General features: G+C 36.8%; 2 protein-coding genes, 1 long non-coding RNA gene and 1 pseudogene across 8 annotated transcripts in view; 3 read left to right on the top strand and 1 right to left on the bottom strand.

The window, feature by feature from the left end:
- Nucleotides 1-55,204: 55,204 nt before the first annotated feature.
- On the bottom strand, nucleotides 55,205-120,565 carry FAM133A (family with sequence similarity 133 member A). 5 transcript variants are annotated; one of them, XM_082377525.1, is made up of 5 exons: nucleotides 120,467-120,565; nucleotides 118,823-118,892; nucleotides 103,084-103,194; nucleotides 95,855-95,941; nucleotides 55,205-68,315 (listed from the first exon to the last, which is right to left on the bottom strand). In XM_082377525.1, the coding sequence occupies exon 5, from the start codon at nucleotides 68,210-68,212 to the stop codon at nucleotides 67,463-67,465; it is 750 nt and encodes a 249-aa protein (XP_082233651.1). In that variant the 5' UTR covers nucleotides 68,213-68,315; nucleotides 95,855-95,941; nucleotides 103,084-103,194; nucleotides 118,823-118,892; nucleotides 120,467-120,565; the 3' UTR covers nucleotides 55,205-67,462. The 5 variants fall into 5 exon arrangements, with proteins under 5 accessions (XP_082233651.1, XP_082233650.1, XP_082233653.1 ...); XM_082377524.1 differs by lacking the exon at nucleotides 120,467-120,565 and adding an exon at nucleotides 118,977-119,789; XM_082377527.1 differs by lacking the exon at nucleotides 120,467-120,565 and adding an exon at nucleotides 119,684-119,789.
- LOC309620760 (transmembrane protein 256 pseudogene) lies at nucleotides 103,527-105,342 on the top strand (annotated as a pseudogene). The gene has a single exon. The product of its transcript is annotated as a transmembrane protein 256 pseudogene (transcript).
- Nucleotides 119,928-122,124, top strand: NAP1L3 (nucleosome assembly protein 1 like 3). Its single transcript, XM_082377303.1, has one exon. The coding sequence runs from the start codon at nucleotides 120,259-120,261 to the stop codon at nucleotides 121,699-121,701; it is 1,443 nt and encodes a 480-aa protein (XP_082233429.1). The 5' UTR covers nucleotides 119,928-120,258; the 3' UTR covers nucleotides 121,702-122,124.
- Nucleotides 122,125-141,182: 19,058 nt separating this feature from the next.
- The window catches only part of LOC309620857, a 1,080,383-nt gene continuing 1,077,386 nt past the window's right edge, over nucleotides 141,183-144,179 (top strand). Inside the window, exon 1 of the long non-coding RNA XR_014239705.1 lies at nucleotides 141,183-144,179. This exon is cut by the window's right edge and continues 13,300 nt beyond it. This is a non-coding gene — a long non-coding RNA (uncharacterized lncRNA).

Below are 144,179 nucleotides of genomic sequence, written 5' to 3'. Positions count from 1 at the left end.
CTTCTGAATGTGAGTCTACGCACTGTGTCATCCATAGAGAAATGCTGGCTAGCCGAAAAATGTCACCTGAACTTAACAACGTCTTGTAGGATGTGATTAAAATTATCAACCACATTAAATTACATGCCCTTAACTCACGTCTGTTTGTGCAGCTCTGTGAGGAGATGGACGCAGAGCACACACGTCTTCTCTTATACACAGAAGTGAGATGGCTTTCTAAAGGTAGATCACTGGCCAGGGCTTTTGAGTTACAAGAGTCACTCCAGAGATTTCTTTTCGAAAAACAGTCACCACTGGCAGCACATTTCAGTGACACAGAAGGGGTTGCAACACTTGCATACTTGTGTGACATATTCAACCTGCTCAACGAACTCAATCTGTCACTTCAGGGGAGAAAGACAACTGTGTTCAAGTCGGCAGATAAAGTGGCTGCACTCAAAACCAAACTGGAATTATGAGGGCGACGAGTGAACATTGAGATTTTTGACATGTTTCAAACATTAGCAGGGATTTTGAAAAAGACTGAGCCAGGGCCTTCTTTCCCCCAGCTGGTGCATGATCACCTATCTCAGCTTTCAAAAGAGTTGAGCATTACTTCCCAAATACAAAAGACCCCTGAACTGGGAAGAAATGGATCCATGACCCATTTGTGAATAAGCCAGGTGAAATCGACTTTGTCCATGCTAGAAGAGGATCAACTGCTTGAGATTGCAAATGATGGTGGCCTTAAAAGTATGTTTGAGACAACTTCAAATCTCCATACATTCTGGATTAAAGTCAAAGCGGAATATCCTGAGATTGCCAGAAAAGCCCTGAAACGCCTGCTTCCATTTCCAACATTCTATCTTTGTGAAGCAGAGTTTTTTGCAGTAACAGCAACCAAAATGAGATTATGGAGTAGACTGGACATAAACAACACACTTCAGGTGTCACTGTCTCCCATCACCCCCAGATGGGACCATCTAGTTGCAGGAAAACAAGCTCAGGGCTCTCACTGATTCTGCATTATAGTGAGTTGTATAATTATTTCATTATATATTACAATGTAATAATAAGAGAAATAAAGTGCACAATAAATGTAATGTGCTTGAATCATCCTGAAACCATCCCACCACCCCCCACTCCAGTCCATAGAAAAATTGTCTTCCACAAAACCAGTCCCTGGTGCCAAAAATGTTGGGGACCGCTGGCCTAGACTAAGCACTACTTTGGTCTGACCTAATGAATTTTAAAAGCAAAATATGAAAGGATCAAACTATTTCCAAGTGAATTAACTGTGTTGTAGAACAAAGCTGAAGAATATTTGTAGGAATACAAAAAAAAAAAAAAAAGTCCAGCACATAACAGGGTAAACTTCAAAATGTCTGGCATTTGATCAAAGATTATCAAGCATGAAAAAAGCAAGAAAATACGACTCATAATGAGGATAAAAATCAATCAATTGAAGCTGACCAAAAACCAACCCACATATTAGAATTAGCGGCAAGGGCATGAAAACAGGTTGTTATAACTGTATTCTATATACTGAAGTTAGTAAAGACATAGCAGATGTAAAAAGACCTAAATCAAACATCTAAAGTGAAAGACTACGATGTCAGATAAAAATTACACTAGATGGGATTAATAGTAGATTAGATATTGTGAAAGAGAATATTAAAGAACTTGAAGACAGCAATATAAACTATCTGAAATAAAACAGAAAGAAAGAATAAATAATCAGTGAGCTGTGGAACAACTTCAGGTAATCGGAGTCTCCAAAGGAAAGGGGTGGGGGACAGAAAAAACTATTTAAAGAAATAATGGCTGAAGATTTTCCAAATTAGATGAAAATTATAAATCAGTAGATCCAGAATCTCAATGAAATTCAAACACAAGAAACAGGAAGAATGCCACATCATAACCACATTGTTCATATTAGCAATAAAAAGAAAAATCCTTTTAAAACAGCCAGAGGAAAAAGAGACATATGTACAGAGGACCAAAGATGAGGGCAATAGCAGATTTTTCACTGCACACAATACAAGTGAGAAGACACTGGAGCAATATCTTTAAAGTACTAAAGGTAAAAAAAAAGTCAAGCTAGAATTCTGTACCCAGTGAAAATATTTTTCAAACGTTAAGGCAAACTAAAGACATTTTCAGACACACAAAAGCTGAAAGAATGCATCACCAGCAGACATGTACTACAAGAAATGATAAAGGAAGTCCTTCAGGTAGAAGGCAAATAATACCAGAGGGAAACTGCATCTACAAAGAGGAATGAAAAAAAATGGAAATGGTAACTACGTGGGTAAAAATATGAGGTTTTTAAATAATTACCTTTTAAAAACTTAGTGATCATCTTTCAGTGATGCAAGAAAATTAATTCATTATTCTAAAGACTGGTGAAAAAAAGAGGAATCAAGCATTTATCCTGACTTTCTTTGATAAATTGTATATCAAGTAACCAAATAGTTGATAGGAAAATTTCTCCTCAAAAGAAATTCTGAAAAAAAAATTTTTAAAAGAATGCCAGTTAATAAATGAAGTAATCATAGACTCAGAATATCACCAATTTGACTCTCCTAATAAAATAATGAAAAGCTGATGGAAATTTTTATAATGCAGGGATCAACAAACAACAACCTGATTTCAATGATCAATCCTAACATGACTAAAGGAGAGATAATCAGACATTATACACTTTCTAATGTGATACAATAAGAAGGTTAAAATACCACTCATTAAGTTTTGTTAACAAACAAACAAAGCCAAATAATCCTGAATCTGATGCAGCTTCTAGATTAAACTCTCAATTTACAGGCAATATAGGGGATGGAGGGACACATTTTGTTTTGTTTTGTTTTGTTTTTCAAATACCACAGGGATGCAATTAGTAAAATCCAGAATGTCAGGAACTCTACAAGATAAAAAAATCTGATTTCTTCCAAAAATATACAACAAGGGGAAAAATGGAATGGGAATTTTACAGACTAAAAGATTTAGTCTGTAAAAGACATGTAAAACAAATGCAATGTTTGGACCTGGGTTCAAACAAGTAACCATAAAAATGTCTAAAACATTTGGGTAAATTAGAACATCAATTGCATATTTGATAAATATTTACTGCTTTTTGTTTTAGCTGTAATAATGGTATTAATTTTTTTTTACAAAAGAGTTCCTTTGTTAAAAGATACATACTGAAAATTTTATGGATAAATTAATATGATGGTTGAGATTTGCCTCAAAATAATCCAAGGAGGGGAAGAGAGGAATTCAGGTGACACATGATTGGCTATTAGTTAATAATGAATGGTTGAAGCTGGGTAAGGTGTACACATGGTTCATTATACTACACTCTCTACTTTTGCAAGAGGTTAAAATTTTCCATAATTAAAAAATACTGTGTTTAGTTTCAGCACCAGATTATAGGCTTCAGAAGGCAGTGAGTATAAGAAAATGAGCAGCAGAATGACTAGTGTTCTAAAAGAAAGTTTACTTCACTTATAAACAATAGAGAGAATTATAAGAAATTCAAGCACAATGGCTTCAGGAGCTAGATTAACTTATTTTGAACAATTATGTGATGCATATTCTATAAGGAATTAAACTTTAACACAGCAAGGCTTTGAAAATAAACACAAGTTTACTTATGTAGAAATCACTACCTTAGCCAATTCAGTTCTGGAAGTCCAGGAACAATACTTCTAAGGTTTAGGAATTTCAATAGTCAGATAATGTTATTTGATCTACTAAAGTCTATGATAAAAACAGAAGGTAAGCTTCTGATCTTTTGCCACAGTATAATAAATTGGAAATCAATGAAAATTGGATTGTTTTGAGCTAAATGTATGCCTTTTGCTATACTGCTTTATTCCTTTTTTGTCTTAATTACTTCTTTTTTCTCTGATATTTCATTACAGATCTGGAATGTAGTGCAGAATTATGCAGGCCATGACCTCAAAAGATAGCACAAGAAGCAATGTGTTAGAAAACTAAAATCAATGGGGGAAATATTAGTTAAATTTTAGCTCACTTACCAAAGTCAATCTTTTCCAAAGCTCTTTCCATTCGATTTTCCTGATGCAAGTTTGTATTTGGTGAAACTACAAAACAGAAAACCAGGAAATAGCTGTCAGTGTCTAAGCTATCTTAAATTAGGCTTAGTTAGCAGTCTGGATATACCAGTCTAGACAAGAGCAGTGGTTAGATTTTGTCTCAGGGAGGGGAGGAAAGAAGAGCACTAAAGCAGATGAAGGCAGTATACATAAAGGCTGCCTTCAATCTAGCCACAGTGCCAAACAAACACATGAAAATCTCAGTTTGGTCTCACAGTGAAAAACATTCAAGTATTTCAAAGTCTTTGCAATTTTCACTTTGCAGGAAGACAATAGGTTTACTCAGCTCTAACAATATGATTCTATAGATAAGTCCATGAGTCTATGATTTCATGCAGTTTGTTTAGCTGTCATGCCATGTACATAAGTGAGAGCTTTTTTGGGGTTTTTTGTTTTTGTTTTTGTTTTTGTTTTATTTATTTTTATGGCTGTGTTGGGTCTTCATTTCTGTGCAAGGGCTTTCTCTAGTTGTGGCAAGTGGGGGCCACTCTTCATCGCGGTGCGCGGGCCTCTCACTATCACGGCCTCTCTTGTTGCAGAGCACAGGCTCCAGACGCGCAGGCTCAGTAATGGTGGCTCATGGACCTAGTTGCTCCGTGGCATGTGGGATCTTCCCAGACCAGGGCTCGAACCCATGTACCCTGCATTAGCAGGCAGATTCTCAACCACTGCGCCACCAGGGAAGCCTAAGTGAGAGTTTTTATCACCAGAAATGCCTTGTGCCCATGATTATCTTTTTTTTAAATAGATCTTTGTTGGATTAAAATTGCTTCACAATACTGTGTTACTTTCTGTTGTACACCAAAGTGAATCAGCCATATGCATACGTATGTCCCCATATCCCCTCCCTCTTGAGCCTCCCTCCCATCCTCCTTATCCCACCCCTCTAGGTCATCGCAAAGCACCAAGCTGATCTCCGGGGCTATTCTGCTGCTTCCCACTCGCTAACTATTTTACATTTGGTAGTGTATATATGTCCATGCTACTCTCACTTTGCCCCAGCTTCCCCCTCCCACCACGTGTCCTCAAGTCCACTCTCTATGTCTACATCTTTATTCCTGCCCTGCAACTAGGTTCATCAGTACCATTTTTTTTTTTAGATTCCATATATATGTGTTAGAATACGGTATTTGTTTTTCTCTTTCTGACTTACTTCACTCTGTATGACAGACTCTAGGTCCATCCACCTCACTACAAATAACTCAATTTCGTTTATTTTTATGGCTGAGTAATATTCCATTGTATATATGTGCCACATCTTCTTTATCCACTCATCTGTCAATGGACATTTAGGTTGGTTTCATGTCCTGACTACTGTAAATACTGCTGCAATGAACACTGTGGTACATGTCTCTTTTTGAATTATGGTTTTCTCAGGGTACATACCCAATAGTGGGACTGCTGGATCCTATGGTAGTTCTATTTTTAGTATTTTAAGGAACCTCCATACTGTTTTCCATAATGGTTGTATCAATTTACATTCCCACCAACAGTGCAGGAGGGTTCCCTTTTCACCACACCCTTTCCAGCATTTATTGTTTCTAGATTTTTTGATAATAGCCATTCTGACCGGTGTGAGGTGATACCTCATTGTAGTTTTGATTTGCATTTCTCAATAGTTAGTGATGTTGAGCATCTTTTCATGTGCCTCTTGGCCATCTGTGTGTCTTCCTTGGTGAAATGTCTATTTAGGTCTTCTGCCCATTTTTTAATTGGATTGTTTGTTTTTTTGATATTGAGCTCCATGAGATGTTTGTGTATTTTGGAGATTAATCCTTTGTATGTTGTTTCATTTGCAAATATTTTCTCCCATTCTGGGGGCTATCTTTTTGTCTTGTTTATGGTTTCCTTTGCTATGCAAAAGCTTTTAAGTTTAATTAAGTCCCATTTGTTTATTTTTGTTCTTATTTCCGTTACTCTAGGAGGGGGGTCAAAAAAGATCTTGCTGTGGTTTATGTCAAAGTGTGTTTTTCAGATGTTTTCCTCCAAGAGTTTTAGCGTGTCTGACATTTAAGTCTTTAATCCATTTTGAGTTTATTTTTGTGTATGGTGTTAGGTGGTGTTCTAATTTCATTCTTTTACATGAGCTGTCCAGATTTCCCAGCACCACTTATTGAAGAGGCTGTCCTTTCTCCATTGTATGTTCTTGCCTCCCTTGTCATAAATTAGGTGACCATATGTGCATGGGTTTATCTCTGGGCATTCTATCCTGTACCATTGATCTATATTTCTGTTTTTGTGCCAGTACCATACTGCCTTGATTACTGTAGCTTTGTGGTGTAGTTTGTAGTTGGGGAGCCTGAGTCCTCCAACTCTGTTTTTCTTTCTCAAGATTGCTTTGGCTATTCGGGGTCTTTTATGTTTCCATATGAATTGTAAAATTTTTTGTTCTAATTCTGTGAAGGATGCCATTGGTAGTTTGATAGGGATTGCATTGAATCTGTAGATTGCTTTGGGTAGTATAGTCATTTTCACAATATTGATTCTTCCAATTGAAGAACATCGTATATTTCTCCATCTGTTTATGTCATCTTTGATTTCTTTCATCAGTGTTTTATAATTTTCTGAGTACAAGTCTTTTGCCTCCTTAGGCAGGTTTATTCCTAGGTTTTTTGTTCTTTTTGTTGCGATGGTAACTGGGATTGTTTCCTAATTTCTCTTTCTGAGTTTTTGTTGCTGGTGTATAGGAATGCCAGAGATTTCTGTGCATTAATTTTGTATCCTGCAACCTTATCAAATTCATTCATTAGTTCTAGTAGTTTTCTGGTGGCATTTTTCGGATTTTCTACGTATAGTACCATGTCATCTGCAAACAGTGACAGTTTTACTTCTTCTTTTCCAATTTGTATTCTTTTTATTTCTTTTTCTTCTCTGATTGCCATGGCTAGAACTTCCAAAACTGTGTTGAATAAGAGTGACAAGAGTGGACATCCTTGTCTTGTTCCTGATTTTAGTGGAAATGCTTTCAGTTTTTCACCATTGAGTATGATGCTTGCTGTGGGTTTGTCATATATGGCCTTTATTATGTTGAGGTAGGTTCCCTCTATGCCCATTTTCTGCAGAGTCATGATTATCTTTTGAAAGCAGTGGAGGTTAGCAAGATTTTACAATGAAGTAAATGGCCTCTGTTTTGAAAATAGATATCCAGAACATGGAGCAAGAGAAAGAACACTGAAACGTCAGTCAAGACACTTTGGAATTTTTCTGTAATTCTGGCACTATACTTCAATAAAATTAATTTTAAAAATGTCCCATGTGCTTAGAAGATCCCACATGCTGTGGAGCAAATAAGCCCATGTGCCACAACTACTGAGCCCGTGTGCCACAACTACTGAAGCCCACGCGCCTAGAGCCCATGCACCCAACAAGAGAAGTCACCACAATGAGAAGCCCGTGCACTGCAATGAAGAGTAGCCCCCGCTTGCCGCAACTAGAGAAAGCCCGCACACAGCAACGAAGACCCAATGCTGCCAAAAATAAATAAAATAAATAAATTTTTTAAAATTACATTAAAAAAATGTATGGGACAAGGGACTTCCCTGGCGGTCCAGTGGTTAAGACTTTGCCTTCCAATGCAGGGGGTGCGGGTTCGATCCCTGGTCAATCCCACATGCCTCACGGCCAAAAAACTAAAACATAAACAGAAGCAATATTGTAACAAATTCAATAAAGACTTTAAAAATGGTCCACATAAAAAAAATGTCCCATGAGGTTTGTATCAAAACTTACCATTTTTGATATTATAAAGGGAATTAAAAAGCAATGACTAAGTGGGAAAAGATATTTGTAGCACATATATCTGTCCTAGGACTCATGTAGAATATATAAAGAAAAGAATATACAACCCAATAGAAAAATGAGCAAAAGACTTGACCAACAGTTATCTCATTAAGAAGCTATCCAAATAGCCAATTAACATACAAAAAGTACTCAACTTCATTAGTCATTGAGAATATAAATTAAAGCCAGAATGCAATACCACTATACATCCATGAGAATAGCTAAAATGAAAAAAAAAATCAAGGGTCGACAGGGTTGTGGAGAATCTTGGACTTTTATATCAATACATTGTTTGTGGGAATGTAAATTTGTACAAACACTTTGCCAATATCTCTTAAATCTAAGCATATGCCTATTTTATGATCCTGCTACTGCACTCCTAGGTATATATGAAATAGAAATGTGGACATACGTTCACTAAAAGATATCTACTAGAATGTTCCTGGCAACACTATGTTTAATAGTTAAAAATCTGAAAATCTGAGTGCCCATCAAGGGTAGAATAGATAAATAAATCATAGTATATTCACACAGTGGGAGGCTGTAGAGAAATGACAATGAGTGATCTACAACTAAGCCCCAAAATATGGATTCTCACAAACATAATACTAAGTGGAAAAATGCAGACACACACAAATTATATGATTCCACTTATATAAAATATAAAGCTGAAAAAAATATTCTGTAGTGGAGGTTGCTCTGAAGGAGAGAGTAATGACTTGAAGGGAACGCATGGGTGGCTACTAGGTTGTTGGTAATATTCTGTCACCTCATAAGAGTGCCGGTAAAGGAATCTAGGAATCATACTTGAGTCTTCTTATTTTAAAGTGGATTGGCAATGTCTGTTATATGGAAACTGAATTGATATTCTTCTTGCAGACCTTTCACAACTAAGAGAAGAGATGAGCAATTCCGAGAATTGTATGAATTTGCACTTCCCTCTCCCTTATGAATCTAAGATGATGATGTTTTCAAATCCAGAATCATAATTAAAAAGTAGTAAAACATTGAGAGACCACTGACCATGTGTATAATTTGCAATAATGAAACTAATACAGCAAGGTGGCAGCTGACATGTCAGGTGTTGTAAATGATAGGTTGACCATTTTCATTACGAATATAATTTTATATTCTATACATCTATTAATTGTATTCACTCATGAAAGTATTAATATTAGTGATATTATCCTCTTTGTGACAATCAGCTCATGTTCTTTGGAATACGAGTACTGTATCCAATTATTGGATTCCTCACTCCTCATCTTGCTCCCATCCTTATGTACCTCCCCACCCCAGTTTACCCAATCTCAGGTAAGGATGGAGTCTCCTCATTCTCCATGGGGTAAATGAGAGAATTATGGCAGATCTACTTTACTTAGGTTTGGGAGGATGAGGCTCTTGAAAAAGCTTTTGTAGTTCATAAATTTTCACCTAAATTAAGAGACCAATGTAGTACACTAAATAATAATTACCCAAAGATACCCAAGGAACCTAAGGATCTTGACATAGTAATATTATTCTGGATTATCTAGATGGGCCCTAAATCTAATCATGAGTCTTTATATAAGAGTGAGGCAAAGGTGAGAGGGTGAGAGAAACAAACAAGAGAAGGCCACGTAGGCAGAGATTAGAATGATGTGGCCACAAGGCAAAGAACACCAAGGAATGTCAGCACCCACAAGAAGCTGGAATTGGCAAGAAATGGATTCTCCCCTAAAATCTGCAGAAGTGCAGCCCTGCCAACACCTTGATTTCAGTTTAGTGAAACTTATTTGGACTTATGGACTCCAAAACTGTGAGAACATAAATTTCTGTTGTTTTAAGCCACCAGGTTTGTGGTAATTTGTTACAGCAGCCACAGGAAACTAATACACCAATCCTTTCATAAAAGGGAAGTATATATATATATATATATATATATATATATATATATATATATGGAATATATATGTGTGAAATATATATATGGAATATATATATAAGTGTATATATATATATATATGGAATATGTGTGCATATTTCTACCCTTTAATTAAGCTGTTAGCTGACCACAGAAATGAAGAGGTTCTATACACCACCCACCTCCCTGATTCCCAATGCCCAGCACTGTGCCAGGTATACACCAAAGTTTGTTTGGGAGTAAATGAATGATAAAAATAGATTTCTCTGACATCTTTAGGCACATTCATCTTTAAGTTGAAATTTCCAACGTATTAAAAATTTAGAGATAAACAAACAAAAATATGACCTTGCTAATCAAAGTGTGACCTGATAATCAGCAACACTGGCATCATGTGGGAGCTTGTCAGAAGCATAGCATCTCAGGTTCCACCCTAGATCTACTGAATCAGAATCTGCCTTTTAAGAAGATCCCCAATGATTCCTGTACACATTAATGTTTGAGAAGCACTTCTCTGTGAGATAATCAAGAAATATGAACTGATTATTTGATAATATTATGAATCACTTAAGTTTTTTAGGTGTGGATAATGACTTTGGGTTAAAGGAGTCCTTTTAGAGATACATACTAAATATTTATGAATGAAATTATATGATGTCTGGGATTTACTTCAAATCATTCTGGAAGTGGGGATGGGAAGTAGATGGGGGTTTACAAAGGAAAAATTTGGCCATAAAATGATAAGTATTTAGAAGGAAAGAGGTAAAACTGTCATTGTATGCAGAAGACATGATACTATATATAGAAAACCCTAAAGACTCCACACAAAGACAATTAGAACTGATAAACGAATATAGCAAGGTAGCAGGATATAAGATCAACATACAGAAATCTGTTGCATTTCTTTACACTAACAATGAAATATCAGAAAGAGAAAGTTTAAAAAATCCCTTTTAAAATCACATAAAAAATAAAATACCTAGGAATAAGCCTGACTGAGGAGGTGAAAGACTTATATGCTGAGAAATATAAAACGTTGATAAAGGAAATTGAAGATGATTCAAGGAAATGGAAAGATATCCCATGCTCTTGGATTGGAAGAATTAATATAGTTAAAAAGGCCATACTACCCAAAGCAAGCTACAGCTTTATTGCGATCCCTTATCAAATTACCCATGACATTTTTCACAGAACTAGAACAAATAATCCTAAAATTCATATGGAATCACAAAAGACCAAGGATTGACAAAGCAATCCTGAGGAAAAATAACAAAGCTGGAGGCATAACCCTCCCAGATTTCAGACAATACTACAAAGCTATAGTAATCAAAACAGTGTGGTATTGGCACAAAAACAGACATATGGATCAACAGAACAGAATAAAGAGCCCAGAAATAAACCCACACACCTACGGTCAATTAATCTTTGGCAAAGGATGCAAGAATATACAGTGGAGGAAAGACAGTCTCTTCAGCCAGTGGTGTTGGGAAAGCTGGACAGTCACATGTAAAGCAATGAAGTTAGAAGACACCTTCTCACCATACACAACTCAAATGGCTTAAAGACTTGGGCTTCCCTGGTGGCGCAGTGGTTGAGAATCTGCCTGCCAATGCAGGGGACACGGGTTCGAGCCCTGGTCTGGGAGGATCCCACAGGCTGTGGAGCAACTGGGCCCATGAGCCACAACTACTGAGCCTGCGTGTCTGGAGCCTGTGCTCCACAGCAGGAGAGGCTGCGATAGTGAGAGGCCCGCGCACCGCAATGAAGAGTGGCCCCCGCTCGCCGCAACTAGAGAAAGCCCTCGCACAGAAACGAAGACCCAACACAGCTAAAAATAAATAAATAAATAAATAAATAAATAAATAAATGGCTTAAAGACTTAAATATAAGACAGCACACCATAAAATTCCTAGAACATAGGCAAAAATTTCTCTGACATAAATCATTGCAATATTCTCTTAGATTGCTCTCCCAAGGCAAAAGAAAAGCAGAAATAAATAAATGGGACCTAATCAAACTTATAAGCTTTTGCACAGCTAGACAAAATGAAAAGACAACCTACAGAATTAGAGAAAATATTTGCAAATGATGACACTGACAAGAGCTTGATTTCCAAAATATATAAACAGTTCATACAGCTCAATATCAGAAGAAACAAACAACCCAAGCAAAAAATGGGCAGAGACTTAAATAGACATTTCTCCAAAGAACACATACAGATGGCCAATAGGCACATGAAAAGATGCTCAACATCACTAATTATTAGAGAAATGCAAATCAAAACTACAATGAGGTATCACCTCACACCAGTCAGAATGGCCATCATCAAAAAATCTGCAAACAATAAATGCTGGAGAGGGTGTGGAGAAAAGGGAACCCTCTCATACTGCTTGTAGGACTGTAAATTGGCACAGCCATTATGGAGAACAGTATGGAGGTTCCTTAAAAAACTAAAAATAGAGCTACCGTATAATCCTGCAATCCCACTCCTGGGCATATATCCAGAGAAAACCATAATTCGAAAAGATACATACACCCCAATATTCATTGCAGCTCTATTTACAATAGCCAGGACATAGAAGCAACCTAAATGTCCATCGACAGATGAATGGATAAAGAAGATGTGGTAATATGTATACAATGGAATACTACTCAGCCGTTCAAAGGAATGAAACTGGTCATTTATAGAGACATGGATGGAACTAGAGATTGTCATACTGAGTGAAGCAAATCAGAAAGAGAAAGGCACATATCATATGTTATCACTTATATGTGGAATCTTAAAAAATGATACAAATGAACTTATTTACAAAACAGAAACAGACTCACAGACATAGAAAACAGATTTGTCATTACCAAAGGGGAAGGGGAGAGGGATAAATTAGGAGGTTGGGATTAATGGATACACACTACTATACATAAACTAGGTAAACAAGACCCTAAGACCCTACTGTATAGTACAGGGAACTATATTCAATACCTTGTAATAGCCTATAATGGAAAAGAATATATATATGTATACATATAAATATATATATATATATATATATATATATATATATGAATCACTTTGCTGTACACCAGAAACTAATACAACATTATAAATCAACTATACTTAAATAAATACTTTTTTTAAAAGTGATAATTACTGAGGCTGAGTGATATATACATGGAGGTTCATTATATTATATTATAGTATTCCCTCTACTTTTGGATATGTTTGAAATATTCCATAATAGAATGTTTAGGTGTAGGGTGAGTAATTTTCTCCCTCATAGATCTTGTGTCTATTCACTAGCATCATTTCCTAATAGAAACTACCCAATAACTGAACTATAATTTAGACACAATTGATTCAGGAAAAAAATATACTGTAGTGATCTCATATTTCTCTCTACTCCTACTGTAGCCTATTATCTGGGATGGAGAGTTTGGGAACAGGGGAAGATACAAATGACCTTGGAGAATGTGCTCATATAGGATTCTGGAGAATTATGTGGCCTTTCCAGGCCTGGGTACAGAGCCTTTTCAATGCCCAAAACACATAATCTGAGCAGACAGTATCCAGACACTGTATACAACAAGAATGCTTGATTAGGGAGTAAGAACTCTAGCTGGACAAACTTTAAGGAATGGATGTTATGGTGGAAGGACAAGGAAGGGATTTTCTGGTGTCTCTTTAAGGACAGTGAGCGTGGAATCAAGCTAGGTAATAGCAAAAGGGATCCATTTTGCTGGCATCGGCTTAGCATTATCACAGCGAAAGTATTTGTTTTAGTGATAAATATTGTACGTCTACCTCCTCACATGTAGGAGTCTGAAAATGTGCGTCAAGTATCTTATTTAGCTCCATTCTGCTCTTTGGGGATTTTCAACAGTGATTACTATTCATCTCTTTTACTCATGTGCCTCTGTTGCTGCTTTGGGAAAGAAGTAGCCACAGCAAGTCCTGCAGTGATTGGTCGCCGGGTGTGCTGAATTTCTATCCAGCTGCAGCAACGTGTTAAGCCTCCTTTTTGCTAGGCAACAATACTGTCATCATTACTGAAGCTTCAATTCATCTTTCCAGTTATAATTGGAAAATTAATTCAATTAAAACAGTTTGCCTACAGAAAACCAGAAGATTTTATCCCTTTCCCCACCTCATTTTCTTGAATCCCTCAGACTTATGGAGAAGGTTGTAAATATTACCATTCTTTAAGAAGGATGCTCAGTTCTTCTGTCTGCTCAGGACTCCCTATTCTTGATAAATAATCAGGTCACGTCCAAATTGGAAGTCTAAAAGAGCTGACTGATAAATTGGATTGAACAACATCACTGTGACAGATTTACCTCCATCCAACTGCTTTAGGAGCTTAGGAGTTGTGGGGGCGTTAGAGAGTGAGGAACTTGGGGGTTTCTATACCAATGTAAGTATACCATGTACATCTTTCAATTAAATTGCATTCATTTTTGTTTTAAAAAAAAATTTTTATTGGACTATAGTTGCTTTACAATGTGTTAGTTTCTACTGCACAGCAAAGTTAATCAGCTATATGTATACATATATCCCCTCTTTTTTAGATTTCCTTCCCATTTAGGTCACCGTAGAGCACTGAGTAGAGTTTCCTGTGCTATACAGTAGGTTCTCATTAGTTATCTATTTTATACATGGTATCAATAGTGTATATATGTCAATCCCAATCTCCCAATTCATCCCACCTCCCATTCCCCATTGGTATCCATACATTTGTTTTCTATGTCTGAGTCTCTATTTCTGCTTTGCAAATAAGATCACCTCTACAATTTTTTATATTCCACATTTATGCATTAGTATATGATATTTGTTTTTCTCTTTCTGACTTCCTTCACTCTGTATGACAGTCTCTATGTCCATCCACATCTCTACAAATGACCCAATTTCATTTCTTTTAATGGCTGAGTAGTATTCCATTGTATATATGTACCACATCTTCTTTTTCCACTCCTCTGTTGATGGACATTTAAGTTGTTCCATGTCTTGGCTATTGTAAATAGTGCTGCAATGAACACTGGGGTTCATGTGTCTTTTTGAATTATAGTTTTCTCTGGGTATATGCCCAGTAGTGGGATTGCTGGGTCATATGGTAGCTCTATTTTTAGGTTTTTAAGGAACCTCCATACTGTTCTCCATAGTGGCTGTACCAATTTACATTCTCACCAACAGTGCAAGAGGGTTCCCTTTTCTCCACACCCTCTCTAGCATTTATTGTTTGTAGATTTTTTAAAATTAATTAATTTATTTATTTATTTTTGACTGAGTTGGGTCTTTGTCACTGCGCGTGGGCTTTCTCTAGTGGCAGCGAGTGGGGACTACTCTGTTGTGATGCACGGGATTCTCGTTGTGGTGGCTTCTCTTGTTGCAGAGCACAGGCTCTAGGCGTGCGGGCTTCAGTAGTTGTGGCTCTTGGGCTCTAGAGTGCAGGCTCAGTAGTTGTGGTGCACAGGCTTAGTTGCTCCACAGTATGTGGGATCTTTCCGGACCAGGGCTCAAACCCATGTCTCCTGCATTGGCAGGTGGATTCTTAACCACTGCACCACCAGGGAAGCCCTATTTTTTGTAGATTTTTTGATGATGTACATTCTGACTGGTGTGAGGTGATACCTCATTGTAGTTTTGATTTGCATTTCTCTAATAATTAGTGACATTGAGCATCTTTTCATATGCCTATTGGCCATCTGTATGTCTTCTTGGGAGAAATGTCTATTTAGGTCTCTGCCCATTTTTTGATTGGCTTGTTTGTTTGTTTGTTTGTTTGTTTTTATATTGAGCTGCATAAGCTGTTTGTATATTTTGGAGATTAATCCTTTGTCAGTTGCTTTGTTTGCAAATATCTTCTCCCATTCTGAGGGTTGTCTTTTCATCTTGTTTTGGTTTCTTTTGGTGTGCAAAAGCTTCTAAGTTTCATTAGGTCCCATTTGTTTATTTTTGTTTTTATTCTCATTACTCTAGGAGGTGGGTCAAAAACGATCTTGCTGCAATTTATGTCAAAGAGTGTTCTGCATATGTTTTCCTCTAAGAGTTCTATAGTGTCTGGCCTTACATTTAGGTCTTTAATCCATTTTGAGTTTATTTTTGTGTATGGTGTTAGGAAGTGTTCTAATTTCATTCTTTTACATGTAGCTGTCCAGTTTTCCCAGCACCACTTATTAAAGAGGCTGTCTTTACTCAGCCATAAAAAGGAAAAAATTGAGTCATTTGTTGAGACATGGATGGATCTAGAGACTGTCATACAGAGTGAAGTAAGTCAGAAAGAGAGAAACAAATATCGTATATTAATGCATGTATGTGGAACCTAAAAAAATGGTACAGATGAGCCAGTTTGCAGGGCAGAAGTTGAGACACAGATGTAGAGAATGGACATATGGACACCAAGGGGGGAAAACTGCGGTGAGGTGGGGATGGTGGTGTGCTGAATTGGGCGATTGGGATTGACATGTATACACTGATGTGTATAAAATTGATGCCTAATAAGAACCTGCAGTATAAAAAAACAAACAAAACAACTAATACTAAACTTTCATTGGGTTATTTGTATGGAAATATGTTAATATAAATGTTTCAGACATTACATGAAATTTCTAAAAATCTTATATTTGTATTTGTATGGAAATATGTATGGAAATATGTTAATATAAATGTTTCAGACATTACATGAAATTTCTAAAAATCTTATATGTTCTGGTATAATGTTATAAGTAATAATCCTAGTTATTACTTTAAAATGTATATCTCAGAAATAACTAATTTTCTTGTCAACTGCATTATTATGAACTTTCATCAAATCTTTAACCGTGGTCATTTTTAAGTCTTTTGTCATTTACAGACAGTTCTGGGTGTACTCTGATGATTTTGCAAATATGTTCCTATAAAAGGGTTTCATCTTCAAGAAATTCATGGAAAAGACTCTGACAAGTACAGGTTTCTGGTAACTGACTGTACTGCTGAACTGAATGAATAAGCATTTTCAGAACTCTAATGAAAAACTGATGAACTCATAAAAGTGCTAACAAAAGATCAAGATGAAAAAAAAAATGAATTACATGGGACTGAGTGAACTGATGAGGATGAGTATAATTTTTGTGACTTTCTGTCTGAATTTAAAAAAAAAAAATCCCACAAGGACTCAGAGGCAAAGAATATACAAATCAATTTTCACTGCGAAGTAAAGGAGCTGTTACAGTGGAGGATTACTGGACTGAATGTCAATATTATGACATAGTATGAGTGTGTTTCATGTTTGGTAATTGCAATCATTGTTGCTTTTGTTGTGGTCATCCATGTACAATGCTTGGTGTCAGTCTATTTATCTCTTGTAAAAATAAAATACAGTGTGTGTGTGTGAAAAAAAAAAATAAAGAGGCTGTCTTTTCTTCATTGTATATTCTTTCCTCCTTTATCAAAGATAAGGTGACCATATGTGTGTGGGTTTATATCTGGGCTTTCTATCCTGTTCCATTGATCTATGTTTCTGTTTTTGTGCCAGTACCATACTGTCTTGATTACTGTAGCTTTGTAGTACAGTCTGAAGTCAGGGAGCCTGATTCCTCCATCTCCATTTTTCTTTCTCAAGATTGCTTTGGCTATTCGGGGTCTTTTGTGTTTCCACACAAATTGTGAAATTTTTTGTTTTAGTTCTGTGAAAAATGCCATTGGTAATTTGATAGGCATTGCATTGAATCTATAGATTGCTTTGGGTAGTATAGTCATTTTCACAATATTGATTCTTCCAATCCAAGAACATGGTATTTCTCTCCATCTATTTGTGTCATCTTTGATTTATTTCACCAGTGTCTTATAGTTTTCTGCATACGTGCATTCATTTTTGAAATCAAATTAATAAAATTTGTTTTGAAGTCTTTTGAATGTGAAATCCCTTTATCTCTTAACATGATAGGTCCTATTCTTTGGGCTCAGCCTATAGGTTCTTCAAATTCCAAGTAGATCTTTATTATCAGAATTTAGCTAAAGACTGAGATCAATTATTGCAGAAAGAGATCTGTGGATCCTAACTCTGATCCCAGGCAAGATCCCAGGCAGATCTTTTACAATGTGGAAAAGTCATATCGAAGCTAAATGAAATCTCTTGTCCAGAAGTTCTGTATTATCAGTTGCTGACTGGTTTCTAAAAGGGCAGATACTGGAAGTATTTTCAATCCTCTCCTCACAATCCTTGGGCTATCCAATCCCCACAACAAAAGCGTAAGGTAGATATTATTGTGCTCATTTGGCAGATCAGGAAATTAAAGCACAAAGACCAAGTGAACAAAACACCTTTTGAAACTTCTTTTCTAATCCACTGTGTTAGGTACTCCACAAAATTCAGCCCAGTTTCTTTCAAAATGGAGTATGTACACTCGTGATAATACATGAAAACTTTCCAAGGAGTGCAGAGGCATAGGTTATTTTTTTAAAATCTTTTTCAAATCTCAGCTTCCGTATGTATTTTTTCTGTCTTAATATTGACCATTTCCTTAATTCCCTTTCACCATTACCCTTCTCTTATTTGAGAGAAGAAAAGCATACCTCATACCCATCCAAAACCTGATTTATTGATGATTGTCTCAGATGGTATGCTACAATATGGAGGAAACTCCAAAAGCATTTTGCTCAGTTAAAGAAGTCTGACACAAAGTACTACTTATTGTATGATTATGTTTATATAAAAGTTCCAGAAAAGGTAAATCTATATAGCCAGAAAGCAAAACAGTGGTTGCTTGGGCCTGGGGTTAGGAGCAATGATTGATGGCACACAGATATGAGTGAAAATTTGAGGCATGATGGAAATGTTCTAAAACTATATTGTGATGTTGGTTGCACAACTCTATAAACTTACTAAAATCATTGTATTGTATACTGACAATGGCTGAATTTTTGATATGTAAATTATGCCTCAGTAAAGCTGTTGGGGTAAAAAACCTCCAAGGAAACAAACAAAGGGACAATTAAGAAATATTGGTGTCTAGTTGGACTGTGATGTTTGGGAACAAATCCATTTGCAATCCAGGTGGTTTCCAATTCTTTGTTTTCAACAAAATTGAGAGAGTAAGTGTATTCAATCCAATTATCAGCTGGTAGGTCATTAAAAAATTATTCTTGATGATAGATCACTGTTATTTTTGGCATAAAATGATGAAGGAAGTCAAAGAAGAGAGTGATATTGCTGTAATATATCTTGTATTCACATCTACTGAGTAAATTTCTTCATTACTTACATTTACAAAGACAACAAAAGAGATATAGGTTTGATGACAAAGTGTCTCACTATACCAATAAGTAATATTAATGCATATATATAAATTAATGAAAAAATCCATTACATTTAAAAATGCATTTCAAATTGCATATTCAGTTTAATGGTTAACAATTATTAAGCAAAAATTATATATTTTAGGGACTTCCTTGGTGGTAAAGTGGTAAAGAATCTGCCTTCCAATGGAGGGGACGTGGTTTCGATCCCTGGTCTGGGAACTAAGATCCCACATGCTGCAGGGCAACTAAGGCCGCGTGCCACAGCTACTGAGCTCGCGCACCTCAGTGAGAGAGCCTGCGTGTCACAAAACTACAGAGCCCATGTGCTCTGGAGCCCACACGCCACAACTAGAGAGAGAAAACTTGCACGCCACAACTAGAGAGAAGCCCACACAGCGCAACTAAAGATCCCACATGCCTCGAAGATCCCGCATGCCGCAATTAAGACCCAATGCAGCCAAAAAAATAAAGAAAATAAATATATAAAATAAATAGTAAAAAAAAGTAGAAAAGAAAAGTAAAAATAAAAACAGGAAAAAAATTTTAATTATATATTTTAGGTTGCTTTGATCAATGTTCTGTGACCAATAATGATGATAATAACCCAATGTAGAAAAACTGTTTTAACCCAGAGCCTTATGAGAGGATATATAAAAAATTAAATGGTAACAAATTAACATATTTTTGTTGCACAGACGTATGATAGGGTATTCAACGTACAATGTAATAACATGTGAATAAAATTCTGTAGGGGTCAGAGTATGGAAGTAGAGGTTCAAGGAGAAAAAGAAATTATGTAGAATTTTCAACAATTAAAAAAGAACTTTTGGGGCTTCCCTGGTGGCGCAGTGGTTAAGAATCCGCCTGCCAATGCAGGGCACACGGGTTTGATCCCTGGTCCGGGAAGATCCCACATGCCGTGGAGCAACTAAGCCCGTGCACCACAACTACTGAGCCTGCGCTCTAGAGCCTGTTAGCCACAACTACTGAGCCTGCGTGCCACAACTACTGAAGCCCGCACGCCTAGAGCCCGTGCTCCCGCAACAAGAGAAGCTACCGCAACGAGAAGCTCGCGCACCACAACAAAGAGTAGCCCCAGCTCGCCACAACTAGAGAAAGCCCGCACGGAGCAACGAACACCCAACGCAGCCAAAAGTAAATAAATTAAATAAATTTTTAAAAAAAAGAACTTTTTCATGAATTTTAAATGCATAATAATGGGTTTCATTCCAGTATTTAGCTTCCATTTGGTATATCTACAATATAATGCTGATACATTGTTTGTTTATACACTGTTGTACACATAGTTCAAGAATAGCCAAAACTAATCCTTTGTGATAAAAGTCAAAATAGTGGTTACCTCTGGAGTGCTCTGACTGTGAGGCACATGAGAGAGCCTTCAGAGAGTATGGAAATATCCTGAATAAGTGGATCTGCAGGACTGAACAGCAGTATGCATGTTCACCCAGCTGTCCATTCAAGGTCTCTGGACTTTATTGTATTTACTTACACCTCAACAAATGAATTAAAAGACAATAGTGTATTTACACAAACCTAGAAATCTTATCCTTCCCAATTATTTAAACTCATGATGAAAAAAACAATCAATAGGTCATCTTGAAAACGTGCAAAGGGGTGTAGAGTTTTTCACAGTTCTTTTAGGAAGCATATGAGCAAAAAGTGTGAGGACCATTGAACTGGCCTTCCTGACCAGAAGAGCTGTAGCCACCTCCTCCGCTGTGCAGGTGCAGCTCTATGTAGTTTTACTCCTACCTCCAAAGCTGCCCCCACCTCCACCTCTAACCTGGGCCTCTCCAGCAGTCGGTAGCTCACTGTCCACCTTCATTCCAGGACTACACTTCCCAGCAACGCAACCTGGCTCCTGGTGGAAGTTTACATTTCTCACATTGCATTCTGGACTGTGAAGTCATAAATTCAATAGCAGGAAAGGGAGAACCGATCTGGGAGCTTTGCTCTCTGGGAGTTGTAGTTTTCCGTGCACTCATTCTGGCTGGGAAAGAACTACATACCCTTTCAAATCTGCAGGAAGGGGAAAAAAAAAAAGCCGACCTCTTAAGAGAGAACCAGGCACAGCAGGAAAAAATGTTGAGTAAATATCGGTAGAACCTAGCAATTCGGCTAAGCACTGTGAATGGCACCTGACATCACCAGATTTAAAACTAGGCAGAATTTTTAAAAGTAATTGTACTGGTTTTTCTGGTTTTAAAGGAAACGATTACTCACGGTAGAAAATATTGTAAAGTATGCCTATAAATATTAAAATCGCAGGCAATCATAGCACCCAGAGACATACATTTATATACATACAGTGGAGTCTGTTTTGCCAAGTTCTAACAAATGCAATTAAATTCTGCATAACTATTGAAATGGAGAAGTAGCGCTGTTGAAAATGAAGAGACAAAATTGTTTGCAGATATTGTCATGTATGCTTAGAAAATCCACAAACATCAAATGAAAAACAATCAGACCTAATAAGAGAGTTTAACAAGGTGGCTGCATATGAAATGCAAAATAAGCAGACAAAAAAGTAGCTTTCTTATTTGCCATGAATAGGCATTTAAAAATTATAATGGTGAGGCAGGATTCCATTCATAAAATACTAGAATTTAAACAACAAATATATAGGTCTTATATGAAGACACAACATAATTAATTGAACGTCATTAATGGGGAAAAATGCCATGTTACTGAATGGAAATTTTGAAATTATAAAATATCAATTGTTTCCAAAATATGATTGGTTAAATATCTCTACTGTGCTTTGGGGAGTCTCACCACCAATTTAACTCTTATACAATTTGGTATCTGGTCCTAATAAACACAGTAATGCTTTTTAAAATTTTTATTTTATTCTTCCGATTTCTTCCTTTTCTTTAACCTTTGGGAAGGAGGTGTATTGTAGAAGGAGGAGAGAGAAAATGAGATTAATATTTGTTGGACTTCTACTATGTATATACTAGGCACACTCAGGAAATTTATGTACTTTACCTACATTAATCTTGACACCAATCCTATAAAATTGATAACAGCTCCATTTTATAAATGAGAAATTTAAAGCTAAGAGAAATTAAGTGTTACCCAAGGTCTCATCACTAATAAGTAGTAGAGGCAAGATTCAAACCTAGCTCTTAGAATAAACCCATGCTTTTTCTACAGAGGCTTGGTCTTTTCACATGCTAGCTTCGTAGGGTTGGATATGTCACTTAAGCGTCTCAGCTTCCTCACCTTTGGAAGGAAGATAAGAGTACTATACCTTAAGGTATACTATACCTTACCCCAAAGGGTTTTTTTGAGGCTGGGGTGATCTGATCCATGTAATAAGTGCCTGGGACTTAATTAATGTTCAATACATGATTGCTATTATTATTATATTTATTGCTACCGAAAACATGTTGGGAGAATGAAGTCCATTTGTTTTTTTCAGATATTTGTCAGTGCTACAGAAGTGGGGTGGTTTGTAACTATTTTGTTTAATAAGTATGAATTGAGCATTTTCTTTGTACCAACATTGTTCTAGGCACTTTAATATATGCCGTTGACAAAATATAGAAATGAAAAGAAGTGGGGCTAGATATAATTTATATAACCTGATGATTACTGTATACCAGTAACTTATTGAACCTACATGAAATTTCACCCTATTCACATGATCATGTGTCTAAATAGCACAGAAACTCAAAATTCCTATGTTTTCAATTCCACTTGGTAGCAATCATTTTATTCATTTATCTGAAACATTTCAGAATCTGTCTTCTAAGGAAGTGTTCATCTAACTACATAAAATTTTCATATGGGAAACTGAGATTGTTTTTAAATGTTTTCCCATAAAAGAAATAATCTGTAATTAGCTTCATTGTGTTTTCTCTGCTTGCTGCATGAAGTGGCTTAGGAGAATATATCTTATATGCATGAGAAATCTCCTGGCATGTACTTGAATTTTAATTAAAAACATTTATGAATAAAGTGGTAAGGGAAGAAGTCACACGATTGGTTTGATGCCAACAGTTCATAAACAACAAATAAATCTATAAAAAGATGCAAAAAGAGTGAGTTCAACATACAGAATTAGAAATCCAGTCACCTGTGAGTAATAAAAAAGTGGTACCTAGGCAAGTCTTGAATATTCACTATCCCAGAATCTGATTTCAGTGCTCCCTTTTGATCAATTTTAAGAAACATCTATTAGAGGAGCATCAAAATATATTGTTTATGGTACAATTTTATTCCTTTACAATTCTATAAATTGTAAACTGTTTTTAAAAATTTCATCTTCTGAAAATTGCCCTATATGAAATTGACTTGACTGTTCAGAAATCTCTTAGTTATCTAGTTTTAAATAGTTTTATCACCCTCTACAAGTGAAAAGCTAATTATCTAGTTTATTTTTTGTTTGCTTGATTACTGTTTGCAAACACCCTCCATGTTCCAGACTAGCCTCCTTGAAAGCAGAGTCTTTCTTGTGTTCACTAATGTACAGTAAACCCCCTACATACAAACGAGTTCCGTTCCGAGGGCACATTCGTAAGTCCAATTTGCTCGTAAGTCCAACAAAGTTACCCTAGGTACCCAACTAACACAATCAGCTATATAGTACTGTATCGTAATAAGTTTATAATACTTTTCACACAAACAATACATAAAAAACAAACACAAAAAATAAAGAAAACATTTTTAATCTTACAGTACAGTACCTTGAAAAGTACAGTAGTACAGTACAACAGCTGGCATACAGGGGTTGGCACCAAGTGAACAGGCAAGAAGAGTTACTGACTGGAGGAGGGAGGGGAGGGGGGAGATGGTAGAGTGGCCAGCAACAGGAGATGGAGGGCAAGCTGCAATTTCACTCATGCCTGACGTTGATGGCACAGGTTCTGGTTCTTTGCTGAATTCAATTCTATCTACCCTCTTGAAACAACGATCCAGTGATGTCTGGTTAGTAGCTCTTTTTTCTTGGGCATCTTAGATTTTCCTTTGTGACTTGCCATTGCCCGTTTTGTATGAGAAGATCTGGTAAAAGTCTCATCTTAAAGATATTGGAAAGAATACAGAATTGGGAGTTCCCAGATTGTGATTTCAGTTCTGATTCCACTCACTACATGACCTTAGGCAAGTCATTAGCATCCGTATGTGGCAGCATTGTATCTGACACACAATAGGCACTTAAAAATCTCTTCCTTCCTCATATATAGGATGGATAAACAACAAGGTCCTACCTTATAGCACAGGGAAATATATTCAATATCCTGTGATAAACCATAATGGAAAAGAATATGAAAAAGAATATACACTGTTCATTTTATGAATTTGCAGTGAGTTGTACACCTATGCTAACTTCTCTGTTCTATATTATTTGTCATTAAAAAGCTAAAGGAATGAAAAAAAAGAAAGAAAAAGAATATATATGTATAACTGAATCACTTTACTGTACAACAGAAATTAACACAACATTGTAAATCAACTATACTTCAATAAAATTTTTTTTAAAAAATTATCTCCCATCCTTCTCCACCTTTCCTTCCTATGTAAAATAATATTAGTTTTCAGTGCAACATTATAAATATGTTGATTTTTAATTAAAATTTGCAATAACCCAGCAAGGTTTGTGGCCCATTTCTAACCCATCAAACTGTCATTATCCATAGAAATAAACCTTTTTATTTTTATACAAATTTAGAGGAGGAGGATAAAATACATGCTTACTCCCTCCTTTGGAGCCATAAAAATACTGGTTTCAGGTCTACAACAAATAAAATAAAGCCTTGATGATATTATCCTTTTCATCTCCACAATCAAATAGCCTTTAGAAATGTGGTATAGTATAGTGAAAATAAGTACCACACTGGGATTTAAATAATCTTAATTTGACTTTAGCCTGCCATTTACTGGCCATATGACTGGACAAATCTGTTAACCTCTCTGCAAAATGGAGATGATATAATGTGTCTAGCTAGCCGCTCTCAGAAGAGAGATCACAAGATAATGTATGTGAAATCATTATCATGCCATATAGATGGAAGCGGTTAACAATTTGAATATATCTCTGTTCAACAGTGAATTTATGCTATATTTCTCTTACTAATGTTTCTTTTCTTTTCTTTTTTTTTACATTCATGGCTATGGTTTATTACAATGAAAGGATACCAATTTAAATCCACAAAGCTAAAAGGTGCATAAGTCAAAGTCCAGGAGAGAACAAGGATGAGCTTCCAGTTGTCCTCTCTCAGTGGAGTTGTATGGCCAGTGCTTAATTCTCCCAGCAAGATGTGTGATAATCAGGCAAGCTCGCCTGAGCCTTGGCGCCTGGGATTTTACTGGAGGTCAGTCATGTAGGCAAGGAACACCTGGGTGGCTAACCTTAGTTACTCAGTCTCCAGCCTGTGCAGAGGTCAAACTAATGCCACAAGGCTCAAGGCCCCACTATAAACCATACTCTTAACATAAACCATCTGTTGACCCAAAGCCCCTGGTGAACAAAGAGACTCTAATCAAGCATGATATGTCAAGGGCTTAGAGGTTATCTCCCGGGAGCTTGTCAAGAGATGGACCTTTCTTTGGAATGTGCAGACATTTTTCGGAATGCACAGGGTTTGAACACCCCTGACCTGCCGAGTCAAGTCTTCTACTGCACAGTCATAATTCCAACCTAACACTTGATCTGAAAGGAGTGACTCAAAGATTCAATGATGGAATTCAATGCCATATCTGTGATGGTGGGAGCAGGAACCGCAAGAAAATCCAGTTTCTAGGCGCAGCATTGGTAGCAGGGCCAAGGGCAGCGTCCAGTATACAGTGTTCAGTGGTGACACTAGTAGTATCCAACCAGCTAATATTTATGGCATGATTTTTGAAATACAGCTGGGTCAGCTGCTTTTAGCAAATTATTTCATTAATTCTACTACTTTAACATACTTAAGAATTTTTTTAAATTTTTAATTAATTATAGATACACTGAAAATTGCAAAGATAGTACAGAGAGGTCCTATGCATGCTTTAGCTGCTTCCCCCAGTGGGCACATCTATGTAAGTATAATACAATATCAAAACCAAGAAACTGACATTGGTATCACATGTGTGTATAGTTCTATGTCACTTTATCACATGTGGAGGTTTTCACAGTAATCACCACAACAATCAAGATACAGAACTATTCCGTCACCACAAAGATTTCCCTGTACTACCCCTTTATAGTCACACTTACCTCCATTCCCTCCACTATCCCTAACCCTTGGAAGCCATTAATGTGTTCTCCATCTCTGTAATTTTAACATTTCCAGAAGTTTATAGAATTGGAATCATACATTGTTACATTTTGCGTGACTTTTTTCACTCAGCATAAAGTCTGTGAGATACATCCAAGTTGTGTGTTTTTTTCCTTTTTATTGCTGAGTATTATTCAATGGTATAGATGTGCCACAGTTGGTTTAACCATTCCCCCACTGAAGTACATCTGGGTGGTTTCCAGTTTGGGCTATTAGAATAAAGCTGCTATAAACATTTCTGTACAATTTTTTCTGTGAACATAAGTTCTCATTTCTCTGTCCAATATTTTAAAATTTAATAAAGGTCATTAGAACAGATAAAAGCAAAATTCCAAAAAGTTGAGTTCAAAAATCAACTTCACTTTGTTTAATGAGTCCATATTTATCTATTATGGCAATTCCCCTCGTTTAAATTGTGGGTGTATTTCAGTCATTTTTAATGTCACTTTATAAATTGCTAAGCTTTATTTGTAAATTAATGAGCATTACTGTCACTGGCTTTGAATTAAAAAAAAAAAAAAAACCTGGGATCTGAAATACTGGTTTTCAGTCTTTCGTTTTTAGCGAAATAATTATGCAAATGTTGCCGTATCTTTCTAATATAGTGAATAAAATTCTCATGATAAGTAATTCCATGAAGATCTATTAATATAATTTGGATTTCAGAGAGATTTTAAGAAATATATGGAGGAGCTATGGAATTATTTTACAGGCACATAGCACTTCCCCACAACTCAAAATCACTACTTTTATATTTCAGCATCTATCATGGAATTATTTGCTTGTTTGCTGGAGAAAGTAAGAGACACTCAATTATTAATAATGATTTCCTTAGTTGAAAAATCTAAAATAAATGATTGAAACATTTGGCAGAGCTCTTAAATAAGAGTTTGCATATTATTGATTCACTTTGTCCTAACACTTCAATGACACAGACAAAATTAATATGCAAAGCATGGTTAATTATAATTATACTTCACAGATGTTCAAGAAAAATTAAGAACTGTAGTGATTTGGGGTTGAATTGCCATGCAGAAATTCTAATCCTTTGACTCTACTGTTCTCTTAAAAATAAATATCTAGTTTAGTAGTTAGATGTTCAAATGCTTGGGTAATATGAAATCTTGCCTAAATTCTAAATATATAAATAGCATAGATAGACTTATTAAAATTTGACTGTAAACATACAGAAAATGTAATATGTCAAATACCCATTTAATTAATTTCCACTATTAATTACTAACTATAGCAGTACTTCTCATACAGGAATGTACATATGAATGAACTGGAGCTTGTTAAATTGCAGACTCTGTTTCAGTCCGGGGTGGGGCTTGGGATTCTGCATTTCTAACAAATTCCGAAGTGATGCAGATGATGCTCATCCCGACTACACTTTGATAATGGACTAATGGGTACCATCAAGTGTTGTGAAGGCAAATATAGGCCATCACACATCTGGACAAAAAGTGAGCCAATGATCCATATACTCACTATATTTTGCATCATAGATAACACAGAGGTGGGCTTGCTTCCAAGAGGATTGGATGTTTTGGTTTCATGCCTTTCTTCCAGGAGATTAATGAAATTCAATCTCAATTGAATTTAATTTAATTCAAATTCTATTGAATTTGAATTTAGATTCAAATGCAATCTAAAACAAGGTGGATGAACCAAGGCCTCCCAAGAGGACATTCAGGTATAGGAAGATGTGTGGGAGTTTTGGAACCCAGAGGACCTGGTTTATAATTCCGGTTCTGGTTACTAGACAGGTGGCTTTGGGCAAGCCACATATGTTTTCTGAACCTCTGGTTTTTATCTCTAAAGTGGAGATAATAATAGCAACTAACTGAGTACTTCTAGGTTCCAGGTACATATCTAACTGTTTTAAATGTATTACCTCATTTCATCTAAACAACTGTATGTGGTAGGTTCTACTATAATCTCCATTTTATAAATTAAGAAATTTAAGGACAGAGAAGTGAAGAAAATGCTCAAAATCACAATGCTAGTATGTGGTATACATGGCATTCAAAGTCTAGCAGTTTAATTCCATGGCCCACTCTTAACCACTGTGCCATGTTGCCCTTGCAGGGTTGCTGTCAGCATCAGAACTAATTAAGAAATAATAGAAGCAGAGAGGTGCAGCAGATGGACATAAAAAGATCCCGTCTATAACTTATAAAATTGATTGGAGAGTATGGCTTCCATGAGAGGAAAAGTATGGTTCTTAACACAATCCCTGAATTAGGTAGGCTTATCTGCCTAGGTAACAGGCAGCCACAGAACGCTAGACCTTGCACACAGGGACTTGGCCTTTACTGCAAAGCAGGTGCAGACAGAATCCAAAGAGGATGCATGGGTTAATCACTGAGCCACAGAAGCTCAGTTCTTTTTCCCAAACTCATCATTCATAAAAGTCACTAATGGAGCTCTCTCCACATGGAAGAAAGCAAAGGGGGTAGAGAATAAATGTTCTCCCCCCAAAATAAGATTCTGCTTTTAATCTCTAGCTAAAAATTACATAAATAACATTTATTATACATCTATCTTATTAAATATTTGAGAATGTCCAAAAGGACCTGCCACACTCCTTTCTGCTACCAATTAGCCATTAATCATAAACAATCAAGAGATATAACTGATCCTGGCAGGGTACAAAATGCTAGCAAGAAAAGAAATTTGTCTACTGTTATATATAATAAAAGAATCTGCTCAATTTTAAAATTTAGAAAGGAAGATCTATTAGTCAAGTCTTTTACACTTGGGGACTATTAAAAGTGACATTTAATATCTTTAATTAACATTACTACAACAAGTTTTTAAGCTTTTATAAATAGCTATGAATTTGAGAAAAAAAATCATATTAATAGCATCATATAAATATTTATCCAGGTAGAAAATAGTAAAAATACATGAGTTGGTAAATATGAGTCTCTAAATAATATGAAGAAACCAAGAAAGTATAAAGTACATAACACTAACTTGTATGTTTTGTAAGTCAGGTTTATTTAACAATTGGTTGCCATACCTTAGACCATATCATTGTTCAGGGCTGCCTCACTGGAAACCAACCTGCCAGTGTCACTTTCCATGTTCCTATTTCCTTATTTCCACTATACGTGTTCTTTGAGCTTATCTAGCTCTTGTCGACTGAAAAAAAATGCACAATCTAAAAGTTGAGAATTGTATTTTATTTAGTGGAATTTCTGAGGACTTAATCCTGGAAGACAGCCTTTCAGATAGCTCTGGGGGACTGCTCTAAAGAGGTAAGGGAGGAGCCAGGATATGTAGTTTTGCAACAAAAACCAGGTAGTCAGAACATCAAAAGATTGCTGTTAATTAAAGAAAACCAGATAATCTCAAGTTAATGAATTTAGTGGTTTTCTATGTATGGGAAAATGCAAAAATCTGGGCTCACTGAAATCATTCCTTTGATATGCACCTCAGCTCTCTGAGGCCAGTATCCTGTTCTTTTCCATTCTGAGTCCCCTCAGGTTGTACCCTTGGGGGTGGCTGCAGTGGCTGAGGGCTTGGCAGTAGGCAGCCCATTTGTCACCATCCTGAATTCCCTCAGGGCTCATCGGTTGGGGCAGAAGTGGCTGATGGCTTGATGGATGCGGCATCCTTTGTTAGCTGATATGGCAGGCAACATTTTTCATTCACACTCTTTAGTTCCTTTATTCTTTTTCCTTTTTCCTCAAGTCATCAGCCCCCTTCTAATCTCATTTTCCTCTTTATTCAACTCTTACCCTATGACCAATCTCGTGTTAGTATCCTTCACTCCCTTGCACTGTTATTGACCTGCAAATTCCAAAACCTGGATCAAGCCAACCTACTAACTCCCTCACTCCCAACTTAGGTCACTGAGATTGGCCATCTCCCCATAATTATGAATATTGGTAAAACCACAAATGTATGGATTCCAACCACAGCTGAGCTCTCAGAAAAGCAAGGTAATTTGTTCAAGTGTCCCTGGGAAGATCCTTCTTCCATTTCGACATCATCTATTCTTCATAATTCTCTACTCATCTCAGAGAATAGATGTTTTCAGGCAAAAACTACTGCAATTTCCTGTTCCCAACCTGCAAACTTATCTCTATCTATATATAACCTTATTTCTATTGGTTCAGTCTCTTTCTTTCCAAGATGAATGTTTCTGCCTGTGCTCTGGGTTACACCCTTTACTGTCTCCTCTGAAATCTTGCTCTAACACTAGTTGTTCCCTTTACTATATCTTCAATCTATCCTTCTCTATTTTCTGGCTGGTTTACTTTGGTCTATAAATAGTTTAAAATCCCCCACACATTAAAAATAGTAAGCCCTTGACCCCTCTATGTCCCCTTCTAGCTACTAGTCCCTCTCTTCACTTTAACTATTAACCTTAGAAGAGTTTTCTGTACTTAGACTATTTCCATTCCCTCATCTTCCATTTGCTCCACATTTCCATCTAGTCTAGCTTTTGTTAGCGACCACAAGTCTGTGTGCCCGATGCACAGTGAGGCCAAACAAACGGAAAAGTTGGAGTTTGGAGCAGAGAAGTGTTTATTGCAGGGCCATGCCAGGAGAACAGGTGGCTCCTACTCAAAAAACCTGAACTCCCTGAAGGGTTTCAGCAAAGCATTTTTAAAGGCCTGGTGAGGGCGGGGGGGGGGGGGGGGGGGGGGGGGGGGCGGGGGGGCGGTTTGCAGGATATGTGATCAGCTCGTGCACAATTCTCTGATTGGGTGATGATGAGGTAACAGGGTGGTGTCACAGGGGCTAACATTATCAATCCTCAGGCTCCAGTAGGCCTGGGGGCTATGCAGTCATTGTCATCAAGTAGTTAACGTCTTCCATTTGGTGGGAGATTTCACATCTGTAAAACAACTCAGGAAATGTGCATCAGATTCTGTTATCTAGGTACTTTAGGGTGGAGCTAAAGCAGAGGATGTGGGGAAAGGGCCTGCCCTGGAAGGCCCCATAGGGTCCTGCTAGGTTACACTTTGTCCCCACTACTACACTGAAACTCTTCCAACCATCTCCAAGTATCAGTAGGGACACCAGCAGGAAAAAGATAGACTCCTTGCTTGGCACTCTGCAATAAACGCTGCACTTTCTTTCTCCACAACCTGCTGTCTATAGATTGGCTTTACCGCATGCATAGAAGAGCTGACCAAGTTTGGTTTGGTAACAGGAGTAAGGTGAATAAATATCCAAACCTCACTTTTCTCCTTCACACAGATCTACAAGGGCTCCCCAACATTTGAGCCTGAATCAAAGTCTATTGATGAAGTTCATACACATCAACTGCCTAGGCACAGAGCATAGTGGAGAAGGGTGAAAAGTGGATCTGGAGAGGCCTCCAGGAGATAGGCAGCATGTCCATCTTCCCAGAGCCAATGACCATCTTGCAATTCTTAACTTGTTTGATCTTTGCAATATTTGACACTCTGGGTCCCTCTGACCATCATACCCACTCCAATGATTTATGCATTTTTGCCCTTTAATATTTCTCTGACTTTCCTGATTGCTCTTTCTTGAATTTTTTGTCACATTCTCTTCCTCTCCCTACCTACCTCATACATATGGGTGTGTCCCAGGATTTTGCCCTCGGCCAACCTGTCTCAAAATGTGGTCCTTAGTTTGATCCCAATCACATTTAATATTTCAACCTGTGTGCTGACAAACCCCAAATCTATTTCTTCCGGCCATATTTTTTTCCAAGGCAACAACCCATATATTTTCAATTGTCCCACAGATAACTCCATTTCAACACATCCAAAATATAACTCATCTTTATCCAAGTAAAGCTATTCCTTTACAAACCTACTCCTCTTCCTGTGTTTCCTATTTCAGTCAATGAAAACAATTATCCTACTATCTGTCCAAGCCAGAAATCTGGGTCATATCTATGTTAGTCCGACCTCCCTTATCCCACATATCCAAGCAATCCTTAGGACATTTCAACATGACTGTGTTAAAATAATTCATATCTATTTTCTTATCTCTGTCTATAGCTACTCTCTTACCTTAAGTCTTTATTTCTCCCCTGGACTATTGTTGTAGTATCCTAACTGATTTTCTTGGCCTCAAAGGTCAGCCTCCATTTATTGTGCTGCAGAATTATCTTTAAAAAAAAAATTTTGTTTTTGGCTGTGCCACATGGCATACAAGATCTTAGTTCCCTGACCAGGGATCAAACCTGTGCCCCCTGCAGTGGAAGCACAGAGTCTTAACCACTGGACCACCAGGGAAGTCGAATTATCTTTTTAAAAGGCAAATATAGGGGCCTCCCTGGTGGTGCAGTGGTTGAGAATCTGCCTGCCAATGCAGGGGACACGGGTTCGAGCCCTGGTCTGGGAAGATCCCACATGCTGCGGAGCAACTAGGCCCGTGAGCCACAACCACTGAGCCTGCGCGTCTGGAGCCTGTGCTCCGCAACAAGAGAGGCCGCGACAGTGAGAGACCCGCGCACCGCGATGAAGAGTGGCCCCTGCTCGCCGCAACTAGAGAAAGCCCTCGCACAGAAACGAAGACTCAACACAGCTAAAAATAAATAAATAAATAAATAAATTTATTTTTTAAAAAAAGGCAAATATATTCATAAAGGCAAATATATTCATAAGATTCCTTTTTGGGAACAAAGTGGACACGATCTTTTCTGATTTGGCCATTGTCTATCTATATAAACTTATCACCATTCTCTATGCTGATGTTAGTAAAGATGTATGTAATAAATATATAAAGGACTGCATTAAGTTGCTTATAATAATTGTTACCATGTATAGAGGAATTACTTGGTGTTAGACACTGTGCAAACTGTTTTAAGTGTGAGATTTATTTCACTTAAGCCTTAGACAATGCTGTGATCCAGGTATTGTTTTCCCTGTTTTCCAGATGAGGAAATGCAGCTCGATAAGGTTATCTGCCTAAAGTAACAAGGCTGGTGACTGACAGAAGCTGCATTTTAATCCAGAGCTGTCTGAACCCAAAGTTTATATATCTGGCAGTCCACACATGGCTTTAGCCCTGGAGCTCTGGAATCAGATTCCCTAAATTTGGTTCTCCATTAAGAAACTCACTAAGAGTTATGATGATTAAGAGAAACTATCTATGCTGAACACTTACAAAAGTGCCTGACACTTGGTAAGTACACCAAAAGTGTAGCTGAATTCAGCCTCTGTACACTGGTACTGAATCAAATCTTGGAGACAGAGTTTTGGGTGAAGTAGAAAAGAATAGCTTTATTGCTTTGCCAGGCAACGGGGGCCACAGTGGGCTAATGCCCTCAGGACTGTGTCCCACCCGGGAAGAGGGAGTGAGGAGTCTTATAGTGTTCAAGGAGCAGGGCGTGATCAGCTCATGGACATTTCTTCTGATTGGTTGGTGGTGAGGCAAGTGGGAGTCAGCATCATCAACCTTCTGGTTCCAACCTCTCTGGGGTGTATGTGTTTGTGGGCAGCATACAGTTAACTTCTTCCACCTGGTGGGGGTTTCAGTATCTGCAAAACAGCTCAAAGATATTGTTATGTATATCCCTTGAGGGGGAACCAGGACCCTATCCCAAGGCTGCACTATGGTTTCTTGACTGTTCCTCTTTTGTCTCTGAATCCCCTCCCTTCCCTAATTAGCAACTGTTTGAAACTGCCCTTTGGAACTCAGGGGAGGTCATGGAGGCTGAATGAAACCTATTCCCTGCAAACAAGAAATGGGGGACACAGAATGGCTTTTGTGCCCAGGAGTCCCACAGAGTCCTGCTCAGTTTCAAAAGCTATTATTATCAGACATTAGGCTTTAAGGCTTTCTGGGACCTGAAAGGGTTAATTGCTTTCTAAACCCCTTAACATTGATTGCTCTTCTTCCCTCACCTTCAATTGCTTTTCTGTAGGGAACTTGAACAAGAAGTGGTACTGATCTTCATTCTGCATACAAGGCAGGTTTTGCCTGAAAAAGGACTGCAGTATTTTCTCATTAGGAATTCAAGACCATATCCTCCTGCAGCCTCACAGTGAGAACTCATCTTTTTGAGCAATCGCTTTGCAAGACAACTTGAAAGGCACAAGTCCAGATATAGTTACTCATTTTGTAGGTATGGGGGAGGGAGATTGTTGCAGTTTTTGTTTGTCTATTTGTTTTGGGGAGAAAGGTAAAGGAGGAACCAAACTGCCTTTATGAATGTTTGGGGAAAAGTAAAACACATCCATGTTAACTCAGTGTGTGTGGGTGGTATTGGTTTTATGGCAAACACACACACACAATCTCCTCCTAGCCCACTCTCTGTCCATACATCATGAGTGAATCATCCAGCATCATTGTGACTGTCTACACAATAAATAACAGTAGAGCCTGTGTCCCTTCCGTCACTGCCAGCAACCCTGGACCCAAGTGCTCTCTTGGTCTGCCACCTGCTGAGAAGGCAGCACAGCTGAATGACCCTGACATTTGCTTTTTACCATAAGTGCATGTTCCGTTTCAACATCTTGTCCCAGAGTCTCTTGGAAAACAGTGCACTTCAGCTTGTACTGATGAAATAAATTAACCATGCATACTTCTCCTTCTCTGTTTTGGTTTTTTGTTTTTGTTTTTCTTTTGTGGGGGCGGGGAACACTTAAGAGTTAAAATAGTCCTCTTTTCCCTGACAGTTTTTCAGTAAAAACTACTTGCCTGGCCATAACTTATTTATTAGATATGATCATTCCCTTTCATCCCTTTCTCCATCTGTAAGCTCATATAAAGCAATTGAAGCAGTTAACTCAAAAACATTTCTTGCTCCCTTCCACTGTGCCAGACACTGCACTGAGCACTGAGCATTCAGAGAGCGATCAGCTCTACTCCCTGCCCTGAAGTAGCTTATACTTCAGGAAAATGGGTTGCCATTACTTAGGTAGCTTAATACCATGGCATCAGTGAAACTGGTAATCTTGAAGTCATTTAGAGAGAGGGACACCCAGAAGGACACATCACAATGCTTTACTTTTAATTCAGGAGATAAGCACCAACTCGATCCAATAATATCATACAATTTTCACAAATTGAATCAATATTGTTACAGTAAGATAAGCCAGAAACAGCCAAAGTTTTTGTTTGACTAGAATTTCAAAGAATTCTTATTCCATGCCAGTAATGGTTATTTTCATTTATCTCAAATAAAAGAGTGAAAGAGAATGATGTTATAATACATATTGGGGTGTCATCAGAAAATTTTGACCCAACTCACTGTTTAATCATTAGGAAGCTTGTTTTCCCCCTGTAATGGAAATGTGTTCCTTTTCACAGGTAGGTAGATAGATAGATAGATAGATAGATAGATAGATAGATAGATAGATAGATAGAGATAGAGATAGATGTTATAGATGGTTCAGAGTATTTCCAGTTGGATGAATGGGATGGAGGTTGCATAGAGGTACATGGATACTCTACTCTTGCCCAATTCCCCTTGTAATCAAAAACAGATATTTTTGTTTAAAGATAGCTGGTTGGTATGACTATGAGTCACAGCAAAGATCACTAGGTCATCAGGAAAATAAATTGAACAGCCTCTAGAACTGGCTCTGTATAAAAAAATAAATTATGTGATAGTGACCTTTGATACAGCCCATCTTACCATCTTTTAAAATATTTGCCAGATTTTTTTATTTCTCTTATCTCTTAGATATCAAGTGCCTTCCTGCTACACTTACTGCTCTTCCATTCCAGAAAAAGAAAGCATCAAATATACTAATAATTACCAATAAAGTTCTCTATATCAAATACTCTTTGGTAGCCTCCTCAGAAATAATTCCATTTCAGAAGAAGACTTTTGAGGGGGAACAATGTTTAACCTGTACCTTTCATACCACATAATACAGTCGGCCATTTGTCCTCAGGTTAGTCCTTGTAAGCACATTAGCTCTGGGTTTTGACCAATGGCTACTTAGGAAGTGCTGCAAAAGGCATACTGGTCCCTAGTTAGCTAGGCCCAACTAGGATACAAATGAGTTGGTGGATGTAAGTCCTCCTTGCCTTATTAGTTCCACATGGAGGCACACCATATATTTCATGGTCATGCAGAATGCAGACCTGGCCATGTCAGAGGAGTCTGAGACACAGACTCTCTGCCTATTATCCCGTTAGGTTTAGGAGAAGCCATATCAACACTCAAATATCTATTGCTATATAAGGCACTGGCATTCAAGCTTTCAAGTTTTTTTTATTGAAATCTATTATAAAAAAATATATTTTATATCTTGAATCATTACACACACACATGCACACACATAAGTATGCATTTCCACTATATATGGAATGTATATTGTATGTATATACATGGAATATATATAATATAGTATATAATATATATATGTTGCTGAATTTTGGCCTCTATACACTGGTGCCAGATTAAATCTCCAAGACAGAGTTTTGGGTAAAGTAGAAAGAAATAGCTTTATTGCTTTGCCAGGCAAAGGGGGCCATAGTGGGCTAATGCCCTCAAGACTGTGTGTCCCACCCTGGAGGGGGTAGTGAGGAGTCTTATAGTGTTCAAGGTGTAGGGTATGATCAGCTCGTGGACATTCTCCTGATTGGTTGGTGGTGAGGTAATTGGGACTCAGCATCACCAACGTTCTGGTTCCAACCGGTCTGGGGTCTACATGCTTGTGGGCAGCAGACAGTTAACTTCTTCCACTAGGTGGGGGTTTCAGTATCTACAAAATAGCTCAAAGGACATGGCTCAGAATATTATCTATTGCCCTTGAGGAAGAACTAAAGGTCCTTGACTTCGTTTAATGGCTAAAGTATTATTATTTTTTCTTGCTTGACTGTTTTCATTTCTTTCTGCACTTTCTCATTTCTCTGATTAAATTTATTCTTTGACTAAAGTTTTTCTACAGACGAAGGCAGGCGGAGGATGTGGGTGGGGGTCTATTCTGGGAAGGCCTCCTAGGGTCCTGCTCAGTTACATATATACATGTATTATATATGTGTGTGTATATATACACACATGTATAAACACACACAAACATATACACACAAACATACACACACATAAAAAACAAAAGTTCAACAAAGCAATACTTATTACTTGAGATGTAATCTTATATCTTCAATTGTCCTTTATTCTATTTAAAAAATAAAAACAAATTGTCATGACCTACTAAACTGATTCATAAGCAACTAGCAACTGATATAAGGTAATTTCAACTCATACAAATATCCTTGCTCTCTTTCTTACTGAGTCATGAAATCTAGAACTGCTCACTGCCTACCAAATATCCTAACTGGAAATTGGAGGTGCCTCCTTAACTACTTGACTTATTACTAGGGAATGAGAAGAACAAAAGGCAGGTTGTTCATTATAAGGTTTACTCCAGCCCACATTCTATAGCATTATTAGGGACTATGGTTAATTTTTTACAGATTATCTTAGATAGTAAGAAAATACACAATTCAAAGCTGTTGTCTATCTTTTTAATTCTTGAGGTATAATTTATATAAAATAAAATTTTCCCCTTAAAAATGCACATTTCAATGGGTTTTGACAAATGTATAGTCATGTAATCAACATCATACTCAAGATATAGACTATTTCCATCATCCCAGAAAGTTTCCTTGTGTTCCTTTGTAGTAAATTTGCTCTACAAACCCCCAGGCTCTGGAAACTACTCATCTATTTTTTTGTCCCTATAGTTTTGCTTTTTCTAGAAACTCATATATATGGAATCATACAGTATGCAGTCTTTCATGTCTGGCTTTTGTTACTTAGCATAATTCTTTCAAGATTCATTTATATCATTGCATGTTATTGCTGACAGGTAGTACATTGTATGTAGATAACTCAATTCTTTTAATCCATTATCCATTACCTATTGATGGACAGCTGAACTGTTTCCATTTTGCGGCTTTTATGAATAATGCTGCTATGAACATTCATATAAGGTCCCAGTATAGACATATGTTTCTTTTTCTCTTGTGTAATTACCTAGGAGTGCAATGGCTGGATCATATGATAGGTGGATGTTTAACAATTTAGGAACCTGTCAAAGTGTTTATCACAGGGGATGTACCATTTTTCATTCCCACTAGCAAAGAATGAGGGTTCTAATTGCTACACATCCCTGCCAAAACTTGGCATTTCCAGTCTTTTTAATTTTAGCCATTCTAGTTGTGCATAGTTCTACCTCATTGGGATTTTTGTCTTCCTTTCATAATAATATCTGAGAAAGAAAATTAATTAAGCATATACACTACAATTGTCATATGTAAATCATTCCAGTTCAGGAGATAGCCAGACAACAGAACATACTGCTAAAATATCCTTCCAAATTGCTCTCTCCTTATGATATAAGGCTCTGAAGCCCTAAAGATACATTGATTTTCAGTACATCTCTTTTTTTTTTTTTAATTTATTTATTTATTTATTTATTTTTGGCTGTGTTGGGTCTTCGTTTCTGTGCGAGGGCTTTCTCTAGTTGCGTCAAGCGGGGGCCACTCTTCATCGCGGTGCGCGGGCCTCTCACTATCGCGGCCTCTCTTGTTGCGGAGCACAGGCTCCAGACGCGCAGGCTCAGTAGTTGTGGCTCACGGGCCCAGTTGCTCCGTGGCATGTGGGATCTTCCCAGACCAGGGCTCGAACCCGTGTCCCCTGCATTGGCAGGCAGATTCTCAACCACTGCGCCACCAGGGAAGCCCCGCAGTCCATCTCTTTTTTGAACATTGCAATGTTATATCTTAAATATCTTGCAGGAGTACAATTAAAGCCTCCAATCTGCTATTTCAGAATGTGAGGTTTGTTGTTTTTTAAATATCTCACAAGTTTAAGCATGTAAGAGGGAATAGATCACAAACTTAATCTCAAGAAATTAAAACAAAACCACAATAACAAAACAGAAAAGCAAAATTAGAACCCAATAATTCTGTTTTATGATGAAAATATTGTCTAAATTGAGAAGGTTTAGGATTGGCAGGATTATAAAAAATGAAATTGCAATGGAAGCTGAGGGTCAAAATGGTGTTGATCTTAAATGGCATGCCAAGGAACCAAAATATCGAATGACTTTTGTTTGCACGTGTGTGTATGCATACCACCTCATGCGTTGCTCTCCATTTATTTGTCTGTTACTTCCTTTACCCACCTAATAGATATTAATTTAGTAAAATCTTCTACTGAAAATAAAGAAGATATGGTGTGTATATATACATATATATGTGTGTGTGTGTGTATATATATATATATATAGAGAGAGAGAGAGAGAGAGAGAAAATAGAAAATTACTCAGCCATACAGAAGAATGAAATAATGTCATTTGCAGCAACATGGATGGACCTGGAGATCATACTAAGTGAAGTAAGCCAGCCAGAGAAAGACAAATATCATATGCTATTGTTGTATGCAGAATCTAAAAAAAAAAGATACAAATGAACTTAGTTACAAAACAGAAATAGACCCACAGACATGGAAAACAAACTTATGGTTACCAAAGGGGAAAGGTTGGCGGGGGGAGGGATAAATTAAGAGTTTGGGATTAACATATACACACTATATATAAAATAGATAACCAACAAGGACCTACTGTATAGCACAGGGAACTATACTCAATATTTTGTGATAACCTATAATGGAAAACAATCTGAAAAAGAATATATGTATGTGTACATACATATATGTGTATATATATATGTATGTATAACTGAATCACTTTGCTGTACACCTGAAACTAACGCAACATTGTAAATCAACTATACTTCAATTAAAATTGTTTTTTAATTAAAAAGAATACCGTTAAGAAAAGGAAAATTCCCCTCTATCTCTAATCCCTTTATGTAAGTGACCTCCTACTCACTATTTCAACCTTATCTGTGCTATTTGCCTCAGCTCAGACATTACTTCCTCTCGGAAGCCATTCCTGACCCAACCTCCATTTGAGTAAGGTGGCCCTCCTCTGTGATCTTTTAGCCACATATACTTAGCCCATCACCCCTACCCACACCATTCAACTTGTATTTAATGGCACGTTTACTTGTCCACTTCCCCTGTCAGACTAGAAATTCCTTGAAGTCAGAGACCCAGTTCTGTTCATTGTTGTACCAACCACACCAGGCACGGCATCTAGTGCATAGTGGGCTCTCAATAAATATTAATTAATATGAATTAATGATTTCTACTCCTATCTAGCTCAAGTATTTTAACAAGAGTCTTTAATGTCTTGCAAAGATGTGGCTAATACTGAAATTTTAATCAAGTCGTGTTGAGCCATCTTTGGGTAAGATATCAGCTACCTTCTTATCAAAGAGTAGTTCTGCATCCACATCCTACCCCACTCCCTCTAATGTCTGCCTCAGTGTTTTAAGTATCCATGGCATACTTCAATAATGTCCTTAATTCAGTCTCAGAAAAAGAGGAGCTTGATCCAAGGGTTCTGTAAACTTGGCATCAGTCACCATTAGAGGTTGCAGAATACATTCCTTGACTAAGGTCTTTCTTTCTTCTATATTCATTTGTTCCCCAGGTGCTATTTTAAGATGCATTTGTCAACCACTTTGTGTCTGTAAATTGATTTAATCTGTGTGTATAATGTCTTCCCAACTTAGAGTTAGCAGCTTGACATGGAGGAACATGAAAGAAGCATGAATGCAAATGTTTTTGGCTCCTCCTATATCTGCTTATGCCTGCATATTTGGCACACACCTTGCCACTGTCTAATTATGTGAACTTCCTTGACAACTGCTCCTCTCATTTCAGCAGAATCTTCCTGCATAATGTCCTCCTTGCCCAAATGATTGTCGAACTGCACAGAATCTTGGCACTGAGTAAATTTAGATAAATGTGTTACTACAAAGGCAAAACAAATAAGACAGGCAAGCAAATAAAACGCTGAAATTCAGATAATTAAGGAGAAATTTTAGAACATCATTTTTTTTCCTTTGAAAATTGTTAAATAGTGTCACTTCCATTCTTTCAGGGAACTGATATAATAAATGGCCAGTAAGAAAAATTATGATTGTAAACCTCATTCAATTGCAGCTAGTAATTGATTCTAACAAGTACCTTTCATAACTTGTTGCTTTTAAAACACATTTTTCTTTATGCTCACATAGCTGCATAAGCAGCAGAACTGATTTCCTCTTTCAAATGATTACATTTTGAAGCAGGATTTGCTGTTGATACAGAGTTAAGAAACTCTGCTTGTTATGGGTCTCAACACTCCAGATGGTTGCATCCTAAAGTATCAATCAGAAAAATATGAAAATAGTAGGTAAGCTAAGCAGAAAACTGATAAATAACTAAAATGGTGATTTTTTAAATGTTTGTATGGCATAATGAGCAAAAGAATAAATGTCTTAGCAACTGGGTATGTAAAATGAATCTAGAAAAACCTGGAATCCAACAGAGCAAAAGGCTTATTGTGTGTGTGTGTGTGTATGTGTGTGTGTGTGTGAACAGTGTCAAGATCAAGAAAAGAAGAAAAGCTAAAGAAAAGCCTATAGGTTGAGGCTAAGAGGAAATGCTCCAAGGAGAAGCATGCCAGGAGGGGAGACATGGGAAACAGAGCCTGGATTGGATAATCCACTAAGTCCCCTATTGTTCATCAAGATGAAGGTAATATCTGAGTAAGGGATGTGAGAGAAAAAAATCATTCAGAATGCCCCCCTCTTACCTGCTCTGGGTGTAGATGTGAGTTATTCCTGCATACAGAAGGTTAGCTCCAGAAGCAAAGCACAATATAATAGGAGGATGAGTAAACACATGGAATTTCTTACCCAAAAGAAAAGGTATACTTTTAGAGAATGTCTTATAGTTCTTCATCCTCATTTCAGAAATCAAGAAATAAGCTCAGATGGAAAATATAATTTGTAAAGAACAACAGGGATGCCACCAGGTCTGACTCAAAGTTGATATACTTGGCCCAGTTTACATCATAGCCTCTTGGAAAGTGCAGAAATGTTTTTTCAATGGCATACTTAATAAATTCCATGTTTTTTCCTATGTTTATTTTAAGAAAGAAGAATTGAGGCAGTGGATTGTACAGTATGCAACAGAGAAACCATAACTGAGGGTTGACTCAAAGAAGGGATAAAACCTGTTACCGAGTCCAAGCTCGCTCTGCTCACCACACAACAGGCAAAATGAATCAGAGACGAGGTATTGAGGCAAGGAGTATGACTTTATTCAGAAAGCCAGCAGACCGAGAAGATGGCAGACTAGTGTCTCTGAAAAACCATCTTACTGGGGTCTGGATGACACTTTCTTTTATAGAATCAGAGAGGGAGAGGCAGTGAGGAAGTAAAGTAAAAGGGTCATCAGTCTTGCAAAACATCTCCTGGAATGACCAGCCTCGGTGAGGGGATGTGTTAGTTTCTTTTTTCTTGCAGCCATTCACAGGAGGGTAGGGTCAGATTGTCTCCCTGTGAGCTGAACAGCAGAGGGGCAGGCTCCCTGAGGCAGGCCTTTATGTATGATTATAATAACAAAAGCAACGAAAAGCAAAGGTTAAAGTCAAAGAAACAGATCCGACATGGAATCAAATTTAGCTCTTCCTTGTTACAAACCGAAGCACAAAAAGGAAAAACTGAGGGATAGAGATCCACACTGAGGCAAGAGGAAAACTACATTTCAACATAACATACCAGACCAGAGTCCATTTTTGCCTGAGGAGAAATCTGGGAATCTGTCTTTGTTAAGGATGCTGAGGAACCCCGTGAAGAAGGCTGCCATTTCTGAGTCCTTCAAAATATTAAAGATTTGCCTAAATAGCCTGGTTTTCTTTTATAATGAAGGTCATGTCTGACCCTTTTAGAGTCCATTCCTTTGTACACAATGAGGACCGTTATCACTGCCTCCTAGAGAGGCAGGGAACAACCTAGATCTTAAAGATGGGGGGAAATGTGTTTTTCTTTGTTCTGAACAGATAAAATATTAAGTATTTTATCCAACTGCTAAATATCTCAGAAGATTCTAAAGGATTGTCACCAAAACTCTATCTTGAAAATAGAATTTATGAAATACAATATTAAAAATCAAAAGAAGAACTGATGTTAATTCTAGAGTGGTTTAAGGAATTTCATTCCTCCCGCATTGGCTCAGATTCATTAAGATGTCTGCTGAAATACCACTCAGCACAGAGATCTTTCCTGACTACTCTGTCTATAAAAGCATCCCATCACTTTCTATCCCATTAGCATGCTGGCTTTTATTTTCTTCATGACACTTTTCATACCTGATATTATATTTTTTGTCTATTTCCCACATTATATTTTAAGCTTCATGAGGATACATACCATATCCCCAACATCCAGGATATTGCCTGAAATATAGCTGGCACTCATCATCAAATAGTCTACAAACAATAAATGCTGGAGAGGGTGTGGAGAAAAGAGAACCCTACTACACTGTTGGTGGGAATGTAAATTGGTGCAGCCACTATGGAGAAGAGTGTGCAGGTTCCTTAAAAAACTAAAAATAGAGCCACCATATGATCCAGCAATCCCACTCCAGGGCATATATCCAAAGAAAACTCTAATTCGAAAGGATACATGTAACCCAGTGTTCATTGCAGCACTGCTTACAGTAGCCAAGACATGGAAGCAACCTAAATGGCCATCAACAGAGTAATGGATAAAGAAGATGTGGTACATATATACAATGGAATATTACTCAGCCATAAAAAAGAATGAAATAATGCCATTTGCAGCAACATGGATGGACCTAGAGATTATCATACTAAGTGAAGTAAGTCAGACAGAGAAAGGCAAATATCATATGATATCACTTATGTCAGGAATCTAAAAAAAACGATACAAATGAACTTATTTACAAAACAGAAACAGACTCACAGACTGCAAAAACAAACTTATGGTTACCAAAGGGGAAAGGTGGTGGGGAGGGATAAATTAGGAGTTTGGGGTTAACATATACACACTACTATGTATAAAATAAACAACAAGGACCTACTGTATAGCACAGAGAACTATATTCAATATCTTATAATAACCTAGAGTGGGAAAGAATCTGAAAAAGAATATATATATATATATATATATATATATATATATATATATATAACTGAATCACTTTGCTGTACACCTGAAACATTGTAAATCAACTATTTTTCAATTAAAAATATTTTAATGTAAATTATTGGGCCCCCATCCCAGAACAACTGATCAGAAATGCTGTGATTGAAGGCCAGCAATCTGTGTTTTAACATTCCTTCCAGAAGATTCTGACCCATGCTAAAATTTGAAAAGCACTGCATTAGAAAAATGAAGGAGCTAATGAATTTAAGGCTTGATTGCTTTGAATGGGCAGACATCTGCATAATGACTGTTATTTTTTCCCTTAATTCACAATTAATTAAGTTAGAACACTATTGACCTCCACCTATTAAAAAAAAAAAAGGCTACATATTAGGAAAAATGGATAAATGTAGGATTTTCAACAGCTAGCTTGGGACCCCTAGATGTCTGGTCATGGTCTATCTGGAGTATCAAAGGACAAGAGGAAGCTTTTGGTTAAAATAGGATTTTACAACTTTTAGGATGATGGGAGAAATTTACTCATTGATTATCTTCACTCTTGGAAGTAAGTTCCCCCTACTGGCTCTCTATCCCAACATCATATGGATGATTAGCATTATGTTGTAGGAGGGCGTGAAACTCGGAGGGTACTTGGAACTGCTTATAACATTCACTCATTCAACAGATATTTACTGGGTAACTACTGTGTACCAGGCACTGTTCTAGGAGCTTGTGATACATCAATGACCAAAACAAAACAAAAGAAAATCCCTACCTTCATAAAGTTTACTTTCTAGTGGAGCTTGGTGAAAACATGTGTCTTTCTTTTTGTCTCCTCTTTCACTATCAGTCAGACTTGAACTAGGACTTTGTCTCATAGCTTATGGCATTGAAGACACTATGAAATCAAGAAAATATTTTAATGTTCTGTTTGCCAAGTGTCTTTGTCTTCCTTTAAGTTACCTGCAAAGCTCCAAAAGGTCATGACTGAGGTGGAGAATACGTCCTGCTGGCTGTACATTGTCTCCTAAGTACCAGATAAGTCTGCTTTTGCAACAGCCTAAAGAGAGGAAATCAGACCTAACTTCCTGCTTGCTATTGTTGCTGGCTGCAGTAATAATAATAACTAGCACAGTATTCACTTTCTGCCAAGTACTATTCTAAGTTTTTACATGTAAAACTCACCTAATCCTCACAATAATGTAATAAGACAGGTGCTATTATTAATGTTCCCATCCCACAGATCAGGACACAGAGGCACAGGGAGGTTAAGTAACTTGCCCAAGTATTCACAGATGGTTTGGAACCAGGATTCAAATCTAGACCATCTATCTTCAGAAACTGGGCTCTTAATCAATTCACTGGTGCTACTTTGTTATGTCAAGGAGATCATTTCCTAAGAACCCAGTACCAGAGAAATCTTCCTGAACAGTAGCAGTTTCTTCTTACAATGTTGAGAATAGAATGGCTAATTCCTTCTGTGAACTGTTAACCAAATAACTAGCACTGTCTCCTTTATGGCACTGACTCTGCAACTAAAGCCACTACCTCAGCCTTGGAAGAATTCCTCACATGTTCATTCAATTTCTCATTCTTTTCTTTCCATCTCATTCTTTCTTTCATATTTCTTTTCTGTAATATATATTTGTAAAATCCTTTTGTATGTGTGCATGCTTTCTTTTTAGCTCTCATTCTCTCCCTAAACTTCACCCTCAAACTCACACAAATAACCTTTTGGAAGTGCTGAAATAAGGCTGTTTCTATAGCAGCAGTTTTCAAATAACTGATTTTTTTTTTCTTTTTGCAACTGGTACAGCCTTTTAAGGTCAATCAGAAAATTAAATTAGCTATTCATGAATATGCTGATATTTCAAGAGCCGCCTTGTTCTTATTCTGATGAAAGTCTGTTAATGAATTACAACTATATGAGGACAGAGTCAAATAACTTGCCAAAAAATTGTTCTTTAAAAACGGAATAGAGCTTAGATTTCCTGAATCTCAGAATGTAATGAGCTTTTATTCTTCACTACAAAGACTACCAGTTCTTTAAGGTCAGGAACAACATCCTATCTTTTATGCCTGGTATCTCACAGTGCTAAGTGCATAGAAGTTACTCAATAAACACTTGTTTTTTAATTAATCAATTAAAAATCAAAGATTAGGACTTCTGGTGCCAGCCAAGATTGAGTAAGTCAACTATAGCCTCTCTCTTCCACTGATTACAACTAAAACCTCTGGGAAAACTGTAAAAAGCAACTACCAGAAGGCAAATATAATAGCCTATTTTTCCTCCTGTTAACTTCTTTAAAATATTGAGGTAGGTAGAATGGCCACCAAAGATGTCCATGCACTAATCCTTGGAACCTGTGAATATGGTATGTTACATAGCAAAAGGGACAGTGCGTATGCAATTAAAGTCATGGCTGAAGTCGGAATCAGAGGAAAGAGAAGTCAGAGAGATTTAAAGTATGCAAGGACTCAACGTGTCATTGCTGGAGGAAGACACATGGAAAGCATGAGAAGGAATGAGGGCCGCTTCTAGAAGCAAAGATTGGCTCCAGCTCACAGTCAGCAAGGAAATGGGGACTTTTTAGTGGTCCAGCAAGGAAATGTATTTGGCCAACACCTGCATAAGCTTGGAAGCAGATTCTTTCCCAGATCCTTCAGTAAGCAATGCAGTTCTGCTGACACCTTGACTTGGGTTTTGTGAGGCCTTGCACAGAGGACCCAGCTGAGCCATGTTGTGCCTGGGTTTCTGACCTACAGAACTGTGAGATAATAAATGAGTGTTGTTTTAAGATGTTACATTTGTGGTAATTTGTTAAGGCAGCAGTGGAAAAAGAATGCATATCTTGGCATCAGAAGTGGAGCAGTTATACAACAAATACCAAAAAAATATGCAAGTGGGTTTGGAATTGTATAGTAAGTGGTGGTTTGAAGAATTTTGAAGAACATGATAGAAAAAGTCTATATTGCCTTGAATACCCTGTTGTAGAAATATGGATGCTGCTTGTAAGGGCTCAGAGGAAGAGAGGAAATTTAAAAGAAATCCTAAACACTTTAGAGAAAGCCTACATCACCATGAAATCTGGACTTGGAGGATACTATTGGTGAAGGCTCAGAAAGAAATAAGGAACACGTTTTTAGAAACTGAAAGACAACGGACCCTTGTCATGATTGGCGACAGTTCAGTGGAATTGTGTCCTGCAGTTATACAGACAGCAGAATTTGTAAATAAGTCTGGTCATTTAGATGAGATTTCCAAGCAAACTGTTGAAGATGGTTTTTTCTTGATGTTTATAGTAGAATGCAAGAAGAGAGACTTAAATTAAGGGACGTACTGTGAAACAAAAAGGAATCAGGACTTAATGATTTGAGAAATTCTTACAGTATTCAGGTGCTAAAAGGTCAGAGTATTCAGTCAGACAAAATGCTCTTTGAAAAGAATGAGTGTGATTCAGATCCCCTCAAACAAATCAGGGAACCTCTAGAAATTTTAAGGGTATTTTCTCAGACATCTCAGCAGAAGCCAAAAATAGAGGAGGGATCGTCTCAGAAAGATTTGTAGACCTAACTTCTGTCTAATGAGCTGAATCTTTGTGACATCCACAGGAGACCAACAACGTTCTTAAAATTTTATATCAGCACAAACACTGCCAGCTTAGATTGAAAAGGACAGAGAGAGTACAGAATGAATGAAGGCTGCTGAACCTCTAAAATGCTACTGGCAGTAAGCAGGCTGATAAAACTACTCAGCTGCAAACATGTGCTGCCTCTCATGAAAAATGAAAGATGACTCAGAGGGCAGAGCCAAGAGACTAGAGAGAAGAGCTTAGAGCATAGAGGGCCAAGCTGAGAGCTACAGAAAATTATTTCCAGGTATCAAACGATAAGGGAACTTGAATGGCTGGACTTCAAAACTCATTTGGATTGGTGATTCTTTTTTACTATACAATATCCCCTTTTGGAAATGGAATATCTATAATCTGCTATTATACGCCTGTGCCAGAAGTGTATGTTGGAAGCAGATAACTTGTTTCTTTAGTTTCACAGGTCCCCAGATGGAATGAAACTGTGCTCTAAGAGTTGAACTTAATGGATTATAACCAGAGCCTCATCCACAACTGGTTTAGATGATGAGACTTGGGATTATTGAACTGCTGAGATTTACGTGAGGGTTTTGGATTTGCAGTTGATGTTGCAATGGGATGAGAACTTTGAGGACCTTTAGATGAAGTGAATATATTTTTCATTTGGGATGGACATGAATCTTAGTGGGCCAGAGGTATTGTGGTAGATAGAATATCCCCCAAATTGTCCACAATCCTAATGCCAGGAATTTATTAATATGTTACATTATATGGCAAAAAGGAATTTGCAGATGTAATTAATGTCACCAACATTAAGATACAGAGATTATCCTTGATTACCTAAGTAGACCCAGTGTAATTACATGGGCTCTTAAATGCACCAAATTTTTTTCGTCTGAAGTCAGAAATGTGGCATAAGGGAATGTCAGAAAGATTTAAAGCATGAGAGGGACTCAACTCACTGTTGCAGAAGGGGAACACATGGAAAGCATGAGAAGTAACACATGTATCCTTTAGGAGCAAAGACCTGCCTCAGCTGTCACTCAGCAAGGAAACGAGGACCTCAGTACTACAACAGCAACTGGATGTCTGTATGCAAATAAATAAGCAAACAAACTGTGATCTAACCTGGCAGCAAAGTATATTAATTATCACAAGGAATGTAAGTGGCCTAGATTCACCCATCCAATCATATAACACCTCGGACTGAATTAAAAATAAAACTCAATAATATGTTGCTTACAAGAGACCTGCTTTGAACACAAAGATAAAGAAAAGCTAAAATATATGAAGCAAAAGTTAGAAAGTACTAGAAACAAAGAGAAATTGAGGGAAACAAAATTGTAGTGTGATATGTTCAATTCATCAATCTACAACAGGCAACACAAAACAGAAATTAAATAGCATGGAGGAAGTCTATAACTCACTGAGATTATACATTCTTTTCAAAATGTTTCTCTTTGTATATAAAAATTTATAATATATTAAGCTACCAAGAAAATTTAAAGTCAATTGTGCAGAAACATCACAGGCTAACCTTTGATAACAAAACTTAAAATTAGTAATATCAAAAGAGACCAAATGCTTAGAAACAAATACGGTGTACTCCTAAATAATGATTTGGTCACATACTATATTAAAAATATCTGATTATCTTAATAATATTTAGAAAATATGTATGTAGCCCTTACTATATATAAGACATTGTTCCGAGATCTTTACATCTATACTAACCTTTTTGTTCTTCTCCATGACTCTATGCGATATATGTGTGTATAATTATTATTATTATAACAATTCTCATTTTATAGGGAATTATACAGGCAAAAAATACTCAGAAGTAAATTAATTAACGTTAGAGGCTTCTTTCATAGTGAGGATAAGGCAACTATTGACTGTCCAGATAAAATCATCAAGTTGAGACCTCCAAAAAATTGTATAGGGATATAACAAGTTCAGCTGGGGCATCTCAAGTTAGAAGTGCCTGTGAATATAAAAATAAAGTTATCTAGCAGAGGTTTGGATATATAGTCTGAGGCTTAGGAGCAAGAGGTTATGGCTGAAGTTGTAAAGCTGGGGAACATCAGCCTCTAGTTAACAGTTGAAGTAACTTACCTTGCTATGTTAAATCAATCTCTTTCTATATATGTCTATTAAAACTAGACTCTGAGCTCCTTCAGCGTCAAGACTGTGTCATATTCATAAATAGATATGATTCCTCAGATAGAGAGTAAAGAATGAGAAGGGACAAAATCAAGACTCTTTGAAAATAGATAAGTTCGAAGGTGAATAAAAATGGAAATTGAAGAGCTGTATGCCTAAAGGTGTAGTTGACAAGATATCTAGGTTAGAATGGGCAGGTAGTGAAACCTGGAGGAGCCTGACAGACTGGGAGAATTGGGAGGTATCAAAGGCTTGTATAGAAGTTTGAAAAGTGGGAAATGAGAAAGTGGAAGAAGTGGAAAGATGATATGAGAATGTGATGAGAGAAGAGTTTCAGAATTCAAGAATTCAGAGCTTGTACTTTTGCAGATGTTTACAAGTCCTTGGGTGTGGCCATGAGAGGGAATTACAGGCATGTTGGTGAGAATCTTTAATGGACTAAAAGATAGATATCAGCATTGTGAAGCTAGGTTGTTAGATGGGTCATTATTATGATTTTGAATTTGCTGAGAACATATTTACTCAGGATGACAAGAGAATAAATGAATGGGAAACTGTGAGTGAAGTGCCAAATCCCTCCCCAGAGATGGGGAATGCCTAAGATATTAGCTTTTAAAAACTGAGTCTAGGAAAAGGGTGGGCAAAAAGTGGCAGCTTCAAAGAAGGAGAGATTAGAGAGCAAAAGTGGTAGGAAAATTATCTAACTTATAAGGCTTTCAGGTTCACTCTTCTACAAGTCAAATACCTCCCAATATGTTCCATCCATCCCTTTGGTTTGGAATAACCAAAGGGTTAATGTACCTCAAACATCTCTCCCTTCACTGAGTCATCTTCTACCTATTCTTTAAGAGTCAGCTCAGGTGTCACCACCTCCAAAAAGACCCTGTTGACTTCCTCAGTCTGGGTTAGGTATCCTTCTTCTGTGCCTATCACTATAAATTCACTAATTACAATTAATTACAATGATCTACCTGTATGTCTATCTCCTCCACTAAGACCATGTCATAACAAATGTTCTATCCCTAGTTCCTAGCAGTGTCTGACACAAAGTCAGTACTCTTTAAATATGTGTTGAATTAATATTCTACCTAGTCAAGTTCAAATTTATTAAGTTTTCACTTCACTAATTCTCATGTAAAAACTCCATATATAGCAAACATTACCACTAATTTCCTTTTTATTTCATAAACTACTTCTCAGAAGTTAGTGTTGAAGTTTTGGCTTAGACCTTTGTTAAAAATGAAGAATCTGTGCCACATCTTCTTTATCCATTCATCTGTTGATGGACACTTAGGTGGATGGACCTAGAGTCTGTCATACAGAGTGAAGTAAGTCAGAAAGAGAAAAACAAATACCGTATGCTAACACATATATATGGAATCTAAAAAAAAAAATGGTTCTGAAGAACCTAGGGGCAGGACAGGAATAAAGACGCAGACGTAGAGAATGGACTTGAGGACACGGGGACGGGGAAGGGTAAGCTGGGACGAAGTGAGAGAGTGGCATGGACATATATACACTACCAAATGTAAAATAGATAGCTAGTGGGAAGCAGCCGAGTCGCACAGGGAGATCAGCTCGGTGCTTTGTGACCACCTGGAGGGGTGGGTTAGGGAGGGTGGGAGGGAGATGCAAGAGGGAGGAGATATGGGGATATATGTATATGCATAGCTGACTCACATTGTTATAAAGCAGAAACTAACACACCATTGTACAGCAATTATACTCCAATAAAGATGTTAAGAAAAAAATGAAGAATCTCAGGTCAACACCTAGAAAGTTTGATTCAGATGGTCTAGCGTGAGGCTCAGGAATCTATTTTTGACAAGTACCCCATGTGATTCTGACACATGTAATCTGAGCATAACATTTTGAAAAAAATTTCCTTAAATGAAATGCTTGAGAGAAGGATAGGTTAATGATGTATAAAGAATGTCCTGAAAGACATATTTGGTGTGACTATTTTAGCAATTTTTATTTCTAACATGGATTTTGTCAAAATGAACCATCATCCAGTCATGTAAAGTTAGTTTTACAAGAATATTTTATAAAAACCTATACATATGAGTTGAGTGGTTGATAGTACAGTGTGTCATACACAAGATGAAAAGATAGTTGTAGCCATAATTCATAACAAAAGTCCAACATGACCGGATTTTAATTTTTTAAAGAGCTTTTTCCAAGTAAAGCTCTTGGAAAAAGCTTTACTTTGCTTATTACTTGGATAAGCACTATTTACCCATAAACAAAACATGGAATTGTTTATACTATTTTATTGTATGCCTATACTAAAATTTATTTTACCTTTTTCCTGTTAATATTGCAGTTTCTTATTTCAGTTTAAAGTTTTTAGTTCTCCAGTTTCAACCTCCCAGCTCCAATGTCTTTTTAATGCACCTAACTTGTCTAGTTTCCTTTTGACAAACTTGAGAGGCTCAAGTTTGTTGATTGTGTAGAACTGTAAATTCTTCCAACTCTCTATTGTCACCATCAATTTTTATTAGCTCTTTCTAATCCTAATTTAGATGAAGCCTTTTTGACCATTGAGTGTTCAAAGTAGACATGTAAATGATTTTTCTTTATGTAAAAGTTGAGATTATTTTTAATTTTTGTTTATGGAAAATTTTTGAATACGTTTAGCATAAAGGAGCATCTGTGTTGGTATGTAGACATAGTGACTCTGCACTTCAAGGAGGTAAACAAGTGAAATATTATCATGTGCTTGGGAGGAGAACCATAAATATCTGTTGAATAGCACTAATGACTATCACACCAAGAAAAGTCCATTAGATGACTAGTAGGTTGAAATACTTTATAGAATCAGTCAAGTTGTGAAGTGATGATATATCAAGTAGGATTCAGGACCTAGGCAACAAGACAAGAAAAGATTTGAGAGCAGACAGGAGAGAAGGCCAATTAGTGTTCAAATTTCCATGGGAGCAGACTAATCATAAACAGATGGATTCCTGTGCTCAATATCTATTTGCCCACCAGCTCCGCTCTCCATGCTTCTCTACCCTTTGCTTATGTCCTGGGAGTCTAACCATTACAGATTACATCAATAAGCTCCCATGCTCTCTGGCTCCCAGTGGGTTTGGCCTAAAGAGAGCCCTGGAAGGAGATAGCAGAGAGGGAGCTGAGTCCCTAGTGTTTATTCCCCTGGCTCTCACCCTGTGAGGTCAGTTCAGGTTCCTGTATCCCTTAATCTCTCTTTCCAGCGGACGTAATATCTCTGAATAAACCCTTCCAGGAGTAGCACCAGGAATGGTTGCCTCACAAACTGAAATTATTCTTCCTTATGAATCACCGCCTATCAGTGTCTTTCTTTAAGGTCATAAAAGAGTGTAGAGGGCATGTATGGGAGTGGATCATAAGGATGTTAAACCAAGGAAGATGAGATTTATGACATAAAAGACTGAATGCATTGACATGGGTATATTCACTTAGGATTCAGCATTCAGTATGCTCGCTCGAGAACCTGGGAATAGCACTACCAGTCTGCTAGATTGGCTAATTGAATTCTGGACTAAACAATGGCCTACAGTTAATGAGGTTGAAATGCTAGTATTTTCTTGGCATACACTGGAGCAGTGGTTCTCAAAAAGTAGTCCCTAGACCAGCATCATCAGCCTAAACTGGGAACTTGCTTTATTGCAAATTCTTGGGGACCACCCCAGAATTACTTAATCAGGAACTCTTGGCATGGGACCCAGTAATGTGTGATTTAACAAACCCTCCAGGTGACTCTGATGCACACTGATGTTTGAGAACCACTGCACTAGAGGAAAGAGGCCAAAGGCCCAGGGAAATAGGAATGTTGGAATGGATCATTATATGAATCTTCTCAACTCTGTGGTGGCTGTGTTACCAAGTCCAATCTTGTACTGCTCACCACACAACAGGCCAATAAATCAAGAAATGAGGTGTTGGGGCAAGGAATAGTGACTTTATTCAAAAAGCCAGCAGATGGAGAAGGTGGTGAAGTAGTGTCCAAAAGAACCATCTTACCAGAGTTAGAATTCAGGCTTCATTTATACTAAAAGGAGAGGGGGTGTGGCTGGTTGTTGTAAACTTTTTGGTGCCGGTCAGACCCTGGAGGAGATGTGATAATCCTTTCTTCTTGCAGCTGTCCATGTAGGTCTGGTCACAAAGTTCCTGTAAACCTCCAACAAGACAAATGTTATTCTCTGTTCTGCAACTTTTTATCTCTATATGAATTAAAAGTGTTACACTCTTAAAGGTCAAGCCTGGGAGGCAGAGCCTTGAGAAAGGGATATTATGTATATTTCAGGCTACAGGCAACATTCCTTCACAAAGGTGCAGAGTCAGCATGACCAGGCACAGGCTACAGAGCACAAAGGTTACATACAGATAAAGGAATAGATACAATATGGAGTCAGGTTTGTTCTTTGTCACAGCTGAACTCTGTAAGTCAGAGATAACAATAGGGGGTGTTGTGGTGGATTTAGGTTCCCTGATATCAATGGGAACAATGGGATCCTGGTGTGTTAGAGGTTATATGACAATATTTAACCATCAGAGACAAGGCGTGTGCAATTTCTCAATAAACCAAGGAATGTAATGATAGAGTATTTTCACCTAAAGCAAACTGTGGCAATGACCAATTGATCACAGAGTCCCTACAATTAAATTTATTGGCAGGCTACTAAGTTGCTAGTTGATGATAAAGGTTAGAAAAATTCCAAATCAAGTTAGAAGCCTAACTTGAGTCACCATCATGGGACTCCATGGCCTCTTCTCCAAATCCTCAAATATAATTGAGTCAAAGTCTTTCAACTGAGGTGCAAATTCTGAACCTTTGAGGAGGGACCCTGCAGTGTAGCCACAAGCTTACACCATGAACCCTCCCTCAATCCTTCTCTAGTGAGACCTGAACCCAAGTAACTGTGCACTGGAGGAAGGAAAATATCCCGACCTTCTGGGGATTAATAGCGACTTACCTGGAATTTAGGTTGATGACTACTAGAGACAAAAATGCCACCATAGTCCACTGGTCAAAGTGAAATCAGGTGAGATGGAATCTTGGCTCACATCCATTTCACAATACATCCATTTGGAATGTAGACCTTTTCTGTTATTTCTCTTGTTGCAGAGTATATAGTGGGAATAGATATATTAAGTAACTAGCAGAATTTCACAATATCTCCTTGTCTCTTGGAGTTAAGTTGAAATACTTTATAGAATTGATCGAGTTGTAAAGTGATATGTCAAGTGGGAGGGCTATTATGGTAGAAAAATAGTTTCATGGAGGACTATTATGTTAGAAAAAGTGAAGTGGGGGCCTCTTCCAAGATAACAAACCAAAAGCCCTTGGAGAATTTGCAGAGATTAGTGCCACCATCAAAGACTTTAGAGATGCAGGGGAAATGATTCCTATAACACTCCCATTTATCACACTACTTTGGCTGATGAAAAAGCCAGATGGATCATGGAAAATGACAGTAGATTATTGCAAATAATCAGGGAGTGATGCCAATTGCAGCTGTGGTTTCAAATGTGGTATATTTACTGGAGCAAATCAACACAGCCCCTGGAATCTAATATGCAGCTACTGACCTGTAAAATGCTTTCCTTTACCTTCTAATCAGTAAGGAATATCAGAAACAGTTTACATCTGCATGGCATGGACAGTGATATATTATTTACTATATTGCTTCAGGGCTGTGAACTCTCCTGCTCTCAATCATAATATAGTCCAGAGGAGCTCTGATCATCTTGACAACCTGAAGAATATCACTTTGGCCGATTAGATTGATGACATTATGCTAATTGGACCTACCAAGTAGGGAGTAGCAAGCACCCTAGATCAGTTTTAATCAAACTTCATTGGTAAAGGATCATTGCTTTTTTAATTTCCAATTTTTAAAAAAGTTTGTATTAATTTAATTTTTTCATTTCATCAAAGACTGATACTTTTGCAAAATATAATAAATACAAATTATTAGAAAACTTTATGTGATTGGATATTGCAAGTATGTCAACTTGCTATATAAGTTTTTAAATATTTCTATCAATTTCTATATTCATCTTGTTGCAGACAAATGACAAACAGTTGAGGAACTGACATGAGTCCATGGAACAATTTCAGTAGCACTGCCATAGATATATTAGTAAGACATATGAATGCCAGAGAGTAGGAGATAAACCATGCAAAAATTCAAGGCCTTCCATATTAGTGAAGCTTCTGAGTCCAGTGGTCTTGAGTATATTGGGATATTTCCTTCCATAATGAGAGACAAGTTACCTCACCTTTTAACACTCACACACAAAAACAGGCATAACGCTTGGTGGTCCTCTTTGGATTTGGGAGGTAACATAAAACACATTTGTGCTTCTCTGACAGATCCATTGGTAGTCTGTAAATCTAATTTTAACTGGGTTCTAGAAAAGAATGGGCTGTCCATCAGTTCCAGGCTGTAGAGTAACATGTTTTACTACTAAGGCTTTATGAACCAGGGGTCCCAAAGATAAGGGGAGTTTCTGTGGCAGAAAGATGTTATATGGAGCCTCTGGCAAACCCCAATGGAAAGATAATAGCACAGTACACTTTGGTTTAGGAGAAATGTCTTACTCTACTCAACTTTCCATTTAAAAACCAAACCAAACAAAACAGATCCTGGGTTAAGAATGGGCCCTAAAATAGACTATTGTTCATCATGAACTGGTGTTATCTGATTCACACAACAATGAATTTGGATGTCACAGCCTCATTTCATTATAAAATGGAAGTAGTATATACCTGGCCTAAACAGATCTGGAAGGAAATGTAAAGACTACGAGCAGATGATCCAGTAATTGTGCTCCTTGGTATTTAACCAAATGAATTGAAAACTTATGTCCACACAAAAAATTACATATGAATGTTTATAGCAGCTTTATTCATAATTGCCACAACTTGAAAGCAATCAAGATGTCCTTCAGTAGGTGAATGGATAAACTGTGGTATATCCAGATAATGGAATATTATTCAGCACTATAAAGAAATGAGCTGTCAAACCATAAAAAGGCAGGGAGGAAAGTTAAAATGCATATTACTAAGTGAAAGAAGCCACTCTGAAAAGTCTACATACTGTCTGATTCCAACAATATGACATTCTGGAAAAGGTAAAACTATGGAGACAGTAAAAGGATCAGTGGTTGTCAGGAATTGGGGGGAAGAAGGAATAAATAGGCAGAGCACAGATAATTTTTAAGGCAGTAAAATTATTCTGTATAATGTTATAATGTTGGATACATGTTATTATACATTTTTCCAAACCCAAAGACTGTACAACACCAAGAGCATACTCTAATGGGTATGGGTAATAATAATGTATCAATGTAGGTTCATCAGTTGTAACAAATGTATCTCTCTGGTGCTGAATGTTGATAGTGGGGGAGGCTATGTGTGTGTGGAGAAAGGGGGTGTATGTGAACTCTTTGTTCTTTCTAGTCAATTTTGCTATGAACCTAAAAGTGCTCTACAGATAAAGTTTATTAAAATTTATGAGCAGATATCTCAGATTCTCACGACATCCGGTTATACCGCTTTACCACCTCTCCCTCAAACACATCTATTACTTTCTGAGGAGTTCCTTATGAGTAGTTAATGAGGAGGAAAAAGCATTGGGCCTGATTTACAGATGGAACTGCATGGTATGCAAATACTACCTAGAAGGAATGGCTGTGAAAGTCACTGGTGAAGGGAAATCCTTCCAGTGGTCAGAATATTCAGCAGTATATATAACTTTGCACATCAGTGGGAGGAGAGATGGCCTGAAATATGGATCTATATCAATTCATAAGCAAAGGCTAATAGGTTGGTTAGGGATTTGGAAAGATCAGAACTGGGAAGTCAGTGACAAGGAAGTCACAGTAGGTAGAGAGGTATTTGAATAGACTTCTTCAAATGAGCTAAGAGTGTGAAGATATTTGTAGCCTATGCAAATACCGACCAAAGGGCATCCATATCAGAGGAAGCTCTCAATAATCAAATGGACAAGATGACTGGCTCTTTTGGTTAGTCAACCTCTTTCTGCAGTCACCTTGATGCTAATTCAATAGGCCCATGTAAAAGTATACATGGTGGCAGGGATAGAAGCTATGCATGGATTCAACAATATGTTCTTTCCATTGCCAGAGCTGACTTGGCTACCACCACTTTTGAATGACCAACCTGCTCACAGCGGAGGCTAACGTTGAGCCCCAAATATGGTATCATTTCCAATGGACCAGCAGGCTATCTGGTGTCTGATTGATTACAGTAGACACCTCTTCTTATGAAGGAGGCAACACTTTGTCCTCAATGGGATAGACACATATTCTGGATATGGATTTCCCTTCTCTGCCTGGAAAGACTGTGCCAGCATCACTGTTCATGGACTTATAGAATGCCTTTATCAATTACCATGGTATCCCATACAATATTATCTCTAGCTGAGGGATACATTTTAGAGCTATGGACTCACACTGACAGAATTCACTGGTTTTATTATGTGCCTTATGTGATCTGCTGAAGATTAATTTTTTTATGACAAATAGGAGAAAACAACATGCAAGTTTAAGATGCTGTCCTAAAGGATGCAGTGTATGCCTCAAACCAGTGGCCAGTAAATAGTGCAATTTCTCTCATAACCAGGAACTAAATGGTGGGTTGGTGTGGTCCTTCCTACAATTACAGCTCATAATATACTTGAAGAATTTTTGCTTCCATTCCCACAATCTTGGGCTTGGTGGTTTTGGAAATCCTAGTGTATAAGGGAGGAATATTTCCACCAAGAAACAAGGTCATGGGTCTGATGGGTGGGAAGCTGGCACTACTTCATGGGTTCTTTTTTAGCTCTTCATGATCCTAAACCAATATGCAAAGAAGGGACTCACTGTATTGAATTAGGTAATTGATTATAATTTTAGAGGGAAATTGAGTTGTTGCTACACAATGGGACAAAGAGGATTATGCTTGGAATCTAGAGGCTTGACAGCTGGGCAAGGGAGTAACAAGAGGCACCCTCTCTTGTGCCTCTTGTTACTCCCTTGCCCAACTGTCCTCATCAACTGAAAACTGCAACAACCCAACAAAGTCAGGACCACAGGACTCAGATCATTCAGGAATGAAGGTTTGTTACACCCAACTAGGTGAAGAACCTCATCCATCCAGGTGCTGACAGAGGGTAAGGGGAGCAGAGAATGGGAGAGGAAAGGCAGCTGTGGTTACCAATATAGCCTCATGAATAGTCACAGAGGAGAAAAATACAGCACTATGTTTTTTGTTCTTTTATCTTCTCCCCTACACTCCACCACTGTTTTAATGAATAATCTCAGTAGTGGCTAATATTTTACATGGAGTATGATCAAAATGACATCACCCTGCAATGATATGGTAGCTTGTGTGACTTCATGCAACCCATTAGTGGAGACATGAAATTTTTACTCAGATGAAGGTCAAGAACGGATGCTGAGGTGCAAAAGGAGTGTACAGTGCTGGTTATCTTTCATTTGCCCCCGCAGCTGTTCTCTCCACCCTTTTTCAACTGGCTTGGTGCCCCAGGAGGCTGATTTATGTTGGACTATATTGACGAGATCCCATGACTTCTGATTTCCAGTTGAGTACAGCTAATGGGGAACAAAGACAGGAGATCAGAAAGAAAGAGAGAAGTGAGATCACGGTATTTGTTCTCTGAAATGTCAGCTCAAGCTGACTGTGACCATGCTCAACTCAAGGCAGTCTTCTATACACAACTTTTACCTCTTCAGGTGTATAAGTTGTAACAGCTCATTATTATTAGCCCCAGGTTACTGCACTATCTCATATGGTTCTCCTACATTCGGCCAACACCTTTGTAAAAAACCCTTTTATAAATAAACCCTTTTAAATTATCCTAATTTGTGTGTGCATTCTGTTAAATGATTGGATCTCTGCTTGATACAATCCCCTAGGCAGTGCTCTTGGTACAACCTACAATCTATGGCTGGGTGGGTATGTGCCAGATATCTATAGGCAGTTTCTAAAATTTTTGTGTATATACATGGATATATATTTTGGAGGTAATCATTTTTTGTCTTGTTGCTTAATTGCAATTGTCTTTTAGAATTTGATTGTTAAAGATTTATGCAATATTACAAAGGACTATTGGGCTTATAGAAATTATTCATATGGGATTCTTCGTTATACCTAGAAATATATGGCCACCAGGCTTGAGCAGTCATTAAGTGACTGCTTAATGGCAAAAATATGTCTTTTTAAAGTTTCAAATTTGGTGGGTTGATATTTATTTTTCTATTTTATCTTGTTTTATGTACTGACATACGATTGAGATTGTTTTGAGTTATACTAGGTCATGGATTTTATTCACTGGTTTCCCTCCTGTTCGTTTGTGATGGATGTAATGGGATTAAAACATATGGTTTTTGGGCGATTGGGATTGACATGTATACAATGATTTGTATAAAATTGATGACCAATAAGAACCTACAGTATAAACAAACAAACAAACAAAATAACTAACACTAAAAAAAAAAAAAAACATATGGTTCTTTACTTTCTATTGTTTGTCATACTGGTAAAATCTTTATCTGAGTAAAGAGGCTATAACAAAGCGAAACATCTTCCTGTGGATTATATCTGAAGAAGATCTAGATAAATTAATCTTGTGAAGTTTGGTATAAGAAATAAATAGGATACATCTTTAAAAAGAGTTTTAGGTAAACTAATTGAATAAATATTAGAATGTGGGGTGGATGGGTTGAAAGTGAGATATACTGATAACAAAATAAGTTATTTTGTTTTGGGGCACTAAAGACAGAAAGACAATTACCTCTGTGAAAGAAGACAATCTGTTTCATGAAGAGAAGACAGGAGAAAATGAGTTCTTAAAAAATACAGGGAATTTATTTTACTATTTGCACTTTGGTGATGTATTGATGTAGATATATACACACACATGTGAGGCAAGGTAGTATTAAGACTTGGGGTGCAGTGGGGTGCTATATTGGGATGCAAAGGGATATCTGTTGCTTTTGAAATGGAAATGATAGGAGTGATTGAAAAGCTGGAGAGTTTTAAAGCCTAAATATTTCCATGGATTAACTTATTTAATTGTAGGGCTTCTGTGAGGCAGTCTGTCTCCAAGGCCTGCACACTTAATCTCCACACTGTACTGCCTCTAAATTTGGCATTAAGTTTTTGCACCTAAATTTGCAAATAAAGTTTATGGTAAAAGCTGCAACATGGACTAATCCAAACCAAATAACTTATACCAAGCCCCTGTTTCATAGCATTTAATGTCAACTATATAATAACTATGCATAGGTAAAATGATTGGCAGTTGAGGTCTGGCCTAGGTTCTGAACTGGGATGGGAGGAAGGTAGTCTCATGGCTATCAACAGACAGCTGCAATTGTCTGTGTATAGAAAAGACTTAGAAATACTAATATGAAAAGGGGTTTTCAAGTCCAGAAACAAAGAAGTACATAAGTACTTATTTTAAACATATGCAACAACAATCCTGCCATGAGGTTGGGGAGGAGTTAATGCAAAGTTCCCTTGGTGGGAGACTTTACTGCCTACAGTAGTCCTTCAAAGAATGTGGGGTGGGTGGGTCCTTTGGCCGCACTATGTACTTGAATCCTGTAAGAGGTTGATACAATGCTATCAAAGGAAACAAGATGGGGAACAGGGTTCAAAACTTATATTTTTTTATTTATTTATTCAAAATCTTTAATTTTTATTATCAACTAAAAGTTTTTGAAGATATCCTTTAATTATTTCTGTGAAACAGGCTTTTCATGAAAGTACTACGTATAGTCATACTCCATAAGTAAAATAATGAATGAATGAATGAATGAATGAATGCTTTCCTGAGTTGTCAGCATTATTATCTGAAGCTCTTTGATGTAATTCCACAGAGTCTAAAAACATCAGGGAATAGCCTGAATGGTGGGAATACTAACCTCATAGTCGGCAGGCCTGTCACAGAGCAGGATGTACAAACCAAATGCAGAGACTCTCAAACCACCCAGGTTTTTCTTCTTGTGTGGAGAATAACCTGGATTTTACAAGATCATATTTTAACCATTCATTCTTAGATAGTATTATTGCTAAAAACATTTGATCAAGATTTTTTTGAAAAATAAAGTTCATACAAATATTTGATGATAATATAACCATTTAAAGTGATACAAATGGTTATTTTAATGGTTAATAAGTTAGTTTCTATTTATATTTCATTAGTTTCCATAAAGCTATAGCATTTTGAGTTCTCAGTAAGATAGCAAAATGGGTGATCATTTTTCAGCATATAAAATAATTCTATAAACTTTATTTCAGCTTAAATTCAAGGAAAAAATAAAAGGTTTACTTTCTCCACGTGGGAAACAAGATGTTAAAAATAACTAGCAATAAGATGATTTATCATGGCAATATTATTAATTTTTGTAAACAGCTTCTGAGAAAAGACATCTGAAAATACCATATATAGAGTTCTGAATTATACCAGTCATAGTAGCTTATTGGAGGGAATATTAGCATATCCAAGCTATCCTTAAAACAGTTCTGCTCTTGGCAAGTTTCTGAGCACAGAATCATACTTGTGTTGTGTTAATATTATCAGCCTCCATCATAAAAATTGATCCAATTTCTTCTTATGAATACTTATTTGAACATTTTTACATCTGGAAAATACAATCCCTCAAGTAGCTTGCTGTATAATCAGGATTTTAAAGAAGTGCAAATCAGCACTATTCACAATAGCCAAGACATGGAAACAACCTAAATGTCCATCGACAGAAGAATGGATAAAGATGTGGTACATATATACATGGAATATTACTCAGCCATAAAAAAAGAATGAAATAATGCCATTTGCAGCAACACGGATGGACCTGGAGATTATCACACCAAGTGAAGTAAGTCAGAAAGAGAAAGGCACATATCATATGATATCACTTATATGTGGAATCTAAAATATGATACAAACGAACCCATCTATGAAACAGAAACAGAATCACAGACATAGAGAACAGACTTGTGGTTGCCAAGGGGGAGGGGGCTGGGGGAGAGATGGAGTGGGAGGTTGGGGTTAGCAGATGTAAGCTTTTATATAAAGAATGGATAAACAACAAGGTCCTACTTGATAGCACAGAGAACTATATTCAATATCCTATGATAAGCCATAATGGAAAAGAATAAAAATAGCAAAAAATAAAGAAGTGCAAGTCAGATTAATGATGCCCAGCATATCTATGTATGGAAAGTGGCATTTCTTCTGGTTCTAGCAGAAATTTGGTAAGATGCACTAGATTTTCTTTCATTTTATCTTGGTATAAATGTCCTTGATACATATTACAAAACACATGAACCTTGAAAGTATTATGCTAAGTTAAAGAAGTCGGCCACAAAAGACCACATATTGTATAATTCCGTTTATATAAAATCTATAGAGACGGAAAGTATGTGGAGGCTGGGGGGTGGTGGGGAGGATAAGATATGGAGTTTCTTTTTTGAGGTGATTAAAATGTCCTAACATTGATTGTGGTTACACTTGCATATATCTGTGAGTATACTAAAAAAACCGAACCACATATTTTTAAAATGTGAATTGTATGGCATGTGAATTATATCTCAATAAACTGTTTAAAAAGTGAGTCAGGGAGCTTATACATAGCATTGGTACATTGGATTTATTCAGATTCTCCTTTTTCCCAGGGCCTGACCAACTAATTCAATTTAATGAAAATCACAAGGCACCTATCATGTGCAAAATGCTGTGTACCATCATTGCAAGAGATAAAAGATGAAACCGCCTTTACCTTTCAGGAGGTTACAGTGCAGAAAGGGAAATGATGATATAATAATAATGGTGATGATGATGATGATGATGATAGGAAGAGGAGGGAAAAGAAGAGATAGCATTCACTGAGTATTTGCTATGTTCCAAGAACTGTGTTAAATGCTTTAAATGTTATTTTGTTTTATTCTCATAGCAACCATAGAGATAGATACTGTTATTTTTCTGATTTTTATCTGAGGAAACAGACACATAAAAGGTGAATTAACTTACATAGGGTCACACATCAAGAAATGGCAGGGTGAGAATTTTAACGTAGTGCTTAGCCAAGAGCCAGCGCTCTTAACAACTTGAGTCCATAGATACACAAAATACATAATACAAGGTAGATTGAGGTGTGTAATGAAAGAGTCAAATAAAAGTGATAGAGTCACCTGAAGAAAGAACACATCTTATTTGTGGCTCAGGAAGGACTAGAAATAACACATCTTATTTGCAGCTCTAAAGTACATGGGTATGTTTGAATATTTGACTACAATTTTCATGAGTCATGAAGTAGCTTCAAATCTACATCACAAATTAAATACTTCTTTTTTTGGTAAAATAAATATGGTCAAACAGAAAATGACTACAGAATCACAATGTCAAAGGTGAAACTTTCGCAAAATAAATTTATAATAGACAAAGAAACTATCACGATATAAAACCAGAACCCCCAATTCTATTCATTCTCCTTATCTCCAATCTAATCCTTTATTTTCAGCCTGAGATCTTTCAAACTCTTCTTTTTGTGCTTGCAATTACATTCCTAATCTAGATTGTACTGATCTTCCCCCTCTCCTGTCTACTTTCTTATTGACTTTCCCACTGCTTCCCTTCCCACAGTTAGTTGAATATTATGGCTAAAGCTATTCTTATGAATCACATAAAGCACATCACTAATAAGAACTTTAGTGCTTTTCACATAAAGGATAAGTTATTTTGCTTTCAGTCTGGAGGCTACATATTAAATGTTCACCTATATCTACTTAGTCTATTGTCCTTTACATATTTCCATATCACTTTTCTCTACCATCGTCTATACTTACATCTAAAAAATAGCATCCCTGCTCTTTATTGAGTTCCCATGAGTGCTTTTAAAATTGCCTTCCTAAAACCTTTACTGGAAGATTGTTTTGGCCATAATCAGAGGAATAATGAAGTAATTTGACTTCCTAGACAGTCAGCATTGCTGATAAGTATGAAATATGCTAGACCACCCTCTTCTTCAGTCATTACATAAAAACCAATGTTATTTTATTAAATAACATTTACTTCTGCTATGGCATAAATGATCACCTCTGAATCATTCTGCTGATTACACAAAGATGTGATAGAAAATACGTGAATTATTTTATGTAAATAATGAAACAGACATTCTAGAGTTCTATGTTACTACTTAGAGTAGGATAGGTGATTGCTGTGGTAATAAAAAAGACCCCAAATCTCAGTAGCTTAACACATAGCAATTTATTTCTCACACTCAGAACATTCACTGTAAGTCCATCAGCTCTCCAGGGCAGGCCCCTTACAAATAGCAACTTAGAGATACAGGTTGCATCCATCTTGTAGGTACACTACTTGGAGGACACTGCTTTCAGGTCCTCATGGCAGGTAAAGAGAGCTGGAGGGTCACGCAGGACTTTTTACTGCTCCGGTATTGAAACGACACATCACTTCTGTTTATAATCTCTCTGTAATCCCTCTGCTAGAAGTAATAAATGGCATTGCCTAACTACAAGGGGCTGGGAAGTGAATGGGGGCACACAGATATTTGATAGCTGTTAATGTCTTTGCCACATTCTACAAATAATATAAGCTTTTTTTCATATTTTAATGAAAAACAATTTTTGAAAAACTCTATATGGATAGAAAATATCTCTTAAATACAATAGTTTTTATCAGCATATAGACATATATTTTAGGAAACAGCTAAAGTTATGAAGCTTCAATGTGACCTAACAAGGCATTACATTTATAATGGTCCAAGAATGTTACTGAGAGATTCCGGGGTATGCACTGCAAAAATTTGGGGACCCAATATGTTATTTATCTACCAGATGTTTTCTATCTTTATAATAATTTTACTTGTGATTCAAGGGAGCTGACATGAAATCAGCTATTTAAAAAAATAGCTATTTATTCTCTCCTCATGCTAAAATACTTTGTACATATGACATTACAATTAGCACATCCTCTGTAACAGGTGTTTTTGTTAGACATCAATTTATAATTCATATTACTCTGATATAAAAAATGTAGAGTAAAAATAAATTTCAACTTATTTCAGCATAGTGGTAAACGTGATTCAGCAACAAACATGAGGCAACAAACTCCAAATGTTAGTAAAATGTGAAACAGAAGGATTATAATCTCCTAAATTTAACTCCTATTTTAATTCAATATTAATGCTTAAGACAAGAAATTTTTAAACAGCATACTTGCTAAGGTTTTGGCAGTAGTTTTATGTAACAAGACATACAGCGTACTAGAGGTCTGGCACTCAACTTGCTTACAGTAAACCAGCTTCAATATGAAGGCATTAAATATTTTTAAAGAACCTTCTTTTTACATGCTAAATATTTTGGCAAGTGTGTAATTAAACACAGTCATGACATTAATATAGTAAGATTAAGAAATTACAAACTTGAAACTTGTATCCTAAGCATAAATCATATAAAAAAGGATTACTGGTTATATAGAATATCTCTGGATAATCAAAACTTAATAGTATATAGCATGCAAAATATGTCAGAATCTTTATTAATCAAAAAATACCAGGGTCTATTTAAAATTATTCCCCTCCAAAGGGTATCAAAGTTAATTCAAATCATGTAACACTCTAACACTAAATATTATTCAGTACTGTCGAAATGGAGGTAAATTTCATAAAACTGGGGCCTTACATATACTGTAAATTGCTGTCTTTCTTGTTCACGTGAAACAGCATACATTACTAAGTAAGAAAAGAATGGCTGCTGCACTGGCAAAAATAGGATGTATAAGGATCAAAGGCACACTATTCAGCTCGCCAAAGTGAGAGCAAATTCTTTTTCCCCCATAAACCCTTTCCCCATGTAAACAAAAGTTCATTAAGGAGAAAAGAAAAATAAAATAAACTTTTAATCTTCAAAAGTAAGTATTTTGAGACAATGTTAAGTCCATGCTTCAAAAATGTCAGCTATTGTTGCCTGGATATTTCTGATTATATTTTAAAGATGTAACCAAATTAGATACTTTTAACATTAGACCCACTGTTTGGTCAAAATTATTTATCATCTGAAACATTTTACTTTAATTCCAAACATTTTAACCACTAGTATGACAACACGGTTTTAGCTCTCAGAAGAATTAGCCAGTGGAGGGAAAAACACACAAAAAACCCCAAAATCCTACATTTAAGCTGCAGGCAACAATTATGGCCCTTTCTGGCACAGTAGCATTTGACTGGCAACTCAAAGTCCAGGAATAATTTAACTAACACAGGGAAACTCATGCATTTTGGTAAATATGCCCTAACATTCACAGTTGAAGTTTCCTTTACACCTTTCTTTTTTCAATAGGGGAATCTTGCTTTTTTTCTTGATATTATCCGGACTTGTGGTTTGAACCTGACTTCTTTTTCTTCTTCTTACTATGTTTTTTGTGCTGTTTCTTCTTCTTCTTCTTTGCTTTTTCCGTTGCTTTTTCTCGCTCTTCACGTCTTCTCTTCTTTTTTGCTTGCACCTCCTCTTCATAATCTGATTCTGATGAGGACTCCAATGATAAAGGTTTATCCTCAGGACAAGTCTTCTTTCTTTTTTTGCTGAGACTTCTAATATACTTTTCTTTCTCTGTTTCATCCTTTGACTGCTTTTTCTTTTTTACAGATTCTTTGCTCTCTGATTCAGATTCACATGTAGAGCTTTCTGATGATTTGTATGAACGGTTCTTCTTTTTCTTTCTCTTTTTTCCTTGTTTCTTTTCCTCATCCTCAGAATCTGAAGAACTGCTTGAAGAATCAGAGCTTGATGTAGAAGAAGATGAAGACTGACAAGATTTCTTCTTTTTCTTTTTCTTTCTTTCTCTTTTTTTGGATGAGCTCTCATTTCCACTTAATAATTTCTCTCTGCTTTTTTCTAGTTCCTTCTTCCAATTCTCATTCATTTTTTCTTCAAATTCAGCTAATGCCTTGGAGCCTTTCTTTTTATTTTCTAATTGTTTCTTCACTTCTTCCCAGGTGGGCCTTGGTCGATTCAGATAATCTTGTATTGTTGGGCCTGCAGATTGAGATGGGCCCCTCCATCTGGCCATTGCTATAGGATTCATATAGGCCACCCGATTGTCCCGCTTCCCCATGGTGCCTGATGGTTCCCAGAGCCGACTCTCAGTTGCTAAAGAGAATAAAGATAGACATCCTCCTTAAATTCTTCATCTGCTAGTATACCAAGTGGGCTCCATTCTGTGAGAGAAGCAGATGGAATGATTACAAAACACCTTTAATATAAGACAAAGTAAGCACATAAGTTTAATTGGTCACTGTCTATCACATAGTACAGTAGAAAGATTTCCAAAATCTTAGACCTTGAGAAAAAAAATATACACACAAGATTTTTGCATGTTTTAGACATTGTGGTATGAATATAATATAAAGTGTTTTTTATATCTCATGTAAGGTTCTGTTATCTAAATTTTTTAAATAACTATTTCCTTTTATATTGTATGATAATTACCTTTTTTCTTTCTTTCTTTCTGCCTTATATGGTATAAAGAGAGAGAGGAATTTCTATAGCTAAATTCTATACCAGGCAGACCTTCTCCATTTTAGTAGAGTGCAGCACAATCCACTCCACTCTTTGACAGAAACCTAGGAGTCATACCTGAAAAATCCTTCTCCCTCAATTCTCACATCCAGTTCATACTAAATCCTGCTGTTTAAACCCCCACAACAATAGGTCTCATGTCCATTCACTTCTCTCCAAATATACTGTCATCGACATAGTCCAGGTACTGCCATTTTTCATTTGGACTATTAATCTCTAGTATCTATTGTTTATTATCTGCCAGGGACTGCTTAGTGTTGTGCAGTGGGTTATCTCATTCAGTCTCCAGACTAACCCTACGAAGTTGATCCTATTATTATCCCTGTTATACAGATGAAGAAACTGAGGCTTAGAGAATTTGAGTAAAGAGTACTTGCATAAAGTAACATAAAAAATGGCAAATTGCAAAACCAGTATTTAAATCAAGGCAGCCTGACGCCAAACCCTGCACACCTAACACAACATTATATTGCCTCCTTATATCAACCTCTTATTTATTTATTTATTTATTTATGGCTGTGTTGGGTCTTTGTTGCTGTGTGCAGGCTTTCTCTAGTTGCGGCGAGCGAGGGCTACTCTTCGTTGCAGTGTGCGGGCTTCTCATTACGGTGGCTTCTCTTCTTGCACAGCACAGGCTCTACGTGTGTGGGCTTCAGTAGTTGTTGCTCGCGGGCTCTAGAGTGCAGGCTCAGTAGTTGTGGTGCATGGGCTTAGTTGCTCTGCGGCATGTGGGATCTTCCCGGACCAGGGATCAAACCTGTGTCCCCTGCATTGGCAGGCGGATTCTTAACCACTGAGCCACCAGAGAAGTCCCTCAAACTCTTAATTGACAGCCCTATATTTACTCTTACTCTCTTCCATTCCAATCCCACACTGAAATCAGAAGGATCTTAAAATACTCCAATGGCTTTACATTTTAATGAGAATTAGATCCACACTCCTATAAAGATCCTGTATGATCTGTCCTGCTTATTGCTCTTACATTTCATTGAGTGTTATTCATTCCTTTTCTCAATTCTATCTTTTCCAATCTTCTCTTGGTTTCTGGAACATGTTAAGCTCCAAGCTTAGCCACCATGGCCAGTTCTACCTCATCTTCATGCCTCAGTTTAGAGGTCAATTCCTCAGAAAGGAAATTATTAGGTGGAACTATATAAAATCACCAATTATACAGAAAAAAAGTCAAATACTAGCAAATTCACATGGCTCAACCTTATATTATGTTGCCTCTGTATCTATCCCTTATAGTCATTATTCTGTATCACAGTTCCTTGTTTCTTTTATTCGTAGCACTTAGAAAATTGAGGATTATTTTTTTTTATTTGACTATTTGGATGTGTGTGTTTGTGTGTGTGCATGCATGTGTGTGTGTGTGTGTGTATGCATGTGTGTATTCATTGATAAATATAAGGCTAAGAAGGGTTAAAGGTCATGTTTGATCTGTCTTATCACCATGGTGTTCCCAGTACCTAACATGGCCTCTGGCCCACACTAAGTACTCAGTAAGTATTTGCTCAATAATAAACAAACGAATGAATGGATTGATGCAGGGGTAACTCTGTGAAAAAGGGGCATTCACAGAAGCCTCCTGGAGTTGGTGATGTCAGTACAGGATTTTGAAGGATAAATAGGAGTTCACCCGGGAAATGAGGAAATGACAGACATTCCAGGCAGAAGAAACAATATGTGAAAAAACAGAGAAATCTGAAAGAGCACCATGTATTTAGTGTTGATGGAGCCTAAAGTGAAAGAGGGTAGCAGCAGGAGGTAAGGCTGCATAGGAATTAAATAGCCTGATCATAGAGGCTTTCTTAGGTCATTTTAACATCTTGGATTTTGTCCTATACTTGTTAGGAAGCTAGCAAAGTCGGAAGAGAAAGATGATCAGACATATCACAGATTTTTCTGTCAGTCTCCATCTTGACTTTGACCCTTTAAGTCACCCTAACATACCTACCCATCATAAGCTCAATGCCACAGATTTTACAGTGACTCTTGGTAATAGTTTCTTGGGTTTGATTTGTTGTGTTATCTTATTCTCCTTCCTCTTCAGTTCTGCCCAGTTCCTCTTAGGTATTTGTGTCATTTTCATTCTTACTGCTACCCTAAAGGTCTGTCAAATATCATTGTTTCCCAGACTCGATCACCAAAAGCCCTTAATGACTTTATTTCATATTCAACTTGCTGGTTTTTTCTGCTACTGTACACTTAGAATAGCATAATCCATTCTAATTACAGTTCCTTGAGACCTAGTCCTGACATCATCTGGAAAAACAGGCAAAGACCAATTCACAAAGGATTTGGATGCAATGCTGAGGTTGGGATTTATTCTATGGGACTTACAGTGAATCTAATGGGGAGGTGTGGACTATTTTAAGCCAGAGAGTGATATAGTCACATTTGAGTGCTTAAGAGACAATTTCTTACCAGCTGAAGACAATGAGATTCATTCAAGTATTCATAGATATAAAATGAGTCTGAACTAAAAATAGTGGTATAATGAATGAAAAGAGGGGGAAATACATGAGACATGTTTAGGAGATGCTACTGAAATTAACGATCAGTGAGATACAAAGGGTGAGGAAGAGAAAGGAATCTAGGGTAAAGTTCTGGTTTGTGAGACTAGATACAAGGCAATGCCAATGACTGGGTAATATAGGAAACGGCATAGACTTTGAGAAAAGGTCTGGGTTCAGTATTGGATACATAAAGTTTGAAACATGTGAGTGAATCCACATGTAGGAAATTGGATGTATCAGTGTTTGTTAGCACTCTGGAATGTGACCTGAGTTAGAGATATAGGATTGGCAGTCACTGAGTGATGGCTAAAGTCATGAGAAAAAATTAAATTACCTTGGGGAAGATTTCAAATGAAAAAAGGTTTGAGCACTGGATCCAATTTAACAACAACACACAAGGGGCTGGCAGAGAAAGTAAAGCTTCAGAAAATTAGCCAGAGTGGTAAGAGCTAGACCAGTATCAGAAAATTAAGTAAGAGTCACAGAAACACAGTGGAGAGAGTAAAGTTTCAAGGTGAGGGCAATAATCCTCAAAGGTCTATGTTCATGAATTTCATCTGAGCAATTTTTAAACATTAAAATTTGAGGAAAAAACCTAAATGTCCATCAATAACAAACAGGTTATATCAACTATAGTATACATATACAATGGAATACTACATCCACAACATACTGTTGAGTGAAAAGTTCACCAGATGTAAACACTGGTTATCTCTGCATGTGGAGAGGCATTATTTCCTTTTGTAAGTTTTCCTATACTATTTATATTTTTTACAATGAGCAGGTATTATCTTTAACTTTAAAAAAATCCAGAAAAAAAGGTGTTATGGACAACAATATTAAATGCAGCAGATAGGTCAAGTAAGATAAAATCTGAAAATGTCTATTATATTTGGCTATGAAGAAATCATTAGTAACCTTTGCTAATGCAATTTCAATTAATTAGGGCAGAAGCCAGATGACAGTGGGTTAAAGACTAAATGGGAGGTGAGAAAGTAGGGACATAGGGTACATAGACTCATTTGAGAAGGAAAGTAAAGTGATAAGAGGGTAACTATAATGAGGGAGGAAGAATTAAAGAAAATGATTTTTTACTGTTGTTTGTTTTTATCAAGGAAGAAACCTGAACATGTTCAGAGGGTGACAAGGTTAAACAGAAAGACTTTTAAGAAGACAGGAAAGAGGGAGGAGCTTCAAGATGGCAGAAGAGTAAGACACGGAGATCACCTTCCTCCCCACAAATACATCAGAAATATATCTACATGTGGAACAACTCCTACAGAACACCTACTGAACGCTGGCAGAAGACCTCAGACCTCCCAAAAGGCAAGAAACTCCCCATGTACCTGGGTAGGGCAAAAGAAAAAACGGAGACAAAAGAATAGGGACGGGACCTGCACAAGTGGGAGGAAGCTGTGTAGGAGGAAAGGTTTCCACACACTAGGAAGCCCCTTCACTTGTGGAGACGGGGGTGGGTGGGGGGAGAAGCTTTGGAGCCATGGAAGAGACGACAGCAACAGAGGTGCAGAGGGCAAAGCAGAGAGATTCCCGCACAGAGGATCAGTGCCGACCAGCACTCACCAGCCTGAGAGGCTTGTCTGCTCACCCGCCGGGGCGGGTGGGGGCTGGGAGCTGAGGCTCGGGCTTCGGAGGTCAGATCGCAGGGAGAAGACTGGGGTTGGCGGCGTGAACACAGCCTGAAGGGGGCTAGTGCTCCACAGCTAGCTGGGAGGGAGTCCAGGAAAAAGTCTGGAGCTGCCGAAGAGGCAAGAGACTTTTTCTTGCCTCTTGGTTTCCTGGTGCGCGAGGAGGGGGGATTAAGAGCACCGCTTAAAGGAGCTCCAGAGATGGGCGCGAGGCGCGGCTATCAGCGCGGACACCAGAGACGGGCATGAGACGCTAAGGCTGCTGCTGAGCCACCAAGAAGCCTGTGTGCGAGCACAGGTCACTCTCTACACCTCCCCTCCCGGGAGCCTGTGCAGCCCGCCACTACCATGGTCCCGTGATCCAGGGACAACTTCCCCAGGAGAATGCACGTTGCGCCTCAGGCTGTTGCAACGTCATGCTGGCCTCTGCCACCGCAGGCTCGCCCCGCATTCGTACCCCTCCCACCCCCGGCCTGAGTGAGCCAGAGCCCCCGAATCAGCTGCTCCTTTAACCCCGTCCTGTCTGAGTGAAGAACAGACTCCCTCAGGCGACCTACATGCAGAGGCGGGGCCAAATCCAAAGGTGAACCCTGGGAGCTGGGCGAACAAAGAAAAGAAAGGGAAATCTCTCCCACCAGAATCAGGAGCAGCGGATTAAATGTCCACAATCAACTTGATGTACCCTGCATCTGTGAAATACCTGAATAGACAACATATCATCCCAAAATGAGGAGGTGGATTTTGGGAGCAATGATATAAATATTTTTTTCCCCTTTTTCTCTATTTGTGAGTGTGTATGTGTATGCTGCTGTGTGTGATATTGTCTGTATAGCTTTGCTTTTACCATTTGTCCTAGGGTTCTGTCTGTCCGTTTTTTTTTTTTATTACTTAAAAAAATTTTTTCTTAATAATTATGTTTTATCTTTTATTTTAATAACTTTTTAATTTTATTTTATCTTCTTCTTTCTTTCTTTCTTTTTTTTCTCCCTTTTATTCTGACCCATGTGGAGGACAGGCTCTTGGGGCTCCAGCCAGGCATCAGGGCTGTGCCACTGAGGTGGGAGAGCCAAGTTCAGGACACTGGTCCACAGGAGACCTCCCAGCTCCACATAATATCAAACGGCAAAAATCTCCCAGAGATCTCCATCTCAATGGCAAGACCCAGCTCCACTCAACGACCAGCAAGATACAGTGCTGGACACCCTATGCCAAACAACTACCAAGATAGGAACACAACCCCATACATTAGCAGAGAGGCTGCCTGAAATCATAATAAGGCCACAGACACCCCAAAACACACCACCAGACATGGACCTGCCCACCAGAAAGACAAGACCCAGCCTCATCCACCAGACACAGGCACTAGTCCGCTCCACCAGGAAGCCTACACAACCCACTGAACCAACCTTAGCCACTGGGGACAGATAACAAAAACAACGGGAACTACGAACATGCAGCCTGCAAAAAGGAGACCCCAAACACAGTAAGTTAAGCAAAATGAGAAGACAGAGAAACACACAGCAGATGAATTAGAAAGGCAAAACCCCACCAGACCTAACAAATGAAGAGGAAATAGGCAGTGTGCCTGAAAAAGAATTCAGAATAATGATAGTAAAGATGATCCAAAATCTTGGAAGTAGAATGGAGAGAATACAAGAAACGTTTAACAAGGACCTAGAAGAACAAAAGAGCAAACAAACAGTGATAAAGAACACAATAAATTAAATTAAAAATTCTCTAGAAGGGATCAATAGCAGAATAACTGAGGCAGAAGAAGGGATAAGTGACCTGGAAGATAAAATGGTGGAAATAACTACTGCAGAGCAGAATAAAGAAAAAGAAATGAAAAGAATTGAGGACAGTCTCAGAGACCTCTGGGACAACATTAAATGCACCAACATTCGAATTATAGGGGTCCCAGAAGAAGAAGAGAAAAAGAAAGGGACTGAGAAAATATTTGAAGAGATTATAGTTGAAAACTTCCCTAATATGGGAAAGGAAATAGTTAATCAAGTCCAGGAAGTGTAGAGAGTCCCATACAGGACAAATCCAAGGAGAGACACGCCAAGACACATATTAATCAAACTATCAAAAATTAAATACAAAGAACAAATATTAAAAGAAGCAAGGGAAAAACAACAAATAAAACATAAGGGAATCCCCATAAGGTTAACAGCTGATCTTTCAGCAGAAACTCTGCAAGCCAGAAGGGAGTGACCAGACATACTTAAAGTGATGAAGGAGAAAAACGTACAACCAAGATTACTCTACCCAGCAAGGATCTCATTCAGATTTGACGGAGAAATTAAAACCTTTACAGACAAGCAAAAGCTAAGAGAATTCAGCACCACCAAACCAGCTTTACAACAAATGCTAAAGGAACTTTTCTAGGCAGGAAACACAAGAGAAGGAAAAGACCTACAATAATAAACCCAAAACAATTAAGAAAATGGTAATAGGAACATACATATCGATAATTACCTTAAATGTAAATGGATTAAATGCTCCAACCAAAAGACATAGATTGGCTGAATGGATAAAAAAACAAGACCCATATATATGCTGTCTACAACAGACCCACTTCAGACCTAGGGACACATACAGACTGAAAGTGAGGGGATGGAAAAAAACATATTCCATGCAAATGGAAATCAAAAGAAAGCTGGAGTAGCAATTCTCATATCAGACAAAATAGACTTTAAAACAAAGACTATTACAAGAGACAAAGAAGGACACTACATAAAGATCAAGAGATCAATCCAAGAAGAAGATATAACAATTGTAAATATTTATGCACCCAACATAGGAGCACTTCAATACATAAGGCAAATGCTAACAGCCATAAAATGGGAAATTGACAGTAACACAATCATAGTAGGGGACTTTAACACCCCACTTTCACCAATGGACAACTCATCCAAAATGAAAATAAATAAGGAACACAATCTTTAAATGATACATTAAACAAGGTGGACTTAATTGATATTTATAGGACATTCCATCCAAAAACAACAGAATACACATTCTTCTCAAGTGCTCATGGACCATTCTCCAGGATAGATCATATCTTGGGTCACAAATCAAGCCTTGGTAAATTTAAGAAAATTGAAATCATATCAAGTATCTTTTCTGACCACAATGCTATGAGACTAGATATCAATTACATGAAAAAATCTGTAAGAAATACAAACACATGGAGGCTAAACAACACACTACTTAATAACCAAGAGATCACTGAAGAAATCAAAGAGGAAATCAAAAAATACCTAGAAACAAATGACAATGAAAACACAATGACCCAAAACCTATGGGATGCAGCAAAAGCAGTTCTAAGAGGGAAGTTTATAGCAATAAAATCCTACCTTAAGAACCAAGAAACATCTCAAATAAACAACCTAACCTTACACCTAAAGCAATTAGAGAAAGAAGAACAAAAAACCCCAAAGTAAGCAGAAGGAAAGAAATCATAAAGATCAGATCAGAAATAAATGAAAAAGAAATGAGGGAAACAATAGCAAAAATCAATAAAACTAAAAGCTGGTTCTTTGAGAAGATAAACAAAATTGATAAAAAATTAGCCAGACTCATCAAGAACAAAAGGGAGAAGACTCAAATCAATAGAACTAAAAATGAAAAAGGAAAAGTAACAACTGACACTGCAGAAATACAAAGGATCATGAGAAATTACTATAAGCAACTCTATGCCAATAAAATGGACAACCTGGAAGAAATGGACAAATTCTTAGAAATGCACGACCTTCCGAGACTGAACCAGGAAGAAATAGAAAATATGAACAGACCAATCACAAGCACTGAAATTGAAACTGTGATTAAAAATCTTCCAACAAACAAAAGCTCAGGACCAGAGGGCTTTACAGGCGAATTCTATCAAACATAGAGAAGAGCTAACACCTATCCTTCTCAAACTCTTCCAAAATATAGCAGAGGGAGGAACACTCCCAAACTCATTCTACAAGGCCACCGTCACTCTGATACCAAAACCAGACAAAGATGTCACAAAGAAAGAAAACTGCAGGCCAATATCACTGATGAACATAGATGCAAAAATCCTCAACAAAATACTAGCAATCAGTATCCAACAGCACATTAAAAGGTTCATACACTATGAGTAAGTGGGGTTTATCCCAGGAATGCAAGGATTCTTCAATATACGCAAATCAATCAATGTGATACACCACATTAACAAATTGAAGGAGAAAAACCGTATGATCATCTCAATAGATGCAGAGAAAGTTTTCGACAAAACTCAACACCCATTTATGATAAAAACCCTCCAGAAAGTAGCCATAGAGGGAACTTTCCTCAACATAAAAGGTCATATATGACAAGCCCACAGCCAACATCGTCCTCAATGGTGAAAAACTGAAACCATTTCCACTAAGATCAGGAACAAGACAAGGTTGCCCACTCTCACCACTATTTTTCAAAATAGTTTTGGCAGTTTTAGGCACAGCAATCAGAGAAGAAGAAGAAATAAAAGGAATCCAAATTGGAAAAGAAGAAGTAAAGCTGTTACTGTTTGCAGATGACATGATTCTACACATAGACAATCCTAAAGATGCTACCAGAAAACTACTAGAGCTAATCAATGAATCTGGTAAAGTAGCAGGCTACAAAATTAATGCACAGAAATCTCTTGCATTCCTATACACTAATGATGAAAAATCTGAAAGTGAAATTAAGAAAACACTCCCATTTACCATTGCAACAAAAAGAATAAAATATCTAGGAATAAACCTTCCTTAGGAGCCAAACGCCCTGTATGCAGAAAATTATAAGACACTGATGAAAGAAATTAAAGATGATACAAATAGATGGAGAGATATACCATGTTCTTGGATTGGGAGAATCAGCATTTTGAAAATGACTCTACTACCCAAAGCAATCTACAGATTCAATGCAATCCCTATGAAACTACCACTGGCATTTTTCACAGAACTAGAACAAAAAATTTCACAATTTGTATGGAAACACAAAAGACCCCAAATAGCCAAAGCAATCTTGAGAAAGAAAAACAGAGCTGGAGGAATCAGGCTCCCTGACTTCAGACTACACTACAAAGCTACAGTAATCAACACAGTATGGTACTGACACAAAAACAGAAATATAGATCAATGGAACAGGATAGAAAGCCCAGAGATAAACCCACACACCTATGGTCACCTTATCTTTTTTTATTTTTTTTTAAACATCTTTATTGAAGTATAATTGCTTTACAATGGTGTGTTAGTTTCTGCTTTATAACAAAGTGAATCAGTTATACATATACATATGTTCCCATATCTCTTCCCTCTTGCATCTCCCTCCCTCCCACCCTCCCTATCCCACCCCTGTAGGTGGTCACAAAGCACCGAGCTGATCTCCCTGTGCTATGCGGCTGCTTCCCACTAGCTATCTATTTTACATTTGGTAGTGTATATATTTCCATGACACTCTCTCACCCTGTCACATCTCACCCCTCCCCCTCCCCATACCCTCAAGTCCATTCTCTAGTAGGTCTGTGTCTTTATTCCCGTCTTGCCACTAGGTTCTTCATGACCTTTTTTTTCCCCTTATATTCCATATATATGTGTTAGCATACTGTATTTGTTTTTCTCTTTCTGACTTACTTCACTCTGTATGACAGACTCTAACTCCATCCACCTCATTACAAATACCTCCATTTCATTTCTTTTTATGGCTGAGTAATATTCCATTGTATATATGTGCCGGTCACCTTATCTTTGATGAAGGAGGCAAGAATATACAGTGGAGAAAGGACAGCCTCTTCAATAAGTGGAGCTGGGAAAACTGGACAGGTACATGTAAAAGAATGAAATTAGAACACTCCCTGACACCATACACAAAAATAAACTCAAAATGGATTAAAGACCTAAATGTAAGGCCAGACACTATCAAACTCTTAGAGGAAAACATAGGCAGAACACTCTATGGCACAAATCACAGCAAGATCCTTTTTGACCCAGCTCCTAGAGAAATGGAAATAAAAACAAAAATAAACAAATGGGACCTAGTGAAACCTAAAAGCTTTTGCACAGAAAAGGAAACCATAAATAAGACCAAAAGACAACCCTCAGAATGGGAGAAAATATTTGCAAATAAAGCAACTGACAAAGGATTAATCTCCAAAACATACAAGCAACTCATGCAGCTCAATATCAAAACAACAAGCAACCCAATGCAAAAATGGGCAGAAGACCTAAATAGACATTTCTCCAAAGAAGATATACAGATTTCCAACAAACACATGAAAGAATGCTCAACATCATTAACCATTAGAGAAATGCAAGTGAAAACTACAATGAGATATCATCACACCAGTCAGAATGGCCATCATCAAAAAATCTAGAAACAATAAATGCTGGAGAGGGTGTGCAGAAAAGGGAACCCTCTTGCACTGTTGGTGGGAATGTAAATTGATACAGCCACTATGGAGAACAGTATGGAGGTTCCTTAAAAAACTAAAAATAGAACTACCATATGACCCAGCAATCCCACTACTGGGCATATACCCTGAGAAAACCATAATTCAAAAAGACTCATGTACTAAAATGTTACTGCAGCTCTATGTACAATAGCCAGGACATGGAAGCAACGAAGTGTCCATCAACAGATGAATGGATAAAGAAGATGTGCCACATATATAGAATGGAATATTAGTTAGCCATAAAAAGGAACGAAACTGAGTTATTTGTAGTGAGGTGGATGGACCTAGAGACTGTCATATAGAGTGAAGTAAGTCAGAAAGAGAAAAACAAATACAGTATGCTAACACATATATATATATGGAATGTAAAAAAAAAAATGGTCAGAAGGACCTAGGGGCAAGACGGGAATAAAGATTCATACCTACTGCAGAATGGACTTGAGGATACGGGGAGGGGGAAGGGTAAGCTGGGACGAAGTGAGAGAGTGGCATGGACATATATACACTACCAAACGTAAAATAGATAGCTAGTGGGAAGCAGCCGCATAGCACAGGGAGATCAGCTCGGTGCTTTGTGACCACCTAGAGGGGTGGGATAGGGAGGGTGGGAGGGAGGGAGACGCAAGAGGGAAGAGATATGTGGACATATGTATATGCATAACTGATTCACTTTGTTATAAAGCAGAAACTAACACACCATTGTAAAGCAATTATACTCCAATAAAGATGTTAAAAAAAAAAAAAAGAAAAAGAAGACAGGAAAGAGAGGGAATAATTCTTTGTGGCAAAACCATAGAAGAAACAGAGAGGAATCAGAGTTATAAGTAGAAGATCTCTCTTGAAAGAGCAGAGGCAAAGAATAAAGGGTATGGGTGTAGGGTTTTGTGTGTGTGTTGTGGGGGGGGTGGTGGTGAAAGGGAGAAAGTTGAAATAGTTCTCACATAATAGCCTTCATTTTCACTCAGTGGTCGGAGCCAAGGTCATCTGCTAAGATTAAGGCAGGTTGAGGTAGCACAGGAGTTTTAGACAAATGATTAAAATTTGGAATAACTGCAGAGGGGAATGCGAGAGAATGCTGACACCAGACAAGCGTGTGGGAGGCCTTCAGAACTGCAGAATCTGTGTGCTCTTTTTGCAGAAGATAAAGCACACTGAGAAAAAAGAAAAAGTAACACCAACAAAGTCTCTTGCTCAAATACTCTTTGTTTTAAAAGTGCTGTGGCTTACCTTCTGTTTCTATTTTAGAAGAGAAACTTTATTCTTTTTATCTCTATTTATTTTTATGAAGTATGCTAATTTTGTATAAAGATTAGATACAAATTGTAACAACCCTGCTGGTAATCTGAGTGTTATAACAGTTATTTTTTCATTCATTCTTACAGCTCCCTTTTGATCATCTATTATGCACCAGACACTATGTTATATGCCATGGAAATTATTGTCTAGTAAAGGTAAAAGTCATTATACAAATATCAAACAAATGAGTATATAATTATAATAGTGATTAAAATGATGAAGGAAAAGCACAGGATGCTATGACAAGTATAATGAGTAATCTAATTTAGAATGGAAGGTCAGCTCTGAGATACTAACATATAATTAACATGTAATCTGAGACCTGATGGATAAACCAGAGCTAGCCAAATGAAGTGATTAAACAGGAAAGGAGTAATCAAAGAGCCAAAGTTGATTGCATGTTCCAAGTACAAGGAATACCAGATGGTAAGGCCCTGAGGTGAAAAGGAAAAGCCAAATACAATGCAAATATTCACATTATTACACTGTTGTAAACCGGTCATCATATCAGCTTCTCATTCTTAAAAGTGATTGTATCTATACCATTTTTCATTGAACATGCTCAGGTAAAAGTCAATATGAATTTAAATTAATTAAAAGCATATTTTAACGTTTCACAGTCTAATTTCAATTGTAACTATCACCAAGGCTAGTTATTTTTAAGGACCTACTCTATTTTACAAATCATTTCATTCAATTTTTAGTGATATGTCTAACTGTAGGCATCATACTGTCTCATAGACATATGCACTTCAGCTGAAAATTCTTTCCAAATAACTGGCAATAGCTCTGCGACTTAATCTGAAACACCCAACTCTTCTGCAAAGGCCTGGACATTTGGATGAGACCCCTATTAAAAAAAAAACCTTAATGTTCTTTGTTCCCACTAGCTAATGTAAGTTTAAGTACCATGCTACTGAAATAAATGCCTCTTATAAAGCTACTTAAAGGCTTTAAGATAGTAATGAGTCTGCTAAATTATAATATAATAATAATCTGTACATATATACTATTAATACCTTTAATTATCACACTATGTTCTGCCATTTCACATTGATTGATAATATAGAGGGCAGCCACAGAATCAGCTAATTCACAGGCTGAATAAGAGACAAAGATGGTTTATGAAGACATTTAATGATACTTGACAATTTCCTGAAAATATCTAGCTCTAGCAAGTGTATATAAAATGATATCATTTCTTCTAAATAAAACTCAAGCAATAACACATTCTATTCTAGTTGTTAACATGACTGTTTTGAGGGAGAAATTATCCCTCTTATTTTGATCAACATGATAGAAAGCTGGGATCAACATGATAGAAAGCTGTGCCATGTAAAAAGCATTCACCTCTGGTGAATTCCCTCTGGCATAGTTGTGTCATGGAGCATTTCTCATTCTAGGGAAAAGGTGTAGAATTTGAAATACTGCCTCTTCTTCCATCTACAGAATTGTCAGATGACAAGGGATCAGTCTCTAGCATCTTAAGGATGATACCAGAAAGTTTATAGCAGCAATAAAATATTGCAGATGCAAGAGATAAAACAGAAAAGAATAGTTATGAGAGGGTAGAAGCTCTAAGTATAAATTTTAGCTAAGTGTTTATTTTAAAGAAATGAGTACTTCACCCTTTTATTTCTCTTAATATAGTAATACATTTTGGATTTTATATTCAGAAAAACAAATCATTGTTATTGTTTAGCTTTTATGATGACGAAGTGAAATTTTTTTAAAAACAAACTTTCTGTTTTAGGATATCTTTAGATTTACAGAAAAGTTGCAAGTATAGTAGAGTATTTTCTGCATTCAGTTTTCTTATTGATAATGTCTTAAATTAACACATACATTTGCCACAACTAATGAGCCAATACTGACACATTCATATTAACTAAAGTCCATTCTTTATTCAGATTTCCTTAGTTTTTAACCTAATGTCCTTTTTCTATTCCAGGAATCCATCCAGGATACCACATTACATTTAGTCATCATGTCTCCCAGGATCCTCTAGACTGGCAGTTTCTCAGAATCTCCTTGGTTTTGAGGAGTACTGATCAGATATTGATTTCTTAGAATGCTCTTCAATTTGGGTTTGTCTCATGTTTTTCTCATGGTTAGAGTTAGACTACAAGTTCTTGGAAGGAAGAACACAAGTAAAGTACCATTTTCATTACATTACATCCAAGGTACATACTAAGGTGACTTATCATTGATGTTAACCCTGATCATATGACTGAGGTAGTTAGTATTTGCCAGCTGTATCCACTGCAAGAGTACCCTCCGTTTCCATTCTGTATTCTTTGGAAGGATGTCACTATGTGCAATCCACACTTGGAGATTTATGCTCTATCTTCTTGATGGTGGAATATCTACATAAAATATTTGAAATTCCTGTGTATGGGAGATTTGTCCTTTGCATCAGTATGGATCATGAGTATTAATTTTATACTTTGGGCAATATTTCAATACTACTTATTTTGTTGTTGAAATTGTTCCAGAGTTGGCCTTCAGGAGCTCTTTTAGTTGGCTCCTGTATCCTTTTGACATAACCTTATCATTTTGTTTCTTAAGTACTTCCTTACTTTCTGGTTCTATAAGACACTCTAGCATCATCTTGTATATCCTCTGCATTAGCCCTAGAATCATATTGGGGTATTGCTGCTTCTAGACCCTCTCAGCAGACAGCTAGGAAATACAGTAAGTCCCCTACATACGAACCTTCAAGTTGTGAACTTTCAAAGATGTGAAAATGTGTTCACGTGTCTGGCATACATTGCCACATGCGTGCACCCTCTCCAAGTGGTTGTGCTTTTGCATACTTTACTGTACATTACTGTATAGAGTACAGTAGTACAGATTCTTAATTTCAAGCCCAGGATGTCTGGAAGCAAGTGTATAAGCAGCAGTGATGTAGCTGGTACTACTATACTTTTCAAGGTACTGTACTGTAAGATTAAAAATGTTTTCTTTATTTTTTGTGTTTGCTTTTTTATGTATTATTTGTGTGAAAAGTATTATAAACTTATTACAGTACAGTACTATATAGCCGATTGTGTTAATTGGGTACCTAGGCTAACTTTGTTGGACGTACGAACACACTGGACTTAATGAACACACTCTCAGAACGGAACTCTTTTGAATGTAGGAGACTTACTGTATATGAAATGATTTTAATTCATTCAATCACATATTAATTTTGAACTAAGTACCTGGCACTTGGATGACAAATATAAATTATTTAGAGATGGAATGCAGAACACTGTGTTGACTATAATGTGGCATCCAGGTGACATGACTGACTCATCATCAATAGAGTTCATGTTATGGTTATTTCTCAATTAGTGGGAATGGATCTCTCCTGCATACATTTCTTTTTTTTTTTTAATGTTTATTTATTTATTTATTTTCTTATTAGTCATCCATTTTATACACATCAGTGTATACATGTCAATCCCAATCTCCCAATTCATCACACCCCCACCCCCACCCCCGCCGCTTTCCCCCCTTGGTGTCCATACGTTTTTTTCTCCACTTCTGTGTTTCAATTTCTGCTCTGCAAACCGGTTCATCTGTACCATTTTCTAGGTTCCACATATATGCGTTAATATACAATATTTGTTTTTCTCTTTCTGACTTACTTCACTCTGTATGACAGTCTCTGGATGCATCCACATCTCTACAAATGACCCAATTTCGTTCGTTTTTATGGCTGAGTAATATTCCATTGTATATATGTACCACATCTTCTTTATCCATTCGTCTCTAGATGGGCATTTAGGTTGCTTCCATGACCAGGCTATTGTAAATAGTGCTGCAATGAACATTGGGGTGCATGTGTCTTTTGGAACTAGGTTTTTTTCTGGGTATATGCCCAGTAGTGGGATTGCTGGGTCATGCAGTAATTCTATTTTTAGTTCTTTAAGGAACCTCCATACTGTTCTCCACAGTGGCTGTATCAATTTACATTCCCACCAAAAGTGCAAGAGGGTTCCCTTTCCTCTACATCCTCTTCAGAATGTGTTGTTTGTATATTTTCTGATGATGCCCATTCTAACAGGTGTGAGAGATACCTCATTGTAGTTTTGATTTGCATTTCTCTAATAATTAGTGATGTTGAGCAGCTTTCCATGTGCTTCTTGGCCATCTGTATGTCTTCTTTGGAGAAATGTCTATTTAGGTCTTCTGCCCATTTTTGGATTGGGTTGTTTGTTTTCTTAATATTGAGCTGCATGAGCTGTTTATATATTTTGGAGATTATTGCTTTGTCTGATGATTCATTTGCAAATATTTTCTCCCATTCTGGGGGTTGTCTTTTAGTCTTGTTTATGGTTTGCTTTGCTGTGCAAAAGCTTTGAAGTTTCATTAAGTCCCATTTGTTTATTTTTGTTTTTATTTCCATTTCTCTAGGAGGTGGATCAAAACATATCTTGCTGTGATTTATGTCAAAGAGTGTTCTTCCTATGTTCTCCTCTAAGAGTTTTAAAGTGTCTGGTCTTACATTTAGGTCTCTAATCCATTTTGAGTTTATTTTGGTGTATGGTGTTAGGGAGTGTTCTAATTTCATTCTTTTACGTGTAGTTGTCCAGTTTTCCCAGCACCACTTATTGAAGAGACTGTCTTTTCTCCATTGTATATCCTTGCCTCCTTTGTCATAGATTAGTTGACCATAGGTGCGTGGGTTTATCTCTGGGCTTTCTATCCTGTTCCATTGATCTATATTTCTGTTTTTGTGCCAGTACCATATTGTCTTGATTACTGTAGCTTTGTAGTATAGTCTGAAGTCAGGTAGTCTGATTCCTCCAGCTCTGTTTTTTGTCCTCAAGACTGCTTTGGCTATTTGGGGTCTTTTATGTCTCCATACAAATTTTAAGATTTTTTTGTTCTAGTTCCATGAAAAATGCCATTGGTAATTTAATAGGGATTGCATTGAATCTGTATATTGCTTTGGGTAGTATAGTCGCTTTCACGATATTGATTCTTCCAATCCAAAAACATGGTATATCTCTCCATATGTTGGTATCATCTTTAATTTCTTTCATCAGTGTCTTATAGTTTTCTGCATACAGGTCATTTGTCTCCTTAGGTAGGTTTATTCCTAGGTATTTTATTCTTTGTGTTGCAATGGTAAATGGGAGTATTTCCTTAATTTCTCTTTCAGATTTTTCATCATTAGTGTATAGGAATGCAAGAGATTTCTGTGCATTAATTTTGTATCCTGCAACTTTACCAAATTCATTCATTAGCTCTAGTAGTTTTCTGGTGGCATCCTTAGGATTCTCTATGTATAGTATCATGTCATCTGCAAACAGTGACAGTTTTACTTCTTCTTTTCCAATTTGTATTCCTTTATTTATTTTTCTTCTCTGATTGCCGTGGCTAGGACTTCCAAAACTATGTTGAATAATAGTGGTGAGAGTGGACATCCTTGTCTTGTTCCTGATCTTACAGGAAATGCTTTCAGCTTTTCACCATTGAGAATGATGTTTGCTGTGGGTTTGTTGTATATGGCCTTTATTATGTTAAAGTAGGTTCCCTCTATGCCCACTTTCTGTAGAGTTTTTATCATAAATGGGTGTTGAATTTTTCAAAAGCTTTTTCTGCATCTATTGAGATGATCATATGGTTTTTATTCTTCAATTTGTTAATATGGTGTATCACATTGATTGATTTGCATATATTGAAGAATCCTTGCATCTCTCGGATAAATCCCACCTGATCATGGTGTATGACCCTTTTAATGCGTTGTTGGATTCTCTTTGCTAGTATTTTGTTGAGGAGTTTTGCATCTATATTCATCAGTGATATTGGTCTGTAATTTTCTTTTTTTGTAGCATCTTTGTCTGGTTTTGGTACCAGGGTGATGGTGGCCTCATAGAATGAGTTTGGAAGTGTTCCTTCCTCTGCAATTTCTGGGAAGAGTTTGAGAAGGATAGGTGTTAGCTCTTCTCTAAATGTTTGATAGGATTCACCTGTGAAGCCATCTGGTCCTGGACTTTTCTTTGTTGGAAGATTTTTAATCACAGTTTCAATTTCATTACTTGTGATTGGTCTGTTCATATTTTCTATTTCTTCCTGGTTCAGTCTTTGAAGGTTTTACCTTTCTAAGAATTTGTCCATTTCTTCCAGGTTGTCCATTTTATTGGCATAAAGTTGCTTGTAGTAGTCTCTTGGGATGCTTTGTATTTCTGCGGTGTCTGTTTTAACTTTTCCTTTTTCATTTCTAAGTTTATTGATTTGAGTCCTCTCCCTCTTTTTCTTGATGAGTCTGGCTAATGGTTTATCAATTTTGTTTATCTTCTCAAAGAACCAGCTTTTAGTTTTATTGATCTTTGCTATTGTTTTCTTTGTTTCTATTTCATTTATTTCCGCTCTGACCTTTATGATTTCTTTCCTTCTGCTAACTTTGGGTTTTGTTTGTTCTTCTTTCTTTAGTTCCTTTAGGTGTAATGTTAGATTGTTTATTTGAGATTTTTCTTGTTTCTTGAGGTAGGCTTCTATAGCTATAAACTTCCCTCTTAGAACTGCTTTTGCTGCATCCCATAGGTTTTGGATCATCGTGTTTTCATTATCATTTGTCTCTAGGTATTTTTTGATTTCCTCTTTGAATTCTTCAGTGATCTCTTGGTTACTTAGTAACATATTGTTTAGCCTCCTTGTGTCTGTGTTTTTTAAGTTTTTTTCCATGTAACTGATTTCTAATCTCATAGCATTGTTGTCAGAAAAGACGCTTGATATGATTTCAATTTTCTTAAATTTACTGAGGCTTGATTTGTGATCTAAAATGTGATCTATCCTGGAGACTGTTCCATATGCACTAGAGAAGAAAGTGTAATCTGCTGTTTTTGGATGGAATGTCCTATAAGTATCAATTAAATCTATCTGGTCTATTGTGTCATTTAAAGCTTCTGTTTCCTTTCTAATTTTCTGTTTGGATGATTTGTCCTTTGGTGTAAGTGAGTTGTTGAAGTCCCCCACTCTTACTGTGTTACTGTTGATTTCCTCTTTTAGAGCTGTTAGCAGTTGCCTTATGTATCGAGGTGCTCCTATGTTGGGTGCATATATATTTACAATTGTTATATCTTCTTCTTGGATTGATCCCTTGATCATTATGTAGTGTCCTTCCTTGTCTCTTGTAACATTCTTTATTTTAAAGTCTATTTTATCTGATATGAGTATAGCTACTCCAGCTTTCTTTTGATTTCCATTTGCATGGAATATCTTTTTCCATCCCCTCACTTTCAGTCTGTATGTGTCCCTAGGTCTGAAGTGGGTCTCTTGTAGACAGCATATAGATGGGTCTTGTGTTTGTATCCATTCAGCAAGCCTGTGTCTTTTGGTTGGAGCATTTAATCCATTCACGTTTAAGGTAATTATCGATATGTATGTTCCTATGACCATTTTCTTAATTGTTTTGGGTTTGTTTTTGTAGGTCCTTTTCTTCTCTTGTGTTTCCCACTTAGAGAAGTTCCGTTAGTATTTGTTGTAGAGCTGGTTTGGTGGTGCTGAATTCTCTTAGCTTTTGCTTGTCTGTAAAGCTTTTGATTTCTCCATCAAATCTTAATGAGATCCTTGCTGGGTAGAGTAGTCTTGGTTGTAGGCTCTTCCCTTTCATCACTTTAAGTATTTCATGCCACTCTCTTCTGGCTTGTAGAGTTTCTGCAGAGAAATCAGCTGTTAACCTTATGGGAGTTCCCTTGTATGTTATTTGTCGTTTTTCCCTTGCTGCTTTCAATAATTTTTCTTTGTCTTTAATTTTTACCAGTTTGATTACTATGTTTCTCAGCGTGCTTCTCCTTGGGTTTATCCTGTATGGGACTCTCTGTGCTTCTTGGACTTGGGTGGCTATTTCCTTTCCCATGTTAGGGAAGTTTTCAACTATAATCTCTTCAAATATTTTCTCGGGTCCTTTCTCTCTCTCTTCTCCTTCTGGGACCCCTATAATGCAATGTTGTTACTTTTAATGTTATCCCAGGGGTCTGTTAGGCTGTCTTCATTTCTTTTCATTCTTTTTTCTTTAGTCTGTTCCACAGCAGTGAATTCCACCATTTTGTCTTCCAGGTCACTTATCCGTTCTTATGCCCCAGTTATTCTGCTATTGAATCCTTCTAGTGTATTTTTCATTTCAGTTATTGTATTGTTCATCTCTGTTTGTTTTTTCTTTAATTTTTCTAGGTCTTTGTTAAACATTTCTTGCATCTTCTCAATCTTTGCCTCCATTCTTTTTCCAAGGTCCTGGATCATCTTCACTATCATTATTCTGAATTCTTTTTCTGGAAGATCACCTATCTCCATTTCATTTAGTTGTTTTTCTGGGGTTTTATCTGTTCCTTCATCTGGTACATAGCCCTCTGCCTTTTCATCTTGTCTATCTTTCTGTGAATGTGGTTTTTGTTCCATAGTCTGCAGGATTGTGGTTCTTCTTGCTTCTGCTGTCTTTCCCCTCTGGTGGATGAGGCTAGCTAAGAGGCTTGTGTAAGTTTCCTGATGGGAGGGACTGGTGGTGGGTAGAGCTGGCTATTTCTCTGGTGGGCAGAGCTCAGTAAAATTTTAATCTGCTTGTCTGCTGTTGGGTGGGGCTGGGTTCCCTCCCTGTTGGTTGTTTGGCCTGAGGCGACCCATCACTGGAGCCTACTCGGGCTCTTTGGTGGGGCTAATGGCAGACTCTGGGAGGGCTCAAGGCAAGGAGTACTTCCCAGAACTTCTGCTGCCAGTGTCCTTGTCCCTTGGTGAGCCACAGCTGTCCCTCGCCTCTGCAGGAGACCCTCCAACACTAGCAGGTAGGTCTGGTTCAGTCTCCTATGGGGTCACTGCTCCTTCCCCTGGGTCCTGATGCACACACTACTTTGTGTTTGCCCTCCAAGAGTGGAGTCTCTGTTTCCCGCAGTCCTGCCAAAGTCCTGCAATCAAATCCTGCTAGCCTTCAAAGTCTGATTTTCTAGAAATTCCTCCTCCCGTTGCCAGACCCCCAGGTTGGGAAGCCTGACGTGTGGCTCAGAACCTTCACTCCAGTGGGTGGACTTCTGTGGTATAAGTGTTCTCCAGTTTGTGAGTCACCCACCCAGCAGTTATGGGATTTGATTTTATTGTGATAGCACCTCTCCTACCATCTCATTGTGGCTTCTCCTTTGTCTTTGCATGTGGGGTATCTTTTCTGGTGAGTTCCAGTGTCTTCCTGTCAGTGATTGTTCAGCAGTTTGTTGTGATTCCGGTGTTCTCGAAAGAGGGAGAGGGAGTGAGAGCATGTCCTTCTACTCCGCCATCTTGAACCAATCTCCCCTCCTGCATACATTTCTGAAACTGTTTGAAAAGTCTAAGAGTATAGTCTAAAGAAAAGAGCAAAGGTCCTCAGAAGAACTAGCTTTTCCCCTTTAGCACTTTGCCCTAGTCAAGAAGCCATGAACAAAACAGTATTGTGTATAGTGTCAGTGTCAATGTTTTAAGAAACACTCTGTAGAAAACCATTATATACATGAGTACCAAATTCAACTAAGCAGTTGCCAAGGAGGTACTTATTTTGTCAGTTCATTTGATAAGTTTTAGATACTCACTAGCAACTTTCTTGAGTCTTCCTTGACAACAGATTTTGCCCTACTATGTGTGTTTAGATGTGGTAAGTCATGGCTATATAGGATGTAATTAAAATGTTCTAGGAGCACTGAAAATTCCAGTTCCTCTATTCAAGGGGTCACCTTACATGAACCAATGCTAACTGAATACTAGTTTCTTTCCATCTGTGTGACATGACTTCTATGAAAATACACCCCCCAAATAAGGTTTGCCATGTCTCTTCTCCCCATTGTCCCAACTTCTATTTCACAAATGAATTTTGTATAAATCCCTGACAAGATCCCTCAAGTCACAAAGCTTGTTTGTGTTTTTTAGCACTGAACATCTAAAATCAATTTCATTCACATTTGAATTCACATTGAATTTGCATTCACCAGGGTGCAAATGTAATATCAGTCATACATTAGACTTTCAAAGAGAGACAGAACTGTACCTTCCATTTATTCTTTATAATTTTATCTACATTTTGTGGTAAAAAGTGATATATTTTATATAAGAGAATCACGAGATGCTTCTTGAGGCAATGCACTGTGAATCCAAACTGATTTGTAGACTAAAATCTGTCAACTTTTCCCTGGATCTAGTTGTGCCAGGATATACTTGTCACCTCTTCCAGCAACTTATAAAAGATAAGGCCCTAAGCATAGGAAGCAAACCAGGGGAACTCTTTATTATTTTGCCAGGGAACACAGTTCAAAGCACATCTATTTATGCATGGCTTTAAACAGCCTTACTTGGTTTCTCATGTATCAACACTTCAATGACTACCTTCTGTACCCTGCCACCCTGACATGAATTTTTTAAAGTGTATTTCTAAAAACAGAACAGAGAATTTGATGTAATGTGTATATACGAATATACTGGCTATGAAATAACTGAAAGCATCACAGCTATTTATTGAAGCTAGGTACACTTACATGAGTCACCTCTCTTCTCACAATGACTACGTATGAAAATTTCCTAAAAATTCAAAGGCCAGATCACATAGACTTATTTGTTATAATAACTAACATATAGATGCTTATTGGAAACAATAATAAGGTATACTGAGAAGCATCAGAAAGTGTGAAAATTTGTATTAATATTACTTTAGTATGCTGGAATCAAAGGGGACTACCTTTCCATGACTTGCCTGTTTTGAAAAACCATATGGAAGAGATAACTCAGTATTCATCCTCAGGGGGAGAAAAATTAGTTTTAAATTCCAGGAAGGGCACTGAGGAAGAGTTGGCTTGATGAAGGCAGATAAAGTATCTTAGGTAAATTCACTAGGCAGACTGTTTAACTTCACCCACCAATGCAGCAATCATCATTAGAATTCATTATCATTATAGACGTGAAGGACCACTTCCCCTTTTTATTTGCTGAGTGCTCTCAGACAAATCATATAACCTCTCTTTGTCTCAGTTTTCAATCCCATCCCCTGTCCTCAGGTTCAAATGAAATATTCTTTGGCCATAGTCTGAAAACTGTTTAAGTCTATATAAATGTAAAGACTTGATATTCCTATGATTATTTTCACCAATCATGTAATAATGATTACAATTATTCAGTATTCACCATGAATAGGTACTGTTCCAAGTGGTTTACATGGATAATCTCATTTAATTCTCACTACTTCATGAAGTAGGTATTATTATTTTCCCCATTTGACAGATGAGCAAACAGTCTCAGGACGCTTAAGTAATTTTTCCAAGGTCTCATAGTAGTAGAGCCAAGATTGGACCCCTAGCAGCCTGATTTAAAGCCTGCATTATTAAAGAACGTTATAGCATGACAAGTGGCTGCAAATTCTAGCAGAGGACTCTAATGAAAATATGATGGTTATTTGTAGCTCTACATCTATCCCTTAAGTTCAGAAGGTCACAGGATAAATGCTCCCCTGAAAGGGCAGAAAAGTGTCTAAAGTTAACAAAATTTAAATTGGTTGATAATATCAGTTTCTACAAATTGGGACAACCTGAAGCAGGTGTTCTATTAATTTATCACATCAATCTAGAATTTTCAGACACATGAAGCATAAATCTCTCTTGAGTGTGGGAGTGGAGAAGGGAGTCTAGCTTAAACTAGTCAATATATTTTTCTGCATAACCATGTGGCTGGATACAACTAACTTTTATGATAATGAAGATAACTTGGGAAAATGGAAACGTACAGAAAACCCAAAAACACCATTTAACTTATTATTTTCAGTTTCTTTCATTACCCAACCTGATTACCAGAGCTGATAAAATGGACTGATTCAAGTTTTCCCTTCTCTCTTCACATCTGCAAATATGGGGATGCTTAAGGAACAGTGTTAACTAGAATCAGCGAAAAGCAAATGGAAACCATTCATATCAGCCTGGATAATCTATAAACTACTAAGAGTTTCTTCCCTTTATATTCCAGATTACTTACTACCTATCTCTGTTCCTTCACATGGCTGTATATGTTCCTGCCATTTATATATGTAGAGTGTCACTTGTAATTTCCTTTTCCCTCACTGGATTGCAAATCCCTAAAGGGTAAAGACTATAGCATTGCCCAGACTACCATGCTCTCTATCCACCGCTTTGGCAGATATTCCGAGTCACAGAATTTGCTAACCTGACACTTAACATGTCACAGCAGTTATTTTTACCTATTTGTTATATCATTGCCAGCAGCAGTTGTCATGCAGTAGTCAGGAATACAGGAAAATTCCACACTAGGAAGTCAGCTATTTTTACCCAGATTCCCCTGAATCTTTTTCACCCTTTGAATGACACTGAAATAATCTGCCTATATTATTGCCTGAATAAGGAACCTGAAGATCCCAGTATATTTTCTTGATTTACTCCCAACTCAGTATAACTCTAGATAACTGTTTTTCTCTATGGAAGAAGGCAATTCTAACCCCAAATCCCTCAACAGCCCTGAATGTGAGCATACAGATTACTTATGCAATCCATTAAATCTTCTGATAAGCAGCCATATCAAAACTTCGTAATCTATTTGGCTTATCTATTCCAAAATGTTTGCGCATGAAATTCCTCATCTTGAAAATAAATTTGATATCCTAAAAATTAGAGAAACACCTAAAATGTTTATGGCATGCTGAAATGGAAGAAAACTTGCTTTTCATCAGCCTGAATTACTACTGGCTTAGAAAATAAATCATAACTTAATTTTGACCATAATACAATTTAAAATGGAAAAATATCTTAAAATAAGATTGAATCTGTATGGTGAAAACATATAATCTGAATGTAGGTGTTTCACTTATTCACTCAAAATATGTTTACTGAGAACCTACTATGAGCCAGGCACTAGTGTTAAACAAGACAGATAAAGTCCATGACTTCATGGGGTTTACATATTAGAGGAGAGAGACAATTAACAAATTTGGGCTTTATTCCAAACATTTCAGAATGAAACTAATCAAGACTTTAACAGAAAATACTGGGTGGTGGTTGGGGAATGGGGGAAACAGAGGAACAAGTTAAATGATGTAATAAGTAAACACAGATAAATTCAGAATATGGGACATTCTATAAAACAAACATCTGGTCTTTTCTAAAAATTACATGAGAAAAAATGAAGACTGCTCTAGAAAAAAAGAAGATTTAAAGAGACATAATTAAATGCCATGCATGAACCTTGATTTTATCCCAGTTCAGTAAAAAACAGGTATATGAGGTTTCTTTTTGGAGTGATGGAAATGTTCCAAAATTACATGGTGGTGATGGCTGCACAACTTTTGTAAATTTGCAGTAAGTCATTCAATATTACATTTAAAATGAATAATTTTCACAGTGTGAAAACTATACATAAATAAAGCTGTTAAAAATGATTTTGAGGGGACACCTAGAGATATCTAATATTGATAGGTATTAGATGACATCAGGGAATTATTTTTAATTACCTTAAATATTATAATATTAAGAGTATGGAAGAGAATTCCCTTATCTTTAGGAGATGCAAGCTGAAGAAATTACATATGAAGCATCATGAGTTCTGTAACTTACTTTCAAATTGTACAGCAAAACAAAGAAAGCAAATACAGCAAAATGATAAAAGTTTTTGGCTCTAGGTTATGAGTGTATAGGTGTTCACTGCAAAAGTCTTTCAAGTTTTCTATGTGCCTGAAAATTTCATAATAAAAGTTGGAAAATACATTAATTTTTAAGAGAGAGAAAAAGAGAGCCATTGGAAGATATGAAGTAAGGAATGATAATGATCTGTTGTTTCTGGCCATCTTAACAAACAAATTGGACCTGCTTACTGTATGATTTGATCAGTTAGACAGAAATCTCTCAATTGCTGAAGGCTGAATAAATTGACTGCATTGGAAAATAACTGATTATGAAATCACAAATAGACTTGGCCTAATGTCCTGTCTGTAGCAGTATAAACAATGGTTATGCAACTCACCTTTCCATTCTACTTCCTATCTGTTCCACCTTTTACATTTCAATTTTGGCTGGTTTACTTTTGTTGTGGCCAACACATAAAGTCAAGGATCCCTATACTCTTGGCATAAAAACCAAAGATCCTAAATGAGTCTATGGGCTCCAACCTAAATAATCCTGGTCACTGCTTATTTCCTCAACCTTATCTTCTGCCCCACTCATCCTCCTCCCTCTCTGTGCTTCAAACTCAATGGCCTTCTTTCAGTATCTCTGATGTGCCATATTCACTCTACCCAGGGCCTCTGCAAGTACTACTCTCCCTCCCTAAGTGCAACTTGAATAACATTTATTTAGCGAAGTCTTTTCTGATGTCCTTGAAAAAGTTCAGTCTGACGATTATGCTCTTATAGAACTTTGTGCTTTTTCTTTTAATATTCATTGCAATGAATATTATCTAATTATTTGTGTAATCATTTGTTTAATACCATTTCTGCTCACTAGATTATGGGTTCTATAAGGAAAAGATCTATGTGTATTGTGTTCACTACTGAAGCTCTTAAAAAAAACATTAGCATAGAAACCTGCTACTGTTTCATTTGAACCAATAAAAACCACCTGTCTTAACCCTATTTCCCCTTTTATCTACTGCTCCATTTCTCTGTTGTTCTTTTTTATTACAACTCCTGGAAAGAGATGTTTACAGTAAGCCCCCTACCTATGAACGAGTTCCATTCTGAGAGCGCGTTCGTAAGTCCAACAAAGTCAGTCCTAGGTACCCAACTAACACAATCGGCTATATAGTACCGTACTGTAATAGGTTTATAATACTTTTCACATAAATAGTACATAAAAGACAAACACAAAAAATAAAGAAAACATTTTTAATCTTATAGCATAGTACCTTGAAAAGTATAGTGGCTTGAAATAAAAATACTGTACTACTATACTCTATACAGTACTATACAGTAAAGTACACAAAAGCACAACCACTTGGAGAGGGTGCACGCATGTGACAATTGTACGCCAGACACGTGAACTTATGTGATTGTACATGTGAATGCATTTTCGCATCTTTGAAAGTTTGCAAATTGAAGTTTCATATGTAGGGGACTTATTGTATACAGTTTTCAACTCTTCTCTTCCCATTCTCTCTTGAACCCACACCCATGGGATTTTCACCTCATCCACTCCATCAGAACTTTTGTTGTCCAGGTCATTAATCACCTCCATGCCACTAAGTCTAATGATCAATTCTCATTTTTATCTTAACTTCATCAATCAGCATCAATTGACAGACTGGATCACTCACTCCCTCCTCCTGGAAACACTTACCTCAAATGGCTTCCAAGATTACAAACATTCAGTTTTCCTCTCACTTTTCCAGCTGCTTCTTTCCAATCTGCTTTCTAGGTTCTTCCACTTTGACCAAAGATAAGAAATGAGATAATATTTATTAAAGTCCTTGAATAAATTTGCAGTATGTTTTAGGTTATAGAACTAAAACTTAAAGTACAAAAAAAAATGTAACCAAATTTGAAGAGGTATGCTGACCAGAAGAAAAGGTTCTTTTATTCAGGCAAAGTAATAACCCTCCTTAAAAGGTTATGATTAGCACTTTCTCACCATTACAGTTATTTATTCAATTGTAAATATCTACTATAAGTAATTACAGATTATTCCCTGCTTTTATACTTTTCCTTTTCCTGCCTTTAATTGGTCACCTAATGTATTCCTTCCTCATTGCCAATTGACACTCCTCTAACCTCAAAGGAATCTTTGTTCTGAAACCCAATTTCTTTAAACAAAATTCTTCCCCAACACCTGGGCTCCTATTTTATATTTCTATAGTGCTTTCAAATTTACAAAGTAAGTTAATAAAAGAGCAATATTGGGGTAAATTTTATGAAATAATTTAACAACTCAAAACAGTCTAAGGAATGAATTAATTTTCTACTTTCTTTGGTGTCCCTAAACTTTGATGACCAACACAGACTGACCAACATAACCCTTTCTGAGAGCAATAATATTACTCTAAGACACTAACTCAAAGTGTGGTCCCAGGACCCATGGGAGTCTCCAACAACCTTTCAAGTTGTCTGCAGGGTTCTCTTTTTTCCAACTATGTTATTTGTGTGAGGCCTAATTTTTTTTCATATACTTCAACCAAAGCATCATATCACAACAAATTGAAGAAACAGATATGAGAATAATTAAGTCAGCATTAAAGAGATTTAAAAATGTAAACTAATACATGTCTGTCCATTAAATATTTTTAATTTTGAAAATATAATTACTTTTCACAAAACGTTATCTAGTTAAAATTTAATGGTCTTATTATTGGTATTTTAAAATGGATTAATAAATATTTTTAAAATTTCTCAGTTTTAGTTTTTAATACCATAAATATAAATAACTATTATTTATCAGATATTCTTGACCACATAAACAAACACTCCTTGGGGTCTTCAGTAATTTCTAATAGTGTAAAGGAATCCTTAAACCAAATGGTTTGACAACTACTCCTCTGAGAAAATGTTTCTTGATGTATGTCCACTGACCATCTGCATCAGAGCTATCTGGGATACTTGATAAAAATATAGATTTCTTGACTCCATATAAGACCTACTAAATCATAACTTCTGGGGTCATGAACTTACATTTTTACCACGGCCTTCAGGTGATTCTTATGCACACTAATGTTAGAAAAATCTAATAAAGAAGTATATAGACTTTGGAGTCTGATGGATTCAAACTCTAATTCTGCCACTTCCTGTTTGTCACCCTAGCCTATACCACTCTCTACCAACTGATTTCCTGCTCTTACTTTCCCCTCACCCTATCTCCTGAATCCTCTTCCAACTGCATATCCTCTGTTAAATAGTTCCTGATTTCCAGAGTAAGCTGGAAAATTTCTATGTAAGAGGTGTTTAGGGGCAGCAATCTGGTTCTTAGTGAAAGTTAGGGACTCAAAAGTTGCACTTCCATAGGAAGCACATTGCTTTTACTTAGATTGTTTCATTTGGGGCAGCTATGTGGAGACGATAAGATTTTGGAGGGGGTACTATCACCTAGGCTACACCTTGGCATTACCACTTAACTATTTGCTTCTGCTGTTGAACAGGGAAGACCTCAGAGGATTTTATTTTCTATTCTTCACCTTGGAGCACATAGCACAGTGATGATGGCAGCCATTTGGTCTTTCCTTAGCCCTGTCTCAAGTCGGTTATCCTTACAAAGCTGTCATCCACTTCCTCAATGCTCGCTGTGATTTGCATACACAGTTCTGACCAATCAGAGGTCTGAAACTGGTTTCAGATGTCACTGGTTTATCCAGTTAACAGAAACCTAACAGAAATCTGTGAAATTTTGCCCAGCAGTGAACAATCGTTTTAAGAACCACAGGCTTATTTAAATATAGCAAAATTTTCTGCAGAACAGTGCTATTCAAGGTATAGTCCACTAATGAACAAGTTCAGAATCATATAGGTCATTTTTTAAAAAATGCAGAGTCCTATGCTTCATCCCAGACCAAGTATTATCACAGTCTCTGGGAGTAAGACCTCCGAATTTGTAATTTTAATAATTTCCTCAGGTTCTTATGGTAGAAAGTCCAAAAACCATTGCCATGAGGAAATTTCAACAAGAAACAATAAAAATAAGAGGAAACATAAGCATATTCTGTATCACCACCTAGTTCTTTAATTGATAGCAAATGGATAAATGATGTCACCCACATGCTTTTCCATATAGACATAATATTTGCTTCAATCTATGTAAGACTTTATACTATTCTATCAGTGTGCCAGTAGTACCAGGATGAGGGAGGCTAATTCACACTAACTAAAGTCACACTATATCAATGTATAAATCAGATGTCCATCCATTAGTTTATAATTGGAAATATTGTAAGTACAGGAATGTTCAGTTTGATAACCAGCATATCCTGAATCTATTAGATAATACATGTACAAAACAAAATTATAATCATAAATTACCATGGTGAGCCTGGAATCATTAAAAAATGGGTCAGTAGATATTCTTAATGATTACTGCCTCAAGATTTAATTTGATCTACCTACCAATCTCCACCATTGGGCTGGGGACTAGAGTATTCCAATCTGATAATCAGGGCACTCTCTTTCCTAGCCATTTCTGTAAACTCACAGCTAGTTCTATGATTTTCCCTAATGTAGTAATTTTCTTTCTGATAATTCAGTCTTAACTGATCAGCCATTAACTGATTAGATTTTACCTTTTCAATTTATGATCACATTCTATTCATGCCTCCCTGAAGCTCAACCAAAACTTTGAGTGTTTCCAAATTGAATTATCTACTCACAAGCAGGCTCTTGGGTTAATTTTGCAGGTGGCTTATCTTTTATGGCTTTTAATTTTTCTCAACTTCACCTTGAATTTTTGACCCCATTGCACAGAAAAAAGGCAAAACTATGGAGACAATAAAAAAAAAAATCAGTGGTTGCCAGGGATGGGGCTGTGGGGGAGGGAGATGAATAGGCAGAGCACTGAGGATTTTTAGGGCACTGAAAATACTCTGTATGAAACTATAACGGTGTATGCATGTCATTATACATTTATCCAAATCCAGAGAATATACAACACCAAGAGTGAACCCTAAGGTAGACTTTGGGTGATTATGATGTGTCAGTGTAGGTTCATCTTTGGTTAAAAAAAATACCATTCTGGTGAGTGATGTTGATAACGGGGGAAGCTATGCGTGTGTGGAGGGCAGAGAGTATATGGGAAATCTCTGTACCTTTCTCTCAATTTTGCTGTAAACCTAAAACTGCTCTAAAAAATAAAGTCTTAAAAAAAGACATTCCAAATGAAATTACTATAAATGATAAGCATGCCATACCATCTTTCCGAAAAGATGTTCAGCCATATTGGCATTTCCAGCTTTTTACATTTCTACTGCACTTTGTCTGGTTTTGTTTTTGCTTTTTTGGTCTTATCTTAACCTTCTAAACAAATGAGATGATTCCTTTCCTGCCAACCCAATGCAATTCTTCTATGTGGGCACTCATTCTTATCCGAAGATTTTTTAAAAGGTCTAAAATATGTGTTTTTCACTGGCTGATAATCAAAATTTATTTTTTAATGAAGACTGTATTTATAATTCATTTATCTAAGAAATTCTTTTTTCAGTCTTTGTTTAGGCCTTATAGATTGTGGAAGTATTTCAAAAAAGCAACTTGAGGAAAGCTAACCTTATTGTTACTTCAAAGTTATGGAAGCTCATTATGAAATTTTTTTCAAAAGCATTAGTTATAAAAAGCAAAAACAGTAAAATTAGTACTAAAATGCATGGATATGTGGTAAATTGAGAAGGACCTTGGATTTAGAAAAGGGTTCTAATGCTGCATCTTAGCTATACTAGTTATATAACCTTAGGCTGTTCTTTTAGCCTCTGTGAGCCCAGTCTTCACATTGACAAAATAAGAAAAGTTGTCTCTGTCTATTTTATGGGTTTGGGTGAAAATCAAATAAGGTAATATATGTTAACATACTTCAAAAAGGTAAATGTTACAGGCTGATGTAATTTCATATTCTTATAATTGTTAGTATTAAGAATTATCATGATATCATGAGGGCATAAAGGGAGGACCTATGACAAACTTTGAAATTAAAGTATATCTGAGTGACATTACACACACACACACACACACATACAATGGTAAGGTTTTAGGAGGGTGCTATAAAAAATACAGATTGCTATGCAAATGTTATGCATCACGTATACCCCACTTGCATACATATTATTCTTTACTCTTTTTTGTGTCCAGTCCATCTTCCACACTGCTAACTCTAGTCACCTTTCTTTAAAGTTGGTCACTCCCTAATGTTTATTTAATTAAATTTGAATTCCTTAGTTTGGCAGAATGACCCTGATCTTGAGCTTCTCCAAACTCATCTCTCCTTAACTTTCTTCCTCTTATTCTCTCTTCTTCCTCCATGTATCACTGAAATCCCTATGCTTTAGTCACAGAAAATACCTCACTATTCCTCAAATATTCCAGTATCTTTCCTAACTCTTTGACTTTGTACAAACATGTTGTTTCCTTTGCCTAAAATACCTTTCTTTTAATTCCCAACTTTCCAGATCCTCCTAGCAGGAAACAATTTCTTTCTCCTTTATGTTGCCATGGCATGTTCACTAATTCATTCAGCCAATATTTATTGAGTGCTTACTATGTGCCCAGCACTGTGCTAGAAAATGCTGGTGACATTACAATACAATCACAGTCCCTAAACTCATAGATTTTAGGACCACTCATATTAAATAAATAACCTACAAATAACTATATAATTAAAACTGTGATAGTGCTATAAAGAAAATGCATAGGGTTTGATAACAGCACATAGCTAGTACTTAGTAAATGGGATCAGGGAAGACCTCTCTTTGAAAGAGGGATTTAAAATAAGACCTGAAAGATGAATAGTCATGAGCCAGGTAAAGAGGATGAGGGCCAATTCAAAGCAGAAGGAAAAACATATATGAAGGTACTGAGACAGGAATGAGCTTGGCTCCATCAAGAAACAATAGGCTAATATGACTGGAGGGTAATGATTAATGGTGATGGTGGCATGGGATAATGCTGAGGAAATGGGCAGGAGCATGATCATGAAGGACCTTATTGACAATATTAAAGATTTTGAACTTTGTCCAAAAACTCATGGGAAAAGTTCTGAATAGAGGAGAAATAGAGACATGCTCATATTTGTATTTTAGAAAAATCATTCTCTCTACTATGTGGAAAAGAGATAGGAGATAAGATTGGATACAGAAGGAACGTTAGTCTAGGTGAGATATGACGGTTAGTTGGACTAGGTTGGGGCTAGAATGCTATGGCTCTTGAATAACATACTTAACTGGGCAACATATTGTACATCAAATGTGGAACCACTGAAAAGTTTAAGCAGGGAAGTGACGTTATCATATATTCATTTTTAAAAGCTCACTTTGCCCCACGTATGAAGAAATGATATTTTGGTTTAAGAAGGAATGCAGAACAGTAGTCCAGGTATGATAATTTGGATGGGGTGGTGGCAGTCGATGAAGATGGTCTAGACTAGGATGTTGGCACTAGAGTAGGAGACAAATGAGCAGATATGAGATACTATTTTGGAGCTAGAAGCAAGAGGACTTGGTGACTGATTGGATATGGGGTAAGGGAGAAAAAGAAATCAAGGATAACTACCAAGTATCTGGAACTCGTTAGACAGAGGTGCCATTTATTGAGATGGGGTCACTAAAGAAGATTAGTAGTAAAAGGTGGGTGAGCAAATTCATTTCTGTACATGTTAATTTTGAGATGTCTGCTAGACATCCAAATAGAGATTTTGAATAGGCAGTTGATTATGAGTCTGGGGCTCCAAGGATGCACACTTGGCTGTCTACCTGATATTGATACTTCAGACTCTTAAGACTTGTAGACTTGAAGCATACTTGCAGACTCTGACACTACATGGAGAATTTCTTTAGGGCAGCAATAATGATTAATTCATCTATTGTTTCTTGTGGTATCAAACACATAAGAAATGCTCGATATATCTGTTTATTTGAATTAAATTATGTAGTCAATTTCAGTCACTGTTTCATCACAACTCTAAACACATAATCAATGCTATAAAAAAATTATTCAGTAACCCATATGTTTTGTCTTTACATGACAAGTGGTAGTTTAACATGTTTTTTGAATGAATTGGCATAACTCAATAGATATTCTATCACTGGGCTTTTGGAATTAGAAGTGCTTGGAACACAAATTCTCATAAAAATACACACATGTTAGAACTTCTGGCTATGGCTAGGTGAGGAGGTTAGGAAATCTTTCCCAAAAGCACTATAAACCTGGACAAAATTAAAAAAGCAACCATTTCAGCACTCTGGAAATTGACCAAAACTATATATCCATCTGAGGAGTGTTTATTCCTGAAACATCGCTGACCTTGGAGTACAAAGAGTGGGAATCTGTGGCATTAGGACCTGAAGCTGCTCCCATACCCTCCACACTCCAGTTCATTCAGCACAGAGGTTCTGTCAGGACTTATACACTAAAACCCACAAAACATTGCTGAGAGAAATTAAAGAATATCTAAATAAATAGATATTTCATGCTCTTAGATAGGAAGACTCAATGTTATCAAGATAGTAATTCATCCTAAATTGATGGATAGACTAAATGCAATCCCTATCAAAGTCCCAGCTGGCTTCTTTGCAGAAACTGATATTGATGAGCTGATCTTAAATTTCAGATGGAAATACAAGGGACCAGAATAGCCAAAACAAACTTGAAAATGTGGAACAAAATTGGAGGACTCACACTTCCCAATTTCAAAACTTAAGATAAAGCCACAGTTAATCAGACAGTGTAGTATTGGCCCAAAGATAGGCATATAGATAAGTGGAACAGAACTCAAAGTTCAGAAATAAATTCTAACATTTATGGTCAGTAGATTTCCAACAAAGGTACCAAGACAATTCAATGGGGGAAAGGATAGTTTTTTCAACAAAGGAGTTGGGACAACTGGATACCCACATTTAAAAAAAAAGAGAGGGAATTCCTTGGCGATCCAGTGGTTAGGACTCAGTGCTTTCACTGCTGAGGGCACAGGTTCAATCCCTGGTTGGAGAACTAAGATCCCGCAAGCTGCATGGTGTGGCCAAAAAAAAAAAAAAAAATTTAGAGAAAGAAATTAGACCCTTAATTCGTACCATATACAAAAAATTAACTCAAAATGGATCACAGACCCAAATTTAAGAGCTAAAATATATAACTTCTAGTAGAAAATATAGGAGAAAATATTTGTGACCTTGAGTAGGGCAGAGAGTTCTTAGATACAATATTGAAAGCATGATACATAGAAGAAAAAATTGATCAATTTGAATGTATCAACTTTCGCTCCTCAAAAGTCACCAATAAGAAAATAAAAGTACAAGCCACAGACTAAAAGAAAGCATTTGCAAATGACAGATCTAATAAAAAGCTTGTAGATCCACAGCCATGGCCAGTCCAGGGGCTGCTTTCTGCTGCCTGGGTGCCTTGTCCGGAGTGGGGGCCTTAGGCTTGGTCTCCTATGGGGCACACTTAGCCCAGTTCCTGGATGCCTACAGGAAGGAGCTCTTTCACAAGACCAACAAACACCACTTTTTACACAGCCTGGCCCTGCTAGGGGTGCTCCTGTGCAGAAAGTCCCTCTGGGCAGGGTTACTGCTAGCTTCTGGAACTACTTTTTTCTGCACCAGCTTTAACTACCAGGCTCTGAGTGGACACCCCAGTGCCCATACTTTGGCCCCTGTGGGAAGGAGTCTGCTACTTTTGGGCTGGCTTGCCTTGGCTCTTTGAGCTTCCTTGTGTTTAATTTCTGGGGACTTTTTTTAGAATTGGAGCAGGGATGGGATTAAAAGAGAAAGGCAAATTAAAAAATAATAATAATAATAAAATAAGAAGCTTGTATACAGAATATTTGAATAACTCTTACAACTCAATAATTATTAGGAAGACAAAAACCTAATTAAAAATAGGCAAATGATTTGATTAGACATTTCATCAAAGTTATGAATAGCTGAAAAGCATATGAAAAGATATGCAACATCATTAGTCATTAGGGAAATGTAAATCAAAATCCCAATTAGAAACTACTACATATCCACTAGAATGGCTATAATAAAAAATACAAATGGTACTAAGTGTTGGGGATGCAGAGAAAGCAGACCACCTGTGCATTGTTGGTGGGAACATAATATGGTACAGACACTTTGGAAAATATTTTGCAGTTTCTTAATAAGTTAAACATAAATTTATCATATAATAGCCATTTTACTTTTAGGAATCTAACCATAAGAGATAAAAATATATGTCCAAAAAAATATGTCCACACAGAGGCATGTTGTAACTATTCATAGTAGCATTATCCATAATAAGAAAAAACTGGAAAAAATCCAAATGTCCATCACCTAGTAAATGGATGAACAAAATGTGATATATTTACACAATGGAATACTATTAATCACTTAAAAGGAACAAGCTATTGATACATGCTACAACATGAATACACCTTAAAAACATGCTCAGTGAAAGAAGCTACACACAATGGACCACATATTATATGATTCCATTTATATGAAATGTATAGAAAAGGCAAATTTACAGAGAAAGAAAACAGAAGAGTATTTGCTTAAGCCTGGGCATGGGAGAAGAGATTAACTGCTAATGAGTATCACAGAATTTTTAGATGATGGAAAAATTTTTAAATTGAATTGCGGTGATTGTTGCACGATTCTATTAATTTACCAAAATCATTGAATTATACACTAATAAGAGTGAATTTTATAGTATGTATACTACATTTCAAAAGATCTGTTTTAAAAAACACAGAGATATTTTAAATGGAATAATTTGGTGGACTTCCTTTACAGCACCTACATGGCTTTCCTCAGGCTTACCATATTTTCATAATTTCTTCATTTACACTAACACTTCTTACATAACAATGAGTCACAAGCCTATATTTCCAGCCCTGACCGCGAAGCTTTTTCCCAGTTCTAACTTCATATATCCAGTTACGTTTCAGACTACTCCCTGCTAACTAACTTCTCCACCTCAATAAACTTTCCTTCTCAATTTTCCCATAACTATTAGTTATTCCTGCTTTTTACATCTTCTCATACCCTTAGTACCGATATAAAACATTTTCACATGATATGTTTTACTTATTAATATAACTGCTCCTGCGATACTGCATGCTTTTATTTTTTTCTCTCCCAAATTAGACTGTGAGCTACATCAAAGGCAACTTTGATACAGAAGGTGATCATTAAATGAATGTTGATTTAAATTAATAATTTGCAATTCTTGCATTTGTTTATCATAAGTTTATGAGTGCCTACTATGTGTAAAACACTGGATTCAGTGCCATCAAGGAAGCAAAGAAATATATGATACATGATCTCTCTTCTGAAGGAGTTTATAATCAAGCTGGGCACATAAAGAGTTAGCAAATACAAGACTACCATTCAAAAAGGATGTCAAGAAGCAATCCATGATTAAGAAAAAAGGGGGAAACAAAACCAGTGATTCCAGGATCAGAAAAAGAGCTAAACTGAGCCTTAGAAGAGATAAGTTGGATATTAAAAAGTGAGAGAGGTTGAGAAGATTTCAGGCAGGGAAAATGGACTGAGAAGGGCAGAGATGAGAATTCAGGGTTTATGTAGAGGATTGGGGAGAAAATTAAGTTAGAAAAGTGGATTGAGGTCAGAAATTGAATGGCCATGAAGGCCTGATTAAGTTGTCCAGACTTTATTCTGTTAAAATAGTCATTTACTGAGCATTTACTATGTGATTTGTGGTTTATATGCATAGTGGGCATTTGTTGTATGTTGGATATTGGGTATCCATTCCCTCAGTCTCATAGCACTGATTTTCTTTTGAGAAGAATCCAGTGGGACTGTAACTAGAGGCCTTACCCTATTGTAGTTAAGGGTCAAGCAATTAAATTGAAAGTGACTGAAGTTTCAGTTTATCTCATCCTCAACATCATGATTAGACTATTCTGGTTATGAGGCCCTTGTGTTTTCTGCTTCCTAGGTATTCAGAGCTACTTCAGTTCCTGCGTGTTTCCAGACCTGACTCACCAGCTTTCCACAGATTCTGTGATACCTTCTTATTTTCCAATGAATTAAACTTTGAATAAAATAGCCAGAGTTGATTTATGGTGCTTGCAACTGAAAAGTCCTAATTGATATAGTTATATATTATTTTCCACATTCCACTGATAAAGAGACTGTGGGTTAGTGAGATTAAGTAACTTCTCAATGCCAGACAGCTAGCAAGTGGCAAATGTGGGTATGTTTGATTATGGAATCTAATTTCTATAAAATTATTTACCAGAGGCTGCATGGCATGACCAAGACTCAAACTCTAGTTTGTCTGACTTCGAAACTGGTATTTTTTTTCCCTACACCACTCTGCCTTTCAATGAGAATTCACTGTAGATTTTCAAGAAGGGTATGATATGATGAAAACGGCATTTTAGAAAGGTTAATTTCACAATAGAATATAGGCTGGAAGGGAAGCAAGAGAGCTTGAGGTAGGGAGATAGATGACGAGGATGAGGTAAATAATCCAGGTGGAAAATGACAGTGGTCTGAAATAGTGAAATGACAGTTAGAATGCAAGAGAGTATAGACGGGGAACAGTAACTAGAATACTTTATCAGTTGTCATAGCTATCTCTCTGAAATGTGCATCCCATTAATTTTTACTATTTTATAATAACTTCGGTTCAGTGATTTCAAATTTCAGTCCAGTAAGCATATGTCTTTTACTGAGTTAAACAGAATCTCTTAGTAAGCGTATTATAAATGTACATCATTTGCAGCTAAATTATATGTACATCATTTGCAGAAAAATGCAATTTGCCTAGTGATTTTATGATCAAGCAATATTTTATGGCTTTAAATTTCTTCAAATCATCACAAAACCACAGGAAAGAAAGGATATCACAAAATCCAAATAGTTATTTGTAAGAATTGGCCTAAGTTTTCCCCACAAAGCTAAAAATAAACTTCTCAGAAGAATGGTTAATCTACTCATGACCTTCATTTTCCAGGTAACCTGAGCCTCTAGAAGCAAGAGTCATTTTCTCCATTAAAAAATGGCTGTACAAGTCAATAGGAAAAATGATATGAGTTTTGAAATAAGAGGAAAGGAAACAATTTGAATGAAAGAAATGTATACAGATCAGGCTATATAAGTGCTGCTCAAGCAAAAGATACTTCCTACTTTGCAAAAGCAATAATTGGGACAGTACTCAAGTTCTCCATATAAACCTTGCTTGACTAAACAACAACCCAAACTTTGCGCAAACAGCGTTATTCATTGTTGCCTTAACTTTTTCCTTTTTAGTTACAAAAATAATATATGCTCATAATTTTAAAATTCAAAAAGTACTTCAGAATAGAAAATAAAAGTTTAAAGCTTTTTCTTCTACCTAATTACATCAGTTTAGTGTGTATATTTTCAGACATTTTTCTATGAGTATGAAAACACACACATGCACACTCCGTATATGTACCTTTTTATATGTATTTTTTACATAGATGAGATCATACTGCAGATATTGCTTTGCAACTTGGCTTTTTCATTGACACTCTACTGTGGGCATCTTTTGCACATATTGAGAACCAGTTCTTTTGTTCTGTTACCAAGGCAGATGTGTTCTCAAGCCCTAGTTTCTGGCATTTTCCCAATCATTTAAATGCTTCAATAACTGCTTTTTGTGTTAAGAAAAACATGACTTCCCAAGGAAAAGTACACTTTAAATAATAAAGAAATTGGGGAATTTGTTTCTTAATATGCTACAAGAAAGGAAAATTCAATGTGACATGTAGATGCTTAATTCAAACAGCAAGGCTCTGGCAACAAACAAAATCTGGTTCTCAGAGTAGCCTTTTCAAAAAATTATTTTATTGTGATAAGAACTCTTAACATGAGATCTATCCTCTTAACAAATTTTAAGTGTACAATACATTATTGTTGACTATATGTACGGTATTGTACAACAGATCTCTAGAGCTTATTCATCTTACTTAGCTGAAACTTAATTTGTGGCTATTTTTATGATATCCAGAGTACAATTTATTAAAAGGAGATGCCTTGATATTTTGATATATATTTTCCTTTAAATGCCGAATATTTGTAAAGAAATTTTCAGATAATTATTTTCTAGAAATCTTGTCTTATGAAAGAAAATACTAATGAAACAGAGGGTTAAGTAAAGAGACATATTAATTTAATATTATAGATCCTCATTAAATTCCAGAATTTTTCTTCTAAAGACTCTGCATAGTCTCCTAGCTATTAATAAAGTATGTGAGGTGATCTTATTTAGAAGTTGGTTGCTAAAAACTAATTCTTTAAATACTGAAAATGTACTAAACTAATGTGATTTGCTGCATGGTAGGTATACACCAGTAAATTTGGCATATTTAGGAGATGGGACAATTGTTAAATAAAAGTAGGATGTAATTAAAAGCTAAAAATGTTTTTTACTTCAACAGCAAGTAAAAACACTCCTGCTCTCAGGAATCCAGTTCATTAGTTTAAGAAGTTGGTTTTTTAGTACTAAGTTTGTTCTTGTGCAGAGCAATACTCTGTGTGAGGATGGAGAGTTACATACAAGAAAATATCTCAGTCCCCGTCCTAGGGAAATTTAAAATATACTTGGGGAAAGAACGTGTGTTTGTAAAAGAAATGTGGCTAGGTGGTTCTGTTATAATGTTTATCAAAAAGTATACAAAACTTTAATGTAGCTTCAGTAAATAAGCCCTGAAATAAATGAAGAGTTGAAGAACTACATCCCACTGGGCAAGCATTCCTGGAAAAGATAAGTTTAGTAAGGAAGTTAGAATTCACTGATAGAGCACTCACCATGTTCAAAGCATTTTACATGTATTATGTTATTTAAAGCTCACCATGGTTCTATGAGGAAGGTACTATTAGTACCCTCATTTCACAGACGAGGATACTGGGGCAAAGGGAGTTGAAAAATTTGCCCAAGGTCACCAGATACAGCTTATGCTTATATGCACAGATCTGATTCCAGACAGTGGAGTATCACCAAAACTTTGGGATTAGAACAGGGATAGGATAAGTATTTTCAGGAAGATTTTTCAAAACACTATGTATAGCATATATTAGAAGCTAAGGAGCAGCATGGAGAGCACTGTAAGCAGATTGGTCATGTAGTCTAATAATTCATGTAATTCTGTCTTTGTGCCATTTTTAACCTTTCTTCCAAAGAAGGCTAGACACATTCTCATGATGCCAGATAATGAAATTGTGTTAATTAGAGCATTTCGTTACCTCTAAACAAACAATGCTTAGTTAGTCTTTTAGACAGACAAACATTGGTTATAAAACAAGACAGACAAAACTGGTCAATATCATAATTTTGAAATTTTGGTTACAACTGTTTTAAAAGAGTCACTAAAACACAGTTATGAATCTGAAGAGTTTATGGTTGCATTTCTTGTTTCTTTCTCTGTATTAAATAGATTTTTTGATAACTAAAACAATGAGTTCATTAGCCATTCTGTTCATTTACTCTCTTGTAGTCAGTCATGATGTCATTTCCTCGCCTCTTCTCTTTCATTGATGAGTTACAGAAGAGTGAAGAGTTAGCTATCTTCACCTTGAAAGTATTAATACTAACTAGATTTGCTGAAGCATTAGTCTTTACTACATGATAAGCATGTAATTTAACTGAAAAGCCTGCCACAGTGGACAATAAACCAAGGATATTAGTTCTCACTTTAACAACAAAATGTGACTTTGGGTCACAAGGCAAATTTAACTTATCTTCTAAGTTGAAAGGTATGGTGCGCATATAAAACACAGCAACTCAAGCTGATTAAACTTATTAGCCTTGGCCCTGGATCATACTTACTTAACTGGGATAGGAATCCCTATGCGGCCCTGTGAATGGTATAATAACAGACAGCACTTATAGAACCTTTATGCGTATGAATAAATAATTTACACAGATTAGCCCCTTAATGCTTATGTAACAACCCAATAGGGCTATTCCTATCATCATCCTCTTTTTAAAAGAAAACTGAGAGTTGGAGATGTGTGACTTGTCTAGGGTTATACAGACAGTAAGCGGAAGGATTTAAATTCAGGCAGTCTGACCCCAGAGCCTGTGCTGTTGCCTGAAACACAGGAAAATGGAGCGGATCATCCTGGGTGTCAGTTTTACTCAGGGACCAGGAATCTTATATAAAAACTATGTCAATAAATTATGGAACACAAGTCAAATATTGAAAGGAAACATAGATAAAATATAAATTTCAAGGGAGTTTCCTGCTTTCAATGGGTAGCTTCAGGTCATATCTTCAGGCTCCTCGAAGTACAGGTTCCTTTGCTGCTGGGGATACTAAATGGAAAAATTCCTAGGATATTTTTCATTTAACTGTGGATTGAATACATTAGCATTTACTTTAAGCTCTGACCTCCCAGTGTTTGGCTGTTAACCAAATGAAGTCATTAGGCATGTTGAATTTAATGAAAACCATCTTTTTCATTAAACTAGCTTGTTCTAGTATACCTTGTCAGTTCAAGCTAAGTCTCTTGTAAGTCAGAGGAACTTGAGTACTGATGCCCCTATAGGTGCTAATACCATGAGGACATAACTATTACCAGAGGAATGGAAAACTGGCCAGGGCTGTCACTTAACTCCAGTTCTAGTACCTCTGTCCAAGAGTTCACTCACTTCTGTTCATTAAAGATGGTATAGTAGAGTGGTTAAGAACTCAACTTCTGGAATCAAACCATCTGGTTTCACAACTGGGCTCTTTTGACTATAAACTGTGTGACCTTGGACAAGTTATTCACTTAGTCTCAGTATCCTCATTGAGGATATAATACTAAGGATGAGATGAAGATGTCATAAAAGGATAGTATAAGGATGATAATGAACCCCTCAATGGGTTCATTAAAATACTAAAAATAAAGCACTTAGTCCAGTGTCTGATACATGAAAGTGATAAATAAAGTTAGTTATTATTATTCAGTGACAACTATGTATACTTACTACACAATGCTTATGCTTAGGGTAATCATCCATTATTAGAGGACCTGAACAATCTTTATTTACTCCTTAATTTGCCCCTAAACCAAAAACATTAACATTTGTGAAAATGACTTTTTGCATACATAATAATATATGTAAAAGTGTGTTAACTGCAGAATTGTTTGTAGTGACGAATACATGGAAAGTCCTAGAATGTCCATCTAATAAGGAAGGCCTCAGTTTTCCCAGTCTGTATAAGGAGATTGGACTAGATCATTTCTAAAATCCCTTCCACCTCCAACAAGGACAATATTTTCACCAGTTGTTAGTTAGGCTTGACACCAATACTCTAAGCAATAGAAATGAGACAGGAAAATCTAAGGTATTAGGTGGGTATTTAAAATTAAGTCACAGTGCACAGTACTCTACAGTTAACCAACACATAAAAAGTTTAAAAAAATGTTATTAATATCAAGAACAGAAATCATTATTTAACACATTGGGAGTTATTTTATTATATTTTAAGATGTATGTAATTAATTGTATGCAAATTTTATACTCTTAACCTTTATAATGGAATAAAAAATAAAAGGTATCAAAAATAAACATGAGATATGAGTTTGAGGTTTAGATAATGAAGATGTATAATTTAGGACTATCAGGAAGTTTGAAAGCTCTCAAGAAAGAAAGGAGGCTGTGTGTGCTGTAAAACACTAGAACAATACTTGGTTTGAATTTTATTTAAAATTGTGTTGATTTTTTTTTCTTTGAAATAACAGGAGACATTCTGTAGGCAGACAATGCCAAGCAGGATGAGTGGCTATTTGACTTTAGAACTATCAGGACCTAATATTATTATTAATATCAAGGAGTTGCCAACATCCATGAAATTTCCACCCTCATGCATATTTGAGTTGGAAAATCTCTATTTGTAGAGTCCCATGCTGCTTCCAAAATAGAATTCACAGTATAGTCACAAAGAAATGCTATGAGTGGCTTGAGACCATATAATAAGAAAGGTTCCTTTACACATAATCTTGATCAATAATATTATGAAAAATAGTAAACAATGTTGAATTTGAGGTCTATGTGCCATTTTTAGCCCCATTTTATTTATTTTAAATTAATTTTTAATTAATTAAATTTTAATTAATTTATTTTTGGCTGCATTGGGTCTTCACTGCTGTGTGCGGGCTTCCCCTAGTTGTGGCGAGTGGGGCCTACTCTTCGTTGTGGTGCACAGGCTCTTCATTGTGGTGGCTTCTCCTTGTTGTGGAGCACGGGCTCTAGGTGTTTGGGCTTCAGCAGTTGCTCAGTAGTTGCAGCACGTGGGCCATGGAGTGCATGGCTTCAGTAGTTGCGGCCCATGGATTCAGTTGTTGCAGAGCACGGGCTCTAGGGCGTGCGGGCCTCAGTAGTTGTGGTGCATGGGCTCAGTAGTTGTGGCTCACGGGCTCTAGGGCGCAGGCTCAGTAGTTGTGGCGCACGGGCTTAGATGCTCCACGGCATGTGGGATCTCCTCGGACCAGGGATCAAACCCGTGTCCCCTGAATTGGCAGGTGGATTCTTAACCACTGTGCTACCAGGAAAGTCCATAGCCCCATTTTAGAGAGGAAGAATAGAGGTAATAAAAGTGAGTTAGCTTGCCCAATATCTAATACAACTAGTAAGAGGAAAAATCAGGATTCAAGCCCAGCAATTCTGACTCCAGAACCTGTACTAAAATCACTTAGGTCATAAAGTCTCACTAAGGAAATCAAATGCTGAAACTTGATTATTATTGAGATTCTACTCTTTTAAACTCTAAGAAAGGGTTTTTAAAATTATGTGTATGTTGTTTGATACAAAAATGACCATCACCTCTGAAGAGCTGTGGAATAGGTATTTGTTCCCACCAGCAGGAATATTTGCAATTCCGTTAAGACTTACTTTTTCTCAGAGGACACACTTATCAAATTAATTAAATATATTTGGGTATTCTGGATGAAAAATGGCAGAAAATATCATTTGGGCTTGTACTACATTGTCCAAATATAATACAAAATTTAGAAATTGTAGTCATACATACATGCATGGACATTGCTAGTCATACATAGTCATATGTATGGGTGGATTGTATAGCAATGGACATTGCTCACCATTCAAATCCTTTGAATTTTTCCTCCCTTTTTAGTCGAATGAAATAAAATGCTTCCAAACTTGCAATTAAAAAGGTTTGCTTTATTTGAGTTTTTATGTGAGAATTCTTCAAATGAGTACTGTGGGCAAAAGATTCTTGAGTGTCCTTGTAAAAGTGTTTCTCTGTGATGTGGATTTACATTTTTGAACAATGTATGCTATTTTTAAGTTGAAAACTAGCATTAGAACAAATATCCAAATTAGTAACTAATTTACCTTTTCTGCTATTGCATTAATTGTAACTGTTCTCTTAAATTCCATACAGTTAAGGTTATAATGCCAGAAATGTAATTCACAAATATTTCCTTTTAAATGTTATGGGGGAATATTCCATTTTTGTCAAAAAAGATTACGCATGTGCATTGGTACAAAGTTTCATATGTTTATTAAGTCAAGTTTCTTAAAAATAAAAAAAATAAAATGTTATAGCTACATACCATATTCTATTCATTTGTGTGTACCCTTATTTTAGGAATGAGTATGGAATGATATAATTTTGATTTGAAAAACAGTAGTGTGAAATACTAACCAATTTTTATTACTATTCCTTTTTAAACCACAATTTATTAACAGCTTGAAAAAGCTGTCTATTTAATTTTACCAAAGAGGTCTCTCTTAACCAAGGTGAGAAAAACAGAGGCATTATTTGTGCTCCTGAATAATTCTAGCTACCATTCCTGTGGCTGGACTATAGACAGCTACACACTGGCAACTCCAGAAACTAGAAGAGCATTTGATGTTTCTTGTGTTGACTGGTTTTCTAGGTTATTACTGTTGTTATTTGCCTCTTTCTCTCAGATATTTGAGAGCAGAAATGAAAGACCAAGGATGAAGATCCACCTTCTGTAACTGTCTCCACTGCAATGAAATTCTGTTATCCTACAATTTGGTTCTATTTTCCTCTCAAATAGACCTAACAAATATTTACCAAATAGGTGATTAAAATCAGTACACAAGGGAACAGAATAGAGAGTACAACATACACCCACACATATATGGACAACAAATTTTTGATGAAGGTGCAAAAGTAGTTCAGATAAGAAGGAGTTTTTGTAACAAATGATGCTGGAACAGTTGGTTATGCATTTGCAAAAAAGAAAAAAAAAGAATTTCAATCCACATCTTCTACCACATACAAAAATAGATCAGATTGAAATATAAAACCTAAAAGTATAAAACTTTAAAAAAAGATAGAAGAATATCCTTGTGACCTTGGGCCAGGCAAAGATGATACCAAAAGCATGGGAGCCTAGGGGCAGGACAGGAATAAAGACGCAGACGTAGAGAATGGACTTGAGGACACGGGGAGGGGGAAGGGTAAACTGGGATGAAGTGAGAGAGTAGCATTGACATATATACACTACCAAATGTAAAATAGATAGCTAGTCGGAAGCAGCTGCATAGCACAGGGAGATCAGCTCAGTGTTGTGTGACCACCTAGAGGGGTGGGTTAGGGAGGGTGGGAGGGAGATGCAAGAGGGAGGGGATATGGGGATACATAAATACATTTAGCTGATTCACTTTGTTATACAGCAGAAAGTAACACAACATTATAAAGCAATTATACTCCGATAAAGATGTTAAAAAAAAAAGCATGGCTCATAAAATGAAAAAAAAAGATGATATATTGGACTTCATCAAAATTACAAATTTTTGCTCTTTGAAAAACTGTGAAAGGCACTTTTTCAGTTTTTCCTTTTTTTTTTAAGAGGATGAAAAAAAATTCATGGATTGGGAGAAAATATTTGCAGAGCTTATACCTGATAAAGGACTTGTATCCAGAGTAGAAAATGAATTCTCAAAACTCAATAGTAAGACAACAACCTAATAGAAAAATGGGTTAAATATGAATAGATACTTCAACAAAGAAGATAAGTAGATGGTAAATCAGTACACAAAAAGATGTTCAACATCATTAGTCATTAGGGAAATGCAAAGTAAAACCACAATGAGATACTCTTACATACCTATTAGAATGGTTAAATTTAAAAAGACTGGCCATACCAAGTGTTGGCACTCCTAGTGGGAATGCAAAATTGTACAATCACTTTGGAAAATAGCTAATTTCTTAAAAGTTAAACATATGCATACCATGTGATCCAGTCATTCCACATCTAGGTATTTTTCTAAAGGAAATGAAACTATTATGTCCATACAAAGACTTATACACAAATGAACATAGCAGCTTTATTCATAATAGCCCAAAACTCAAAACACAAATGCCCATCAACAAATTGTGATATATCCAAGCAATGGGTAACTACTCAGTAACAAAATAGGAAAATGACTCCTTATGCACATAACAGTACGGAAAAATCTAAAAATAATTATGCTAAGTGAAAGAAGATAAGCAAAAAGAGGGATATATTGCATGATTCCGTTTATATAACATTCTAGAAAATGCAAGCCAATCTATAGAAACAGAGATGATCAGTGGTTGCCTAGGGATGAGGTAGGGCATGATGAAACTTTTGGGGGTGATGAAAATGTTCATTATATTGACTGTAGTGATGACTTCACAGGTGTATAGATTTATCAAAACTTAGCAAATTGTACACTTTATGTACGATTATATCTACTGCACAGTTGACCCTTGAACAACTCGGGGGTTAGGGGAACCCATCCTCTGCACAGTCGAAAATCTTGTGTATAACTTTATAGCCTGCCACAGTATACACGGTTTTGCATTCAGAGATTTAAGTAACTGCAGCTTGTGTAGTACTGTAGTATTTACTGAAAAAATTTCGTGTATAAGTGGGTCCATGCACTTCAAACCTGTGTTGTTCAAGGGTCAACTGTACTTCAATAAAATTGTTTTAAAAAAGAATTAACTTGTTTATTCAGATAAAATCTGTCTAGATGAACCAAAAAAAAAAAGAACAACAAACAGTAAATTCAAAAATAAATGAATTTGCAATGCTTGGCTTCTTAAACATCTACAACAAAAGATAATGCTACAGCAGTTTTCATTGTGTATTATGTATGTGTGTTTGTGTGGCAGGGGTGGTGGGTGGGACTGTGTATATGTTCATAACAGGGAAGGTGTAAACAGATGTCCAAGAGCCATGTTCAGCTTGGAATATACCAATAGATTCTGTGTTAAGCATCATCTCACGTAGAACTATGAACATTTAACCTTCTAAAAAGAATATTATAAAATAATGGAACAGAGATCATATTACTATGCAAGTAATTTATAGATAGCCTTATGAAGAAAAATAGCATATTATACGCTAGCATGAATACTTATAAAAATAGAAAAAATATGGTATTATACATAAATTATATGAATATAAAATTTATTTTCTTTTAGGGACCTGCCATTATAAAATTAAGTTAACTAACAGACCAAAAAAGTTACAAAAATAAAAGTGTGTTATGAGATACCTAAAGTATCACATACACATCAAAAGTAGACCATTGTTAGAAAAAGGCACCTAAAATCTATGGCTTGGGACAACAGACTTCCAATCAAAAATCAGAATAGCTCATTAATATATTATCTTTGTATGAGGTTTTTTTTACAAGCTTTTTTTCTCTTTTTATTCTCCCTGTTCCATTCCAAACTTTTCTGTATCGGTGTGAATGATTAAGTATTAATTCTTGAAAAGCATCTAAACAAGCCTCTAAGTAGATAATTTTAGAATGAAAGTTGTAGTTGAGTCACATTTGTCCAATATCATAAATCAGAAGAGAGGTATTTTCTAAAGGAGTCACAGTTGTCTTAAATCAAGGTCAAAATTATTTTACCCTTAGGATTTCACCACTGATTAGTTTCTTTCTCAATTCAGTAGAAAAACAAGCAAGGGATATGAATAAGCAATTTCCAAGTGGACAATAAACATATGAAAAGACATTCAATCTTAATACTAATCTAAGAAATAGAAATGCATAATAATAAGAAATTAATTTGGAGATGTTTATTAAAATGTGAATAGTGATTATCTCAGCGTATTTTGAGTTATTTTAAATTTCTTATTTGGATTTCAATGTACTGACTTTTTTCAACCTATATTATTTTCAGAAAAGATAAAGTTATTAAAAAACTGCTTCAGTTATTTGCAGATAAATTATGGACAATGCATCAGAAATCAGAACTCAGAAACAGAACCAAACAATTTAGTTAATACAGTAAAGGTGGTATTTCAAATGTGTGAGACAGAAAGATTATCAAATAAGTGGTACTAAGAAAATTAACTAGCTAATAAAAATACATTAAAAAAGTCTGAATCCCTAACTCATTGCTAACTCCAAAATACTAATTCTTGTTGGTACAAAGTTTAACATGTATATGAAACCATTAAGGTACTATAAAATATAAGTGCATTCATTACCAAAATACGTCCATCATTTTAAAGGAAAATAATAATCTGTAGAACAATATTTACAGCATAATTTCATTGATTTAAATCATTGTTTCCATAGTATATGTTTTAATTAAAATTATAAAATGAAAGGATATGCACCCAGTAAGTTATATTCAGCATTATATCATCATCCTCTACCACATGTGCCTGGCACATGGCAGGCACAAAAATATATTAGTTGAATGACTAAATAAATGAACTCACGCATTGTTGGTGGGACTGTAAATTGTGATAATTTTTCTGGAGAGAAGTTTGGCAATATGTATCAAAGAGTAAAATGAGCATGCAACTTATTCCAGCACTCCCATTTCTAGGAATTCATCATATGACTAATTTTTACAAGTGCATACAGTAGGTATACAGGGGTAACTTTTTTATAACAGGAGAAAATATGAATGTTAGTGGAGAGATGGTTTGGGAAGTAGCTGCCCTACAATAGGAATCTGGTTAAATAAATTAAGGCAAATATTTCCATGGAATATGCATCTATTTTAAAATAAGATGTTGATCATTTACTATGAAAGTATAGTCACAATTAATTGATAAATGAGCAGATTACAGGACATAATATGATGTCACATAGATAAAACAGTATATATAAACAGGCAGGTGTGAATATGTACAAAGAAAATTCTGGAAGGAAATGCATCAAAATGCTAACAATGGTTATCAAATGATTAAGATTGTGTTTTTATTATCATTGGAATTTTCTATACTGTATTTTTCCTTACAATGCTTACATACTTTGACAACCAGGAATAAACAATAAAAGTAAATTCATTTACAAAATAGAAAATGAAAGAGTTTCCTAACTTTTAAAAAATATGACTAAATGACTAAGCACAAATCCTATAATAAAAAGGTAACATAAGGGTTAATCTAACTTTAATATTTTCCTCACTTGAAATGAATAATTCATCATATTTTATATTTTAATTTGCTACTTGTATTCTATGAGCAGGTTTAGAAAGTGAATGTGATTAATTAGGTTATTTTCTACATTAGCATTCCAAATCACCTCTGTGGATTTTTCCGCTTCCATAGAACTACTAAGATATCTTCCAATTAAGTCTTTAAAAGACTATATCTTGTGAATTTTTATTCAAATACAGATAGGTAATTCTTGTCATTCATAAAAATGGGCTAAATATGTTCCTTACCTTTTAATGAAAAGTAAACACTGGTCTTTTTGGTTGTACCAAGGGAGTTGTTCTGTTGCAGAAAAGAATCCTGTAAATAAAAATAACAGATACCTGTTTTTAAACTTCATTTTGCAAAAGTTTATTCATATATTACTGGACTTGTAAATCATACTTTAGTATGGCTAGAATTTTACAGTGTTAGAAGGAAACTGGTGGAAGATGACAATGTAAAGAACACCCTGACAGAGGATGCAGTTTCATCAGCACAGATTCCCCCTCCCGTCCTGCTATTCGTGGAATTGAAAACTGCTGCACGAAAGTATAGAACAAACCGTCTGCTTTTAAATAACACTACTTAACATTTGAATGCCCTTTTATTTTATCTGTAAGGTTGTTACAATCATTGAGAAGGACTACGTGGCAAATCAGCAGCAAGGATGAGGTCTATTATATGCCAGCTTAAAAAGAGAAATATAGTAAAAATGGTGTAACTGACTCACGGCAACATGGGTTCGCAAACCTTGTAGATGGATATAAACCAGGCTTGCCAAACATCACAGACAGCACTTATTAAAACTGCTACGTGGAATGCAATATGCCTGCTTTCTAGCCCCTCCCCCCTTCTCCAATAAACGACTCCCCCTTTTTCCCCCAGTGTAAAAATACATGCTCATAGAACAATTAGATAAAAGAAAAAGAATTTTAAAAATCATCCATAATCACACTACCCAATGATGCCATTTGGAGCATTTTCACCCAATTTTTTTAAAACAGAGTTTTGTTACGAGGCCCCTGACAAACCAAGCGGGAATTAAGGATGAGCGGATGGGAGAAGGATATTCCTCTTCCCTTTTTAGGAATCATGACTAGTATTTTTACCTCATATCTAAGCTTTTTTTTTTTTTGTAATTATAAAACTATAAAGATAGAATTTTGAGGGGGAAAAAACGTCTGCCACGGGTGTCTGCCTCAGCAACCAAGGAGCGTCTGGGAAGGAGGGCGGAGCCTGGAGGGGGCGGTGCGTTTGGTCACTCATTGGGCTGAGGGATTGTCAATCAAGCTTGCCCAGCAAATGAGGTGCGAGCTGAGGGCACACTGGGAACTAAATGAACTGGAGGTCTGACTGCGAGGGGAGGGGGCTCGAGATGTAAGCAGTGAAGAGATTTCGGGGTCTTGCACTGCGCCATTCGGCTGCGGCACGCCTCAGTCCGCCGCAGCTGCAGCTGGGAGAGGCCTTGCCTTCGCCGCTCTCGCCCAGGTCTCCGCTGCCGCTGCCACCTCCGTTGCGATCTCCTCGGCCCAGCCGCGCCCCGCCCCGCGCTCCTGCTGCCTTCACCGCTGCCAACTCCTCAGCCCGAGCCTCCGCTGCCGCCACCCAAGCATCCGTGAGTCATTTTCTGCCCATCTGTGGGCGCGCGGTAGTCACCACCCTAAGAGGTGTGCAGGCTTGCAAAATGGCAGAAGCGGATCCTAGCAGGGTCTTGGAACCTGCCGCCCAGGGGGTGGATGAAGAGATGGTGGCTAGCTCGTCTAGCGATTCTGGGGAAGAATCTGACAGCAGCAGCTCTAGCAGCAGCACTAGTTGCAGCAGCAGCAGCAGTAGTAGTGGCAGCAGCAGCAGCAGCAGTAGCTGCAGCCGCTTCTATAGAAAGAAGAGGGTACCTGGGCCTTCCAGAAGTGCGCGGCGGGCTCCGTCGGGTAGAAGTTTCGTGGATCAGCTGCCTCGGGCAGTTAGAAATCGTGTGCAGGCGCTCAGAAATATTCAAGATGAATGTGACAAGGTAGACGCCCTGTTCTTAAAGGCAATTCACGATCTCGAACGAAAATATGCCGAACTCAATAGGCCTCTGTACGATCGGCGATTTCGAATCATCAATGCAGAATATGAGCCTACGGAAGAAGAATGTGAATGGAATTCGGAGGATGAGGTGTTCAGCAGTGATGAGGAGGTGCAGGAAGAAGGCCCTAGTGAGATGCCTGCCTTAGAGGGTGAGGAAGAAGAGGATGCCCCGAAAGCAAAACCTGAGGTCAAGGCTGAAGAAAATGCAGCTCTGAAAGAAAATCCCGAGGCAAAGGCTGAAGAAAAAGCAGAGTCTAAAGATGCTCTGGAGGCCAAGACTGAAGCAAAAGAAGATCCGAAAGAATCCCCCCAGGCAAAGGCAGAAGGTAAAGAGCAGCCTAAAGTAACAGAGGCTAAGGCAAGGGCTCCAGGAAAAGAGGCTCCTAAAAGAGTTCCTGAGGTCAGGCCTAAAGAAAGAGCTCTTAAAAGAGCTCGCAAGGGAAAGCCTAAAAGAGAAGATCCTAAAGGCATTCCCGACTATTGGCTGACTGTCTTAAAGAATGTTGACAAGCTGGGGCCCATGATTCAGAAGTATGATGAGCCCATTCTGAAGTTCCTGTCCGATGTCAGCCTGAAGTTCTCAAAACCTGGCCGGCCTATAAGTTACACATTTGAATTTTGCTTTCTACCCAATCCATACTTCAAAAATGAGGTGCTGACCAAGACATATATAATAAAGTCAAAGCCAGATCACAATGATCCCTTCTTCTCTTGGGGCTGGGAAATCCAAGATTGCAAAGGCTGTAAGATAGATTGGAGAAGAGCAAAGGATGTTACAGTGACAACCACCCGGAGTCGCACAACTGCTACTGGAGAAGTTGAAACCCAGCCAAGAGTGGTTCCTAATGCATCATTCTTCAATTTCTTTAGCCCTCCTGAGATTCCTACAATTGGAAAGCTTGAACCACGAGAAGATGCTATCCTTGATGAGGACTTTGAAATTGGTCAAATTTTACATGATAATGTCATCCTGAAATCAATCTATTACTATACAGGAGAAGTCAATGGTACCTATCATGTTGGTAAAGATTATGGAAACAGGAAATATCGAAAATAAAAAAGAGGCTGCATGAAAGAATTTTCAAGAATCTCAAATTTCAAGCAGAAGTGAAGTAGGTTTATATAGTCTTGGAAAAAAAAAAAAAACCAACCTGCCCTGTAACCTCAGCACTAGTATTCCTCACAGTCTTGAGTTTTCGTACTTTCTTGGTAGCCTAAAATATTGTCTTAAAGTGTCTAAGTATCAGTTTATTCTATCTAGCCTGTTGTAGTGTAATATTCTTCAAAATATGTAAACTGTTGTCAATTATCTAAAGCATGTTAGTTTGGTGCTACAAAGTTTTGATTTTTGTGAAGTCCTTTTGTCATGTTCCTATTAGAATGTAGCTGTGAAAACTGTCAGAATTGTTAACTGAGACAAATATTTGCTTGAAAAAAAAAAGTTCCTGAAGCATCAATGCAAATATATTTTTTCCTTTTTCCAGCCCAGAAGACTAAGGGTTTAAATCTGCTTGTACTAGCTGTGCCTTCATTACTTTGCTATAGAAATACAATATTATACTAACTAGAACAGTGCATTGTGAAATTTGACCGCTTGAAAAAAATTAGCATACATTTAATAATGTCCATCAAGACCATATATGATATGACTGTGAACTTGTTAATGTGCCATAGTGGTTTATAAATTTAAGCATAATGAAGTTATTGTTTACCACTGAGGTGTTAATATAACATAGTATTTAAAAAAAGTTTGCTCATCTTATCCTGTGTAACTGTAAACTAAAGGTACTAACCACATTTTCTTTGTAATATGTTCTACTTTGCCTTTCACTGGAAATGATCACTTTACATCATTGGTATTTTTTTCATGTTCTTCTATTACAACCTAAAATAAATAAATGTCAAAGTGTATCGTGCTATAAAAATCTACCATTTTTGCCTCATTATAAAAAGTGTGGTGCTTATTATAGAAAAAGTAGAGAATCCTTAGGAAAAGGGACATTTAAAAATATATAATTATCAATATAATTAACATTCTGATGCATTTCACAGATCTTAGCTCTTTTTTTGGTGGATACACATTCCAGTGATTGGAGAGAAATGGGACTGGGGAGAAGGACTAAGATAGGGGAGAGAGGAAGAGAAGGGGAGGAAGGAATGGGGAGGAGGGTTGAAGTAGAGAAAGTGGGGAGGGAGAAGGGAGAGGGAGGGTACCAGAGTGAGGAGGGGGGTGGAAGGAGAAGAGGGTGGGAGGGAGGAGGAAAGGAAAGGAGGGGAGAGAAGGAAGGGAGAGGGGAGGAGGGAAGGGAGGAGGGAGGGGAGTGGAAAGGATGGGAGGAGGTAGGGATGGAGAAGAGGGGAGATAGGCAGGAGTGCCTCACCCAGAAAGGACATCCATATAAGTTGTTGTCTTCACTTCCAGGAGTAGGATGGGTAAATGACCCAGGCCAACCTTCTACCGTGACTTGGGAAGAGGTCTCATTCCCATGTGTGGTTTATTTTTCCTTATAGGTGACATTATGCTTTCACCAATTCTGCACCATGTGGTTGGTTACAGAATAATTTGATCCTGAGATTTTGGTTTGAATTTATTGTGAGGAGGAAGCCCCTTAAACTCAGTTTACCAAAGAGCTTTGTACTGGGCACAAAGTCACAAGCACAACAAATAATATCTTATTTCACATCTGCCATTTCCCCAACTGCATATACTTTCCTCCAAGACCTTACAGGAAAGAGCTGTGGCAAGAGGAAGACAGGATTTGGGAATTTCTGGGTCTCTAGGTATAAAATTACCTACTAGTCTTCCCAGATCCCACCATATATATAGTTTAGTATCTTGCATTTAACCCTGCTTAACAATAGTCCCCCCCCATTTCTATAAATGTAAAAATATTCCAACCTATGAGATAGATATTTAACCAAACATGCATGTTTGGATATTTAGGTTACAATTTATACAAAATCAGGAAGTAAATTATTGCTTTTAGCAATAGCAGTGATACTCTGAGAGTGACTTTTGTAGTTCTGAGATTTTTGCAACCATCAAGGAGGGGTGTGGCAGCAGATTTACTTATAAGCCTGTGCCGAATCGAAGACTATAATAAATAGCATGTACCTGGCTCACTGCTGCAGAGGTTCTCAAATGGGATATATACTGTGCTTGCCAGACATCACAGACAGTAGAGCCCTTAAAACTTCTACATGGAATGCAACATCCTTATTGCATCTTAGAACATTTACCGAGGTAGTTAGCCCCTTCCTGCTCTGTATTTTCCAGTGTTAAAGGAACGCATGTCATTATAGAATATTTGCAAAATAGAAGGAGAAGTGCAGATAATAACAATTATTCAGAAGCATACTACAGGAAGATACGCCCTGTATGTATAATAGATTGGTGTATTTTCTCCCAGTCCATCACTTTGATTAGGTTTTATCACAAGTTCTTGTCTCAAATCAAGTTGGGTGGGTGTAAGAAGCTAATTCGAAAGACAACTTATTTTTTTAACATCTTTATTGGAGTATAATTGCTTTACAATTGTGAGTTAGTTTCTGCTGTATAACAAGGTGAATCAGCTATACATATACATATATCCCCGTATCTCCTCCCTCTTGCGTCTCCCTCCCACCCTCCGTATCCCACCCCTCTAGGTGGTCACAAAGCACCGAGCTGATCTCCCTGTGCTATGCAGCTGCTTCCCACTAGCTATCTATTTTACATTTGGTAGTGTGTATATGTCAATGCCACTCTCTCACTTCGTCCCAGTTTACCCTTCCCCCTCCCTGTATTGGTATCTTTGCCTTTTCAGGTTAAGTCTGGTGGGGGTGGGGGTGGGGAACGGGCAGGTGTCATGGATTTTTGAATCAGTAAAAGCTAGGATTCCGGAAATGCAAACGTTGGGTGGTGGGTGATTCAGCCACCTAGGCTATGTCAAAGGTGAAAAGAGCCGGGAAACCCGATGGGCTTGCACGTTCGTTGGGCTGCAGGTTTGTCCATCACACTCGCTCAGCCAATGAATGATGCCAGAAAGAAGAGCTGGGTGGGAACGAAGCTCCTGGGTTGGGTGCGTGGGCGTGAGAAGAGTTTTACGGCGTCTTCCTCGGTGCCTTCTTATCTGCGTGCTATTTCCTTCGGCTGTGATTCAAGGCTGAGGTCAGCCGTTCCCTTCTCTGACCTGAGCCCGACCGAAGAGGTCGTCACCTCCTCCGCGCTGCAGTCGTCCCCGCCTTCTCCTTTGTGAGTTTTTGCCATCCTGAATTGGGCACTGAGCGTCCAGGGTCTTCACTCTAAAAGTTTGTTCTTTTCCTGTAAGGTGGCAAACTCAGATAAGGGGGTTTCCTAAGCAGCAGCAGAGACTGCTGAAGAGGTCAGGAAAGAAACGAGCTAAGTGAAGAAAGGGACCACACGGATAGTCAAATGATGCCAATGCCCCCATTCTGACGGGGTCTAACGATACAGGTGTCCTTGCCCTCAAAAGGCTTCAGGGGTCAAGTGATAAGATAGAAGCTGAATTTGAAAAGGAATTGCACGCTCTTGTAAAAAGGATAAATCCTCACTTGATTAGATGTTCGTGCCCACCAGCGTAAGGATTAGGACAACCTGCAGTATAATAACTTCAACACACTTATGCATTACTTCAAATTTTATGTTTTGTGTTTTTTGTGGAGTATATCTTTTAAATTTAAAAATGAAATATTTAAGTATTAAAACACATGGCATTTAGAAAAATACTTCTTTTGAAGAGATCTGGAACACAACACATTCTCTAAAGCCTCTGTGTAGTTTAGTCCTTATGATGTCCTTTTATCATATAGCTTTTAGAGAGTAACTGGTAAAATTATCAGAACTCTTCACTGAAGCTAATATTTACTTGGGAAAAAATTACTTTAAAGAACCAATTCACGTGTGCGTTTTGCCTCACCTCAGAGGTAGGAAGGGTTTAAACCAACCTGGACCAGGTGTACCTTATTGCTGTGCTATAAATTATTTATTATGTTATGGTACATTACAAAATTTTTATCATTTGCATAAAGTAGCATAGAGTTAAGAATTTTTAATAACACATTCATATCAAGTCTCCTAGATTACTAATGTTTTTGAATTTTGCGTGACAGAAGGATTTATAAAAACATAATGGAGCTGTTATTTCCTTCTGTGTTGCTAATAGACATTAGTGTTTGCAAGTGGTTTTCTCATCTTTTACTCATAAGTTATGTAGACTAAGGGGATTAAGTATATTTTCTTTGCAGTATGCGTCACTGAAAGTTATCACTTTATTATTATTTTATTACATCTTTTGATTATAAAATGTTCATTATAGAAAATTTGGAAAATATACTGAAAAGTATAAAAATTATTTTAAACAATTCTACCTTCAAAGATAACCACATTTCAAATGAAAAGAAAATATCTATATCTACCTTTATTAACATAACTACTATTCTGTTCCTTTCACTTTTCACTTAATATATTTTGGAACCCTTTCTGTATCAGTGCATGTAAACTTCATTCTGTTTAACATAATGTACCATAATGTATTTCATCAGTTTCTTATGGGCATTTAGGTTAGGAGCATCTTTCTCTAACTGATTGGTAATTGTAAGCACTGTCTATAAATTAAGGAAAAATGTTGCGTATAGTGAAATATTTTACCTTTGGATTTTGTTCAGTTGTTTTTTTCTTTTTTTCCTGCAGAAGTGTTTTAATGTTAATAAAGTCACATTTATCTTTTTTTCCCCCATTACAGATATTGGGTATTTAGTTTAGAAAGACCTTTCCACACCAAGATCTTTTTTTTATTTTTTGTAATTGCTCATATTTTCTTAGAGTACTCTTATAGTTTCATTTAAAGTTTTAATCTTTCTGGAATAAGTTTTATGTAAGGATTGAGGTAGCTATACCACTTTTTTTTCTCTCAATACAGCTAATCAATTGTTTTGACACCATTTATTGAATATTGAATATCCAATGTAATTAATTGCTGCCTTTATTATATAATCCATTCCCTATGTGTTTGGGCCTATTTCTGGACTGTTCTGTTCAGAAGTGTTATTCTTGTGCCAGTATAAATCTTCTAAAACAGAAATTTCTCATATATATTTTATTATCTGATAAGAAAAGTTCCTTACAAAACTTGTTTTTAAGATTTTTTGGGGGGATATTTTCACCTGTTCATCTTCCCAGATGAACTGCAGTATCGCTTTTTTTCAGTCTCCCTCCCTAAAGCCTATGGATATTTTGATTAGGGTTTGTTTGATTTTATAGATTCATTTACAGAGAATCAGGAATTTCATATTATTCAGTCTTCTTATCCAAGGACAAGCTGTGTCTTTCCACTTAATCAAGTATTTTTAATATTTTTCAGTAGAATTGTAAAGTTTACCTATTAAAATATAAAATAGGCTTTTTAAAAATGTTCAGAACCTGTTCTTCAGTTTCTTCTTCCTTTGTCTACCTTTTGCTTATGCTGTTCTGCTGCTTATTTTTAAATTATCTGTGCTTAGGCGTTGTCCCTTTTTTTCCAGCTTTGAATGGGAGCAACTGTTTGCTGAAGTGTGATTTGTGAAGAGGTAGGAGGAAATGAGCTTGAGCATCTCAGAAGCTTCAGTTCAGGTTTGTCTCATATCATTGTTTCCGAATTGCTATATTTTCTGCTGGAGGCCATTTTGGTCTTCAGTTTATGCTATTCTCTCCTTTCTCAGCCCTCACCAGCACCAGCTTTCGAATGAGCAGGTCAGCATGACTCAGTGAAATGCCTTGAGTTAGAGGTGTTCTGTGGCAATCTTGTAGTTAATTTCTGCTCAATGGACTGGCCAGCATCTGTAGAGTTACTTGTTGCTTGTCTCTCTCCTCATATTGAAGCAGTTTCTAAAGGTTCTCAGAAAATGAAGATGATGTGCTGGTATAATTTCTCCTTAACTCCAGCTCGCCTTTTGTTCTGTGTTATGGAGCTGTTTCCCTAAGGGGTCATTTCTTGCTGCTTTCGATGTCTGCCACAGTCCTAAGTCAGATGTTCAGAGCTTGAACACTTAAGGGAACAGCAAGCATTAGCTCAGAGTCCTGCTTTTTTTTTGTTGTTGTTCAAATTTCATTGTAAGTGGAAGAAATTCTTTCCAATGTGTGGCTTGGGATTGTGGCTATTTCTTTGACTTGAAGATTATTTCTGCCTTTAATTTTTATTCTGATAATTCTGGTACATGGGCAGGATTGAAAACCACAGAGCAATGTAGAGAGGAATCTCCAAGAGGGGAGGGGGTATGTTGTGTGCTCTGAATGTATTGACCTCAGAAAAACTCTTTCTGCAGCACAGCTATTAACAATTCTCCTAATTTATAGTGTTCCTGAAATACCAGTTTGGTGAATTTGGCCTTGGTCAAATAGGGAAATTAGCCTGGCTTTGTCTATTGGTAAAAACATCCTTAATCAACACGTAAAAAAATTTTATTTTGAGATAAAGTTGCAAAAATAGTACAGAAAATTGCAAAAATAGTACAGAAAGGTCCTGTGTACCCTCCATCCAACTGCCACTAATGGTAACACCTTACATGACTATAGTACAATAACCAAGCCAGGAAATTAACATTGGTATAATCTACAGACGTCATTCAGATTTTGCTAGATTTTACATGCATTCCTCTGTGTGTGTGTGTGTGTGTGTGTGTGTGTGTAGTTCTATGTCGTTTTATCACATATATAGATTCATGGAACTACCACTAAAATCAAGATTCAAAACTGTTTCTTCTGTCCCTAAATTCTGGCAACTGTTAATTTGTTCTCAAACTTGAAATGAAAAAATTATACAGATTGCTATATAAATGGATTTATATAGCGTGTAACCTTTTGAGAATGACCTGTTTTCACTCAGCAAAATAACCTTAACGATCCATCCAAGTTGTACCTGTATCAGTAGGTTGTTCTTTTTATTGCCGAGTAGTATTCCAGTGTATTAGTCACTGATCTATGACTCTTCTATAGAAGAGTAAAAACAGGTGGAAAGGAAACAGGACTGCCAGTGGCCAGAATCTCCCATAGGGACAGAAGAAGGAATTACAAGGTCCTTCTCCTTAAAATCTGAAAGTGAAATAGTATCAATAGAAAATGCTTTTGCAATGCTTACTATGCACTAGGACTATACAAATTATTATTCATGTAATCCTTATTACCGTATTATTAATTAGGTACAATTATTATCTCTATTTAACAAATGGTGAGACTGAGGTACAGAGAGGTTAAGTAACTTGTCCAAGCTCACACAACCAGTAAGTGACAAAGCCAGGCTTTAAAGTTGGCAATCTGGCTCTAGTCCATGTGCTTAACTGCTCTATTATTCCACCTCTCTACCATGCTATACCACCTAGAGAAGCACTGTCTTTGTCCATACTCAAGACTAGATAGGGCCCAAGAGAAGCAGCAGAGAAGAAATAAGTACAACCTGGAAGAAAAGCGGATGCCTATCTATAGAGGAAAACTAAGAATCTCCACTTACCTAGCAGTGGTGCCCCCGAATCCACTTTGTAGCTCATGTCTGAGAAACCTTATCAAACTTTATAGCTTACTGAGACCACTGGGTAAGGTTGAGCCCCTAGGTCATATCCATCATACACAGAAGTATCATGAGAACTGGTTTAGTAAATTTCTATTTCAATTAAATATAGGGCGATCCATTACTATTAAAGATTTCTTTTACCTTTCCAACTTCTTATATTTTTATCATTCCCTGTTTTCCTGTAGTTAGCAGCAATAAAGAGCCTTTAAATCAATAGGTGTAACAAGGGAAAAGAAGATGAAAAAGTGGTTTACTCCTACGCATCCTTGAGCAGAACCCAGAGGAACATTTACAGGAATTGGGCAATATAGAGGATGAAAGCATGGATTTGAAGTCTAATAGTCTTGGTATTGACTCCCACTTCTGTCACTTATTGGCTGTGTGACCTTACGCATGTTGCTTTGCCCCTCTAATCCTCATTTTTCCTATCTCTAAAATGGGGCTGTTACCTGGCTACTTGATAGAATTATTGTAAGGCTTAAATGAGATATTATTTATCAAGCACTTAGCAGAGTGTTTGGCATGCAATGATAATTCAAATAATAATTTATTGCTATAATTAGGATAACTGAGTTTTACTTGGTAATTCCAGGTAAAGTATCATGATACTAAAGATGTTGAAGTTGGTATTAACTCATCCAGGTTTGTCTGTCTTCAAGGAAGAAAATCCTCTTTCCTTCATGGATTTCATGTAACTGCTCCTGTTCTTTCTTGGATTTTCCCTCCCTAAATCAATAGCTCTGAACTGATTCCTGGTAAACACCTACCTGCCTGCATCCTCCCTATATCTTCAGTCTTTGAAGGTCAATTAGAATTTTTATCCATTCCTTCAAGGAGTCAGTACTCTACCAGTTTGTTGCCTGACCAAAAGTCTATGACATAAACTCTTTTCTTTAGTAATGTTGAATACAACTGGACCATTTCCAGACCCCAGACATACATAGTTTGTAAGATAGTGATTTACAAACTATTTCCAGTGTGGAATGCTTTCCTCACAACCTCCTCTAGTTTTGGCCAGGGTATTAACTGGGGACATACAAGTCAGATCAGTGGGGGGGTTTTTGCCATGGTTTTTAAAAATGTTCTTTTGGTCAGGAAATTCATTTATAAGAATTGCTTGCAGAAGTTTAAGAGAACACAAGAGGTGAAAGGCAATGAATGGCATAGCAGATGGCATCTACTTAAAACATTTGCACTGCACCCCATAGGAAATGAAATTTGAGGAAAGTGAAAATCTTTCTTGTAATATTTACCTTAAACTGTCACCACTATTTACAACTTCAGGTAAAATATCCCAATGTTAGAGCTGCTGAAATTGGTATTAACTCGCACCAGCTTGTCTTGCTTTAAGGGAAAATGTCCCTTTAAATACAATAAAAATAAGGATTATGGGAATAAGATGCATTACTTACAATTATTTAGGTGTAATTCAAGTTTTAACAGAGTTTGTCAGTCTCTGGATTGAAAGACAAGTAAAATATAATGCACCAGAACAAATATATAACTTAAAATTTTTTCATTATTTTCATTATATTTGGGTAGGTTCAGGGTGCTAGGAAAACATTTTAACAAGTGTAATATACTTTTAAATATTGGAAAAGTTGGATTTTCACAACATAATTACTGTGTCAGCAGGTTGCCAATTAATTGTTGGAAATTCTTTTGCACGAAGACTACATCTGCATTTAATTATGCTGAAGGGCTAGAGAAAGAATGTAGTTATTTTAAAAAATTTGTATAGATGATGAGGCTTTACGGAAATGAATCCTGACTTTTTCCAATTGAATCTATACTAAATGAACAATCTCTAAGCAGCACATGGGAAGGTATCAGGACATTTCTCTAGCTTAGGGATATCCCTGGTTGATTTTCTGAACAACTGTTTTGGAAATAAGTTAGGTCTTTTCAGATGTTGTATTTAGGTTTGTTTAGCTTGTGTTATTAAATATTCCCACTAGTATAATTATTAGTGATTTCATGAGGAAGCAAGAGCTCACAAATGGTATTGGCATACCTCAACTACCATAATATTTATATGTGAAAAGAATATTGTTTTATTTCATGTAGAAACACTGATTTCGTATTAAATATGGCTTAAATCTCTGTATTATCCTAATATTATCATCTTCTTTAGTAAACACAGCGTTTGTGTATAGTAAAGTGCAGTTGAGTCAAAGTTTTGTTACTCAGGGCAGATTAGCAAATTTTCACCCACCAAAAAAGTATTAAGTGATTTAAAGAAATACCAGAATTTGTTGATGTTTAAGATCCTGTTTTTGGCCTCTCTTCTCTATCCAGCAACTTGATTTGTGATAATTTTCCTAAGGGTACCTTGTACCTAAGGAAAGGTAAGAGAGAGAATACTAGGTGACATTTGTCATCCAATTTTAGGATCTGCCTTGATAGTTCCTATTTAAAACCATACTAACACCATTTATAAGACAACGTATAAGAGGAGTGACAAACTTAGGAGAAAACTATTTGTAAAGGAAATGAATAAGCAATTCAGAAAAATACTTTTATATGTATATTAGTCTTTTGGCTAATATATATGAAAAATGCTCACCTACGCTACTAATAAAAAAGATGAAAATTAAAATAACAAGATATTGCTATTTACCTGTTTTGTTGGCAAAAGTAAAATTTAAAAATTCCCATCATTGTTCTCATAATGTGAAGAAAAGGCCCAACCATGTGCTGCAAGTGGAAAGGTATAATGGTACACATTTTTCAGGAGTGTGATTTGGCAGTACTTAATAAAAGCCTTTAAAATGTGCATACTCTTTGACCTAGCAAATCTTCAAGGAATTTATCTTAAGGAAATAATAGTGAACAAAAACAGTTATAAGAGTGTTCATTTTGGTGTTGCTTACAATACTACTGAAATGTCTGAAACAATTTAAATGTCCAAAAAGAGGGGATTCAATTTATAAACTATTGTTTATTCATACAGCTGAATAATATAAAGGCATTTAAAGTAATAATGTAGATCTATGCTGACATTGAAACATAGCTAAGATAAATTGTTTAATGAAAAATGTCTCAAAACTATGGAAATGTATGCATATATATGTAAATTATATGTAGTACACAAAAATATTGATACTGGCTATCTATATGTAATGGAGTTTTAGGTAATTTATATTCATGATTTTTAGTATTCTAAATTTTATGTAATGATCAGAACTTACTGTTGTGATCAGAAAAGATAGAGCAGGAAAAACAGGAACATTTTAGAATTATAGACAATTATGTGGAGCTGTAGAGTCAGAAAACAAATAAGGAATTGTGAAGGTGCTATATAGGCACATATTTGTGCTATGCAATACTGGAAACTAACTTTTAAAACAATGTATTAAAAGCATATGCGCAAGGGTTGTTTCCTTCACAGTGGTCACCTTAAGAGCAAACACTTATTCCAATTATGCTGACACTAACAGAATGTTAAAGATGATATACTTCCTCATTTCATAGGTGAGAAATCTTGGGCTCATTGCATCTAAATACTATCTAAGGTCACACAACAGCTAGGTAATGGGAGGTTCACAAAACCATGATGCTTTCCCTTTCCATTTTTTGGATAATTAACTATTATTATAAAACCAAGTTTTTCTAAACCCTGTGACCTTCAATGGCTGCTTTTCCCTTTAAATACCCAAATAACCTAGCCTCAGCCTTCCTTCTCTTCATGTCACCTAACTAACCTAACCAAGTAACCTAGTCTCTGCCCAGTTTCCTTTCCCAAGTATTTCCAAGAAACTCTAGAGAATGCTTGGTTGTATGTTCCAAAAGTATGTCTGCTGGTCACTTATCAGTTCTGTCTTAGGGCAAGTGCTTCAGACTTTTCCGCTGGTCAGATTGTGCTGTCTTACAACCGCTTCTCCATGCTGCTGCCTCTTACCCCAATCCACATTACACTAAGAATTAAGACATCACAGTAAAAAGTAAATCCCTAAAACACAGTTCATATCTGACTCTTATGCTTAACAAAACTTTAGTGACGGCTTGGGACTAGCAGAAGAAAATTATCAGACAGAAAAAGGAAATTTTAAAACCAGCCATCAGAGATCCATTGTCCGTGCCTTTGCACAAAGGTCCCTGAATTGCAGTCCTCCCTGACACCATACATGTTGCAAGCGCCAACTTTTTTCCCACACTGGGGCCTCTTGACCCCCTCCTTCTTTACAGGTGACTAGTGTTCCCATTGTTCTTGGAGATTTGAGAAAAAAGGAGTATCTTCCTCTCTCCCAGTCAAAGGACCATTGTTTTCCCAATGGGAAAGTTGAAAAACTCATTTCCTTCCGCAGAAACTCCATCCTTGCCACAACTGGTCTAGCCACCATGTTCCAGATAAAATAATTTTAATAGCACATTTCTCAGTCTGGATTCTTTATATGTATGTGGAGTATGTGAATTTCCTTCTGTGACCCAACAAAGGAGTTTTAATTGCCGGGCCTAAACCATCTTTTCAGCTGCTTCTTTTTCTCTCTGTCTCTTTATTTCAGTTTGTCTCTCACTTTTTCTAGTGTTCTACTTTCTCCATAACTTTGTCTATCTTCACTCCTCCTTCTCTTCTCTTTTCACATGTTCTCTTGCTTTTGGCTTCCTAGACAGATGATTAAGTCCATTTTGGCTTGGCTGCTCCTTTTCTATCCCATTTTTTGATGGTTAATGTATGGAATACTATAATCTGTAAAGATGAACTGGAAGTCTCAGATGGGGGATTCTTTTTACTTCTAAATTGGGTATGATAAATTTACTAATTAACCTGGTTCTAAAAATCTCGGATGAGGAGATGACTATCCAACAGATATCACTGTCCTCATAAAGATACAAAATAAACTAACAGCAGAACCCTCAGTGGCAGACAGTGCCCGAAAATATTCAAACATCCCCAGTATAGAAATCAAAATAGAGTATATTTTGATTTTGAACATAGTTCATACCTTCTTTTACATTCTTTACTTTAAGACTTCAAGTTCTCTTGTTAGTAATTGATAGGGTATGTTGTCTATAGTTGCTAAATAAGTGAAACAAGTCTATGACTTTTATTTTAAATTATACTAAAGTAAAAGGAACCCAGCTTTTTTTCCTCTCCACTCTCCCTTATTCCACTCTACAAGATCACAGAGGAAAAATCAAGAAAGTCTTTCCCTCCTCTAACCCTCAGAAGTTACTGTTTTCTCTTCTATTCTTTTGAAAATAATAACTTTATTGAGAGATAATTCACAAACATTACAATTTACTTTTACGATATACAATTCAGTGGTTTTTGGTATATTTACAGAGTTGTGCAACTGTCACCATAATCAACATTTTTCATCACCACATAAAGAAATCCTGTACCTACCAGTGGTCACTTCTTATTTCCCCCAGTTCTCCCTTCCTCCAGCCCTAGGCAACCACTAATCTACTACCTGTCTCTATAGGTTTTCCTATTCTGTTCTTGTTTCTGTTTTTATGAATTTACCTGTTCTGAATATTTCATATAAATGGATTCATGTAAAATGTGGCCTTTTGTGACTGGCTTCTTTCACTTACCATAATGTTTTCAAGGTTCATCCATATTGTATCATGTGTCAATACTTCACTCCTTTTAATGGCCAAATAATATTCCATTGTATAGGTATATCACATTTTGTTGTATAATGAGATGACATTTGGGTGTTTCCACTTTTGGCTATTATGAATAATGCTATTATTAACATTTATGTGGACATATGTTTTCATTTCTCTTGGGTATATATCTAGAAGTGGAACTGCTGAGTCATGTGATAACTCTGTTTAACCTTTTGAGGAGTTGCCAGACTGTTTTCAAAAATGAATGCATCATTTTACATTCCTACCAGCAATATATGAGGGATCCATTTCTCTATATCTTTACCAACAATTGTTATTATCTCTCTTCTTGATTCCAGCCATTCTAGAGAGTGTAAAGTGGTTTCTCAATATGTTTTTTAAAAAATTTTTATTGGAGTATAGTTTATTTACAATGTTGTGTTAGTTTCAAGTGTACAGCCAAGTGAATCAGTTATACATATATCCACTCTTTTTTAGTTTCTTTTCCCATATAGGCCATTACAGAGTATTGAGTAGAGTTCCCTGTGCTATACAGTAGGTCCTTATTAGTTATCAATTTTATATATAGTAGTGTGTATATGTCAATCCCAATCTTCTAATTTATTCCCCCTCCCTTTCCCCCCCGGTAACCATAAATTTGTTTTCTACATCTGTGACTCTAATATGGTTTTGAGTTGAATATCCTTGATGACTAACGATGTTGAGCCAGAGCTAAAAGAAGGCATATAATTCTTGATTATTAATTGACTTTTAAGAGTGAGGAAAGAGTAAAAGGAAAGAGTAAAAGATCTGCTTCCTTTTAATAATAATAAACATCGATTCCAAAGCCAAATATAGATGGCTTGTATATATCTGCACTGCATTTTTAAAAACCCTGCCTCAGTACTATTTATGTAGCTAATTAAAAGTTGGGCATAAATAAGAGTCTTCACTCAGGACAAATCAAATAACATTCATTTTCTTTTCCTGAACACCATTTGCATTTTTCCTTAAGTTGAAGGATCTACTGCTTGGAAATCTCCTTAGACAGAAGGGAGCTGAATGACATGTCCGTCCTTTTTTCCTCTACTTTCTATACTCCAATTGTGTGCATCAGATTTTTCTTGCTGCCATAACAAATTACTACAAATATAGCAGCTTAAAATAACACAAAATTATTATCTTATAGTTCTGTAGGTCAGAAGTCCAGTATGGGTTGCATTAGGCTAAAATCAGCGTGTCAGTAGTGCTGGGTTCCTTTCTAGAGGCTCTAGGGGAGAATCATTTCCATTCTTTTTCAAATTCTTTCCCCAATTAGGTTGTTACAGAATATTGAGCAGAGTTCCCTGTGCTATACAGTAGGTCCTTGTTGGTTATCCATTTTAAATATAGCAGTGTGTACATGTCAGTCCCAAACTCCCTAACTGTCCCTCTACCCCACCCATCCTGGTAACCATAAGTTCGTTCTCTAAGTCTATGAGTCTGTTTCTGTTTTGTAAGTAAGTTCATTTGTATCATTTTTTTTATAGATTCCGCATACGATATTTCTCTTTCTCTGTCTGAGTTACTTCAGTCAGTGTGACAATGTCTAGGGCCATCCCTGTTGCTGCAAATGGCATTATTTCATTCTTTTTAATGGCTGAGTAATATTCCATTGTATATATGTACCGCATCTTCTTTATCCATTCTTCTGTCATTGGACATATAGATTACTTCCATGTCTTGGCTATTGTAAACAGCACTGCAATGAACATTGCGGTGCATGTATTTTTTCGGACCATGTTTTTCTCTGGGTATGTGCCCAGGAGTGGGATTGGGAAGACTCATTCTTGGAAGCAATATTTAAGGAGTATTTACCCATGCAATGCTACTGGGTCTGCTGCTCAGGTGATTATTATAAGGAGCTCTGTTGCAGCAATTCTTTGTGGGTAAATATTTAATGTTAGGGCCTTAATGTCCTGGCAGACCTGAGCCATTATGTTACTGTTCTATCAGTCCACTGTTTCAATTTTTCTATTTTTAAAAAAAAATTTTATTTTTTGGCTGCACTGCATGGCACATGGGATCTTAGCTCCCCAACCAGGGATCGAACCTGTGCCCCCTGCAGTGGAAGCGTGGAGTCTTAACCATTGGACCGCCAGGGAAGTCCCTCAAGTTTTCTAGACAACCATTTCCTGACTGCCCTAGAAGTGTTGTGTTAGGAGGATTAGTTCTAGCAATCACTACTCTAATGACTTATAACCATTAAGTTACCCCAGTCAACCCAGTCAAGTTGACATACAAAATTAATTTTGTATGTCAACTTGACTGGGTTGACTGGGGTAACTTAATTAATTTTGTATGTCAACTTGACTGGGTCAAGAGATGCCCAGATATTTGGTCAAAGATTATTCTGGCTGTGTCAGTAAAGATGTTTGGGGATGAGATTCACATTTGAATCTGTAGACTGAGTAGAGTAGACTATCCTCTCTAATGTGTGTGGGCCTCATCCAATCAGTTGAAGGCCTGAATAGAACAAAAAGGCTGACCATCCTGCAAGTAAGCGGGAACTCCTGCCTCACTGCCTTAGAGCTGGGACATCAGTTTTTACCTGCCTTTGAACTAGAACTAAAACATTGGCTCTACCTGGATCTCAAGCCTGCTAGCCTTTGGGCTGGAAATGCACCATCAGCTCTCCAGTTCTCAGGCCTTTGGACTTGGACGGAAACTACACCACTGGCTTTTCTGGGTCTCTAGCTTGCTGACTACAGATCTTGAGACTTGTCAGCCTCTAAATTAAGTCACTTTCTTATACTCAATCTCTCTCTCTCTCTCTCTCTCTCTCTCTGTTTGTGTGTGTGTGTATATATATATAGTTGACCTTGAACAATACAGGTTTGAACTGTGTGTGAGTCTACTTATATGTGGATTGTTTTCAGTAGTAAATACTACAGTACTACATGATCCGATGTTGGCTGAATCTGCAGATGCAAAATCGCCGATACAGAGGGCCAACTACAAGTTATATGCAGATTTTTGACGGCATGGGGGGTTGGCACCCTGAACCCCCACATTGTTCAAGGGTCAACTGTAAACACACACACACATACACACACACAACTTCCTATTGGTTCTGTTTCTCTGGAGAACCCTGACCAGTACAAGTAGTATCCTCACTTTTCGTCACAGTAACTCTCCTTACCTCCACCTTGGGAAGACTTTTTTTCCCCTCTCTTATAACTCTTATGCAACTTTTAACCACCCTTCTGATAGAGGCTAATCTCAGTGAGTCTTGGAGGTCCCACATTCCACACCCTTCTAAGGAAGGCTTTACTAAATATATATATATATGTGAAGGCTCCAGTCTTTGTACCACCACATAGGGAGTAGCCCTCCACTTACTGTTTATTTTGTATTTTCCAGACAATTCCAATCTCTTTAACAATATCTGGCCCCCTCTTGTATCTCCTGGCACCATAGATGAAAGTCAACTCTAATTTAGCTGGCAGTTTTTCTTGCTGAAAAAGGATAAATAAACCACAAGTTTCATCATTGCCATGTTTTCTTCTCTGGTAGTGCCTCTGCTACACATATATGTGAGAAGACTGGTTTTGGAGTTCGATAGACCTAAATTCAAGGCCAAGATGTGTGAGGCAATGTGTGTGGGGATTGTAACTATAATTGTAACTATAATTAGTACTAATGGTATTACTCTCCAGTAGGATAAGGAGATCAATGAAACTCTACCCCTATTCTTTCCAGCTGCTGCCTAGTCTCTAAGATATATTTTCTTAGTCCTGTATATGAAGTGATTCTTCGGAAAATCTAGCTCATTTTGTTTCCCTCTACAGAGAATACACACACAGATTGGCAAGGTTTGGGATGGTTTCAGTAAATGAAGTTAATCTTTTAGAACCTGTGGTGAATCTAGGTTAAAAAAAAAAAGGAATTATTTATGGTGTTAGAAGAAGCAATGATATTGATTATTCCAACGTAAATGCCTAAAAGACTTTCTACATGAACATTCTGATCAAATAATGAGGGAATTGTGAATGCACTTTTCCAAAGTAGACAGCTTTATCATTACCTGTCATAAAACAGCCCCCTGTCCTTGAGGAGTTTCTAAGCAAAGAGAAACTTATTAATGATATTTACATTCCAGTTGCTCAAGTAGATCATTGCTTGTATTTTTACAAAAGTCAAAATTCATGCATGGATAAACTTTAAATTTTTTTCTTTGCATACACAGATGTATACTCTTTGCAAAATGTTAATACGTTTTTGACATTCTTCACTCCAGAGTGACCCAGACCTGGGATTCAATTATGTACTCCTTCTCCAGTTATTAGTTATTTTACCTTGGGCAAGGGAATCACTTTTAAAATTAGGGGATATATAGAATTATGGATCATGTCTCTGTCCATATTCTTTATACTATTTATTCACTTTTGCAGTGAAACTGTACATGTATACATAGAGGAAAATAATTTAGATCATTAAATTGAAACTATTGTGGGGCACTTGTTTGGAGGCAGAGAATTTACATTTTGGCAAAAAGACAAGAGTATTCATGAGGAATTAGTAGCTCAAATATTTCTAGACTTTTGGGTTCAAATGTATTTCCAATGGTTATTTGAAAAAAAATCAGCTTGACCACAACTGCCCCAAACAATGATTTTGGCCACCTACGTGAAAATACGGAAATGTTGTTATAGGAGATCTTCTGCAGGCAAGTAACATACCTGTTGAACAAAACATTTTCATGAATATTTCATGAGTGATATGTTCTGTGTCAAAATATATTTTCTACCATCTACTATCAACTCTGACTAAAGAATGTGGCCAGCAGGTCTTATTTTCTTTGACTCACTAAGATGACCGGGTAGGGTGGTGGCACTGTGGTTTTTATCTGTGGATTCTTGCCATCCTCAGGTTTGGGCTCTACCATTGCAAATCAAGATAGCTGAATATATTATTACTGTCTTACTATCCAGTGTGCATCACTGTGCAGATGTAGCTTAATAATATTAACAACAACATGTCTTCTCTAAATCCTTTAATACTTCCATGATGAGTATATTTCACGGAAGCATTCCATTTTATGGAATATACTGGCAGGAAACGAATCTTTTCCTAGAAGCTGGGACTTAGGGTCTTTTTCAAAGTCTCTGAAGTACAAATCTGCACAGAAATTTGTGTTCAAGTTGCAGATTTCCAGATTAGAAGCATGTCAGAAAAACAAGTCCCATCAAATATCACTGCCTTTTTTTCCCCCTTTAACCAGCTCTCTGCAAGTGACAAGCATTTTGTAAAGGGAAAAGTTTGATATTTAGAGAGAAACATTCATGGAGATACCTACTGTGGAGGGAAAGGGTTTTCAAGGCAGTAATTATTATCCAATTGAGTGAGTTCTGGCTTCTTTCACATGGCAGGGGTCACCAAGTATATTTATGAGAACATACACATGCATTCCGGCATGGTGTTCCATATCTGTCAATGTCTCTGGAAGTCATAGTATTCTTATAATTTCTCTGTTGTAACATTTCTTTCAATCTTGTTGACCCTTGTATATGCATATGCAATTTTTTTAAGAACCACTGGATAATGTTTAATAAGACATAAAGGTTCCCTAAGTATCAAGAGGAAATAGAGAGTACCTATTCTGATCCAGAATGTATATTGGTACAAGAAAATTGTTCTCCATACTCCTGCTGAGGTTTTCTGCTGTTTTTATCTACTCTAGCAGTTAACATGGAATTGAATGCCTAGAATCTACAGGAAAGAATACTTGACTGGCAGACACTTGATCCTGCCATGATTATGTTAGCTTGGCAAGATTTTAACCTCTGAGCACAGAGAATCATCCTTTATTAATCTGCTTCACATGAATCTGCTAAGAAGGTGCAATTTAGTCTAGAATATCCTAGTTATCTACATTATTATTGATGTGAAAATCCCAGTATATTTGTATGAGTAGTAGAATGATAAAGGGAAAATAAAGTGATATTATTTAGTGAGTGATAATTATATTTTATAACTTTAAGTCATCACTAACAACACTTGATTTCATATTTGCATGGGAGGACATATAATACTGATGTGTGTTTCTGAATACTCATCTGGAAGTTGTCTCAAATTATTTCCTGAGAAATCCAGGCTTGAAACCTCACAATCATTTTGCCTGCTTCTCTTTCACAACCACCCCCCCAAACCAATGAATGAATTGCTAAACATGTTCTAATATTTCCTTTATACCAACTCTCAAGTCTATTCCTTTCCTTCAAGGCACATAGACTTTAGAAGCTGACTGCCTGAATTTGCATTCCAGCTTGGGCATTTACTAATTGCATAACCTTGGGTAAATAATTAACCTTTCTATATCTCAGTTTCTTTGTCTATAAAATGGAGTTAATAATGATGCTTGCTTCATGAGATGCTCGTGCTTCTGTATAGGTGTTGACTCTGCACAAATTTATTCAATGAATGAGTGCCTCTCTATCCAAATTTTAAAAAATGAACCATCTTAATTTAGTACCGTGACCCGGGGATTACTGAACAAGGAGTTTTTACTACTTGGCCTTAAATGTTACCCTGATTTGGTATAATATTCTACGTGGCTTGCATTTTTTCCCTTTTTTAACAGAGTCAACAGAACCATCACAGCTGCAGTTATTTTTATTGCATACTTACAAGGTGTCCAGTACAGTTAGACATTATGTGGAAAATATGGAAGAAATGTATGCTGCAGTCCCTGTACTTAATGAGCTCAGCCTCTCAGTAGGGAGGCAGGAAACAAATCCTATATGCATGAAAAGTTAAATAGCAATACAAAAATGTCTGAAGGATACACAAGAAACTGTTAGTGGTAATTACTTAGGTGAGGAAAGGAGGAGTTTACTGTTGATACGCTTTGTCGTACATTGTTATTACTGTTTCTGTACTGTTTGTTATTATTGATATTTAATGAAATTCATGTAAAAATCATCAAATTTAGTACTAAAATATGGCATATAAAATATAGTTTATAGTTAAATTCCATTTTTAGCACAGAGTATAAGTACATTTCCAAGGAGGGAGTGAGCTTCATTCGCTATTTATATGGAAAACATTTGCAAAGCACTTCTCCAATACCATGAACGGGGCTGAAATAATTTGGACTCATCTTAACAGCACACACAAACATCGTTGCCCATAATTCTTTTTATATTGCTAGAACACGTCTGATAAATACTATATGACATTAAACTGTTTGATTTCTTTACATTTTCCTGAGATATATATGCATTTTAGGTTGACCAAGTTGAATTTAGCATGTTTAAACTACACACGCACATGCCCAAATTCCACTGCTAAGAGAGTAAGATATTAATAAACTTATTTATAATAGGAAGTAATATATTTAGACTAGATGTGACATCAGTTTGTGAATTTAGAAAGAAAAACCTACTTTGAAATCAGATTTAAAGATTCATTGCTTTAAAGTTTTGTCTTAAAAAATGTATATAAGATTTTAATATTATACTGAAATAACTCAACTGAATTATATGAGAGATGTAATGAATACCTAGTATGACCCATACATTTGGTTCTACTCAAAAGGTATTTATTATTATCTAATATGTGCTCATCCAACAATAATGGAGCACTTCCTATGTGCCAAGTTCTGTGCTAAGTGCTTAGCACTTCACCGCTTAGTACTTCACATGCTGTGTTAGTTAAATGGGATATATTGTGACACTACAGGCGGAAATAAGTATACAAGGCATGGATGGACTCGGTGCCAGAAGTATGACTTCATTTTCTATGATAACATGATCTCTGCTTCTTAGTCCCCATTCCATAGAGATAGTGGAAATATAAACTCTTATGTTTAAGGTTCTGTATCCTGTAGAGTTTATGTCATGCTTTTAGAGTCTTAAACTGTACCAGTATTTTAGCTGAGAGACTCTGGTCTTCAGATATTAGATCATACAGATACCACTGAGATGCCCATTATCCTAGCCAGAGTGACTGTCAGGTATGGAGGCAAACAGCTGATTTTGTTTGGACACAAGAATCTTTGCTGAAGTTTGATTTTTCTGTGCCAAGGGTCTCACACACCCCACAGCCATTCCTCTCCAGGACTTGTTACCATTCCTCTCTAGGATGTGTTACCTCTTTGACAGTGCTGATAGGAAGCAGAACTCAGGGTACCTCAGGCATCTTTCTCTCTCCTCCTCCAGACATTGAGGTTTTTTCCCCCTAGGTTTGTGTGTGTATGGCCAAACTTCAGAGGAACCCAGGAATCTCATTTGTTCAGTACAATATAGTAGCCAGATGCTCAGGCCCCAGAATCAGATAAGGTTCAAGTTCAAATTCCCATCTCCACCATTTACTGGCTGTATGACTTGGGGCAAGTTATCTTACCTCTCTGAATCCTCATCTTTAAATTGTATTTTTAAAAAATGCCTCTCTCATAGGGATGTTGTAAGGATACGAGATAATGCACACACATGAAAGGCCTGTTAAAGGTGGTATTCAGGGAATGGTAGCTATTCCAAGAAATATAAAGTAACCTCACCTCAAAAGATTGGAGACCACAAAATAGACCATGTCTGATTTTACCAAAGACTTTGAAGGACTCTAACAAGCTGGAAGTACTATTGAAAATAAGTTAAAGGCCCTGATCCTTTTTTACACTACTTTAAATTAGTGCTTTTAAGATGGTACAAATTACTTGATCTTCTTACCTCAGTGTTTGATTTGCCTTCTGATTGATCCAGGCCCACGTGGTTGATGATAAAATTTTCAAGTTTGAAACTCCTCTGGCCTTTTTGTTTTTGATATGGACCATTTTTAAAGTCTTTATTGAATTTGTTATAATATTGCTTCTGTTTTATGTTTTGGTTTTTTGCCTGTGAGGCATGTGGGATCTTAGCTCCCCGACCAGGGATCGAACCCACACCCCCTGCATTGGAAGGCGAAGTCTTAACCACTGGACCACCAGGGAAGTCCCCAAAACTCCTCTGGTCTTTAAGAAGAATTCTAATAGATTGACCAGGTTGCTAGAAATTATCCTCCATTAACATGCTTGAAACAAAATATGTGCTTGTTAACAGGGTAATATGACTAGATTATGAATATCTGTAATAAAATCAATAAGAGGGGAATGGATATAATGTACATCTTTCTGGTATGTTTTTACAAAGGCTAGAAAGAGGCTATAAATATTAAATCATTAAAGAAAGATGTACTTGTGCCATTGTGTAAAAAGGCTAAGGGGTTAGAGATGGGGTGGAGGCAGGGGTGGCGCTTGCCTCTCTGAGTACTGAAAACAAAAAAACAGGCCAGGGATTATTTTCTTTTCTGAGAGTTATATGTAAGATTATGTTTCATCCCTTCTTTGAATGTACATGTTTCTTAATGCATATTCAAAGAAGCCATATGCTTAGAGGCATGTCAGTACGACATGTTA

This window comes from Balaenoptera borealis, assembly GCF_965194805.1.
Source record: "Balaenoptera borealis genome assembly, chromosome: X".
NCBI lineage: Eukaryota > Metazoa > Chordata > Mammalia > Artiodactyla > Balaenopteridae > Balaenoptera > Balaenoptera borealis.
Note: the sequence above shows the minus strand (reverse complement) of the source record. Positions and strands in the feature narration are given on the sequence as shown.

Coding starts and splice junctions, on each gene's coding strand:
- NAP1L3 (XM_082377303.1), top strand. CDS start 120,259: ATGGCAGAAGCGGATCCTAGCAGGGTCTTGGAACCTGCCGCCCAGGGG.
- FAM133A (XM_082377525.1), bottom strand. CDS start 68,212: ATGGGGAAGCGGGACAATCGGGTGGCCTATATGAATCCTATAGCAATG.